Source organism: Epinephelus lanceolatus, chromosome 15 (assembly GCF_041903045.1).
Source record: "Epinephelus lanceolatus isolate andai-2023 chromosome 15, ASM4190304v1, whole genome shotgun sequence".
Classification (NCBI taxonomy): Eukaryota; Metazoa; Chordata; class Actinopteri; order Perciformes; family Serranidae; genus Epinephelus; species Epinephelus lanceolatus.
The window spans coordinates 27333331-27477509 of record NC_135748.1 but is presented as its reverse complement, the minus strand read 5'-3'; the positions used below and the strand labels follow the sequence as shown (position 1 = coordinate 27477509).

The window sequence follows — 144179 nt, the reverse complement described above, 5'->3', positions numbered from 1 at the left end:
TTGTGAAAGCCACATCTTGGTAATCCCTCTCTTCCTCTCGCCATCGCTGCACTGTCTAATGATGCACAGATTGACACTGTGGCCCCTCCTCCTCTCCTTTCCTCTTCTCTGCCCATCTGTGTGAAAGATCCTAGCGTACAATACTGCTTCTGCATGTTCCCTTAGATGTGCCTCCCAGCCTGGGAGAATAAGGGATTAATGAGATAGATTTATCTTTTCTGGTAATACACCCGCCATTGTTTTCTCCATGCATGTCCTAAATGCATCCCAGAGTGCCTTGGGAGAGGGCTGCATCATTGAGTCCCATAGATCAGTGGCGCGGCGTTCTATTCTACATTCCCATTTCCCTTTAGAGGAAAGAGCAAGACATGCATGCATACACATATTATTCACTCAACATTTCGGCACTTTAACAAGTATGTTATTCTGAGTTTAGAAATGAATATTACAAGTGCTGGATTTGTGAGCGTCTCCCACTGTCATGCATAGCTTAAGAACATAGCTCCAATATTATATGCTGTGTATTATGAATAATTAAAACATAGTGTTTTATAGCTATTTAAACAATGAAGCTAATAAAGGCATACTTTTAAAGTGTGCTGATGTACTGTCTCAATTTGTTCTATATGCTTGAAAACATAACGATATTAAACAATATATGTGTTTATGCATCTTGTTGTATTCTTATTAATGTAACACATCTTCTCCAACTGATTTTTATTTCTTTAAATCACTTAAAAGACAAAGGAAAAATCAGTTTTTAAATGCTTCCCTGATTACCCCACAATCCATATCAATACAAACCACGATTGTACAATTTAGCGAGGCTACATACATGAACTCATCAAAGAGCAATCTGAAACAACCTGGAGCTACTCATATACATGAATAGACAATTATAGTGTCCTTAGGAGAGTAGTTAAAAAAGGCTAAGAGTCAATAATGACTTACATGTTCTTATTTGGTTTTGTCAATGCTTTTGCCCTCACTGGGAAATTGTTTTGCTGCACTGCCTCAAGGATGATGTAAATTAGCCAAGATTTTTTTACATTACTGCCACGCAGATGAATATACGAAGGCTCCATCTTGGAGGACAATTACACCATTTATGTAGATTGTCAGTGCAGCACCCGTTTACACATAGATTAATTGGTTATAGTGGAATTTAAAACGAATTGTTGATGGAAATAAAGATTATCTTTACAAGTATTGTTTCGTAAAATGCAATTAAAATATCACACTCGTCTTGTAGATAAATTTATGCTCGAGTTAAATTGCACAGTACATCCAAAGAAACACATAAATCCCTGTCAGGGCATATCTCCATAGCATCTGTTTGAATAGTCAGCTGCTAAAAATGAGAGGACACACACTGTAATTATCAGGGCATGAATCACACACACTATCCTCCCACTGCCGTGCATTCCTGCCTGGGTGGCAAACCGGAGGAAAACACACAGTGACCCCGGAGACTGGTGGGTGTTCTGCTAACAGGTGAAGAACCAGCTTTCAGCACGCCAGAGATTGAGTTTCCCTTAAGAAACCTGGCTGGAGCGTAAGAGCATTGATGACTGCTAATGCTGCGTGTTCAAAGTGTGAGAGCGTGCATGTGCATGTGTGTCTTTCTCCAATCGCAGTAGCCTAGAGCGAATCAGGCACACATATACCCCCAAAGTCCCTGACCTCCCAGTGTGAATGGCAAGTGTTTTGGAAATTTACAGTGGGAGTGATTAGCTCATATTAAAATGCAGCTTAACAGCCAACTTCCTGAAAATTTCACAGGGGTGAAGTAGTTGCTGGTATTTAGCCATCCCAGTGGTGGCAAGTCTTCCTGACTGAGTGGCCAAGGGCTTCTGTAATTACCGATTTGGAATTTTTTTCTGGCCTGTTTAGGGCTTCAAGGTGAAAAGAATGAGATCATATCCAAATATCGTGCTTATTCAGCACGGGGAGTTCACTTGAAATGGCTTCAAACTTCAAGCTGTCCACCATTTGAGCAGGCCACGTGCAGTGGTCTGACAATCACGCGCACAAATACTTCAGATTCATTTTTCCCCTCACAAGAGTCACGTTATTTTTCTCATATTTGAAGGTGAGGAGAGGAGAGGAGACGAGGCTAAACCTGCAGAACCAGCAGCTTCCAGAGAAACAAATGAGTGATCGCTCCGCTGGAAGACTTTAGCCCCGGTGTCATAGTAATGTGCGCGGCTGTCTCGACTTGAAATGGCGACGCCACTGAAGAGGGTTTCCTCCCCTGAATCCCCTCGCTCCTCTCCACACATGCACAGCCATCAGCAGGTTAATTAACTGTGAAAGCTGCTCACTTGAAACCTTAAATCACTCATTCAGCGTTCTGTCACGAGCCGCCAGCTTAACCACGCTGACGAGGGTTCCGCCTTGTTTACCCAACACAGGAGACGGAGGTGGGGAGGGTGGGGATTTAGGTGGCGTGGTGAGGTGCCGAGCAGGGGGGCATCGAATTTGGACGGCGAGGATGGAAGGAAAGTGTCAGCGAGTGATCTAAAATCACACGAAGAAACGTACCCCTGGGTGTCACCATAAATGTGCGGCTGCTCTTTCTCCTATCTGTGTGATTGCAGACGGCCATTCTTTATGCCGTGTGAAACGTAATCTGTCGATTCAGACTGTTTGAATAAGAACAGGTGGATTGGATATGAGAGTCTTGGGTGTTTTGGAGGTGAACCAATCCCACCCACATCCCTCCTGAGCACATGCACACCCAGACACTTCCTTTGTCTTACATAAATTCTATACCGGTATATATGTAAACGCTCAATTTACTCCTTCTTATCTGCCGAGCCATCCTCTCAGCTACAGGCGAGGAATTCCTGGCATTCCACAGCAAAGGTGGCATGGACTTTTTGGGTGACATGTGTCTGCCAGGCAGCCAACCGCAAGCTGATCTCCTTCACACCCTCCAGGGCTCGTATTATTCCTGCCTCCGTAGGTCATCCATAATATCCAAATGTGTTTGCTTAGGGAGAACTGTGACGTTTGCCTGTTTTCCCTCATTAGTCAAAAGGCTGCGGCAGGATAGGCCTCTCTCTCAGGCCCAACAGAGAGGTTGCGCTCATGTCTGCTCATTTCTCCTTTTAACAGGTTGGACATCTCAGAGGCGCGGGTTCATTTTGTTCTCACTGCAGGGGTATTGACCACTAATGGCACCCTTGGGAGGGCCGGACTAATGTGTAAGAGCTTTCAGCAACAGCAAATATCTGCGACACAGATTTGGATTCACTTCTGTTGTGAAATAATCCGTTCATTAAAAAAGGATGAGATGAAAACAGAGTTACACTTTGAAAATGTGGCTCAGGAATGTTTTCCTTTTGACTGCTAAAGTGCAAACAGTATTGACCGTAAATTAAACGACCAAGCGCTGTTGTGAGAACGTCCCCCTTGTTCTCCCCCTGCCTTCACAATCCTCTGTCCTTCCTTTGAAACATCACCGGTGAATATCACACCCATAAATCACCTCCCATCCAAATAATCTCATAAACTTTTTTTCTTTTTTTACAGTGTAATTCATGCTCATCAGCATTCTTTGTTTAACATTTATGTTTATTGATAAATGAAGATAGGTTTAAATAATTCAGACCAAACATTAGCTGTGAGCAAGGAGATTAATAATTGATGGGGTGTGTGAAGGGCTGGGCCACTCTGGGAATAGATAATATTAGCTTAATGCAGGGCTGTGTGAACAGGGGAAGTGTAATGGACCCGCCGCCTTTAACTGATGATGGTTATTGTGGCCTGAAAGTTGTTACAAAAGGGGAGAAAAAAGGGGTCTGAGTCGCGCGGAGGGGGGAGGGGTTGTAGTGCGGTCATAGATTTGGCTCATAGGAGCTGACAGTGCAAATTGTGGTTTTAATAGCAGGAGGTTTACACATTCTACAGAGAGGCCCTAATGGCCAGTCCTGTGCTTAGCGTAAAGGGAGAAAAATGGCCCTGTGCTATTAAAATGAAACTTGAGAAGGTCCTTGCTCTTAGTTTGGTGTTTTCCTTTTTTCGCCCCCCAGTCTAACTCTGTCTCTCCATCACTCATTTTGATCCCCTCCTTTCCATTTCCTGCTCGGGGTCTCACTTAAGTTTGCCCACACACCCTCAACGCAGCGCCTCGCAAAGTGATCCAGTGCAATGACCCTGTGTGTGACAGGCAGCCTCAATTTACACAGACAACTGAGGACACGACCAGGTCACTGAGAAAGTCTGAGCATGTGTAGCCGAAACTGTTCTGATGACAATATCTGCATTACATTAAATATGGATATATGAAGAGGCTGAGATGCTCTGACCGTCTAAGGCCACTAGTCGTTCCCTGGAGAAGCGCACAATACTATACATGCAACAAAGCCATATTATTGAGGCATCATTATTTCTTGTACACAAAAGCAGAAGGCAGCAATGTTAGATATTACCCATATGCTTATGTTAATGGCTGCTCAGCGCCTGCAGGTCAGCCTGCAACAAAAGGGCCTCATTTACTCTCCAAGGGATACTATTCTTGTTGTGCCAGGCTAGTAAAAAAAGATGCAGAGGGGTAATGTGTATCAAAGGCAGAGGAGGACCCCTTCATTCTATATTGCTATCACAGCAGCATATTAGCATCTAAACAAAGGAAGCAGAATCCCCTGCAGCGCAGCAGTGTTTCAAGTGGTCACTCACAGCCTTTATTTATTTCTCAATCCGACACATTTTATGCTGAGTAGCAGAATTCGGCGCGCACACTCTTCTCCCCCCACCACCACTACCACTACCAAAAAAAAAATCCTCTTGTGTCTTCAGCACAAAAGTGTTGAAGTTGCTGCTTCTTCTCTTTTTCTTCTCTCCCTCTCTCATGTCTGACTTTATCACAGAGCTATGACAGCTGTCATCACTCCTCAGCAGGCCTCAGATCTGCATTTCAAGGTTTGCAGGTTCACCAGTTCACGAGGTTCTGCTTGGGCAGACAACACAGGCGACGCGTCTGAACCCCCGTCTTCTGATGAGTCCCCCTCATAAACAATAGGTCGCACATACATGCACAGCGCCGCCAAAATGTGTAACACCTCGGGAGCATTAGTGTTGTAGTGAGATATGTGTGGGACTCATTATTGATAATACACGCAGGTAATAGTGCTGTAGTGATGCTATGTAAAGATCCTACTGTATGTCATTGATTATAAACATGCAATGCTGTTTATTGATGGCATATGAGGATGTCACATTTTGTAAGAAATATACAGTATTGGTATGGTCTAGTGTGCGGCCTATGTTGTCTTAAAAACTTTAAATTATGTAGAGGAATGCAAAAAGAAGGACAGATTGAGCAGTAAGCCAGAAACACGGGGAAGGCAACAGTGTCTTTAACAAAATGAGGAGTGATGGAGAAGGATTGTTTTGAGTTATATTGCTGCAGTTGATGTTTTACCTTTTCTGCCTGCTCCATTTAAAATTTGAGGATTCTTGTGACATTAGCACCAGTTAAAGGAATACTTCACCCCTAAAATGACCATTAATATATCAATTACACACCCCTTTTTAAATTAAATTTGTGAAGACAACTTTTTGTTTTTTTTTGTCATGTCTCAAAGAATCTGAAAATGGAGAAATTCTTGATTAATTTAAGCAACAAAACTATGTCAAAACATCCAATTACAAACTCTCACACAACTCTAACAGTGTAATCCAAGTATCATTTACTCCAGGGGTGTCAAACCCATTTTAGTTCATGGGCCTTATTCAGCTAAATTTGATCTCACATGGACCTGACCAGTTAAACCATTGTAGAATAACCTAGACATAATAACAGCCTTCACATCTTTCCTTTTCTTTTAGTGTAAAGAAGTACATTTAAAAACATTTATCTATCTAAAAACAGGTGATGAACAGCCTGACATATCTTAAGAAGAAAATGAAAAGTCAACAATATGTCTCAGTTTTTCCACGTTCAGTCAGTCGTCGACTCGCTGTCATTACATTTTTCCATACTTTTACTCTCTTTTGCTGTTGAAGAAGCAGGTTAAGTTATCGGCACCTCACAAACCATTAACATATCTAAAGTTTTGGCCGTACCTGAGCTGTGAAGTTCCACCAAAAGTGTTTTAAGATAGAAGTCTGATACAGATTATTTTGTACTGAAGCTGCTGGATGACAATATTTTGCACAATGTTCAATATCTTTAAATATGACCACGATAAGTATTAATTATGTTTTCAGAGAACTGTATTGTTGTCAGGGTGTAAAAGCCTCTGAAGCAGCATGTAACATGAAGTAGGATACAAATTTAACTTGCACCTGAAAGCTGCACCTCTGAGCCTTCACAACTGCTTCAATATATGGCGTTCACAGTTAAATAGTGGGCCGGATTGGACCCATAACGTTCTGGCCCTCGGGCTGTATGTTTGACACCCCTGGTTTATCCAGTTGTATGCTCAGTGAAACGTATTTATGCTCTCCTCAAAGCCACCAGTCTCCATTGAAACAAACAGTAATTTTACCTTGATGAACGCGGGAGCTGCTGGTCTACCACTGCAACTATTGGTAGTTTGTTTGTTATTTTGTGACTTTGCTAATTCTGAACTAAGCCTTTAAAACACCAAAGTTACATACAAACACAAATAAGACACACCCACGAAGGACAGTAAAAGAAAAGTAGCACAATCGATGCAGCATAACTAAAAAAAAATCGCCTTTTTGAACCACAGATTCTTCCTCTTTGATACAACCTGACATCTACATCACGTTTACAGCTACTGGTGCGCAGATTTTTTTTTTTTTTCATTTCTGAAGAGAAAGGATAGCTGTTTCCTCCATTTTCCAACTTTTTTATGACAGGCTAAAGCATAGCTTTATATAAAATAGAAATAAATCTCAGGAGGAAATTTGTCTTTGGATTCACATACATACTTACACTTAAAAAAACTTCCTCTGCCATGTTAGGACAGTGGTTTTCAAACTTTCTGTGCCCAAGGCACACCAAAGGGCAAGTCAAAATCTCAAGGCACACCTGTATTTATATCTGTGTACAATAGCTTCTATAACGTGTGTTATCACTCTTATCACGACATAAGACAATAAAAATGAGAAAAAAAAAGACAGGTAGCTTTCGTGATACTATCTACTATCTACTGTCTACTTTTCTTTCAGTGGTAGGTCGTCTTTGCTGGTGCTTTGTTGTAATTTGCTCTGTACAAAAAAGCGACCCATTCACCCATGGCTTTCTCCTTTTAAATGCTATTATCCCTCACACTGGCTGCCAATCAGACAATTTTTTAATTAAATTAAATTACATTTTTTAGCTAGACTTTGCCTCTTTATTAGGACATGGGTGCGCACAACATACTGATACAGTCAATTGAAAAATTCATTCATATTTTTTTGTATAGGCCCAGTTCAGTTGCAATAATAATGTGTAGTTATCACAAAATCCCACAGCACACCTGGATTGGCATCACAGCACACCATTTGACAAGCAAACTCTCACACAACTCGTGCAGTATAATCCCAGTATCATTTATCACAGGGGTGTCAAATTCAATTTAGTTCATGGACCTTATTCAGCTGTATTTGATCTCAGGTGGGCTGGACCAGTAAAACTATTGTAGAATAACCTAGAAATATTTACAACCTTCACATCTTTCCTTTTCTTTTAGTTTAGGTTAGGATACATGAGATAATAACAAAAAATAAGTAATAAGTGAACCAAACTGTTGGGATTAAAGTGGTAAAATATTAACAATGATATATGTCTTTAATAGGCGCTAGATACTAAAATAGATGCCAAAACATTAACAGTTCATTCAAAAATAAAGAGATCATAAAAAGGAGCAGCAGTCACTATTTACCATTTAACGTACTATTTAACATATAAACACTTAAGTGGTGTAAATTTTGTCATCTAACTCTGCAAGAAATTACAAAGCATGTTTCCAAATATGTCAAATTATCCCTTTAATATGACTCCTGGTGAAATATTTTTAGCATGTTTGGCCTGCTAGGCCTCTGACAAGTTGCTCACAGGCCACACTGACCATACTTCCAAACTTTTTCACAGATTTATTTTTCCTCTTCTGGGTTTAAATGTCTGTGTTGTTGAGGGAACAATCACGGGCAGACAAGCTTCCACACTCTTGTTAGAATCCTGACAGACAGACTTGTTTGTTTTTGACCCAGGCTGCTCTCCTCTAATGCTGTCACTGTCAGAATTGAAATGCCCTTTAAGACGGCTGTTTGACTGGTCAGCTGGCGACCCCGCTCGCAACTCGCAGCTCCTGGATGGATGGACAACATGCTAAGACCAACCCTGCAATTTGGCAGCTCCAACTTTGACAGTACATTGAAACGGATCAATAATAACCTGTCAGGAGGAGGCAGCCATCCCCTCTCATTTAGTGATAAAGGTGAGAGAAGAAGAAGAAAAGAAAAAAAACTTGGTGGACAAAGATGTTGTTGGAGATAGTTCCTCTACATTGGTATCGAAATAAAAAATAAGGAATACATGAATAAATCAAAATACGCCCTCTTTATGTTTCTGTGTTAATTCTGTTGTCCGAGCAAAAACACAGCATGTCTGAGTGATGTCACCATTGTCTTTAGGTTGGTGTACGACCTCTGGGCACGAGGCGGCCTGTGCATATGTAACCAGGCTAATTTACACAACGCTCTGAGCAAGCTTTACTCCATAATTCACAGGCTGGGTTCGTTTGAACCCTCTTTCTTACCATCAGACGGCACTAGGTCTGCGGCCGCTCGCAACTTCAACTCCCCGGCTCATCTGGATAGCTGGAAGGCCTAGTCGCAGACAGATAATAGACCAAAGGTACAAAGGCACACATATCTCAATACATGCATGAGAGGGAAGTGCGGGGTCGTTATGGCAGTCCGGGATGGCCCCATCACTTTCTCTGATGTGTGTGTACAAGGGTGGCATGTCATTGTCCTCGTGCTCGGCCTAAAGCGAAGCTCCTTTGTTATCGTCTCTGAATGCATAAATCCTTCTTGTCTGGACCTCAAAACAGAGGACGGGGCAATTACAGACAAAACACCAGGGCGTCTTGAAGTCATTTTGAAAGAATTTTGTGTTCTTTCTTTCATTTTTCTACCATTAGAATTTAAAATATGTCAAAAAAAAGAGCTAAAATTACTCCATTGGACAAATGTTTTTGTATATAAATCATTATTGAAATAATTTATAGAACACATTTATCACAAATCATTCAAATTAAAACCAAAACTGTGATTTTAAGGTGACTTCAATGAAATCTTGGTACAAAACAACCAACAGACATGAAACGTGTTTATTTGCTCCCTCAGCTACAAATGAGAAGATCTTGACACGATGTTCCAGACTAAAAGCAAAAACTCAAATTTCAGATCATATGAAGCACTTCGGCGAGCCTTCAAAACAAACTTCACTGCCGCCAAATCTCAGAAACGTTACCACAGTTCCCCCTGTTCCTCTGTGAGAGTGCAGTGATGAGCCGTTCTCCCAGTTCAGAGCACTAATGGTGTCTGTGGAAGGCATGCAGCACCGAGTTCCAGGCTGGCAGGGACGTGCTTAGAGCGGTACACTTGTCACAGCCCATCATATGAGCGCTCCTCTGAACTACAGCCGTGAATAATTTCTACAAGATTCAAAAGTCTTTCTTTTTTTTTTTTTTTTCCACACTATCTTTACAGAACTGTAACTATTTCAACACTTGCAGTGGAGAAAGCAAAGAGATGGAATACAGTAGTAGTCTCTCTTTGTTTAACTGAAGAAAGTTTGCAAAACTGGGCTCAGAACTTGACATTAAAAGAAGAGCTTATGTGAGCAGTCAGGCAGAGAGAAAGTCAGGGTGGCAGGCTCTGAAAGGGATTGTGGGTAGGAGTTAGCTTATCTAATTGTAAACCAGTGCACAAGTGTGTGGACACTCATCATGCACTTGTCAAAACATGGCTGCCTGTGATTTCGCTCTGTTGTGGTTCTGCCGTTCTGGCGCTGTGTTTTAAAGCTTGTTTACATTCAGACAGGCCTTTTACAATTCCAGTTTGAGAGCACAATTGTAGCAATTACTCCGAGATAGGTGCTGTACAGCTGGAAAAACAACGGAATGAAAAGATTTAACACATGCATCCCTTACAATTATTGCCTCATTCTTGGGCTTTATTTTCAGCCTTTGTGCATCATCTTTGAACAAAGATTTGCAGATATGCACTTTTCCCCCACTGTGGTTTAGGATGTAAAAGCCGAACTGTTTTCCATTTGTTTGCTTTGCCATATGTGTTAGTTTGAGATCTCTGAAGATGAAGGAGGTTGTTACAAGTTAAGTGTCATTTATGCAACATTTTTGCAGATTGTCAAAATAAAGGTCACTTTTTAGTGATGTAATCATGAACACAAACAAGAAAACAACAACTTGCAGTGTTTTGGACTACACTAGAAGTACATGCTGAATGCACTGACTCAAATGCTACTCATTGGAACTGTAATAAAGTAAAAGTCGGATTTCTTTTAAGAACAGTGCATCTGTAGTTTCACGCCAAATAAGATCTTACAGTTGCAATCAAAATTATTCAACCCCCATTGCATATTATGCCTACTGGCAAAATATACAATTTCTCAGCTGTTTGCAATAAACAGATTACACAAGAACTGTTTAAGTAGTTCAATGAAACCAATATTACAAGGGTTTTGATCCGAATTCAAAATTATTCAACCCCTTCATGATGAGCATCTTCAGTACTTAGTAGAGCACCCTTTTGCTGTTATGACCTGCTGCAAACATGATGCATAGCCAGACACCAGCTTCAGACAGCGTTCCTGAGGAATCTTAGCCCATTCCTCATGGGCAATGGCCTCCAGTTCAGTAATATTCTTGGGTGTGCGTTTTGCAACCACCTTCTTCAAATCCCACCAGAGATTTTCTATGGGGTTCAAGTCAGGCGACTGTGACGGCCACTCTAGAATCTTCCATTTCTTCTTCTGAAACCAAGCCTTGGTGGACTTTGAGGTATGCTTGGGATCATTACCCTGTTGGAAGGTCCAATGACGCCCAAGCTTCAGCTTCCTCATAGACAGCATGACGTTTTCACCTAAGATTTCCTGATACTTGACTGAATCCATCGTGCCCTCCACACGCTGCAGGTTTCCAGTGCCAGAGGCAGCAAAGCAGCCCCAGAGCATCAATGAGCCACCGCCATGCTTCACTGTAGGCAGGGTGTTCTTTTCAGCATATGCTTCATTCTTCTTCCTCCAGACATACCGCTGTTCCATAGGCCCGAAGAGTTCCAGTTTTGTTTCATCGCTCCACAGAACAGAATTCCAAAACTTCTGTGGCTTATTTATATGGTTTTGAGCATATTGGAGCCGACTTTTCTTGTGCTTTTGGGTCAGTAGTGGTGTACGTCTTGGAGTCCGGGCATGGAGCCCTTCAGTGTTTAGTATGCGCCTTACTGTGCAAACTGAAACCTCAGTGCCTGCTGCCACCAAGTCTTGCTGCAGGTGTTTTGCAGTCACTCGAGGGTTTTTGACCACTTGCCTTCTCAGGAGTCTGCTGGCAGCCGCTGATAGTTTCCTCTTTCTGCCACGTCCAGGTAGTGTAGACACTGTTCCTTTAACTTTGAACTTGCGAACTATGCTTCCAACTGTATCTCTAGGAACATTCAGAGCTTTTGCTATCTTTTTGTATCCTTTTCCTTGGTTGTGCAAGGCAATGATTTCTTCTCTGAACTTTCTGGACAATTCCTTTGACTTAGCCATATTTCTAACATGCAATCAAACGTCACTCTCAACAAACCCCTAGCCAGTCCAGGTATTTATGTGTTCTATCTCAAGCACACCTGAACTAATGAAGCCCTTGATTAGTTGCACCAGGTGTGCTTGAAACAGGGGGTTGAATAATTTTGAGACTGCAGTAGTGGTTAAAAGTAGCATTTTGTGTTGAATTTGGATAAAAACCATGGTAATATTAGTTTTATTAAACTATTTCAACTGTTCTTGTCTACTTTGTTTATTGCAAACAGCTGAAAAATTGTACATTTTGCCAATAAGCCTAATATGCAATGGGGGTTGAATAATTTTGATTGCAACTGTATGTGCAAAGAAGGGTAATGTTACTTTTTACCTTTTATGAAATCTAAAGAAATTTAGACAGAGTCTACAGCCAGGCTAGTGACCCTAAAGCCCAGTCCAGACCAAAGAATTGCGACGAGACAAGTCGAAACAGGCAACTACTTCCAATGTGCTATTCTGCAACATTCTAAAAACCTGCCCGTTCAATTCAATTCAATTCAATTTTATTTATAAAGCCCAATATCACAAATCACAATTTGCCTCACAGGGCTTTACAGCATACGACATCCCTCTGTCCTTAAGACCCTCACAGCGGATAAGGAAAAACTCCCCAAAAAAAACCCCTTTAACGGGGAAAAAAAAAAAACGGTAGAAACCTCAGGAAGAGCAACTGAGGAGGGATCCCTCTTCCAGGACGGACAGACGTGCAATAGATGTCGTACAGAACAGATCAGCATAATAAATTAACAGTAATCCATATGACACAATGAGACAGAGAGAGAGAGAGAGAGAGAGAGAGAGAGAGAGAGAGAGAGAGATGCAGGTAATGACAGTAGCTTACAACAACATTAATGAAAGTAATAATATTATAGTTATAGTTCTGGCTACTGTGGTACAATATGTTGAAAGTATGTATTAATATCAGACAGTGTACTTGTGTGACAATAGTCATATGTGTATAATAACAGTAGAAGTATGACTAATGACTAATGATGGCAGCAGCAGCAGGAGGCATCTGGCAGGACCACGGCAGCAGCACAACCACACACGTCACACTGTCCAGGCACCGCTGCGGTATGAGTTATTCTGAGAGACAGTGGAGCACAAAGGCTCCGGAGAAGAAGCCGAGTTAGTGACATCCAGAATGGCTGAGTTAGCAAGATGCAGTAATAGGATGAGAGTGAGAGAGAGAGAGAGAGAGAGAGAGAGAGAGAGAGAGAGAGAGAGAGGGAGAGAGAGGGAGCCCGGTGTATTATAGGGGGTCCTCCAGCAGACTAGGCCTAAGTCAGCCTAACTAGGGGCTGGTACAGGGCAAGCCTGAGCCAGCCCTAACTATAAGCTTTATCAAAGAGGAAAGTCTTAAGTCTAGTCTTAAATGTGGAGACGGTGTCTGCCTCCCGGACCGTAACAGGAAGATGATTCCACAGGAGAGGAGCCTGATAGCTGAAGGCTCTGGCTCCTGATCTGCTTTTGGAGACTTTAGGGACCACGAGTAACCCTGCGTTCTCAGAGCGCAGTGTTCTGGTGGGATAATATGGCACTATGAGCTCTCTAAGATATGACGGAGCTTGACCATTTAGAGCTTTATAAGTTAACAGTAGGATTTTAAATTCAATTCTGGATTTTACAGGGAGCCAGTGCAGAGAAGCTAAAACAGGAGAAATATGATCTCGTTTCTTAGTTCCTGTTAGTACATGTGCTGCTGCATTCTGAATTAGCTGGAGAGTTTTTAAGGACTTACTAGAGCTACCTGATAATAGAGAGTTACAGTAATCCAGCCTTGAGGTAACAAAAGCGTGGACCAATTTTTCTGCATCTTTTCGGGTCAGGATAGGCCTAATTTTCGCAATATTACGCAGATGAAAAAATGCAGTCCGTGAGGTTTGCTTTAAATGAGAATTAAAAGACAAATCTTGATCAAATATTACTCCGAGGTTTCTTACGGTAGTGCTAGAGGCCAGAGCAATACCATCTGGAGAAACTATGTCATCAGATAAAGAGTCTCTGAGTTGTTTGGGGCCAAGAACAATAACTTCAGTTTTGTCTGAATTTAACATCAGGAAATTGGTGCTCATCCAATTTTTTATGTCTTTAAGGCAGTTATGGAGTTTAGTTAATTGATTACTTTCTTCTGGCTTCATCGATAAATACAACTGTGTATCACCCGTTCACACCAATGCAACTAGATGAGATGGTGTATCATCTCTATGCAACAACTCTCTGTATTTCTGTTCTGATTTCCAGCTTCCAGGCTTATTTTGTGGCTGAATATAATTTGTAGCTTCTTAAAAAAATGAATGAGTATAGTGATAGTGAGATACTGGCTACAGTTGTATTTGTAGTAGTGGTGAAATGGTGAAAAGCAAACAAAATGAGCATTAGATGGACTCTATTCATAATAAATACACCACGATAATAGAACTATTAGCACATACAGTGAGCGGCAGCACCGACCCACTGTCTGACACCAGCACACTGTGAGGACAGAAACAGAGGGCTCAGCAGGGATGGAGCACCTGCTGCAGCAAGCAAACATGCCACCTGCGCTCATATTGATTTAGCTGGTCAAATTGCCGGTGACCGGTTTTACAGTGTAAAGCACGTCACTTGTTTCAACAGCCAAGTTGCAGGCGACACCATCAGCCAGCTTGAGTCGAGTTCAGATCGATCTGTTCACACTGCTGCAACTTTTCTCTGCAACGTTCTAAAACTGTTTCATCTCGTCACGAATCTTTGGTCTGAACTAGGCTTAAGAGGCTGTGAGGCACACAGGTACCTTGATACAAATGCTAACATCAGTATGCTAACATACATAAAATATTAATGCTAGCATGCTGATGTGTAGCAGTTACAGAAATAACAAAAAAAAAACCTATACTTAAAAGACAGAATAGGGTTGATTTCCACTGATTTCTGAAACGACTCATATGACCAGCCCAAAAATGACACCCGAGTGTTGTAAAGATTGTAGTTTTAAACACATCCTTAATGTCATGAAGCAGTTGCAGTTCCGCTCCAAGAATACCTGGTTAGGTTTAGAAAAAAACATCAAAACGTGATATATGTCACATGACATACACCACTTACAGCATGTCACATATTTCACTAGCGTAGCATGCTACACTTACAAACATACTAACATACTAGGCTATGTTGTTATTAAAAGAAGTTATCTTGGACTGCGGGACACAAACACTGGTCTTGTGGGTGAAAGTCCTGTGTCTGTTTGACGAATCCACCACCTCCTGCCTACTCTACATGGCCTTCGGACCACACTCTTTATACTTCGTCACATCACTTCCTCCTCTGCTTCTGTGATAACTACTACGGCCTCTAGAGGACGTCATCTCACAATAGACGTAAGAATGAGTCGTAATTAGCTGCTAGTGCAGTCAACCTATGTGGTAGTTTTAACGGTAAGAACAGGTTGATTATTTACATTGTTAATTATCTTAGTTTAACATGTTTGCATGCTAACATTTGCTAAATTAGCACTAGGCTAAGGCTGATGGTAATGTCTTTAATTCTGACCTGGTGATAGTGCTGATAAAAGGTCAGAGGATAACCACAGTTAAATTCATCCTGTGGGGAACATAAATATCCATACCAAAAATCTTGGCAATCCCTCTGAAAGCTATGGAGATTAGGGTTACACGATAATATTGGCATGTCATCGGTTTCGGACGATATTGGCTTTAAAATGAACTATCAGAATTGGCCAATACGCTTTTTCTTGTTTTGCACAATGAATGAATATTATATATTGTAAAGTATCGTATTTCATTGTATGCATGCATAATATGATGTTAACTCCACTACAGAAGAGACTTGTTTATCACTAAAATTAGGTAGGGAAAAAAGTGGATATATCGATATCGGTATTAGTTATCTGTCAAATGAGTTGTTACATATCAGCATAATGGATATTGGCAGAAAAATCCAATATCGTGCTGCCCTAGAGGGGATATTTCATTGAAAACCACAAATGCAAATATCATGGTGGCACTGGAAAGTCAAGGGGTAACCAACATGATCGTAATTCATGCTTGTGTTTACCAAATTTTATGGCAATCCATCGAATAGCTGTCACGACACTTCACTACAAGCCAAAAAAGTCAACTTGCTCATGGTGCTGGAGGAAAAGACGGGATCACCAAAGTCAGCAGAATTCATCCTCTGGGGATCATGACTGTCTGCACAAAATTTCATGGCAATCCATCCAACAGATATTGATTGACCAACAGACAGCCAGACAGACATCTACATTCTGCTATGTTGCTAGCATGGCTACATTTCGGTGATACAGGTATTTTACTTCAAGAAACTCTTCTGGTAATGAGAGGAGGAAGGAATTTATCCATGAAGTGGAGTGAGAGAGGAGGCAGATGGGCACAAGCACTGGGTTTGAAGTTGATAATTTCACAGTGGTGGTGGTGGTGGTGGTGGTGGGGGGGCGGGGGAAGGATGGGCGAGAAGAGCTTCCTCACACAGATGTTCACAAGCTGCTGTCAGAAGAACATCAACATCTCCTCTTAACGAAGACACTCTGTCCAAGCCTGAGAACACAGTGATAGCGCACATCTTGCGGTTTTCCAAATATACAGTACATTTGAAGGAGACACATCCTTCTGCACTCTCTGGAACATCCCCGCTTACCAGGTGTCACTGGTTGCACCGGGGTCAGAGTTGAAGGAAGGAAGAGGCAATTTTGTTATTCAGCGTGGGCCCGAAACTGCTGATGGATGCACTTCCTAAGTCTTTGCATATACACACACAAGCTGGAACAAATGGTGTGATTGTATGCTAATGTTCTTGCTTGTGGCCATGCATTATCTGCTCAACAGAGCAAAAGATTAAAAACAAGCTCCGATCACTTGTGTTTTGAAGAAAAAATATTTGTTCGACAGCATTTTGCACTTCTCTTTTAATGCCACGAGGCATTAATGTCAAGTAATGAGTCAGACTACTCCCTCATTGGTTTCTGCGGCTTTGAGCATTAAAACTTGATGCGTCTCTTCACTTCGCTGTAAATGCCTGTGGACCTCTTAATGTGCAAGCCAAATGCCCTGCTGGGTTGGATTGACCGTAATGGATTTGGTTCAACGACAGATATCCAGCACTCATAAATTGATTTGATCTCCGAGGACACAGAATGAGAGATGATTTTTACAATTGAGACATCAATGGAACATAGACCACAACAGAGGAGATGGAGAAAGTCAATCCCTGCTAAATTGGCACAGGAAAAATCAAACATGTTCCTCAAGTGACTGGTTATGAGTATCTTTGAACCTCTTTTATCTATTTTCTATGAGGTTGCAGATTTGCTTAATAAATTTAAGAAATCCTGCCCTAATTCAAAGCATTTAATCGCAGCCCACACTGAAACTGCTAGATAAAACGTCTTCTTACTTTTACCCTTTCTATTGACAGACTATGCATAAATAAAAATGCTAAATCTTCTTACTCTTAATGCTGTTATCAGCATGCTTTAGGGTTAAAGATCTGTTATCTATCACACAGTCTATTTTTAAAACCAGTCACTCAGCCAGACAGGGTCCGATTGCTCATAAATTCACCATCGAATAAAGTGATCAGATTACATTTAATGCATTTTTTTTTTTTGTATCCGCAGGCCTCTGCCATAAATTAAAACCATCTGAAAGCGTCTGGAGTGCATTTCATTTTGCCTTGATTCATGCGCTGTAATATAACCCCTCTCCGATTCCCTGTGTGGCACAGGACAGTGAGGGGAGTGAGCTGAGTGCGTCAGGAGATTAAAACCTAACCACGGGATTGGACTCAGGATGTAGGCATCAGATAATATAGTAGAGATATAATGAAAGTGTAAACAAAAACCTGGCACATGAGAGAAACGCCTGCTCATAAAATCTCCTCTCTCGCCATTGTCTTCCTCACAAAAGAGATTCCACAGGCCTGGCGCCCCGCGACTTATTAACAGTTGACTGAATTACATACTTTAAAACTTTAATTGATCTGATGTTTGCCCTCGCTTTTCCATTGATGGATGGCATGTGAAGGCCATACAAGGGCTGTGTCAACAAGGAGAACTTTGTATGGAAGGGATACAATAAATGCGCTTTTGGGAACCCTTCCAAAAATCACAACGTAATTACAAAACTGACCCACACATTTAATGAAGACGTCAAAATATTCTGTCAGCTCCCTATCTAGACAGACAAGCCAATTAAATCCCTTTAGCGCACACAAGCCTATGAGGACATATTGTGGCGTGTAAAGCTCTGTCAGCACACTGCTGAGCCCCTCTCCTCTGCAGGCTGGGTTTACACCTTTGTGTCCTTGTGTGCCCGGCTGCTGTAGTGATAGATCGGTCGTCGCTTTCACGTTGGGAGCAGCTCTGAATGAGACGCCTGCTGGACAGCTGTGCTGGCACAGACTGCGCTCCTCGCTGCCAAGTCGCAGAGCCTTTTTACCCCTGCTGCTCCCTGAGCACTGCTCAGTGCTTACCGTCAGCCTCTTCCCTGTCGTGCTTCAATGACAAAACACACGTCAGGCTCAACAGCTCACTTTGCACTGGCTTGGCGGGCCCAGTCCGGCTTTTGTGTTATTGGCAGGGTCACTGTTTGAGGTGTGCGCTGGGCCAGTGGAGCATGCGAGGTCATATGTGGTCTCTATTGTTAATATATTAACTGAATCAAGGAGCCTGGATCAGCGCAACAATTCATAGACTGCATAACATGGCCAACACTAATTTCCCTGGCTGGCTGCTGAGAGCTGTTACTATTTTATTTAAAACAACTCACACTAAACACCCAGCTGGGAGAGACATCGCAGCAGACTTCTGAAATACCGCCGACGGGTTTCCAAGACCTTGAATTGAGACGTACTCTTAGTTACAGTAATTGAAGAAGTTAACATGAAAAATGTAGAGAGGCTTAATGTATGATTAGCATTTTGCTGTGGCACCAGACTGCATTAATAAGAGATGATGAAAAATCAATAGCAGTCATTACACCGCTATGTAGGATAAAATATTAACTAGTTTGGAAACTGACCTGAGGAGATTTCTTTTCCTCCAGTGGTGAAGGCTCGATATGGTTATTGGTAATAAACACCTACAGTGGTGCAAGGACAAGCTTGGGAAATATCATATTTACCAAAGAGAGGTTAGATGCACAGTTAACCTTCAGTATAATTAGACCAAAATGCTTCTTGCATGTTCTGTCTGTCCACTCCAGACAGACGAAGGTGTTTGAGCAGAACATGCTCAGTAACACAAACCCTGGGAAATTCAGTTCCTGCATTTGTAAGCTTGTGTTGACCCCGAGCCCCAGACCTCAAAAACACATATCAAAAGTATCCCGGCTTTACACAAACATCTGTCATTGTCATACCGTCTTGTATCACATGAATGCAGCCACTTTGATCACTCCAAGCTACGCCGAGTGTGAATGCAAAATCTGTTCCTGTGGCATGTTATGATTGTCTGTATGAAAAGCATAAGTCTGAAACAGGAAGCAGATGATGTCATTAACCAGATTCTCCATACATTGTTCCCATTCTCGCTGCAGTTATCCGTCCAGCCAGCCTATCTTTTGTGAATGGATTCCCAGTGGAAGGATCGACATGGATTTCACAAACAATTTATCCTAAATTGCAGGAAAATTGGCTGCAGATCTTAGAGAGAGGACAGGGGGGGAAAAAAGTTAGAATGAGGTTAAGATGATCCACAGGGTATTTATTCACTAAGGCTCTCATGGTCGTTCCACAGGGTTCTCCCCTTTCCAAATAACCCACAGCCCCTCCTTTCAAACCCCTCCTTTCATTCGCCGTTTCAAATGTATTAATGGGCCGGAACCTTCCTGGATGATCTTGGCCCTCTCCCTAATGAAAACGCTCTGCGGCTGGATCCCAGCACAGTAATCAGGCGCTGGCCTCCAGAGCACTGGGGCATGCAACATGCAGAGCAGGAAGAGCCCCAGTGTGACCCCACACTGTGTCCTTCAGTCACCCCCATGTTGCCCTACGCCCTCTCTGGCCTGGGCCTCTTTTCCTCCAAAGCCCTCAAAGCCAGAGGCCACAAGCCTGGACCTCTATAGAGTGAGGAGGAAAATCTGGCGGTTTGATGGACTCAAAACATCACCCTTTAACAAATTTACTGTTTATGGAATCTCAATGATGTGTAACGCTCCGCAGTATCACGGTTATGTGTTGTTGCAGGCGAGTGGAGCTTGAGGAAATTCAAAAGATTCTGAGCATGTTTTGATGTGTTATTATCCTGTTGTAGGCTGTTTGTTTCAGTTCCATTTCAAGACATATGTCAGACAATGTTTACTTTGACATGCATTTAAATGAGTCTTATCTCAATAGAGCAAAGTTTCAAATTATTACATCATCTGTAACTGTGAAAAGCTGTGCATAATGTGCCCCTTTGGGTATCTCCGATGCATCATCTCATCGGTACCCTCAGCTACTGTAAACAGAAGCTAGCCACATATTGTAAACACTGAAATAAAAGCCATCCACTTCCCTGCGAGGTGTCATTCTGAAAGGACAGAACAGAAGCAGAAACCATGTCCTGGGTCCTCCCTGCGTTTAGTCTGTCGGTAGCCAGCAAGCCTTTGTTTGGTCTGTTCTGACAGGTCTCCTTTAGTCTCCACTGTCTGTCCCCCCAGGCTCCCAGCCTTCAGCCTCGAGGTAAGCCCGGCCAGATGTGGCGACCCAGGGTTCTTTGCAGCTGCATGTGTAGCAGGGCACTAAAATGATGGGGCAGTCACCGGGACGTGCATCATCTGTTTTAACTTGTCTGTCTTCCCTGACAGACCCGCTGAGTGCTGTTTTCATTCCCCTTGGATAATATCTTTTACAGTTACAAAACTGTCAGCGAACCTAAAGCGCCGAGCCCCACCTGCCTGCACTGTTGCCCATCACCCCTAATGACAACCAGACACCCTCAAAGACAGGGCACTAAGGTGCTAACTACCCCACAGAGCTACATCTAGCACACATTTGCTAGCTCACATTTTCCAATTGGATAGTAATGGGCAGATTCTCTCAGATCATTTTAGGCAGTTCAAGCTCAGAAATTCCACTTTCAGATAAGTGTAACACTTTGATTTTTTTTCCGCCACGAGTAAACATGCACCACTTTCTGTGTTGGGCTTTGCAAAAAAAAAAAAATCTTTCAGGCCATTTCTAGAAACACTGCACATCTTGGGTGTGTAATAATCTAATGGAGGGGTGATGTCACTCAAACTCAACGACATAAGATAAACTCTGAGGACCATTTTCGCAAATCATGAAAAATGCCCCTCTTACTTCAGTTTATGCGGGACACATTTATGTGTGAGCACTTCTTCGGGGCAATTTATTTGAGAACAAAAGAGGAGCCAGCCTTCACATGTGTTAGTGGAGCGTGTGACAACTACACTATGGTCTGCATTTGTTTTTCTTGGGCACTTCCATTCTCTCTCTCTGACCTTGGGGGAACAAGGACCAGCGGGCAATTATCTGGTGTCTCGAATAGTTAAGTCAGACATTTCGCTGCTCTACAAAGAACTGCAGCCTCTCTAACTACTGAAGAAATTATGGAGAAAAGATAATGAAAGAAAATCTGTCAGATATGAAGAAGTCTCAGCTTTTTAGTGTCAGTGTTCAGCCAGGCATAAAATGCTCCATTTAGACCCCTTTCCAGAAACAAAGCTTTCTGGCACAGGCTCGCAGTGATTGTCTGAGAATGTAGGGAAAGATTTCCATTTCTTCCCAGCCCCCCTCCTTCACCCTACACATCCAACCTTTTTTTTCTCCTCCCCTCCCCAGCCCTCCCTCTCCCTTCATATGAGACTGTAACGTTCAGCAGCTCAGCCTGGAGTTGTGAAGCAAACTTGGTGAAAAGCAGCAGGAGATGAATCTCTTTAAGTCCCCTTGAACAACATAAAACAGTCTGGGTTTCCATTATTCAGGGGTCTGTGCTGCTTGTTTACAGTGGAGTGGGCCCGCTGCACCTGCACTCCGGATGGCCTGACAGCTTGATGGGCCCTTTAATGGTGATTCACTGGTCAGATCTATGTGGATAAAAATGGAATTCTGGGAGAGCAATGTAATAAGAAAATAAAGCGCTGAATGGTTGCCATGGTTGTTGAATGGGCTTGTTGGGCCCCGTTCAGCGGGCCATGCTGGCTGGAAATCAAATCCAAACTTTGATCTTGGGGCTTTATTACATGCTATCACCTCAGCTATGGGTCCCTTCAAATAGAGTGTCACCGGGTCAAGTAGATGGTACTTCAGTTTTGCTTTTTAAAACTTGGGCTTTAACCTTGATGCTCTGTAAACTGTAAAAAATCAATCCCAGCATTGAACATTATTTGGATGTCTCTGGCAGTGTGCCTCCACAGCGAACTGTATATTGTATACAGAGCCAGAATAAAATATCCCACTGATATGGAGCTATGCCAACCATATTTCTAAACTGCATATCCCATTGTAAACACAATATATTGAATATACAGGTCTGTGCTGCACATATTGCACTGAATATAAAGAAGAAGAAACAACATGGCGACCACATTAGCATCTGACTGATTGTTGCTGTCCACAGAAAACCATGTATCTCCAAATCTGGTGCTTTTTTTAAAAACAATTTTTAATTAGTTGAGAAAATGTTCATACTTCTTAAGCCAAATAAACAATTAAAAAACCCACACTGTAACCCAAAATATATATTTATATATTGTCACAAAGCCATTTTGGAGATACATGGTATTTACTGTACAATGATGACATGCTCTAAATAATAGTGTGGGTATAATATGCTTCATATCCATTCTTTATAAAAACAAAATAGAATGATAGAAGTTCAATTATGATCTGATGCTGTAATACAATAATTAAAATAATAATAATAAATAAATAAAACACAAATTTAATATAATTGTATTTTTTTTACAGATTTATTAAAATATGTATAAATATATAAAACACTATATATTTATTAAATATTTTCTATTTAGTTATAGTATCTAAAGTGTCACTTAAATGGTTCTACCTTCCTTTATTCTCACTCCCTGATAGGAGAACATGTCATGACTGGTGTCCTCTAAATCCTCACCCTCTAATATTCTATAAATATCATTGGATAAGTCTGCAAAAATTAGGTGTCACATGTGGGGTTGGGACCAAAAGCTACCCAGAGCAAAGGGGTTTCAGCCTCTATGATAAACCTTTACTCTCTGTGTAACATGTGGAGTACAAGTACAAGAGACAAAACTACTGTGTATAGCCTTGTATCATAAATTACTGTGTGGTGATTTGGTCCAGTGCTTCAATGAAAAGGATAAGAGAAATACAAGTAGATCAGAATAAAGCAGCACGTTTTGCATTACAGTGCTCTTACATAAAGAATATGAGACTCAGTCAGACAGAGACCCACCTACACTTTGTTAAATTTAGTTTAGTTCATTTAGAAATGCACTGGCGCAGGGCTGGGCAATATATTAATATTAAATCAATATTGTGATAGGAGACTAGATATCATCCTGGATATTGGATATTGTAATATCATAAGTGTTTTCTGGTTTTAAAGGCTGCATTACAGTAAAGTGATGTAACTTTCTGAACATACCAGACTTTTTTCATCTTTACCCACTCATTATTTCCATGACTGACTATCATTTATCAAAAATGTGATTGTGTAAATATTTTGTGAAAGCACCAATAATCAACCCTAATATCGACTTTATTGATAATGAGGTGAAAAATATTGTTATACTTGATTTTCTCCATATTGCCCAGCCCTACACTGACAACACGATCACCTGAGAGATTATGTGAAGTGCATGTAGTTTAAGAGAATAGTAGACTCACAAGTCAGTCTTTAGACGCTTTGCTTAACTAAAGACTGATGACTTTCTCCCTGATTTTCTGTTTAGATGGGCGGATACAATTTCAGAGTTTAAAAAACTCCCTACATTGCAGAACCAATAGTAAATCTGCAGGGCGGTCCTTCGATGGCTCGCTGAACTCTTGTGCTTGTAAACATGGTCCCACTAGAAACATGTGTAGTGGTACAAAATGGCTCAGCCAACACAATGATTGAACAAACATTACTATTTCTGTGTGCACGTTTAGCTGGGCTAACCGTTAGCTGTTTGCCCTGTTAGCCGTTAGCGGTGTCTGTAATGGGTAATAACTCATTAAACAGTCCGTGACAAAAATTTCTTTTCCAGCGGATATCTTAGTTACAACATGACTGAGCTAGCAAAGCAGTTTTGTGTTGCTATGTGTGGTATTTATTCAGGTTTGGGAAATCACGATGTCTAGAAAGCAGCAGTGGCTGCAGCTGACAGGGACAGATAACACTAACAGCAAAGCTAACATCTGGACGTCATCTGTTAAAAGCCTCCCGTTGTCGGATACGACATGAAACTACTCCAGTTAGCTCAATAATGTTGTAACTAAGACATCCGCTGGAAAAAATATTTTCTTCACGGATGAGCACACGTTTGATAAAACTGAGTTAAATCTCTCGGCATCCATTTTCAAGCTCACTGTGTGTGTGTTTCCTTGCGGACGAGAAAAGGGGGAGCGCACATTTCCGAGAAGGCGTGTCCTTTTTTTTAAAAAATGCAAGAGGCATTGCTTTGTTGCCGGCCGTTTTCGCCGGTGTGTTAAACACACTTTAGAAAGGAGTGTCCCCAGACTATCAGAAGGCGGAGATCTCTGATTGTCTGGTGGCGAGACTAAGAGAATAGTGACAATCAGCTCAAAGTTTTATCCAGATAGTAGACTATCTTAAATCATTTATGGAACCAGAATTGAATTGTATGTGTGTGTTTGTGTGTGTTAAGTATAAAGAAACTGTGTAAGAAATAACATGCAAACCTGGGTAAAAGCTGAATTCCCCTTTGGCAGAGAATGAGAATGTATTTACTTTTCTTGGACTTACTGTACATGTGTGAAAGCATAGAATAAACAAATATGTATTTTAAGGTCATTCAGTCAAGGAGTTATGTTTAATAAAGGTCCTGTGTGAAGGATTTGGGGAGATATATTGGCAGGAGACTAAATGTTCAGAACTATTTTCATTAGTGTATTATCCAACCTAGTCTCGCTCCAAAGTTGTCGAAATCCAGGGCTTGGGCAGTGACTTGTGGCGTCAGACACTGATGAAAAAGCAACCCTTTAACGTCAGCATGATACATGGCCGGTCGCCGTTGTAGTTAAAAGGGGGTCCATGTCATTGGTCTGACAGCCCATTAGTCCGACGGTCCGCGGTGCTGAACGGCTCCCGGCGGGCGTATTTCTACCTTGATGGTGCGCCGCGACCGGCTCTGGGTCAGCTGCGAAAGGCTTGAGGCGAAGCAGGCTCACAGCTTATGTGTTTGTCACTTTCTTTTTCATTTTAACCCACACCATGATCTTTTCCTAACCCTAACCAAGTGGTTTTTGTGCCTAAACCTAACCAGACCTTAACCACAGGGCATCATGATGATTTCGGAACGGACTTCGGAACAATGGGTTTAATATGGTCGGAACAATGGTATGTCGGACCAATGGGCAGTTCCTGTTAAAAGGTGCCCAGAGGGTTCAGGGGGAAATACGGCGGGACAAGAACGGAAGTTAAGGTGGCAAAAGTCCGACAAAGGCGAGAGGGAGGGGTGGAGGATGGGTCCAACAAACCCCTACCTTCACCCAGGAGAGTGGTGTTTGCTTCCCATATGATTATCTGGCCAAATCCCTTTTTTTTTTTTCCCTAAACCCAACGACATACCCATTTTGCCTAAACCCAACCACGTGCGTTTGTTGTTGAAGGAAAAAAAAAGTCAATTTGCAGTGTTGTTTCTAGTGGTGCATTTATTTTGAAAGAGACTATATGTAAACGGTAAACTTTTTGAAAGAAGACAATGCGTTAACAACCAATACACCCAGGGTACCCTGCATGTCATATCTGTATGTGGAAAGTCCATTACCAAACGTCAATAGGTGACGAGGTCTAAGTGAGAATGTGCTCCATAATCACCGAAAACAAAGAAATGAGACAGGTCCTCTTCAATTGAGTCCACCATGTTGTTTCTACAGTAGCCCAGAACAGACAAACCAGACACTGGGTCTAGATAGGGCCATTTGTGTTCTCGCATTTTTGTGTTTTCTCATCGGTCACCATAGTTCTTCTACACGCTTGGCACATGAGGGACTTTTCAGTTCTGCAACCTTACTGTTAGATATCACTAAATCCTACACACTGTACCTTTAAGAATTACTCTTTTTCTTGTATGACAAAGAAAAAAACATCAAGTGTGAACGATTAAGTCATTCTGAACTATTTGTAATTTTGTGTTTCTGGATGACAGTTTTCTTTGATTGGTAATTCAGTAGAAATAACCTGTTTTGTTGGTTGTGTTTATGTATCTATAGTGTGTATAAGTGTGTATGAATGTAATTGTGTGGACCCCAGGAAGAATACTCAATGCTTGCACTGGTGCTAATGGGGATCCTAATAAAGAAAGAAAGAAAAGAATTAGCGGCTATGACCTCTGAAAGCATCCCAGCCTGCTATTCCCAGCCTCTCTTCCATGAGGTGAAAATGTATCCAGAGGCAATCCAGTCTCTATGATGTTCAACAGCATGTACCCATTAAAGGCAGTGCATGGAGGAGTGCGCACACACGCATAAACACACATGTATACACACATGGCAACGTACAAACGCTTGCACACACTCACACACACACACAAACACACAGATCCAGGGCTCTAACTCGCAGTCTGCATTGATCTCCCCTGTCATATATCATTAATGAGGGTATTAAATCCATGTTTAGGAAGCAGAAGGCTGGCTTTAAGTGGGGTTTGCTGGAGGAGCTCATAACACAAAAAGACCCTCGCTGAAATCTCCCCCAAGGAAGGGCCACTCTCTGGCTCTCTTTGGCTGAGGAGCACATTAACGGAGTGATGTCATGGTGGCTCATATCACTGCTACTGTCCAGGGACAAGGGAAGGAGATTTTCAAGTCTGTGACCCATAATGTGACCCTGAGCCGGCTAATGATGATGGACAGAAATCACCATAAGCAGGACTAAATATTTCATGTGTAAAACTACCATTTAAAAAACTTGTGCCAATAAATTTTACTTTGCTTATATTTGTTGAATTTTTTTTAATATTGTAAGCAGCAAGCAGCAAAATGAAGGTTCCTCCTTATGCAAACCTTGTCATACTGTACACCAGCTATATTGATCAGTCTAAAATTCTCCCCTATGCGCCTCACCCCCGGGTTATCATCGCATCATTATCATCCGGAGTTTGGGGAGACGCTACAGTATGATATGGCAAATGGACTTGCTATTGATTTTGACAGAGAGGGAGAGAGTGGCAGATGGAGAGGAAGTCAAAAGGGAACATCTGGAAGGGGACATGGAGGAAGGGTGCGTGAAGGGCCGCGGGTGTCAGACGATACAGGATAGCGCAAGGAACACACACCATCCTGTTGAAATCTGACAGAAAAGTAGAAGCAAGAGCTTCTACAGGGCAAATATTTGAAATCCGAGCAGCGGCGAAAATAAGCAGAGTACGTCTCTTCATATTCTTTTCATCACACACAATAAAAAAAACAAACACAAAATGTCCATTTTTATCTCGTCTTAAAAGGAACGCAAAAGGCTGCTGCACTTTACACCACATTAGAAAATAGCAACTTTGCTCTCACTAATCCCATTATAAGAGGGAATTTTGCTTTGGAGTGTAGGTGAGGTGTTAATGTGATGAGCAGCGTGAGAGTTGAGAAAAAAAAAAATAAAAATGGGGCAATCCTTCCTTTCGGGAAAGGGATATCCTGAGGCACGGCTATATAGACCTTAAGTGCTGACAAAGAAGATATTGTGTTTTTCCAGTAATCCTTTTAAACACCGCAGGGCAGAGGCATACAGTTCATTTCAGAGTAATGCTGTTAAATTTCATTGAAGAAAGACTCCCATCGTGATCTTATCATTCATTTATTACGAGCCAGATAGAAGAAGGTGAATATTCAGAAACTTACAAGTCAGAGTCTGCTTTTGCGAAAGGAAAAATGTCTGAGAAAGTGAAATAATGGCAGCAGCTCCTTTAGAATCAGGTCATCCCCACACGCCAAAAGGCCAATATTTTTTTTCCTCCTTTCCTCCCACTGGCTCGGTTTGTTTTGTTCTGCTTGATTAACCAAGAATGCTGGAAACTGTATGTATTGTTTCCGCACCATGAGCAGTGTCTAAAATATTTGCTGTGCATTAAATACTTTAGCAGACAATCAAAATCCTTTCAGCACTCCCCACTACTGTGAATAGGCTTAAGGGGAAATAATGTGCTGGGCATGCTGGTTTCGGAAAACATGTCAACAATTCATCGTCGGTGGAGTTTCTCGCTGTCAGGTGGAGCTTACTAGGGGCTACGATTAGCGTGGATTTGTGTGATGCACCATAACCTTGACACTGAACTGTGAAACAGCTTCACGCAACATTCCAAAGCACCTGTCAATCACCTCACACCTACATGGATAAATACCCATCTGCTAAGGCGGCACTTTGAAAGAAGTGGTACAATGAGTTCTGTGTGGCTGTTTTAGTTACATCAGGAATATGTTTTGAAATATATAAACGGCTGTGTTTTCAGTTCTTGCATCACAGCTGAGACTGTGGCGTGCAAAAGTCAACATTACTGACAAATTGACCCTCATAGTTTGCCTGCAGGGATTGAGTTTGGGGATTGTGGTCGACTTTAACTGACATCAAGACGGAATGAAGTGTCAAAGATCCAGTGTGTAGGATTTAGGGGGGTGTATTTGCAGAAATGGAATATAATAAGTGGGTTTTCTTTAGTTTATGATCACCTGAAAATAAGTATTGTGATGCTTTCATTACCTTAGAATGAGGAGTTTATATCTACATAAGGAGCTGGTCTTCATGTACAGAGATCGCCATGTTGCGCTGCCATGTTTCTATAGTAGCCCAGCGAGGACAAACCCAACTGTGGCTCTAGACTCTAGATCCATTCGGGTTTTTGCGTCAGCCGGCGTAGTTAAAAGCCCCATTTTTCTTGTTCTCAACAACATAACAGCTGTAATGCATCCAGAGTGGAATACCAAAATACAAAAACGTGCATGCTGTCCATTTTTAGCCTCCTGCTTCCACTTTGTAAGTATTAGGTGTCTAGAAATTAAGGAAGCAAAGGCAATAGCATTCGAATAGTGTCTAGGTTGGAACTGCTCTGAAAATTGCAATTAGTGGGGAAGGGCCAAATTTGACTCCAAAAACCACTGAAAAAAACACTGATTTCTTAACTTGAAACTGCTTTATTCAGTGTCTTTACCTTTTTAAATCCCTGGGTTTGTTTTTTGGAGGAGACCTCTGCGGATAATTCAGCTCCCAGTAAAAACCTCCTGAACGTCTGGATCTGAAGTTACCACAGGAAAAAGGTAAGCACACATTAGCAGGTGCTGGATGACCTGCCGAACAGCATTGGACAAACACTGATTTGTAACATGAAACTCCTTTATTCAGTGTTTTTACCAGTTTTAATCACCTGGTCCATTTGTTCTGGAGAGGAGGAGACCTCTGCAGATAATTCGGCTCCCGGTAAAAACCTCCTGAATGTCTGGATCTTAAGTAACCGCAGAAAAAAGGTAAGCACACATTAGCAGGTTCCAGATGAGCAACTCGTCTGTGACCTGCCAAACAGCATTGGAGAAACACCGTTTTGTAACATGAAACTGCTTTATTCAGTGTTTTTACCTTTTTAAATCCCTGGGTATGTTTGTTTTTCGGAGGAGGAGACCTCTGCAGATAATTCAGCTCCCAGTAAAAACCTCCTGAATGTCTGGATCTGAAGTTACCACAGGAAAAAGGTAAGCACACATTAGCAGGTGCTGGATGAGCGGCCTGTCTGTAACCTGCCAAACATCATAGAAGAAACACCGATTTGTAACATAAAACTGCTTTATTCAGTGTTTTTACTGCTTTAAATTCCTGGGTCTGTTTGGTTTTTTGGAGGAAGAGACCTCTGCAGATAATTCAGCTCCCGGTAAAAACCATGTGAACGTCTGGATCTGAAGTTACCAGAGAAAAAAGGTGAGCACACAACAGCAGGTGCTGGATGAGCAACCCATCTGTGAACTGCCAAAAAGCATAAGAGCAATACAGATATGTGACATGACACTGCTTTATTCAGTGTTTTTACCGGTTTAAATCCTGTTTGTTTTGAAGAGGAAGAGACCTCTGCAGATATTTCAGCTCCTGATAAAAACCTCCTGAAAGTTACCAGAGAAAAAGGTAAGCACACATAAGGACATGCCAGATGAGTGGCCCATCTGTGACCTGCCAAACAGCATAGGAGAAACATCGATTTCTAACGTGAAACTGCTTTATTCAGTAGTTTAAATCCCTGGGTTTGTTTGTTTTGTGGAGGAAGAGACGTCTGCAGATAATTCAGCTCCCGGTAAAAAACCTCCTGAACAATGAACGCTGACAGAATTCTAACTGGGAGACGTTTCAGCTCTTTGCAATCACTGCTGGATGCTACTAAATCCCCCTGAATCGTGCACACTGTTCCTTTAAATATTTTATACTCTTTGCCCTTCACTTTCTCAGCGTGGACCTTGAGAAACTACTGCCAGCTGCATCGGATATTGGCAGGGCTCTCTCCTCGTCACTAGACTTTCTGACTAGACCGTCTTTTCCTTACCACCAGCACAGGTGGATCCTCCACTGGAGCCCACTCTGTTGTTGAAGCTTTGTCTGCGGCGAGAGCGCCATTAACAGTAGAGGTTATGTGAAATGTGAAGGAGGGAGGAAACACATTTTTCAATACATTAATTTTCGGGAAGCATCTTTCACAAATGTCTCCGTTATTAGCTGACCTATGGGAAGGGGTTGAATGAGTTTCACCCAGCGTTCAAGGTAGGATAGCAGCGTTTAGGAAGGGCGTAGGTCAGAGAGCATTCGTTTTCGTAAAACTGGCTTTAATCACTCCTGTGCCACTTGTGCTTTGGTTGAACTGCAGTGTGTGTGTGTGTGTGTGCATGTATGAGTGTTTTAAGACCATTAAAAAGACAACATTTGCTTCTGCACCTAATTAAATCTGCATACTTCACAGTACTTTGCTCTTCTTCAACATTTCTAACACATATACAGGATGTAAAGTCAGACTAACTACAGTAGCCAAGAGGAAAATAAAAAGGAAATAAACCAATTAACAGTTAGACGCCTGTTTGAATTTATTGCAGCTTTTTTAACTGGAACTTTTCCCTGCCGACGTCTGCACATACAACATCTCATGGCAGAGAGATACAGGAAGTCTGGCTGCTTTGCCAAGGGAAACCGGAGGTGTCATGAGGGCACCCCACCGAGAGGAAAGATGGGCCGAGGTGTGGTGGAGTAGTCAGAGCACCTCACAGGGGACCAAAAAGGATTTCACACCAGTTGTGTCCAATTGTTTCGGCTTATCCCAGAATATATCACTGGTTATTAACCAACTCCACCTCGCTGGCAGGAGTTTGAAAGCTAGAGAGCAACAGTCCTAATGGGAAGCTTATGCACCAATGAAAATTATAATTGCCCAGAATGCTTTTGTTAAAACACTGAGTGGCGTTTCTGTTGTCATGAACCTCACAGGATTAATACCCCTGCCTCGCCTCCCGCCATTCCTCCTGGATTAAGGCTTTGGCAGGGCGGTGAAGCTGTCAGTCAGCAACATGTCTGGACTCATCTTCCACTAATCATCAGAGTTTATGAAAGTCTCTCACCTCTGACAGGTTAGGATGACTGATACCTCACAGCAGCAGGCCCCACTGCCTCAACATGCACTTTAGATCCCATCTGAAGCCTCCAAATCAAAACAGGATGAAATGGCCACACTCCTATCGCTGAGTGTTTGGGAATAATTCCCCCATGGGCAGATTAAAAGGGTATTTTTTCTGGTTTGTGCCTTGATGGAATTCACCATGTAGCGTTTGACAAAGGCTGGCATTCTCTTTGACGTCTCTTCATCCGGCGCTCTGTGCCATCAGGGCTCTGGAGGGTGGGAGATGAGTGGCGTGGTGAGGTACACATTTGCCTGCTGGTGTGACGTAAGGGCAGTGTTTGTGCGACATCATAAATATGCATGTTGCTTCGTGCGATAACAGGGGCATTTATGATGTTGGAGTGACAGTATTTGCACTTTTAGAGGTCATTTACCTGTCATCCACTGTGACAGTAGGGACGAACAAGGCAGGGGACAACAGCTGCACATCAAGTCTACCGGACAGGATGATTTTAAAGGCTTTGAGTGGCTGGGTGCGGTGGTGTAGCGGAGAGTATATGCAAGGGTATATCCACCTCTTTTTCCACAGTATACCTGCCTATCGTTCAAAAAGCCATTGGACTATATAGTAGAGTACACCCACTTCTCACCTACCTAGTTGTAAACCCTGCTCATCAGCTACCACGACACCACTGGCTGGGGGTATCTGATAAATTCAAATTTACAAATTAAACTTTTGAACTTAAATTATCATAAATCCTTCTCAAATTTGTTGGATTTTTTTTACGATCAGTGTCCCTACACATTTTCCATTTCAGCATTCCAAACTTTTCCAGACTCCACAATAAATTTTTCAGACCACTTTTCACATATAAATAGGCTACAAATAACAAAATGTTTATGAAGTAAAAATGTTTTTAAAAGACACCTGTTAACATGTAAAGTATGTTACATTTTGACCATCTATACTAATATGTTGCCAAAAAATGCCAGCCAGGTACTGTAGCTCATACAAATTAATTAAAACCACATTGAATAAAGAAAATATTATATTATTCTGTCCCCAAACTTTTTAGTCTCTTTTACAAATAAGCACTGAAAATTAGTTGAAAAAAGTCAAATAATTTAATGTTGAAGGCATCTTTGCAGCCCTGTTTACTTGCTGTATCCCTGGAAATGGCTATAAACGCAACCATAAAAGCTTTGTTTCCTCAAGCAGAAAAGATGGTTTACTTTTTCTGAGAGCTACATCACTGCATAACTAATAAATCTCCATTTCAGACAAGCTTTATATTTTGTTATTTGTCATGCTATGTATATATGCAATCGAAAGGTTTTGCTTCATTTTCTTTCAAACTTACCTTAAGTTATAAGGCAATTAGAAAAGAGCTGTTTTGCAGGGGTGCATTCAGTCATATGTCATATTCTTGCCTTACTTTCGATGACATCAAGCTCACTCTGGCCTGCACTCTCACTCATTTTGGCTGCGCTAGCTTCCTGTTTCAAATGCCATGAAAAACCTTTGCTAGAATGATAAATCTTTTACTTTGAAATCCTGAATTCCATACTTTAGAAGACAGAATGGAGGAAATAGTCTGGAAACCCAAATATTTTTCCCAAATAACCCAAATAATATTTTTTTAATCATATATACTGTACAGGACTATTAATACCATTTTCACACCACCAAATGTCCCCGCCTGACTTCCTTGGATTAGAACAGCAGTCTTAAACACATGTAGTAGTTTAGGAATGATTAAAATGTTGTGGCCAGAGAAAAAAAATCAGGAAATGTGAAGAAAACAGATCAAAGTCTAAATGAAGAAAAACAGACAAAAACTTTGACTCCGAGTATTTATAATGCTACCCCAAAAATATTTGTGTTAATTAAAAAAAAAGAAAGAAAAGAAATCAGAAGTCAAAAAAAGAATAGCAAGAAAAAGGACCAAAAAACCCCACACAATTTTCTTTGTCTCTCTCTTTCTCTCCCAGATACTGTCCATAAGCTGATTGGGGTTAATGCACTGGACAATAGCTCAGCACTGCACTTCTGTTCTGCATTATTATGCTCCTTTTTTGGGACAGTGTGGTGCTACTTTGGAGTACACACCAGCCCTCGCCTCAAAATAATATTTTCCAGACCCAAACACCATGTGGTATCACTTGGATGGAAGAGTAGCAAGGCTGATATCATCAAGCCTTGTGACCTGAAGCTTGTCCTATGAACGTATGAAACCATTATAAAGATGTCTGGTCTGTGACACTGTGCCTGTTCACCTTCTGTGAACTGTAGCTGCAGCAAAGAAGTAAGCATTAGTTATAATTAATAACTTCTGAATACATCAAGCACGAGCATGTATATATTGGTTTATTGAAATAAATAAGCTGTATTAAGAGATTCTGTGAGGACATTTTGCATTTTATGGAATATATTCAACAAAAGAATGACAACACTGTCCAACAAGTTCAGACAACAAACTGAACAGAAAACATCAAATACTGCAGATGATGTCATCTTAAAGGCAAGCGGAGGCAGAGATGGATGAGTCCTCTCCTTGGTCGACACAAGGTCAGTTTGATGAGCCCCGATGAGTTCTGGACATCAATGTGCCCCAGCTGCAACCCCGTCTACTCCCTGTCCCGCCTCAGACGGATCATGTGATGTGCAGAGCTATGTCCAAACGAACACAGGTGCTCTGATTCGTCCTGCATGTTCCAGCACAAATCCAGGCATCCAGGGAGCCGCGTTACCCCTCCCAAAAGACCATCTGCCCCGGGGAGACACTGATCCTGTGGATCTAATGTCAACACCGAGGGGATGTTTGGGAGCAATGGTGGAATCTTAAGTATTGAGTCAGAGGTATGGGCGTGTGTGCAAAAGACGGCAGGGTAAGGGATAGGATTTCTTTGCAATCACTGAGAAGGTATATTCAATGTAAAGGTATTAAAAAAATGCAACAGCTGAGTAATAAATAATGTGTGCTGTGGGATATCGACACTGATGGAGGAAGTATTCAGATGCTTCAATAAAACACTGTGAAAATACTGTGATACAAGTGAAAATCCTGTGTTGAAAATGTAACTGTAGCTCCTTTCACAACAACACAGACACAGGTTGGTTCCCTCAAATGGGCGTTTCTCTCTGAAGAATCTGCTTCTTGTCATGCCTTGAAAACTATTTTTAAGAATAAACACAATGGAGTATGTATCAATACAGTGTACAAAGTGTAACATGACAGAAAACAAAATGGCCGTCAGCACAAACATGGGAAACAAAGTAAAATAAAATACCTTGTTGGCTGCTTGTCATGAAAAGAGTTTCCCAAAGCTCTTAAAGTTCTTTAAACATCTCTCCGACTATCTTTCCAACTGTCTTTCTGACCATCCACTTTGGCCTCAGACATTAACAAAACAAAAAGTCGAGCCTAGCAACACATTTCTCAGCACTGTGCTGTACATGGTGCCATGGAAAATTTCACCGTAGAGGCACACCTGACTTCGAGTTCCCCCACAGAAATACACATAAGTAAACAATGAATTAATGCCTTAGCTTCAACCTTTGCAGTCATACCCTTGAGATGTTCTACACCTTTATGTGATGAGCCACGCCCTCCGCAATATTCATTGCCTTATAGAAGCTCAGTTTTAGTAAGTTTTCCAACTTTTGCCAAGAGGGAACTTTAGATATTGGTCCCTAGATTATGTTCACCGAGTTTTGTGCAGATCGGTCAAACTTCCTTGGAAGAGATCGATTTGAAGTGTTTTTCAAAAAATTCAAAATGGCGGAAAATCTATATAACCGGAAGTTAAGGGTTCTTGAGGAAAATTTGTTCCTCATGAGGAGAGGCATCTCTGTGCAAAGTTTCATGTCTCTACGACATACGGGGCATGAGATATGCCCATTCAAAGTTTGCAATTTCAATCGGTTGCTATAGTGCCCCCCCTTTGGCCAAGTGATGTAATATTGCTGCATTCGCATCCTCCCATGACCCTCTACCACTGTGCCAAAAGTCAGTGAGGAGAAAAATGTGGAACAGACACACACACACACACAGCCACTGACAGACAGAGTTTTCGTCATTATATAGTAAGATTAATTAGAAAATGACTTAAACATTTATCATAATAGTTGTCAATCATAGTTGTCGATTAATTTCCTGTGAGTTGGCTAATCGATAAATCGCTTCAGCTATACTCGTATAAACTGTTGGGTAGTAAAATCTCTAACAAAACATCATATTTTATAAAATTTTCTTTTGTTTTTTTCAATGTAAAAATCTTAATTTGTAAAGTAACTAACGATATCAGATAATTGCAGTAAATTAAATAGCACAGTGTTTCTCTCTGAAATGTTATGGAGTACAAAGTAGTGGCAGAAAAGACTCAAGTAAAGTGCAAGTACTCCAACTTTGTACTTAAGTATAGTAGTTGAGTAAATGTACTTAAGTACACTCCACCACTGGATATTATTGATTAATAACAGCACTCTTTGTAATTCATCTTACATATTTGGTTTCATATTCCATCACTATTTTATCAATGAATAAAAAACAAGTGAATGAAGATAAATTATAACTACGTAGATAATGGAGGAGGGTCATTCAGGAAAACTGCATAAAGATTTAGAGAGACTACTGATCACACGTGTCAGTAAGTCAAAAAAATGATAAAGTCCACCATAACCAAACCCTGCTGTGCCGAGACTCACATTAGCTCCCTGTTTCCCTTCTTGGATACAAGTCTCAACAGTCTCCTCTCACTGGGTCAAAGTGTCACATGGCACAAGCCCAAACACAGGCCTACAGTAAATAGAGAGCGCTTCAGAGTGCTCAGAGCCCTGCTGTGGAGGGACAGTGTTTGGATAGGCCCTCCCTGTCTCATCCACATGGGCTGAAATGTTGAATTAATGAGCTCATGTGCGGCATGTTAGATTTATCTCGCAGCGCTGCTCCGTCTCCCTGGCCCGGGCACTCTCCATCATGCCGTGGGTCTCTCACCACAACATCCAGCCAATTGCTGATAACTTTGAAGTTTATATGCAAAAGCAAACAACTGCTGGGGCACTTGAACCTGACTCTGTGACAAGCGGAAACATTTATATGATGTTGTCATTTTTTTTGTCAGTTTTTTTTCCTTGTTTACAGAGCTAGGAGGTAGGAAGTCGTAGCCTCGGGCTTTTGCTTGGAGTAAGTCCATTGTCAGTGTGTTATGAGCTAACAGGATTAGCTCTGTGTGTGTGTGTGTGTGCGTGTGTGTACTGGAGTATGTGCATAACTGTACGTTCTGAAAAAATTCAAATACTGACAATGCCTACGGGAGAATGAAGTAATACTTATATATAGTGTGTATACTTACTGTAAAGAAATTGGGCAGGGAGGAGGTGGATGCCGGAAAAACAATTTCCCCATTCCTCTTGCTGCCTCGGGCTGGGGCTGAGCTGTCCCTGGCATGGGCCCCAGGCACTGAGAGTGGAGATACACTCCCTAAAATTATCGGCCTGGAGAATAAGTACAAGTCTATCATCGCTCAGCTGAAAGACTCATTAGGGCTAGAGGAAAGACGGAGGAGTCGGAGGATGGTGCAAGTTTGTTTGCGTATGAGTGTGTGTTCGAGAGGAATCGGGGAGAGTATGATCAAAAGCGAGGGGGAGGCAGGAAATGATGCAAGGCTGTAAAAAGACAAACTGCTGGTGATGCTTATTTTCACTGCACTCAACACTAAAAATGGACTGAGGTCTGGGGCCCCAAAAGGTTGGGAGCTGATGCCTCGGACGTGACCCGGCACTACAAATAGCCCCCCTGCCCTGTCTTAACGTCATTGTTTGAGTTCCGTCTGGAATACAGATAGTTCCTATGGGGTCAGGATCCCAGGAGATGGATATTTCCCTCATGTCCATATCTACAGAGGAAAGGAAATATTAAACAACTCCACCGCACATTGATATTTCTGCCCACTGGTGTTTAGAGTGTTTCCTGACTGAAATCCTGCAGACCCAGGAAAGGCACTACAACCTACAGGTGCATAGCCAGCTCTACTCATCTTTACTTAAACAAAAATAACACACAGAAATAGAAAATGATAGCGGAAAAGAGGTTAGGAGCCAAAGAAAGAGGGTTAAAAAGGACCTATTATGCTCATTAACAGGTTCATACTTGTTCTGGTAGAAAACCAAAATACATGTTTACATGTTTTAATGGTCAAAAACGACTTTATTTTTGTCATAATATCTGTGCTGGAACACCTTTATTTACCCTCTGTCTGAGAAGGCTCCATTTTAGCACCTGTCTCTTTATACCCCCCTTCCAAAAAAGCCCTGTCTGCTCTGACTAGTCAGTATTTCCCAGTCCTCCACATCTTGGAGTCTCTACACCATCATTGCAGGTGCGGAGTGACAGTCAAAAGTCGCACTTTCTTCCCTTAAATATCAACAATAAAAGCTTCAAAACGCAACCGGACATCTTCCGGCAGGAATATGATCTGAAATTGGGGAGAAATTAAAAACATCTGCAACCAGGATTCCATGTTTCCCTGATGTTAGCATGTCGCTACATGTAGCAGTGTACTTGCAGCAGGGAAATGAATGAGAGTTGTGGCAAAATTTGGGAGAAATTAAAAAAGATCTGCAACCAAGACTACATGTTTCCCTGACATTAGGATGTAGCTACATGTAGCAGTGTACTTGCAGCCAGGGTATGACTGTGAACAGGGACACTTCATCCCTTGAAATAATCAGTAAAAGCTTCAAAACACAACTAGACATGTTCCAGCAGGAATATGATATGAAACTGAGGGGGAAATTAAGAACATCTGCCACCAGGATTACATGTTTCCATGATCTTTGCATGTCACTACATGTAGCAGTGTACTTGCAGCCAGGGTATGATTGTAAATAGGGACACTTCCTCCTCTTACAAATCAACAAAAGCTTCAAAACACAAATTGACATGTTCCAGGAGATATATGATCTGAAATCAGGGAGAAATTAAAAACATTTGCAACCAGTACTACATGTTTCCCTGATGTTAGCATGTAGCTACATGTAGCAGTGTACTTGCAGCCAGTAAATGACTGTGAATAGTGACACTTTCTCCCATTAAAAATCAACAATAAAAGCTTCAAAACACAACTGGACATGCTGCAGCAGGAATGTGATCCGAAATCAAGGAGAAGTTAAAAACATCTGCAACCAGAACCACGTTTTACTGACGTTAGCATGCAGCTACATGTAGCAGTGTACTTGCAGCCAGGAAATGACCGTAAATAGTGGCACTTTCTCCCATTAAAAATCAGCAGTAAAGGCTTCAAAACACATTTGGACACACTGCAGCAGGAATATGATCTGAATGCTTTTCTAACGTAGCATGTAGCTGCATAGACTATGTAATGTAAACACTTGCAGTAGTGTGCCTGGTGCAGATGACCATATAAAGAAATTGGTTACAATCTATCAGCTTGTAGCCAACACTGAACAAAACATTATTCAAAATGGTCTAAAGAGGCTTTTGTTCACAGAGATTACTTTTACATACGTTTACCTCATTATTTGAAACTTTGGCCATGTTAAATATGAACATCTGACATTGTACCATTATTAATATATTTGAAAGAAAATAAGAAAAATCATAATAGGTGCCCTTTAAACAGACAAAGACAGAGGTAGCAGCACTCTCAAACAGGAAGCTACAAGAGGCGACGGGCAGACATCAAACTGTCAGTGTCAGTCTATATGCAGTGTCTCCATAAACTGCTGGATGCAGACAGGCCCAGCATGAGGCCAGAGCCCCCAGTCTGCAGAGCGTTCCACTATAGCGAGCCCAGGGGAGTCCTGAGCCAGGTAAAGTACTATCCCAGCCCCAGCTCTGTCTTCTGCAACTAGAATCACAGCCTGTCTAACAGAGGAGACAGAGCACTTCCACCACTGTCTCTCAGAGTCATTAACAATCTTCACTCAAAAAGATTTATAACCTCGTGATAAATGCGCGTGTGACTAAGTACAGTAAAGACACTTCCAAGCATAACAGTTTATTTTTCGTTCCACGACTGGCTGGACTGCGCCTTGCTCTCTGCAACTGGTGGACAAAAATCCCACTGTTTTATAAAATGTAAGACAAAGCCAAGTCCTGTGCGTCATTTTCCATCTCATACCAAGTCCTTATACGGCATTTATTTAAAGGGTTAGTTCAAAAATGTAATTTAAACAATAGTTTACAAAAAACACTTTGTCTTTTCTGGTTAGAACGGGTTTTGAGATTTTTCCTCCCTGCCTAATACAATACAAATTCCAATATTCAGCAGCAAACTATATACATGGCTTGATGCCACTAATGCTAAGTGAGAAAATATTGAATCCGGGCATTAAAGTATATTTGAGTTAACCTGTGCTTAATGCTAATATATGTGCTTCACTGCTAAAGTAAGATACAGATCTATTTAAGGTAACAGAAACCCATAAAGTGCATGATGTGCAGCATTCGTGTGCAGTTTTAAGTAATCTGATCATGACATCAAATGTAGCCAACCTGCAGTAAACACACAGCGTGCACACAAACACACAATCCCACACAGGCGCAGACACACAGTGCTATCTGGCACAGAACAGCAGCAGGTAATGTGAAGCAGTTCCAGGACTTAGTGCTGCTTAGATGGCTCCATGCCTTGAGGGCCTGCTAAACACTGCTCCCTTGGCTAAAGCCCCGGAGAGGAAGAACGAAGGAGAAATCAGTGGCTGAGCTCATCCAGGCCTGCAGCACAGAGCAAATACTGAAGCTAACCCTCACCTGTCCATGAAGATCCCCTTTACCTCCATGTGTGTGGTGTGTGTGTGTGTGTGTGTGTGTTGGTGTGTGTGTGTGTGTGTGTGTGTGTGTGTGTGTGGGTATAGACGTGCATTGTGTATGAGGGGATGAGGAGCATGTGTGCACTCATGTGTGCGCCAAGAAAGTCCTTGCCAAAAGCACAGCTGCCTTCATTCTGACGCATGGTTCCATTCCATCTGATCTATCTATCCAGAAAATGAACAACCCGCTTTTTTTTTCTCCCATGGTGTCTTTCTCTGACACCACCCCTCCTTCACCTCTCTCTCTCTCTTTCTAAATTCTCTTTATCTCATAATTTCTTCCAGTCCTGCCGCCTGACTCTTTCCTGCAGTCTCAAACTGTGCCGGGGACACAACCTGGAGCTCCTAGCCCTCCTCTTGGAATGCCATTAATCCCAACATTCCCATCTCCGTCTAAAGTGAGATCATTAGACCGCTCGCTGGCTGTGGAGTTAAGAGACATATTCTGATGAAAACATCCTGCTGCCTGCTCCTCCTTTCTCTTCCCTCTGTACAATATGTTGCTGGTGTGGGCCGGAGGTTTAGGATGGACGAAGGGGCGGAGGGCAGAGGGTGCTGTCTGCCCAACACCGCTTTTTAGGTTAGTTAACCAAAATTACAAAAAAACAGACACAAATCAAATTCAGTTTGTGTTGGTCACATATTTCAAAAATATTTTTTTCAACCTATCCTCATATAATGGTTTGTATGATATCTAATGAATTAGCGCCCTATGAAAAATGCCGTCACATCACGCACTTGCGTAGGTTAGGTTTAGACAATTAAAGTTACATTGGCTAGGCTCAGAAAAGTAAAGTTACAGAAGTTAGGTTTAGGAAAAGAAACGTGGTTGGGCAGTGTCACATTATGTATGTTTATATGTAGGTTCGGTTTGGGCAAGCAAAGTTACATGGGTAGGGTTAAGGAAAGTAGAGATACATAGGGTAGGTTTAGGAAACCATAATTACATACAGGAGGTTTGGTTCATCAAAGTAAAGTTACATAGATAAGGTTTAGGAAAAAACATGGTTGGGCATTATTACCTCACATACTTAGCATAAAGTCACATACTTCACATAAAACTATAGGTTAGGTCAAGGCAAGTCAATTTATGGAGGTTAGGCTCAGGAAATTAAAGGTACATTGATAGGTTTAGGAAAAAAGAACATGGCTGGGCAACGTCAAGTTACGTATGTTTGTAGATTCGGTTCAGGCAAGTAGTATATGGGTTGGGTTTAGGCAAGTGAAGATAGGTAGGTTAGGTAGGTTTAGGAAACCAAAGTCTTGTAGGTTTGGTTCATCAAAGTAAAGTTACATAGGTTAGGTTGAGAAAAAAAAAATATGGCTAGACACTGTCATACTACATATTTAACATTAAGTTACGTTGATAAACTTAGGAAAAGAAACATGGTTGGGCATCGTCATGTTACGTATGTTTGTAGGGTTCAGTTCAGGTAAGTAAAGTTACGTGGGTAGGGTTAAGGCAAGTAAAGACACATAGGTCTGGTTCATCAAAGTAAAGTTATATAGGTTAGGTTTAGGAAAAAGACATGGTTGGGCGTCGTCACCTTACATCCTTAACGTAAAGTCACGTACTCCACATAAAACTACGTAGGTTCAGTTACGACAAGTTAAGTTCCATAGGTTAGATTTAGGAAACCAAAGTCTTGTAGGTTTGGTTCATCAAAGTAAAGTTACATAGGTTAGGTTTAGGAAAAAATGGCTGGGCATCCTCATTCTACATACTTAACATAAAGTTACACTGAGAGGTTTAGGAAAAGAAACATGGTTCTGCATTGTCATGTTAAGTGCTTAACGTAAAGTTACGTACTTCACATTAAGTTATGTAGGTTAGGTTTAGGAAAGTAAAGTTAGGTCGATTAATTGTAGGAAAAAGTGACAACATAACTTAACTCAAAGTTCATTGGGTTTTACACAGGACATAAACACCGGTCTCCTGAGAGAAAGTCCTGTGTTTGTTTGACCCATCCACTACGTCAACCTGCCTCCTCACTCAGACTTTTTCTCTTTATACTAAGTTCTTCTTAACTCCTATCAGTGCACTGGTCGTGTGATCACAGCCTTCGCGAATACGTGAGTTAAACACAAATTCTGGTGCATTACTTTTTGTAGGAAAGAGAACAGCTTGCATTGTTTTTCTATCATCTGCTTTGAATATAAAATTTGACAATTGAAGGCAGTAAGCGTGGATGAATGAGGGAAGAGCCTGAAACAGTCAGATTACTTCAGCTCCCACAGGGCCTGATGGATCCCTGCTTATTGATGAGAGCGAATGATCAAAGGGGGGGTGGAGGACTGCAGCTTAATAGCTGGAGACCTGGAGGTCCCCCTCTACTGTACAAATGAACTCGCACATTTGCTGGGCTGTCGTTAATGGGTACAGACGAGAGTGATTTTCTGGTGACGGCTGGTGCACGGATTCTAGGTGTATGCATTTTGCACTATTGAAGAAGGATATACCCAGATTATATGTCTGTCTTTAGCACAGCAATGTGCTTGCATAGAGATCGTAAATATCATCAGCACGATTGTTTCTATTATATTTCTGAGGCCTGCTCTCACATTGTCTGTCTCTGCCTCTATAATCAATAACCAACCTGTCATTTTTACATCTTTTGTTAACGTACCTAAATTAAATTCTGCTTTCAAAAGACTTCATAGGATGCATTCATTCAAAATAAACAGTGTTCCTTTCTGACTGTAGGTTCTCGTGCAATCTGATCCAAACCAAATGAACAAATAAAAGCCTTTTACAGAACGCCGCGACTCAATTAGGCCTTTTAACTGAACCACGGCAAATAAATCACTTTGTTGATCAATGTCTTCAATAATTAAATGCTGGGCAATAGCTTTTCTGTTTTGCCGCTGTCAATACTGCTGAAATTTATTTCTCTCCGGCCGTACAGGAAGTCAATTTTTACAACCCTTCGATTTTCGACTGTGAAAGCAAATAATTTGAATGCAGCAGTGAGGGGGGAATTAAACAGTCTGCGGTGTAACTGCAGACGGTGATGTCTTTACAGGGGCTTTCTTTTCTTTCGTTCTTTTTTTTTTTTTTTTCCTGCTGCAACGTTAATCAATAGCTGAATTTAGATATACCCTGCAGTCCAAAACCCCATGCACTACGCTTGAGGAATGCTGGTGCACAATGCCCGAGACTCTGCACCAGGATATGAATATGATATAACCATCCAGTAGTGGTGCTATCCACAGTAGTAATCTAACATGATGAAATACATCCTCTGAAAGCATTTCAGAAAGTTTTCTGCAAGGGTCTGATTGTGTCTCATGCTGTAGTCTCCCTCTGGACAGGACTGTATATCATTATTTTCTCCTAACCTCGGGCTATTTACTACACTTTACACTGACGAAATAACTTACTTTCAATCGGCAACCCTTGCCCTCTTTGTAAGGTAATTTCCCTTGCTGAGAACGGAGCAACCAGAGGAGGAAGCAAAGGGACAAATTATCCTCAGTGTCTAGACGGGTACACGGGTAACAACAAAGACTAACCTCTACAGAGAGCACATCTGAAGAAAAGACAGGCACACAGTCAAATCTCTAGGCTTCATCCCAAGGTTTGCACAGAGCCTACGCAATATACAGTATCTGTAACCGCACTAAAGCAAATAATCACAACAAACAGAAATAAATAATGAAGTTGTCATGCAATGGAAAGAAGAGTACGCGGTGAACATAAATCACACAAGTATCACAATGCAGCGCCTCCTTCAACAGGGGTCCCTGGGGAAGGGTCTGGGCAGACTTAGATCCTGGACTCTCTCACAGCTATGTAAATCATACCTGCCCTACTAGACCCTCCACCAGACCCCAAAAGCCCCCTCCAGACACGACTCACAGCTCCCCTGTTTGACTGTTAATTCAACCCAGAAATCGCTACAGCCGCAGAGCCTGTGGCTCCGACCTAAGTCTCAGAGGAAGCTCTCTAACCCCAGCCGCAAAGCTCCAGACCTCTAACCTCAGCCCCTTCTGCCGCAGCCCCGAGCCTTTCGCTTCAGTCACAGTTTGCGAAGCCGAAGCGGCGGGGTCTTAGTAGCATCTCACCTCCGAATCCCACATTAATCATGAGATCCGGCCCTTCAGTCTCAGTCCCCTTTTCAAAACTCAAAGCACAGCATGATAAAGTGACACTGTCACATCAACTTTGACTCCCAATTCCTCGAAAAGCACAAGAATAAATACACATGTCAGATGAGAAAAAATGCTGGGTAGGTAGGTGGGGAAAGAAGAGTTAAAAAGTTTAGCTTCACAGGCCATATTTGATCCTTCCAGACACTTCATTGGGAGCCCAGCAGGAGGAGGGGGGAAAAAAGAGCTGTTGATGGAATGCAGCCATTTGGTTGACCCTGTGGCCGTCTTGGGGAGGAAGGCCGGAGACAGGTAGATATATGGCCAGTTTGTTATTGTGAATTCCAGATCCTGTGATTATCTCCGACTCTCAACCTTCTGGAGTTTTTTAATCTGGGGATTCCTGAGACAGTTCACTCGCAGCGGCTGACGTCGCTTGTTGCTCACCTCTCTCTGACCCCCCTCTTGACTGCCCTAACACTGCACACACACACACACACACACACACACACACACACACACACACAAACACACACAAGCTGCAGGATTCCCTGTTTAAGAAAAAAAAGAAAGGGAGGAGGAAAAAAAACAGTACCTTACAGATTCCAGGGCCAGGGTCAGGTTTCGTTTTAATGTCCGTTTGCATGTGGATGGGGGGCTGTGGGAGCGGGTGGCTGGGGAAGAACTGGGGTTAGTGTAGAAGGGTGTGGGGTTAGCGGGAGTTCCCCATGGCAGCCGTCCATTCTGCACATACAAACCCCCTGATGTCACACACCGCTACTTGCAAGCCGGATGACGAGAAGCAGCTTTTTTTTGCACAGCCACTGAAGTCGCTCTCTACGCTACTGATGGAGAATTTAAAATACCGTTAGCTGTAAAAGATGGTGATCGACAAGACAAACAGGAGACCCCTGATAGCAGAGACTTCTAGACAAAAGGAATCAAGTTTCTGCACCTTGCTCCAAACGAGAGGCGGCTGATTGAAACCAGATAAGGTTCAAATGGAACTGTTAGGTCCAGTAATGAGATTCCCCGAGTGTATGTTTGGATTAGGTGATTACAGACCTTGCCTTCCTCCTCGCAGTCACTCTCACGTGCATGCTGACACACATACAGACCCATACATGCATGCAGATGCAGACACACACACATAATGATCAAGCGTTGAGCATTAGGCTATCATAAGGCTAAGAGTTCATGAAAATGGTGAAATACAACTCTGTCTTCCTGTCTCTGTACTTTTATAGGGAGATGTAGCAGAACAAAAGGAAAATGGGTTATGAAAATAGACACAGCTGGCAGAGCCTAAACAATGGGCCAGCTGGTTCTTTTTGAAAGTAATGATCCTCACGGCTTCTCGCAGACGTGACAGGGTCTGCAGAGTTACTAATAAAAGGGCTAAGATTAAAAGAAGAGTAGAACTCAATAACAGAACCTGCACGTCAGACAGACACCTGCTCTGTGGAGGTTAATGTCAGGTTCAGGGCAGAGAAAGTTCAGGCTGGGGTTAGGATTATTTATTTTTTTTGTCCTTGCTAAAAAAAAATAGATTTTTGAATGAACAGTTTCAATATTTAATTTGAATTATTGTTCTGAATTTAATCTGTTGTCACACAGCATGAATCTGGGCTATAAATCTTTCATGCTACCAGTGTGCCTGTGCACCCGGGCGCTCTGCAAAGTATATTGACATACGTTGAAAGTTTGTAGGCTTAGGTATTCAGAGGAAAAAATACGGCGTGCATAATTAGGTGATGTTTCCGTTTTTTAACTGCTGGGACAACACTGTCAGAGGCTTGCAGCAGCTCACTTCAATAACGGTGTGTGTGTGCATTGTTCTTTTGAAAAGTTTGTCACAGTGACAGCGTCACCGGGGTTTTTGACATCGCCTGTCATGCTGAAGATCTCTGCTGCCTCTGTTGCTGTCACTCCTTATCAGCACTCATTTCTTAAGTTTATGCTTGCAAATATTCAAAAACCATATTACCATACCTACCGCTGCCAGGGGGGCAGAAATGAAAGGAGGCAATAATCTCTCTCTTTCTTTATCTGCGAGCTATCCTTCAGCGAAGTATTCAGAGCTAGGAATTTTCAGCAGGCTTATATGAGTGAGAAGGATATTAATGTTTTGATTGTCATCTTTTTTTTTCCCTCAAAAAAAAAAAGATCTAGCTTGTGTTCTCTATGGCAAACACTCTAAAGTTATTCTTTTAATACTCCTCTAAATTATTCTGTTTTACCTCAGGTTAAATGGCAATGTCACAAAAGAGCGTATATAAAATTATTAAATACAGCACACAATAGTTTGGGGAGTGTGGGGGCGGCTTACATGCACATTTAATTGCATTACAAGACAAACACTTAGCACCACAATGCAGAATCACAGCGGTACAATTTCACAGTGCTTCCGCACAAAAACATGCTGCCTGGCATGCATTTTGGCATATCCATCACAATGCTCCTATCTGCAAGGTGCAGGGTAACCTGATTTAAGGGCAACTTATTGGATTTGTGGGAGGGACTGAGAGGGGTGGAAGGGAGAAAAGAAAAACAAAAGGGAAGGATTAATCACGATGCGGCGGCATGACAGTGCCTACAAAGGCGGCCATGAAACAGTTGCTTGACGAGAGAATGATTGCAGGATCTGCAAGTAACTGGCTGCCACCGGCGATGTTCTTCCTCCAACTCAACTTGTCAGGTGTAATCATTTTGTTAAGCTTAATGTTTTATGCAAATGCACTTGGGGAGAGTTTTGTCAGGGGGCTGGTTGTTGTTTTTTTTGTTCCTCTGTTGTGTGATGTATGTGTGGGTATGTATTGTGGTTAAATGTGTGTCTGCATGTGTGTGTGTGAGTGGGGGGGTGTTGAGGGGAGGGAGTGTGTGTGTGTGTGTGTGTGTGTGTGTGTGTGTGTGTGTGTGTGTGTGTGGTATTGTTTTTTAAGCACTCTGAAAATATTTGCATTCCTCTGAACCCTGCCTGTGTTGCCCTGATTATTTCCTGTATGCATCAGGGTTTTTCTCTCATGGAGATCACACGGCTCAAGTCACATCACACGCTGCCTGAAGAGGAGGGAGCCGGTGCTCACTAGAGCCTGCTTTCTCCAGTCTTTCAATAGAGAGGAGAGGATAAAAGAATCAATGAGAGGAGAGGAGAGGAGAGGAGAGGTCCGATATGTTGCGGTTCTTTCTCGGCTGCAAGTAGCAGTTGATTCTCCACAACATATTGACACAAAATTCAATGTATTGGCACGGTCTCATTATGATATATGAATGCATGTGACCTGTTTGTATGTTTTGGACTTCAATGTGGACTTTCAAGGTGACCAGGAAAACTCCAGAGAACGTCTCATTTGTCCTCTCAATCTGCGTGTCGATATCAGTCCAATTCTGTCACCACTCATACAGCAGTTTTCGCCCAGTGCTATTTATGATGACAGCGATGACAACAATACTACATTCTTCCAGTTTCTAACAGATAGCAGGTCGTAGATCTTTGGTAATGGAAAGAGAAAAACACTGTACTGGATGTGCGCAGCCCCAGCAGACACAAACATCCAGCCACACTTACTCCCCTTCGAATCAAAAAAAATGTTTCATCCATAAATATCCAAGGTAATCATCTCTAAAAGCCAGCAGAGGGAGAAGAAATGCATTGGCACGGACCAAACCTAACATGGCCCTCAGGTCCTCTTTATGAACTCGCGCCTTTTTGTACTTTTATTGAGCTATATCATTTTTTATGGTTCATCATCATCATCAGAGGATCTCATGTGAGAATCAAAGCCTAATGTCAGTGTTGAGGGAAGAAAGCAGTCAGGCTGAATGCGGTCTTAGCCCCGGGTTTCATTTTCAATCGTCCTTTTTTCCCCCCCCTCCCCACACGTGCCTTAATTCGCTGCCAGATGCGATAAAACGGATGTAGCCTGTGGAAAGCAGGGTGGCTGTCTTATCTACAAGATGATATTCACTGCCTTGCCTTTTTTTATCACCTTTAAACTCCCTCATACTTTTACACAGCCACCTGAATCATATAGCACAGGCACCTATTTCAGTCATTCAAAGACAGAGGAGACAGACTGAAATTCATCTGCACTTCAGCGCTTTGAATGAAATTTGACAAATTGCTAATTTGAAATCCCCAAAGAGTATATGCCCCTAAGCTTTCGCTCTGTAAGTTTAGGTTACATCTTTTTCATCATTGTCTCCAATTGAAACAGTTTTGGATAGGAAGTCGAATGTTGATGATTCGTGACTTTGAAAATTATTTTTGTGTCCTGAAAGGGAAAAAGCTGCATCACCTCTAACCTCTGGTTCTGTTGTGCATCTCCCATGTGCATACAAGTCATGGTGGAAATATTTGAGGATCCTGTTTGAACTGACATGACCCACAAAGAGGGAATAATGGCGCAGGGGGAGGAGGGAGGGAGGGAGAAATCTGGAAGCCTGTTTTAGTTTATGTTTAGCTATTTTCACCCTCTTTTCACCCAATTTTCAATCCGAAAAATTACTCTGAATTTTATGGCACTATCAACATGTGCTGCCCAATTACAATGCTACTTAAAGAAACTATTACAAAATCTATTTAATGTGTAACTGAGGTTAACTCCCTCAGTGTTATTCAAAAGTTATGACTGTCTCAAACCATTAACCCGTTGCAACACTGCAAATTGACTATTGGACCGAAAGCTCCTGGAAGTTTGAGCATGGGTGGTACCAGAGTTACAGTATGCACTGCTCTGTTTCTCATCTGAGTTTAGAGCTAATGTGAGGGTTGTTATGGAGGAAAGGCCACCTAGCAACCGCAGATGGTCGCCACGTGCCGTCTGTTCGTCCATTCGTCTTGTCAGCATGGTTCAGTGGGACACTTATTCAGATTTTGGACTGAGGGAAAACAGTTGAGCAGAGGAAATGACATTCAGGATCAGACATGCTGAGTGTCTACGTCTTCTCTGTGCTCGTCATAGAATCTGTGGTTGAGCTACATCTGCTTAAAGGGGAACTCCACTGATCTTAGGAATTGACAAGGGAGAAGATGCATGGAATACAAAAGCCAACTGTGTTATAGAAGTGTAATGCTATATCTATATATTATAGGGGTGGGGAAATTTTTTTTTTTATATTAATCACGATTTTTTTCACGGACGATTCTAAAAATCGATTATCACCCCAGAATCTATATTTTTTATTTTTCAGTTACTTTTTGACTGATTTTTTATTTATGGTACTAGTTTAATGAGCAGAAGCAGCTAAATGTAGCAGTTTACCTAAAGATGGGGGTGGATAAGGAGAATGTTTTTTCCGTATGGTAAAGGTGGTGCACTACTCTCCATTCAAATAAATTTCAGATAGACTGACTGACGTGATGACGTGATAGAAATATGACTCATGATATGCAGTAGTTGCTAGAATTGAATTCAACTTTTGTTTCTGTGTAAGGAAAAAAAATCTCAATAATTGAAAAATCGAATCGCAATACTTGTAAAATCGCAATTATTCAGAATCGCAATATAAATTGAATCAGGACCCAAGAATCGTGATAGCATCGAATCGGGGGCGGCAGTAGCTCAGTCCATAGGGGCTTGGGTTGGGAACCGGAGGGTTGCCTGTTTAATTTGGAGCGTGGACTGGTGGCTGGTGAGGTGCCACTTCACCTCCTGGGCACTGCTGAGATGCCCTTGAGCAAGGCACCGAACCCCCCCAACCGCTCGGGGCACCTCACCAAGGGCAGCCCCCTCACTCTGACATCCCTCCACCTTGTGCATGTATAGGTCCTGTTTGTGCATGTGTGTGTCTTTTGGACCTGTGTGTTAATGACAAAAGGAGTGAAAAAATTGAATTTCCCCTCAGGGGGATTAATAAAGTATATATACAGTACAGGCCAAAAGTTTGGACACACCTTCTCATTCAATGCATTTTCTTTATTTTCATGACTATTTACATTGTAGATTCTCACTGAAGGCATCAAAACTATGAATGAACACATGTGGAGTTATGTACTTAACAAAAAAAGGTGAAATAACTGAAAACATGTTTTATATTCTAGTTTCTTCAAAATAGCCACCCTTTGCTCTGATTACTGCTTTGCACACTCTTGGCATTCTCTCCATGAGCTTCAAGAGGTAGTCACCTGAAATGGTTTTCCAACAGTCTTGAAGGAGTTCCCAGAGGTGTTTAGCACTTGTTGGCTCCTTTGCCTTCACTCTGCGGTCCAGCTCACCCCAAACCATCTCGATTGGGTTCAGGTCCGGTGACTGTGGAGGCCAGGTCATCTGCCGCAGCACTCCATCACTCTCCTTCTTGGTCAAATAGCCCTTACACAGCCTGGAGGTGTGTTTGGGGTCATTGTCCTGTTGAAAAATAAATGATCGTCCAACTAAACGCAAACCGGATGGGATGGCATGTCGCTGCAGGATGCTGTGGTAGCCATGCTGGTTCAGTGTGCCTTCAATTTTGAATAAATCCCCAACAGTGTCACCAGCAAAACACCCCCACACCATCACACCTCCTCCTCCATGCTTCACAGTGGGAACCAGGCATGTGGAATCCATCCGTTCACCTTTTCTGCGTCTCACAAAGACACGGCGGTTGGAACCAAAGATCTCAAATTTGGACTCATCAGACCAAAGCACAGATTTCCACTGGTCTAATGTCCATTCCTTGTGTTTCTTGGCCCAAACAAATCTCTTCTGCTTGTTGCCTCTCCTTAGCAGTGGTTTCCTAGCAGCTATTTGACCATGAAGGCCTGATTGGCGCAGTCTCCTCTTAACAGTTGTTCTAGAGATGGGTCTGCTGCTACAACTCTGTGTGGCATTCATCTGGTCTCTGATCTGAGCTGCTGTTAACTTGCGATTTCTGAGGCTGGTGACTCGGATGAACTTATCCTCAGAAGCAGAGGTGACTCTTGGTCTTCCTTTCCTGGGTCGGTCCTCGTGTGCCAGTTTCGTTGTAGCACTTGATGGTTTTTGCGACTCCACTTGGGGACACATTTAAAGTTTTTGCAATTTTCCGGACTGACTGACCTTCATTTCTTAAAGTAATGATGGCCACTCGTTTTTCTTTAGTTAGCTGATTGGTTCTTGCCATAATATGAATTTTAACAGTTGTCCAATAGGGCTGTCGGCTGTGTATTAACCTGACTTCTGCACAACACAACTGATGGTCCCAACCCCATTGATAAAGCAAGAAATTCCACTAATTAACCCTGATAAGGCACACCTGTGAAGTGGAAACCATTTCAGGTGACTACCTCTTGAAGCTCATGGAGAGAATGCCAAGAGTGTGCAAAGCAGTAATCAGAGCAAAGGGTGGCTATTTTGAAGAAACTAGAATATAAAACATGTTTTCAGTTATTTCACCTTTTTTTGTTAAGTACATAACTCCACATGTGTTCATTCATAGTTTTGATGCCTTCAGTGAGAATCTACAATGTAAATAGTCATGAAAATAAAGAAAACGCATTGAATGAGAAGGTGTGTCCAAACTTTTGGCCAGTACTGTATATGTTAAAAAAAACAATAAAATAAACAAATCATAGTCCAGATGTAAGGGAATATGTTTATTTGGTGCTGACCCCAGCAAATATACCATTATCATCATTTTTATATTCCTTTAAGTGAAAGTGAATTACAAAAATTTCCATTGCCACTTAAGACACGACTCATATCGCAATAGCCATATCTGTCAAAATAATCGTGACAGGGTGTTATATATGGCATATTGTGCAGCCCTTTATTCCTTTTGTACAGCACTTCAAGTTGACTTGAATTAAATATGGCCATTGTACGTGTCTGCAAACCACGTATATGTTACATTTGGATGTTTCATATGTATCATATCAACATTTCTGAGGTGACACAGTTTAGATTACATGTATATGAGCTTCTCATCAGCTGAAGGAGGGGATGGTGAAAGGCGTGAAACCTTGGTGAGACAGCCGCCAAGCAGCAGAAAGCAGCAGTCCACGGTTTAAGACCGACAAACAACAAAGGCCGGGATTTTTAACGACAGTATAAAAGACACACACATCCCATTAGGTACATATATATATATATATATATATATATATATATATATATATATATATTTTTTTTTTCTTGATTTTTTTTAAAATTATGAATATGGGCTACAGGTGTTGCATGTTGCTCTATGGGTATTAAGATGGCGATTTTCTGTCACGTATCAGAAGTCTGAGGAAGAGCCTTGTGGCTTGAAAAGTCACTCTGCATTAAAATCCTTCTAGACAGGAGCTACTTGGTGTGCGACTTACTTGTTTTTTACTTTGCCAGGTATTTTTAATGAGATGTTGGGACATTTTCAGCCATGGATGTAGCAACCAAACTGGGTATTTAATGCCAAACGTTATTTTCCTAACCCTAACCAAGGGGTTTTTGGGCCTAAACCTACCCACAGCATTGTCATAACATGAAATTAAAAACTGAAATGTAAAGATTTAACATATTTGCTACATATTCGATACATATCTGTGGTTTGCAGAAACGCACAATGCCAACATTTATTCTGGCGACTGGGTTGGAGATTTGGAGGAGAAACAGCCTCAGGCATAAAAATTTCTTTTTCTTCTCGGACACACGCGTGCACTCAGTCAAACTCAAAAACCAACACATGCACAAACGCACACAAACATCCCTTCTGTCCTTGCACTGCCACACTGCTGTGTACTGGGGTTAATATTCATTCTTTTTGCTAGGTGGCTCTGATGTCCCTCCACCCATAAGTAAGCAATGAATAAACTGTAGCTTCCAATAAACAGTGGATGGTGTGTGAAGTGGATTTGAAATATGGTAATGAGAGCGTGTGTGCGTGTATGCACGTATTGAGCTTCGGCTAGACCACCAAGCCAGACCAGAGAGGACAAGCAATGCTGCAAATGACAACAAAGGACTTCAATACCACTGCACAGGCAACAATAAAATGGCATCCATGGGTGCAATTACAGAATTACTAGAGTGGTGTAGTGGCTCTTTCTCATTAGAATATTACCTCTGGCTCCCACCAGCAAGTTGAACCCCATTAAGATGACCTTCACTGGTACAGCGCTCATTAAAGAACGCTGAAATGCTCTTTTTCATCTGTGGCCGTAATGAGAAGACCAGTGTACATATCAATATGGAATTTTATCAAGAAAGGCACAGGCTGCAATTATAAGGACCTTTTTGAAAAGTTCACTTCTATTATACCCCTCTACCACTGGTAATGACATTGTGGCGATACTCGCTCCCCCAGTAAGTTAATATCAAATATGAAACCAGATATCAATGGCCCCAGAGACTGTGTGTGCATGGCGTGTGTGTGTACATGTGTCTGCATGTAAGCGCCACCACAGTGTAAGGAGGCGCGTCCTTCATTGCATTGTGTCTTTAATCTTTTGATATTACAAGCCATTCATCATTTCATCCTGACACCTTCATAAAATAAAACATACAGTAATTAATTTTGTTAGACGTAGAGAGGGAGAGAGGGAAAGATCAGGAAAGAGGAGATGAGGAGAGGACTGTGGAAAGACGGTTTGGGAGTCCTAAATTAAGATTCAACTTAATGATATTTTATGTGTCAAATCTCGTGCAAATTGGCTTTATTTTCAAATTCCAGATGTGTCTAAGGAAGAACAATGAAGGCAGGGGTGTTTAACATGAATATAATCTACTGATTATATTCTTGATTCCTAAAATACGTCAGATTTCTCATTTGTCAATATGAATACTAAAGATTACAATACTGTGTGACAGCCCAATCCAACAGCTGATACTATTCAGAACGTACTGTAATATCCAGTAAATTCCTGTATATCATGCTTGCCTACAAGTTTTCATACAACTGGTTTGTGAGTAGCATGGTATCAAACTTAAGTATAATATGTCTGTGGTTCTCAACTAGGGGTCTGGTGTCCCCCAGGGGTCCTTGAGGGAGTCACAGGAGGTCCCAGAAAATGATGAATAGTTTATTTGTACTATTTAACTCACTGTAGAAATTAGTCTGATGTGAGTAAGAGTCATAGGACTGATTGTTCTGACCATAGGTTTCATTTCCTCCATAGTTATCTCCTCAACTGCAATGACAACCAAAATATTTTCAGATGGGGGCGAAATTTTATCAAATGTGGGTCTTTGATCTCATTTTATCAATTTTGGGGTCCTTGACACGAAAAAGGTTGAGAACCACTGTATTCTGTCACATCAGAGCATATTAGCATATTCTTCATTCTCTCTGAAGCACAACCTGCAAATTTACGTTAGAGCGGGGTGATACTGTATGTAGAAAATAAAATATCACAAGATTTTTAAACAAATATCTCAATATCCATATTGCAACGATATACTATGGGTGCTTTCACAAAATATTTACACAAGATTTTTAATATATAATTACCAGTAATGTGGATATAATGAGTAAGTTGTTAAAGGCAAATAATAGAAAAGCTAGAACAGTCTGGCAACTTAAGAAAATTACATCAATTTACTGTAATGCAGCCTTTAAAACAAGGAAAAGACAACACTTATGATATTACGATATCCCAATTCTAAAGGCTCATTTATACGCCTTTCATATACAAAAATAGTGCATTCATGCCTCGTTTTCACTTAAGTATGTGTACGAGGCAACCGGAAGTCCATTCATTCCTATAGGAATCTCTGTGATATCTAACGTGCCTGCGAAACTCCTCCTCTCCATAGTATTTCAGTCTGGACTTTGCCACAAGTAGTTAAAAAACATGAACTTTTGCGGAGGGTTTCGGAGAGACCGTATGACGGTGTGTTAGCTTTTCCTTCAATTCAGTTGCCTGTTGATTGTCAAGTGAGTTTGTATGATTAACAAAAAACTTGTTTATCTAGTTTTAACACATTGTGAATCTGAGTAATTCTTCTGCTAAAATATACACAGTCACTATGACTCGTTCAGCCATTCATACATCCTTTTAATTAAATATTTCACAAGACATGCCACGTACCTGACAGGTCCTGTTTTTCTCCCGGACAAAATGTGCCCCTCCCCCATGGCGGCAGGTACTTTCTACCAAGTTTCTATCCATCCATAAAGAAATGCGCTTCCTTGCATTGGCCACTAGAGGCATCATCTGTATATTTATGGATCTACATACATAATTTGTTCCGATGCACCATTTTTAAAATGTCTTCAGTTTTGTCCGTTGCCATAAGCTTTCAGAAAAGGCGCACAAATATGGACAAAATAAAGTCAGAGCATGGACAGAAGGCTCGATAGGTATCTAACGTTGAGCATAAATGAGCCATTGGATGATATCTAGCCTCATATCACGATATCAATATAATATTGATGTATTTCATAGCCCTACTTTGGCATATTATCCACTAGGAAAATCAGACTTTGAGGAATGTTTTTTGGATCCTGATTCAAAACTGTTCAGAAAAGTATCATTAACATTTAATAACCACAAATAAAACTCAGTATAAACTGGAATAAAGAAAATACACACACACAGGCTGTGTGTACAGTATACTGATTTTTTTTTTTTCAAGAGATCATTACTCCATCGCAAACCCGCTTCTCCCTGTCAGTTGTGGGCTACACATCAGCCTGTTTCACACCGCTATGCTCTGAACCCTCTAACGCTGCTGCAGACAGCGGAGATGGATGCTTACACTGTGGAAAGTATGAAATTAAAAGGAAGAGTCTGATAAATTGACAGCAGGCACCTCAGGATAGAGAAGCAGGAGATGGAATGATCAACCTGACTTGAGGGTGGAGCGCTGGGCCACTGAGGAGAGGCTGATGGATATACAGCAGGGTAAGATGTTTGGCTGAAAAAAAAAAAAAAAAAAAAAACGTGTGCTGCGTTGTGTGTTCTTTGTTTCATTTGGGATTTGCATGTCTATACTGTATGCACACATTTTCACAGCTAGGTATTATTTAAAAACCAATAAAACTGACATGGCTGCGTGAACTGCCTTCATACAGTTTAAACCTTTTCTGTTACAATACAGACATGAATTAATGATTTTGTATATACGTGTGTATTTAAAGAGGCCTAAAGAGACATTCTGACATGAATGATTGCTTTTTAATGAAAGTTCTTGAAGTAAAAAGCAACTTTTACGAGCTACAAACATTGCTAAAAGGTTAAAAGGTTTCTACTCGACACATCTTAGAGTCATGCAAGCCAACAAAAAGTCAGAGAACACATCAACTGGAGATAAAAGCTGCCATTATTCCTGAGAGTAGGGATTGTCTGAAATGCTGCCACAGGCTTATGGATGCCAGAAGCATTGTAGTTTTTCTACATGGCTAATAGTTACTCCTGGATCCTGCTGCTACATAAAGAGAGACTTAATCCAAAAATAAGTCCTACAATTGTCAAAATGGAGCCAAATCTTTACTTAAACTTGATGATATAGGACTGGAATGCTTTTGTTTAAATTTCTGACATCAGAAAATATTGGAGGATAGACTGCATCAGCACAGAAATTCACCATATCACTGTACCGAAATTCTGATAGTCTTGGCTTATGTGCTTGAACGCTACAGCCTTTTACGCTGAGCCTCAGGCTTGGGCTCTACTGCCAGCACGTGTGTTCAAATTTAAGGAGCCAACATTCAAGACATTACTGTAACTAATTTCCTTAGACCCTCACTTCTCAGCAGCAAATGTTGAGGATGTGGTGGCCTTTCCGACTGGCTTTATACCTCCCTTTTGCCTTCCCTTCCTCTTCTAACAGTGGTAAACCCCCCTGCCGCCGCCCCTCCCAGCACACTGCCCGGCTGCTCACCCCAGCACAGGTGTTTCCCATTGCCAGTCACAGTCCCTCTCGCCCCAACACCAACATTGTTTTAAGGCCGAGGACTCTGGGCTCCTTCCACAGGCTTCTGACAAGCCATCGAGCCCCATGTTTATCTGCGTGCATAAAACTGCACGCATCACAGTGTCCACTCGCTCAGCCTCTGGGGACAACACATGGTTTTAACATTAGCTCATCCCTCTGAACGGAGTAAAAGAGAATCTGTGAGGCCTTTAGCCACCAAAGGAGAGAGCCGAGAAGTAGGACAGAGGATGAAAAACAGACCACTGTGTACAGTAGTTGCTTCACAAATACTATATAAAACAAGTGCAGTGTGATTAGCCCGTTACCATACCTGGGTTAATGTGAGCGCCATGCATGCAGTCATCTTGATAATTTAATTTGAGTACGCCCTGAGGTGGAGCAATCTTTATTTCATCAGCTCAAAGCAGTTTATTTCATTAAAACGTCTACTTGTCCATCAGTAAGAACCTGTTCCTTTTGAGATAAGCTGGCGGAGTTCATCATAATTGCAAATGTTTGCCCATAATGTAAAGACCTTGTGGGGTCTAGTATTCTTTGAGATGAAAAAGGTTGTCATGCATACAAATCAGAACAAGTGACAGTAATTCCCGCCAACAGTTTTTCGATTAACGGCAATTCATAAAGGAGTGTGAGAGTTGCTCGGACCTGCAGGGCATTATAATTTGGCCCTGTAGTTTGTTTTAAATATCTGCTTTATAAAGTATTCAAAACATAAAGTTTGCCGTGAAAATAAAAAATCTATTCTTTGACTGATTTTTGTGTTTTTGTCAACAATTTCACTGCACAGTTCGTCATCGCTTTTCATTCTAGCCTCCGACTTCTACTTCTCCCACACATTTACAGTATGCACATTAATGTACACAGAGGATCACACATGTATGCACACACACACGTCTACACCCCACTCCCACACACATCTCATGGCGTAGCGTCTGAGAGGGGGACTAACTGACAGAGATTGCTGGGTAATTCAAGCCAACATGATTGACTTTATGATCACTTTAAAGCCCCAACTAGTCTTTATGCTTTCAAGAAATGCCAAAAGTTTCCAGCACAAAAGTGGCAGGGAATCAGGCATGAAGGGAACAAGAGGTAGAGAAACCCCACAACTGCTTTCACTTCAGAGCCCACCTCCCTCCCTCCCTTCCACCCTCACTCTTTCCCCCTTGGCACTTTTAATGGCATAAAATTATGGGCCTGCAAGAGCGACAACAACTGTCTAGGTTTAAAACATAATACGTTGACAGGAGTGACATGGCCATTTTCTCCTCCTCCATTAGCGCTGAGACGTGGCCACCTCCTTTTGCTCTTAAAGAACCAACCACAGTGGCAGGCCATAGTTGTCAGACGTCACTTCCTCTGTGATTACCCGCTGACACACTGACTGCTGCTGCTTTCATACTGACATGCAGAACAAAATATCAAGGAGTCTGTAAGTAAGACTGGTCTCTCCTTATTGTTACATTAATGCACACTAATCGCTAGGTGGATGTGAGCATTTGGAAATATCAGTAAGACTGTAAGAGAGAGTAAGAGAGAGAGAGCGACACAGTCATGTTCAATATCAAGAAAAACAGAAGTAATTCTTAATGCTGTTATTGTCAAATATTCTATGACTTCATACTTTGCCCATTCTGGCATTTTCTTATTACTTTTCCTGTCAAATTCATCTTCGTCACAGCCATTTGCCTAACAGTGTAGAGTTAAACATTCAGCACTGGATCAGGATCCATTAATGCCAAAAGTTTGCTGGTTCAAACTTCTAAATAGGAGGATTCTATTTCTTTGATTTATATGATTGTGAACTGAACACCTTCAGATTTTTGAACATCCCGTTGTGCTTTAGGAAATAATAATAATGGTCTGTTTGTTACTATTTTCTGTCATTTTATAGACTAACTGATTACGTTAAAGGTCCAGCGTGTGGGATTTAGAGGGATATATTGGAAGAAATTGAAACTAATACAGTAAGAATGTTTTCTTTAGGGTAGAATCACCTTTAAATTAGAACTGTTGTGTATCCATTACCTTAGATTGAGCCATTTATATCTACATAGGGAGCAGATCCTCATCCGAAGAGTCCGCCAGGTTGTGCCCCCATGTTTCCACAGTAGCCCAGAACAGACAAACCAAACACTAGATATAGATATGGCCATTTGCGTTTTTGTGTCGACCGCCAGAGTCCGTGACAAGCCGAACAGCATTGAAAATTTTTTTTGATGTGAAACTGGTTTATTTAGTGTTTTTACAGGTTTGAATCATGTGATCCATATATATTGGAGAGGAGGAGACCTCTGTGGATAATTTGGCTCCCTGTAAAAAACCTCCAGAGTGATGAACACTGAGGGAATCCTAACAAGGAGTTCATGCTTAGCACACGTTTTAGCAAGTTGCAATCTGCAATCTTCACCACTAGATGCCACTATATCCTACACACTGCTCCTTTAAGAGTGGATTAAGTGGAAAACTAGTCTCGCTCACCAGACCTTTCTCAAGAAAAGAAAGGTCTGGCTGGGCCGACTCTCACTTTAAGATTGGAGAAAAAAATGCCCCGGCTGCTTCTTTCAACCAATCACAATCGTTCTGGGCAGTGCCACAGCAATGGTGTGCTTGCAAAAATATTGCCGGGGGGAAACAGGTTTTGGTGTAACACGCCCACAAAAATATCGCCTACAGGACGCGAACCGTGGCAGAAAAATGCCTACATCCCCACAAGATCAAACACCGCAAAAGTTAGTAAAGGACGTGTTGAAAGGTTGAAAACTGCTACACAACCGGAGGTGGTAGGGCGGGACTTCAGCGGGTGGCTCGTTCCACCCAATGAGAGGCTGATCTCTGCAGCGAACTTCCGCCCACTCAGACTAGCAGAAAACTAATAAGCTAGGACTTTCAAAATATTGTCTTAATTTTAATCAATGAATCACAGAAAAAAAATAACATGTTAAAAAAAATAATGCTGACTAATCGCATTCAGAGGTGCCCTTGGGACTAGTGTGTCATTAAAGGCCACAGTGGCTTTGTCACAGAATGGATGCAGGCGAGAAGACGCTGCTCAGCCCTGTGAATGGAACATTTACATTTAAAAAACACCCAGATGGAACTGCTAATAGGAGCACCATTCTCTGCAGTTTCCGCAATAAGGAATTTTCAAACCCTGAGGTCCGAGCTAGCACAGCCTCTGATGCTAGAGCTAGCAGCCAACCTTGTTCAGACGCAAACTGAGTAAGTCTACCTGTGACCGATTAACTAACTCCCTTACAAAATGGACTGCAGACCAGTTTTGATGAAAAGGACAGGGGAACAATTGTGTCCAAAATCCAGCAGCTTTACTACGACACATCTGCCAAAATTCCTTTGAATTGAGTTTTTAAAATACTTTTTTAATTACTTTATTAATTAATTAATCACGGAGCATGAAATCAATTAGATTATTTTTTTTAATCGCTTAAAAGCCCTGTAATAAACAAATGAATTAAAAAAATAATCGTGAGTTGCAAGTCTTAATACGTGCAAAAACTAAAACTGAAAACTTTGCCTGTCAGACTAATGTTCATGAGAGTACTTAGTGATTGTAGTTTTATGAAAAGATTGTAAACTTCTCACTTTGTGTCCACGTGCCAGACACAAGATAAATTGTTTTTTGGCACCCATCAGGAACACTCCTTTAAATGAGTCATCAGCAGTCTAAAAGATACTGTAAATATTGTATAAAGAAACCTCCTATGCCCTTCAGGATCCCAGGCCCAGTCCAAACCTTGTCTCAGCCCTGGTGCCGTGACAATCCGAAGCAGCGAAAAGGGCCTCAGCTTCTGAAACTGTAGATCTATCCATTGGCTAAACACGTCGACCACATTCTGCATTGTTTGCTTCTGCAGTCTAAGAGAGAGCAAGAGAGACATGGAAGAGATCTGTAATTCAAATAAACAAGAAAAGGATTATCACTCCTAAGCTGCGTAAGAACTTGGTGGAGAATGTTGCTGAGACCATAAATATACAAGATCTCTAGAGAGCTTAATAAGTGTGTTATTGTTGCTTTAACTACATTCTCCCTTACATGCTGCGTTGTCCCAGTAGCACAGCGTAGCAGAGCCAAGGCCTTTGTTTAGCTAATGTCCTGTGGTGGCTTCTGATTGGTCTAAATGACCTGTGACACCTCATTAGCTCCTCGAGTTGGCCTCTCTGCATCGTATTATTAATGGCGACATTGAAAACAGAAGCCATATTAACCACCTCGCACTTAATGGTGTTGGTTTTGATTAACATCACCAACACTAAAATGACAGTGAGGTTAATGGGAACTTTGAACAGGACCCCTAACACACGCACGCACACACACATACACACACACACATTCACATTTTCCCTATCTTGGCTGATATCATCTTACCAGGGATTTGGGTGGTTATCATAGTGAGCATGAAAAATAAGACTGAACGGCCCAGGAAGCCTCCACTGACTTGTCTATACGGAGCCTCATTAGGGACATTGATGGATGGGCTATTGCCACCACCGGGCTCGCCCAGAAAAGCTCTGGGTATTATTAGTGTTTGTGTGTTTATAAACTGACACTTAATTACAGGTGCAAAATCATACCACATACATTAACGAGTTACGGCCCATTGAGTATAACGAAGGCTGGATATTTAAGAGAAAGAAGAAGTGGGATTACAGCACTGTAACCAAGAACTGGTCAACGCTTGATGATTTAATACTCAAAAGACACAAGACATAAATAATGCGTTTCAAGATTTATAGAACCTTTACTGCAGGAAATATACATTTAAAGGCAGCCAGAATTAGAAGCCCTCTCTATTGGGATAAAAAAAACCTTTGAAAGTTGAAATACAGAAGCTGGCAGGATATTTGTATTTACCCCATTGTATCTCCAGATGCAGGAATCTTAGATATTTCTCCTGTGTTTTCTCCTAAGAAGTTTTAAAATGACCTTTTGAAAAGCTGAGAAAATGGCAAAGGTTGTGTTTTCAGAGCAGCCGCCCTCAAATAATATCCTTTTTTTGTGTGTGTAAAACTCAAGCAAAACGGCAGAAATCAAAGTTAGAAAAATGAAATGCACGGTCTCCATTTTGTTTTTTTATTTTCCCAGTCCCCTAAGGTGCAGCTACTCGAGTTCAGATGCAAACACGAGCGCCGAGTTTTCACTTTCAGCCAACAATTTTGAAGCATATCATAAAGAGACCTGCAGGTTTCGAGTCTATTATACTTCTAGTTTTATATACATCGATATATATCAATACAAAATATTTCCGAAGCTCATTTCCAACACCCGTAGCTAGAGTTTACTGCTAGAAACAGCTGATCGTTATTTGACTAGCGAGCCCCGTGTCATAGAGAACTCACTTTCCTTCCTCTTCACACACACTACTGTAGTTGTGTATCGGATTTACAGCTGATAGTTTACTTTTATACCAGAGCAGGTCATACGATATGATATTTTCTGTTTCCCAAAATGGCCTCAGCCAAGGGCCCAGACATATAAAACACACTCCTGACAGCGATACATTTCACGTGATGACACTACTCTGAAACAATCTCGATATTGCCTTTCCCTGTCATAAACAAAACCTGACCACAGTTCTGTTCGCCCGTGTGTGCATGTGTGTGTGTGTGTGTTGCTGTCGATTTGTCTATCCAGCATGTGTGTGAAGGGGGAGGAAGAGAGAAAGAATGGTTGTGGGACATGGAGACGAAAACTCTCGTATTCTCAGCGGTAGACGGAGTAAGTAGATGGGTTCACTCTGGGGAGAGCGGTGGGAATGGTTGTAAAACGCACAGCTCCATGGTAACTGAAGGAGATGTGGCTCTGCTGAAAAAAGAAAGAAAGGGCAGGAGACAGGAAGGAGAGAGGGCTGAGAGAAAGGGAGAGGAGGAGGAGGAAGGAAGAGTGAGAGAAGAAAGAAAGCGAGAGGAAGGGAGGTGAGCAGATAGACAGAAAGGGATGGAACAGACATGGGGGAACTCTGGCAGGTGCTTCATCATCTGCTAAGGCATTGTCGGGCCGCCCGTAAACAGTCATTGGGCTTCTCGAGGGAGCAACCTTCTCCATAACTAGCACAGGTATAAATCTGCCTCTTAGCCACTAAATTAGACACATTCTTGAGAGAGTCTCGCTCTGCAAGTGCTGCACAAACCTGAGGGGGGAAAGAGAGAAGACAGAAAATTAAGCAAATCCACCGAGAGCTGTAAAGGAGGTGCATGAATAAGGTATAGCCTGTGTGAATTTAACCAGATGGCCACTTTGATCCATATGAAAAATTGTTAATGTTTTCTCACGCAAAAGCCGGTATGAATAGTTTCTTTGCGCCGAGCAAGAATTAATTTCCCCCACCATCTCAAAGAGCTGTCATTGCATCACGTGTAAGAGCCTGCTGTGGCTCAAAGCCGAGGGCCAAGTCCAAGGTCTGCGCTCTGTCACCTCGTCACAATGTTTATCCTTCATTACGACTCTGAAAACAGCGACACACCCAGGATTTTTTTTTTTTTTTTTTTCCCTCAATGAATTTTTCTGAAGTGGTGACATTGTGCGACAACATGACACTTGGATGTTGTTTTAACACTTGCAGGGGTTGGTGAAGGGAGGAAAATACACCAGGAGGAGTGATCTAGTGTTCTGACCATGTGACGTTTTTACTGCACGTGTGTAGGTACTATATGTGTGTGTATGATCCAAACATTTCATTCTAATAAAAGGAGGGCAATATGTGAATTTTTTATTTGATGAAAGGTGATTTAAATAAGAATTCTATGTAAGAAACTGAAGGAAACTGACACACACACACACACAACCTGTAACTGAGTGAAAACTGAAGTAAAGTGGAAACAAAAGTGTACAAAAATGTCCCTTGATAAAGAACCGTTTACTTGGCGTATATATTTACACGCCGTATCTCCCCCACTGAATGCTATCTGCGGCTTTGAACAACTTTTCTGAAGTCGGAGGTCAAATTTGCGGTGGAAAAGCCCTGCAAACATGAAACTCAAGTGCGCTGCTATGTGTTGTAACAGGATGCTAATCTCCTAAACACTCCATCTGTATTTGCTAAAACATTGCCTCACTTGCAAACTGTTTGCTTAAATGGCACTTTACTTAGTCATGTTTTCAAAAAGTTATCCTGTGGGTCAAAGGAAGGGAAAAAAGGAGGTTAATGTGCAGGCATTCCTGTGATAGGCTATAAATAAATATCAATACTCTGTGGTGTTTAATGGGAAAAAGTTGCAATGAAAAACTGTCTTTATGATGACAGTCATCCCTTATGTTTTAATTATGGGCATAATAATATACTATATTATAATATATTATAATATTTGAGATTTTCAAGCAGTATTTTAATTATATTTTGCATGATGTATTTAACAATTAGACTCTATTATGGATTTTTCACACAGGAAACAACAGACTGCACCAATCCGTGCTAGCACTCTCAGCCAAGCCTTTGTCAGTTCTTCAGATTAGCACGACTATTTTACTAGTTTCCCTCTCTGAGAGTTTCTCTAAAGAAAAAAAAAATCCCCACAGGACTTTTTAACATTCTAATAAAACGATTTTACAGAGTGGTGCGAGTGTGAATTTTGGGGATGATGCCATGGAAAGAAGAAAAAGAGGTGAGCACAAGATTGTCAGCGAGGGACAGGAGGAAGAAAGGGAATGCGGAGGGCATGTTTTAGTCATTAATCGACTTGTGCTTAAAATATGACGTGACAAGTTTGAGCTGAGTCATGCTGAGTAAACACAAAATAATCACATCAGTGCACTTTCAGGAAGTTAATGCTGCTGTGGATGTCACTTTTAACAGATACGATTAAAATAAGTAGTTGTGCTGAAAGTTTTAAAGCAACTTTCAAACAAGATTGATCGGAAAGTAAAATTTTGGTTCCATATTTGCTATTTAAGAGAGTATTATTATATATATATGTTTGATTGATGACACAGACAGTGGTGCATGCTAAATCAACCAAGCCATAATCAACCTTTGATACAATAAGCCCGGTGCTGACAGAAATAATCCACTGGCCACCTTCTTAATGAATAATTGATGGCCATCTTAACAGGCTAATGAATGAATGTGGTTTGGGTTTGAGTGATAGCCCTCTCGTTGGAGAGCTATCCCAGGAGGGACAGGGCACTGGAGACAGAGGTGCCATCCTCTATAACCTGTATAATTGGTCATTTGACATGAGTGACTTGACTGTGTGTGTGTGTGTGTGTGTGTGTGTCCGTGCACCGCCGGTGGAGACTTGACCCTTTTACCCCCATTGTTTATTAGCACTGTTCCAGGTTATCACACCAATTAGGGCTGGGATAACAGTGATCAGGAAAGGAAAACAAAAAGTAGAAAAATGCATACTATTAGCCGAGGGAACGGAGGATCAGCGAGAGCACTCTTTTGACCTCTCACTAAAAATATTCCAAAAAGAATAAATAACCGAGAGGTAATTATAGAATGATATGAAAGGAGATGCAAAAAGGGTTTTGTTTCAAAGTGCATGCTGTGTATCTCAGCTAAATAAAAAAACAGCGTGGAGAGGTGACGAGGCTCCAAGGCTGCTCCCTGTGTGCATTTGTGTCGGGCTTGTCCAAACAATCATACTTACATTTTAGCACTATTATGCGCACACCCTATTTCCACATGTCTGATAACATTCTCACTGCAGTTTCGGTGTGGCACTCTCGCTAAACAATACCTTATTGACACGAGCTCTGGCCTCACAATAGCCACAAAACATCAGGGTTCCTGTTTTTGTTGACACTGTTTGAGCCCTGCATTGAAAGCAAAAGCCACTGTGGACACAGCAATGCATAATTGGAGCTCTCTGTCATACAATACAACAAATCAAGCCTTTAAATGTTTGAGCATGATAAGGCAGAGGGGAGGCACACAGAGGGGGAGCGGGACAAAGACAAGGGGGAAGTCAGGTGAATGGAAGTGTGGAAAGTTGATGGAAATGGAGAGTTAGGAGAGACTATGGAGTGGAGCACCACTAGGGGACAGTAGTAAGTCATGGACGGCAGCAGGAGCAGTGCGCGTATATATATATGTGTGTGTGTGTGTGTGTGTTTGTGTATGCATGCGAGTGTGTGTGCGGCAAACAGTGAACAAAAGACTTTCTTTGTTGCACTCTCAGATAATAAAAGAATTCAGAAATAGCTACTTGACTGCTTTAGAAAAGATCTTGACAATGCGTTGGCCCATAATGCACAGGAACAGCTCCAGATTTACATAATCATATGTAATGTAAACCACTACGAGGCTCCGCAGCCAACAAACAAACTGACTGGGGAGAGGGTGACAGCAGGAGAGGGATCCGCTTTCCCCTATGGACTTTATATACTTACTAAAAGTACATTTTGCCTCATCTGCTCACAACAATAGGACAACGTTTGCAAATTTTGTGGGGCTTGTGTGCTGATGATTCAACAGAAAACAAGCTTCTCAGGTAAACACCTAAATATACTTTAGAATGAGAGGGGGGGGGGGGGGGGGGGTTTATTTGCTTTAAATGATTTATAGCTTTAATTATTGCTGTTTCCTTAAGAAAGAAGCACACGATTTAATGCTGATACCACAGTGACAACATGGCAGAAATTATATCTGGTATTTCAAAAAAAAAAAAAAAAAAGGAAGCCTGTGTGTTAATGAGACACAAAAATACAGGGACCTTTTCTTTGACCACAGATCAAGATGAATGGCCAGAGGATTTCACGCTGTAACTTGAGGCATTACTACTTATATCTGCTCTCTTTGTGTTGTACGTTAAAAGGGGTCATTTGTTTGGTAACTGGTTAAACAAGAGAAGTTAACACCTCCACGTACCTCTGACGTTAGATATAACTGTCAGGGAGGGAGCCAGTGTTTCTTCTTTTTTTTTTTTTTTTGCTATGGTAACCAAGGACGTATATTCAAAACATGCTGCCTCCTCCTCCTCCTCCACCTCCTCCTCCTCCTCCTCCTCCAGCAATTAAAAGCACAACAATAACAATATTCACCAATGACAGCAGCGTCTGTACAGTAGTTATGCCCTTCGTTAGTTTCACAATGTTCCTCATGAATTAGTTAAGTCTGTTAATTGCACATTTATTACACTCAAGGCCACAGAGAGATACACTAAATGGCTGCGGAATAAAATAACACTTGCACATGTATAGGAATCATGAAAAATAAATTAAGCTTTTAGATTACAGCTTAACCTCGTGGCGCAAAAATTTTATTTACTTGCTATGTCTTTTAGAGGAAAATGAAAATTCTTAACCAATCATTTTATTGGAGAGAAAAGGAGCTAACTTCATAATTACCACATTTTACTTTACTTTAGAAATAGTGTTAATAGTGTGAGGAAGCTGAAAGGAAAATCGTGGATTTTTAAATATTAAAATCACATTTTAGGAACTTGTATTTTCCAGAAAAAAACAGTGCTAATTATTCCAGTATTTACATTTGTCTGGAGTGCTTCCAAAACAACGTGGTGACGATCGTATTTATTCAGAGACATGAAAATAAGGCAAATATCAAAATCATCCGGCAGCATAATCTCTTTGTGTTTACACTTTATCATCGCCTTTTCTGATCTCCAGCGTGTTTCATTATGGAGTGACGTTTGAGTGACACCGCGCCGGCTGTCACAGCCATGTGCTGAGGTTCCCTCTCATTTCCAGCACCAACAATAATAATGACTATTCTAGTGCTAGCCCCACTATTTGTGTTATTGTTGTAGGGTGTCAGACACAGGCCCTGACGTTTGCTATGCTATCAGCAGGAGTGTACAAATACAAACACATTTGCCTGAGTTATTGACCTTTATCTCCCCACTTTCTTGACAGCCTTCTCCAGTTATTGACAATACAAACACATGGGACGACGCATAACCTTTCATTTACAGAGCACTCTCTCTCTCTTTTTGTCTCTCCCTGCCTCTCCCCTCGCTCCGTCTCTCCCTCAGTCTGTGTCTCCCTGCTCTTGCAATTTGTTTAAATAAAAATGGGGCAGACAATGGTAGCGCTCATTTCTGCCATTTCTCTTTCACTCCAAATTTCAGAGGATAATATCATTAGACCGATACAATGGCTGCTATTCAGCCTTAGATACACAGATATTTCAAGTATTCAATATAGTTTTGACATGCTGACATTAGGGGAGAGTGTTGTTTCCCTATTTGTTTGCTTACAATGTCGATTCCGCCGTAAATCTTAGATTCCTGAGGCAACATGTTTGTCTTTATGATGTTCAAATTACCACAGAAATATATACAAGGTCAGTGCAATCCAAACAGGAATAATATGCAAAAGATGCACGAATAAAAATCATTTTTGAACAACTAAAAAATGCTACCACTGAGAAATATTCACAGTGTATATATGTAGCATTTACATTTATGTTTAAACACATAGAAAAGTATAGAGAGAGCGGTTTTATTTATGCAGAATGAGGGACAACATAATTATTCTGAAAATGGGACTGAATCCATAAACCCATAATAAACAGAATAATTTACTGCATCTCAATACAGCGTTGAATAACAATGGTCATAAAAACCACTAGTATTCCACTAATGATTCTCCTCCAGGATTTATTGTGTTTTTCAATGTGTGTCCTCTTGCATTTCAGCGTGAAAAATAGCACACATAAAATACGGGTGTCCCCACCAGTCAGCCCCTCTGCAGGTACTTCAGAGCCCCAAAATTAAATTTTAAACAATCCAGACCAGTGTTTGGTGACCATGGTTAATCATCAAGAAACAAAGACATCAAACAATATTTGATAATGAGAAAAATGCCTCCAGGATATTAGGGGATGGGGGGAGAGCACAGCGTGAGCCTCGGCAGCAGAGCTAGGTAGAGAGGCCAGACCAGACACAAGCCGCATTCACATGTCTGTGTGTGGTGACGATGGTGGTGGGTGTCTGTGCATGTGTGTGTGTGTGCGGGAGACACACAAAAACCCCACACACGCACGCACACATGCGTCAACTTCTACCTAATGCACATACACACGTATGTACACACACAAACGTACACACACACCTCTTATGGAGTTAAAAAGCCATTAAAACATTGCCTCTTTTTTTAAAGTTCATGACGAGATAATTAGAATTCAGTGTATGGAGCCAGTGGTGAGATTACAGCTTTGTGAAATTGTGCTTCATTTTGAACTTGCATCACGCCTCAACCCAATTATCTGCAGTTAAAATGGCTTAGTGAGGCTCCAAACTGTGACTGACAAAAAAATAAAAAAATACAGACAAAATAAAAAAGTTTTCTTTATAGATAAAAGTGATTATTTTCCCCAAAATTCCCAAAAAGGCTAGAAGGCTAGACGTCTATTTGATGTATCATTCAAACCAAATATTATTGTATTTGTATGATATTAAAAATACCTTAAAATGTATTTATATACTGGAAATATTTTAAATATTCACATTTGGCAAAAACACATTATTCTTTCAATAAAACCTAATTTTATACTTCAGTTATAAATGTAACAGAGTGGTTTCATTTTTCATCAGGCCAGTGTAATTAGTGCTAACTAAAATAAGAAGTTGGGCAGACAGGGGAAAGGAGGGAGGGGAAGGAGTGTTGGGTAATGAGGAGAAAATGTTTTTTTCCCCTCTTCCTCTGTCATACTGTTATTGGGTTATCCTTGATTGACGCAGCGTTAACGGTCTGGCCAAATCGAGGCAGATCCAGCAACCCAGGCCGAACGGCAGCATGTGCAGCCACCTCGGACATGCAAATTGCACCCAGGCAACCCGTTGACTATGATTAATGAGCCTGGGCTGCAGCCTTTGTTTCCGCGTGCAGCCGTTTAGAGTGAAATACAATCCCAAAATATTATCAATCCCCTATTAATCCAGTAAATTTGTTCACATTGCACATGTTGTTTTGAGCAATTTACAGCCAAATGTGTGCGTGTGCACGTGCATGTGTCTGTGTGTATGTTATGGGGGGGTGAGCCCAATTGCATTTAATTACATGTCCTCTAATTAAATTCATTAAAGGATAATAAAATAAATGGAAGAAACAGCTTTGAAAGCTTGGGTGAAACACATGTGTCTTGTCTCCCGTGATGTAAAATATGGATGTGGGATTTTCAGGGGCAGTCATGCTGTTCAGGGGGGAATGCACGAATCCGATACCTTGCTAATACTACAGGCATTTCCTGGTTATGGCTTGCCTCATGTTTAAACTGTGATTTTTAGAGCTGAGATCCCAGACTCCCTGAAGATTGGAGAGCAATTCTGTGGTGCAGAGGAGTGAAGTCACTGACTTCACAAATGGAAAAAAAAAAAAAAGAAACATTATGACAGTAATGCTGACGATCCAGTGTAACAAAACGCTCTCTATGTATGGTGAGTAATATCGCTGGATATGGTAAGGAGGGACTAATGTGCCAGACATGGGAGGGCTTGCAATTTCCTTAAACTGCGTGATGAGTAAAGGAAATTACACAAGCTCACAGTCACAAATCTTACATTCATCGACTGAAGATGCTGTCGATAAAAAACTATTCTCCCACATTCTCCCCTGCACAGCCACACACTTTCCCTCTGCTGCAAGTGAAATGTAAATGTTTTCCAGGCATTAAGGTATATAAGTGCCATTAGTGGCACAGTGCTTAGCACTACAATGGTGCGCCGAGAGCAGTGGAGCAGAGATCAGTGCAGCGTCTCCTGGATATCAGAGGGAGACATCCTTTGTAAATTCATCTCCCACTGTGAGCAGGCTTCACAGCTGGTTAACGGCACTGTGTGTACCACTGCCCTGTTTACACGCAGCCTCCAAAGCACTCGTCTTTCCCCCTGCATCCTTTCCCTGTATCCCCTCCATCGCCTCGCGCTCTCCTTCAGCTCTCATCACAGCCCACTGTGGCTCTCATAGCCATCAAAGACGCACACAGACTGATTCAATGCAAGGGGGGTGTGTGCATGCAGGAGGACGTACACACACAAGCAGACACCTAAATCTCTGATCCCCTCGCTTTTGGGGCCATTACAGTACACTGCCTTCCAACCCCTTCTCTGATTTTTATCTTTTTATACCATCACATTACACTGATCCTTTTATACCTATTACACACGCGGCTCCCCACCAAACCCCCTGATCCTCTGATACCTAGATGAGTAAACTGCTCCTTCTGCCCCTGACCTCAGCCCTTTGTAGCAATCAGACCAGACTTCCTCAGAGGCCCTGATCTTATCTGGCCATACCAATCCCACTACACAGCTCCCTTTTGTAGCCACCACAGAGCACTGAGCCCTTTCAGATCCAGGGACTGCGCCGGTGAACACACAGCCCGAGACCTCAGCTCATCTCAGACATCATACTACACTGCCCAGCAACAATGAGCTCTATTTTCTGATGCACCACAGGTCAGATAGAGCCTTTCTGCTCATCGATGCATTGTTCAGCCACAATGGAGGAAACCAGCAATGTTGTTGTCAAAAGAATGTTTGACTCCACCGCAGAATGGTTTGATGTCGTCATAGACTTGCAGACAATGACGCCAATTTGAGTGAAGATGTTTGCACATTTTAAGGCTAAGTATTTGCAGTAATGATTATGTCGTCTTATTATTGAAAAAAAAGAAAAGAAAAGGGGAAAAAGGGGAAACTCAGCATTAAATGACTCTGAGACTTTGCTGCGTCTATAGTGAGAGAAGGTTAAAGAGAAAATCTATTAGGGTAGACTGAGGTTTAGCACTGCTCAGAGACTAATTACACAACAATGCCATTGTAAAATTATATTGATCTCATGGGATGTATTTGACAAATTAGGTGTTAAAGATTTTAGTCCTATAAGTGTCGTCTAAAGTGAAAACTCCACACAGAAGCATCCATATGAGAGAAACAAAGAAACTAAATTAATCATTAACTGACTATTGATTATTTCCCCTCAAATATCAGTTTGCATTTGCAACTACTATACAGGTGCAAAAATGTTGCAGGCAGAGCAAACATTTACCCTTCAAATCCAACATTATTCATGTATGTTTTACAAATCTTTTCTACTAACAGTTCTCCACAGTACATCATCATCCTTGGCCTAATTTACATATTTCTGCCGCGGGCATTTAAAGCTGTACCTTCACTGGTGAGGTGAAAGGTGTTGATGATTCTGGGGACCCTCGGCTGGGGATGGCCCACAAAAACTCCTGCAGGATGTGGGAAATAATTAAGGAAAGACCAGACCAATATTCTCTCAGGGGGGCGGCAGAATTCCTGTCGACACCACTGATTCAAGCACTGCAAAAGGTAAAAGAATACACACATATAAATTAATGATGTGTCAACTTTATGTGTTCTTTAAGGGAAACATAATCACTGCACATACATGGGGGCCAATTGCTTTTGTCAGCAGTTTAAGATGTTGCAATGTTTAAATGTGAGATAGTAAATTATGATGAAAATACTTGTGTCAATTCAAGATCAGAGGCAGAATTAACAAGAGCCTAAGCCACATCAGAAGCAAGGGGAACATATCAGACTTTGCTAGATAACAATTAAATATAATGTATTTTAATCCCTATGTTTTATTTGCATTACATCTAGGTTGCAATACCAGCTGCACTTATAAATGTGGTCATGATAAACCAAACAAGCATGCCTTTTTCGGGGAGGCACCATCTTTCAAAGCAGGCTGCAGGCAGCCTATTCTGCCTTTTATCATCAGTGGGTGCAAAATATATGCAAGCACAGAACTAATACTGTCGTTAAAAGTGGAATTACTGACACAGAAATTACAGGGAGAAGCTGCATTTACACTGAAGGCTACTTTACATACACATCCAGAGAGGCGCTCCCTTCTCTCTCCTCTCTCTGTGCCTCTATTTCTCAGTCACTCCCTCCCTCCATCTGAAATACAACTTTAAAAACCCGCCCGTGTTGTTTAATCATTTCTTTCTTTCTTTCTTGTGTCGCACTTGGGAGCAGGAGAGCCTGTGCCTGCTCATTTCAAATACCTGCCTTTGTATCGCCTGTATTTGACGAGGATCCAGTGACGCTTCGGAGATGCACTGAGTGGGCACTGCAGCTTGTTTTAGCTGGGGACCGCCTTCTTTCTACCTTTCAACCAATCACGTGCCGGTATACTCAGCTCCGAGGATGATTCGACCAATCAGCGCGCCGCTCACACAAAAGTCACCTCTTTAACTTCCTAGCGGGAAGCCGCTATCGGGAAGTGTCCACAGACAGCAGGAATCAATGGTAAACAACCGTTTTGCTTGTTATTTGTTAATTTAGAGCCACGTTTGACATTTTGTTTCATAAAATATTCACTCAGTCATCCTTTAAGGGTGAGACGAAGCGATTTATTTTATGTTATGAATACGCTGTGTCGCGTTAGCTCTAACATTAAGCTAAGTTTGGTTAGCAAAGCAGGAACAGCTGTTTTTGACAGCTGTCAGTCACCTCACGTTGTTTACCTCACAAAATCAGATTGGAACACGAACAAACGTTTAACAGACTCACTCTCTGTGTTTGTACAAATAGATATAGTCGCAGTCATACCAATAAAAGCAAGATGAAGCTATCCCGAGCTGAATATAAAGAGATTGCGAGATGGACTGATCAGCTGAGACCTACCCGACAGTGTATGAAGATGCTGAAGGAAAGATTTCCAAAGTAAGTGTTTCCACACTGGATTCATTTTGTGAGCTTCCTCACATGTGTGAATGCATTGTGTGCAGCTACTGTAGTGTGTGTTTGTGTGTGGCAGAGGGTGAAAACGCCAAACATCTGTGCACAAGCATCCTTTATTATACTTTGTACATTGTGAATCAGTGATTAATGCACAAAACAAAATGTCTGACAATAATTTGTATACTTCAGTGATGACTGTACCACCTGTCTATCAACTCCACATAGCAGTACCCTTTATTTCTTCATCCCTTTCTTAAATATCCTATTATTAGATATTTATAACCTAATTTAATTGACCACTTATGATCACTAATTTATTCCACACAGGTTTCTGTATAGGCTCCCACCACAGCATTAGCCAGTGTTTTGCCATGCAGCACCTGCACATCCTGAAATCGAAGAACGAGGTTAATGGTTGTGTTTGCCTTTCTCCTTGACATTGAGGGCCCTCACTTTATTGAACGTAACATGTGTAATCCCCCAAGGCCACCAGGACACCATGGCTGATCCCGTTGAGGTCACTTACAAAGTCGTATGTATTTGGAGCTTCCTACTTCCATTGTGCCCTAATCACCAATCTAGAAGAAGGTATCAGGTCCCCAAAGGGGACGCAGCGGAGCTTCGGCTCGCCTTTGTTCTCAACTGTCAGCATTTTACAGAATATGTCATGCGTATAAAGTTCATCCAATATCCTGTATGTTTAGGCACCAACACCAGGAGGTCCTTCTCATGTTTATTTTGAGTTTTCTTTCTCCTTTTGGTTTCCTAATCCAAAGTGTCTTCAACAAACAGTCCAAATGCCAGTTTTTCAAATAGTGGTACTGGTGGGTGTAATAATTAAAGGAAAACATTGGGCCGTTTTCATTCCAATAATTCAGCACGATCTCTCTCTCCCGGCGGTGCTGGCTCTTTTGTTTAGTCTTGCTGGTTATTGTTATTATTTCGTTCACCATAACCAATCTTGGGGAGGCCCTTGCTCTTTAAAATCCCTGAGTCTCGTCACTGGGTCTGACAGACAGGCACGGCAGCAGTGTTTTCACAGCCTGCGAAATTATTCTGGTTGTCCAATCAGCTGAGCTGGGCTCTGGAGGGTTAGTGATTGGACTGGCAGGAAATCAGGCTCTTAAGACATAACATATCGACTAGGCCATCCATCATCTCTTAGCATGCGCTCAGGCACGGCAGTCAGCCACCCCCGCCCCACACCCCTCCTGTCCCCTCGGACTGTGTGGGAGCCCTGCCACTGCGTAAATATTGGCCAGGCTGGGGCTGGCAGGAGGAGGGGAGGGGGGGTCGGTGGAGGGAGGGGGAGTATTAGGGGTTTGTTGTGGACAAGCTTGCGCTCTATCTCTCTGACTATAATACTCAGAGAGATAGAAAAGACAGGTATCTGGATATCAAATCATTTCACGTCGCACTGGGTCAATTTCCAAATGATGCGAGCAATCCTGAGTGAACTGTGGATTCATATGTCCACCAGTGTCATGGCCGAGGCTGTGGTAGTTTTTCCAGGGGCATGTGCCATATTTCTGTTGCGGAGGAGACATCTATTATTTTGTTAAGTGCTAAGTTTATCATAACATATTATTTCCTATGTTTATAAGCTAACTTTAAAACTAACCAATCAACATATGGAAACGTTTGCTAGGAAATGCACCCTGATATCATTTAGCCGCAAATAGAGGAGGACTATAATTCAGTATTATCTGTTATTGACTTTAAGTGGAATCATATTGTGATGATATTTTGATGCTGTGTGATCATTTTATTAAATTTTGCTGACTAAATTAATGTGTTTTTTTTTAGCAAACTGTAATTAAAACATAATACTGCAAAGATATGTATGCTCTACATCTTTGTGTAGACCTTCTTTTTTATAATTTTACTTCCAATTGTTCATGTTGTGATATGAAAAATATTCTTATTAATATCCTGATATTAATTTCAGCTATATAGTTTAGTCTTTTTTTGGATTCAGAGCATTAGATTTGATTTCCAGTGATGTAGATCAATATGAACAGCTATTATGGTTAAATCTCTGACCGCTTCATTGCGTTCAAAACTAATTCATAATCATTGCTTTAGATTTGGGACTTAAAGGGAGGAAAATTTAAACTTTGAACCCAAATGATTGTTATAGGCCATTTCAAGGTAATTTCCACGGACGGTCTGTCAGTCTTTCTGTTGTACTATGAGTATGGGTAGTGGGAGGAGAGAGGGAGTGTCCCATAGACAGACAGAAAGAGAGAGATTGTGATGTGGAGTCCCTCATCTGTAACGGCTGCATAACACAGATGTTGGGAGTCATCTGTCAGCCTGGCCTCTCTTGCCGGGCCCGAGCTGCTCTGGGGGGAAAGAATTGGACACGGTGCTGTCACTTTTTACCCCCACTCACAATGGAGGGACATGCAAATATCAACCCCCCATTCTTGCCCTCTCTTCCTTGCCCTCTCTTAGCCAGCCGCGGTGTCCTGCCTTGTATCTGGACCGCGGGTAGGCAGCGAGGGGGGGGGCGGGAGGGCTCATCGCAGGTCGGTGCCGGGGAAAAATGTGACATCAGTCCCATCAGGTCCTTCTCTTGCCACGTATTAGAATTGGAAATGATGGGCTGCTCTCTGAGGCCTTGCCTGGCTTCCCTTGGGTCTTGAGGGGACCCCAGTCTTTCCACCCTTTGTCCCCAGAGAGAGTCTGTGCAAGGAGGGCGAGAAAAAGAGGGAGGGAATGCGAGAGTCCTCTGTGTCCTTCTGTGCTGTATTATGAATGAATTTGGATGTAATGATTACCCCCCTCTTTAAAATGCCATTCAGCTCACTCCTCATATGGCTTTCACAGTCATCAAAGTAGGAGGGTGTGCAGAAAGAGGCAGATGCCTCTGTTTTGGAAAATGCTTAAAAAAGTATGAAGCATCCCTCCCCTCTAAACACTGCCTCTCTCTGTCTTTTACACACACACACGCACATACGCACAGCTCCCTGGCGAGGAGTCCCTGAACGTTTTTCGAATCGGGCCCTAATGTGCCGTTTTCATCAGCACTGAGGCGGGCTGCAATATGGTGCTGGGGCTCGCTCTGGGAATATGAATGTTGATTAAGCATGCGTTCAGCCTTTTGAAATTCTGAAGAAGTGTCAGAATAATGGATGTTGAGCAAATGTCAAGCATTTGTTAATTTCTCTGTTATTTGGGGTTTATCTAGCATGATCTTTGGAAGGAAAGCGTGGGACAGGGTTGTTGTGGCATGTGCCATTGATATGGTGATTTCTTGGCTACAGACACTTTGTTTTTGATTGTAATATCTCGGCTCAGGACGAAGCTTAGGGACTTGCTCATTGATTATTTATTGTGGCTGGAGTGTTTATCTCTTCTTTTTTTTTTTTTTTACATGGCGGTTAAAGTGAAGGATTTGATAACAGGCATGATGCATTAAACTGGCAAGCTCTTTATACCTTTAGTTTCTCGTAAGAGCTCAAGAACTCAACAGAACACTTGCAAGATTATGATATTTTTTCTTTCTTTTTGTGTTGTTGTTGACTCCTAAGCAACATCCATGTATATTTAAAATCCTTTTTTATCATTCCTTCATATCAGCCTGTATTTTACAGTGAGTGTAGGGCAAAGTTTTTGGAATCCATTAAACATATTTTTTGTTTTTACCTTTCGAGGACCTAATCACGTACTACTATCAGAAGATTAGAAATCTTATATATAATGTAATTAGACAGTTAAGTTTTTGCAAATCAGGAAAATGAATCTGCCTTCATCAAACTGCTTTATTATCTACAGTGACTGTCTTTATTGTTATAATTGGCCCATTTAATAACCAAAAAATCCACACTTTATTTTCAGTTCAAAAACCATCACCAATGATCACCTGGATTTAAGTTTTTAAATGTTAACACATGCCTTTTTATAAGGTTCAATGGCATCTAAAGACATATACTGCCAAAATTTTAATGTGGAGTTGTTCCTCCAATACACCCAATAATGCTGGATAGGTTATCGGCAAGTATTTAAGTCTTTGCCCTGATCCAATACCAGTTGGAGCGTTTCTCCATTCTACTGGGATCTGTTGTCCCAGTGGAATCAACCGAGTTGCTCTGTTGTAGCTCTTGTGAAGGTAGACTTCTAAATTTTTTTTTTTTTTGTAGCCTGGAAGTGGCAATGACATTACCCAGAGACTGATCAAGTGCAGAGCCCGTGGGGGGCAGCCCAGACGGCCCCCGGTGCACGGCCTCACACTTCTGGTCGCCCATATTGAACAAAACACAAACTGGCAGTCGGGGCTTAGGGGTGCAACGCTTGAAGGCTGAGAGTACTGGCAAACTAATTCCACAGCTTTATGTGGTTAGATGAGCATTGGAAGGGTGAAGGGATGAATGAAGTGTAAGCAGAGAGGGGAGATGGAGAAAGAAGAGAAGCTGTGCTGAGTTTACAACTTCATGTCAGGCTAAGGAGTTCATGAATAATAGATGCAATCAATTACTTGATTAGGAAGCACAGGAATGACTACTTCCTCTTCATATCTTAGGGACGTTGTCCAAGCACACTATAGATTGTAAAGCCTTTTTGGCTCATTGGGCTAAAAACACTGAGGTAAGCAGCCTGTTGTTTAAGTAAGCGATTATAAGGGACACTATCTTGAAGGATAAAAACTGTTGGTACTGGATGGCAAGGCAGAATACGCTGTTATTATTAGCAGAGGGAAATTATTGACATAGAAATATGAGCTTTTGTGTGCTGTACTTGGTGGTAGCATCAGTGTCGTCCCTCAACCCCCAAAGCCAAACACACACAGAGGGAAACCTACAGCATAGAGCGCCACAGTTGAGCTGGGTAGCTATGGTAGAGCCTCTGCCCTGCAGGTTCTCTTTGCATACTGGGATCAATTGCAAAAGAAGAATGAAACAAATTGCCCAGAATGGTACAAGTTCCCAAGGCACGCTTGGGGGAGTAGGCAATTGGTCAGCGTAATGTGTTTCTTTGCCAGACCAGTGGACGCTCGCCACTTGACAGATAACACGCACCTCATTTTCAGTTTCCACAAGAATTTTGCACAAGTAGCGATGACAATAGTTACACCATAGCAACAACAATGCGCCATGATAGTTATAACATGTTTTGTCACACACAGAGTCATGAGGATCCCTAGCTTTCAGGAGAAATCACAATTAGGGCGGTGATTGTGGGGATCTTTCTCGCTTTTCCTCGCCACCATTATATAACAGTTCTGACATCTCAGGGCACCTCAGCAGACAGAAATTTTAAAGATTGTAATAAAGTGAAGGGGGCTGCGTAGGGGTCGTATTTTTCGTCTATTAGGACAATTGTAGGCGGTGAGATGCCCTGTTGTGCTTCTGCTAAAGCCATTTTTGTCCACAGTCCCCCGCAGGCTTGTGGGCTTGCATGGCCTTCTGCAGAGAGATGGTGGTGGGGGGGTCACTATCAGTAAATGTAGTGGAATGTACTCAGAGTCAGGCTTTTGGTAAAGCTTTCTCCAGTTATGGCAAAAAAAAAAATTATAGTGGATTTTTATAGATAAAATTTAGGTTAAAAATAATAAAATTAAAAATAATGATACACTTCTATTGCAATCACTTTAGTAGGAATAAGCATTTACAGTTTTGCAGGAAAAAAGTAAAACTAAGTAGTGAAACTAATTTGAACTGTAAACACGTGGGCTCGTTGTGCAAGTATTTGTCTGAAGCTGCATGACACCCTGAGATTTGTGTTTGTTTCCATCTCTTGTCAAAATATATCACATTTATACATTAACGCGTAAAGATTTTTTTTTTGGGTACACATTTGTTTTGCTGCTGATGACGGTGGGGTTAGCTGGGAAACAGATGTTAGCATTTTGCCTATCAGCATGTGTAATTAGCAGCATTTGCATATCCAGAGTGTTTAACCCACATTCAGCTGTTTTTCACTTTATAAAATATTGATCTATAGGAAAGCAAATGCGTAATATATTATTGTCAGCGCTCTTGCTTGAATGAAATGAGATATAAATACCAACTATAGGGAAGCATTAGGTAATAATTACAGTGATAAAGGTGTGGATAAGAATAGAACAAGGTATTGAAACTAAGCATATTTCCATGCGCTGTATATGAGTGAATCATTTCATCCATGTCACTCCCTTTTCAAAATAGCTTCATCGCCATTAGTAAAAATATGTGCTATGCCTTAATTAGCCAGCTCCATGCCCTGAAGAGTCGCACCATGCAACACTCTCTGCATGCAGATCCACCAAATGCTAAGTACTGTCGCAGCATATGATACCAATGCCATTAGCCAGGTGGCTTTCATTACCTAAATTACAGCTATTGTTTATAATTAATTATTTGTAAATAGGAAGATTCTGAATATAATTGATAGCTTGAATTTCCCCCATCTCCTATTAATTAGGTTGATGGGAATTTCGAGGCTTTTCCACTGCTGTTTTTCCCCCTGTACGCCGAAGACACTGATACACTGTGAATGCACCAGCAGATAAGGCAATTCAACACTCAAACATGGATTTGTCAGATTCATAACCAGCGGATAGCCTAACTTAATAGAGCCTAAAGCACTGACCAGACAGGCATACCAGCTCAGTGACAAAGTGAAAATCCCTAATTGTTTTTAATTTAATCTGCTGCTTTACTATTTTGGGTGCCAGTGCATATTAATGCTCTGTCTTATGTTGTAAGGAAGGGTAATTAGGTTGAGAGTGAATGATTCCCTAACCACTCTTCTGTCTCCCAACCTTCTGTTTCCCCATGTTCTAAATTATATCCAAGAGGGAGGGATTTTTAGTTTTTTTCTTCTCACACAAAGGTCAATGTGAAGACACGCTGCAGTGTCACAGACATTTTTTGGAATGTATTTTCAGATATGCTCAATGTTTCCTTTAAAGTTAAACTATGCAGGATTTACCTAAAAACCAACTCATACAGAAGTAATACCACTTAATCATCACTTACGAACCACTAGAAGTGTGTGGTGGTGTATTTTTTGCAGGTGCCAGACCGTAAGCAGCACGCATCCAAGAGACGCAACGCAGAAAAATGCAAATGTAACTAGACGAAATGCCAAATGAGAGTGAATCTGGGGTTGGCTTTTACTGTTGCTTTCACTGGCAAGCATGTTTACAGACAGTAACCAACAATCTTCCATAGTATACCTTTAATAAATGTCAGTAATTTAACACTAGTATTGAACCAAACTGGCAAATATCTCTCTAATTCATAAGATACAATCAAGTAGGCCAAAGACCAATCGACTCGGTTGTCTCCATATACTTACTTCCATACTACCATATACTTATCTTATAGAAGCATTTAAAAGCTAAGATTTGTCAGTCTGTGTTCAGATATGTGAAGTTAAGCTTCTCCCAGACTCTGTCATAGACAGGGCATTTTTTTAGGATTAACTCGGAGTGTTTACTGTTGTCAAAAATATCGATGTATTCATCTATGTCAATTTTGGGTATTTAAGGCCACGTTTACACGGATACCGATACAAATAAAAATAGGTTTTTATTTATCCTGTATAAAAAAAAAATTCCGGGTTTACATGATCAGTTGTGAAAACAATATCCATATTACACGAAAAAGCAGAAACGGCAGCTTTTTGCTGCAATTAGCATGCCAGGCCAGTAGGTGGCGATGCACCATATGTCAAACACCAAAGAGCATTCTGCGCATGCACAGTGATTTGTTTTCCTCTTGCCGCTAGTGATAAAAACAATGATAGACTACATTTTAACCATATGTAGCGTAGTTAGCTGCTATTCACTTACTAATATTGGGCAGAGCAGACGTCTTTGTTCGCCGATGTAGCGGTGATGTTGATGCAGCAGTGCTAAGTTCATTTGTAAGCTCGTAAGTAGTCCCAAAAGTGCTAACAAAATGTAAACAACTCGGCATATATCAGCCATTGTTGATGTGGTTCCCGGGCGCCTCATGGGCATGCATGAACTGGGTTGCAACGTCATCGTTTTCCAAAATCTCCGTCTATCCTGTTTACACGTCTCCATAGAAACGAATATTTTTAAAAACTTTCACTTTGGAAGCCGTTTTTGAAAATCTCCGTTTTCGTCAAGAAAAACGCCGGTTACGTGTAAATGATAGGTGCAAACGCAAAGATAAATACCCATTTTCAGAAATATACGGAACCGTATAAACAGGCCCTAAAAATAGTTTCAATGCTCATTTTCTGCAGTACCAGCTGCACTTTCTTGCTTACTTGTTTATTGTCAGTAATGTTAACTCAAGTCATTCTGCTGTTCTCAGCTACTAACCAAAAAAAATAAAAGTCATCATAGTCATGTTGTATCCTTATTATGTTTATCTTTTAATTTAAAAAATGTAATTTCATATACTCAATGTCACTTTTTCTCTATTGTATCAAAAATGGTTATCAAATAAAATTATTTTTTCCAAGGTATGGTATTGAAGCTGAAATTCCAGCATCATTATCATTACTATCATTATTAGTAGGACAGAGATTGATGAACTTTGTTGTTTACTTAGACATCTCATAGATGCATTAAAAAAGCTAAGATTTGTCTATCTATGTATGGATACTGTTAGAGTTCAGGGTCTTCATCGTAGCAAGGGGTTGTTTTAGGATTGACTCTATAAAGAAATGTGTCTAATCTCACAATTGTTTCAAATATTTCTACTTTAATGCAAACCACTGCGATAACCACTCAAAAGCTGGTATTATGAGGCAAGGTGCTGGATGTATTACAGCTACTGTGCAGCAGGCAGATCAGATCCCCTTTGTACAACTGCATTTAGCTCCATATTTTAGCATGAAGTGAGCATACTGTGCCCAGGAGAGCACAGATTGGATATACATTAATGTAAAGCCTGCAATAACTTACTATTAATGTCTGTTAAATGGGGGAAAAGGGCATTATACAATATGAGTGCAGTGTAAAACTTGACAGACTCTATAAAACGCAGACAACTCTTGGTTTGGATCCAGGTATCTGCCCTCACCTCTTCACATTGCTCTCAGTATTCTTTATCCTTTTTAAATCTTATCATATTTGTCTCTGTACTTGAGTTATTTTCAGTATCAGTGGTGCTTTTGTCCAGTTTTGATGTTGGTTAAAAAGTGATTGAGCTAAGGGAGAGAAAAAAAAGTCCCCAAAGTTTTTAGTGTTTTTGAAACAGATATGTTTTTCTAGATATTTAGAGCAGTTTATGTCCCTTTAAAGTTAACAGGGTATAGATTTAGCAATTAGGCAGTAATCATGCTCATTATAGAGAGTAATCCATTTAAAACCTAACAGATGTCTGTTCCAACAGGGGGATCGCGATGGTCCCATGCCAACAATAAGGCTGTAATGTTGTTGAAATGCTCAGGTGCAAGGTTGAAGTGTGGAAGAAATTTTTTCCCCTCCCTTAAGTGTCCACATGTTGACAGTTGACCATTTAATGGCCCACTTAATTGCAGTGGCCCCTTCGTCCCCACGCATCATTGTAAATTAATGCTGAGGTGGCAGTGTTTTCTGAGAGTTTCCCCCCTACGTCTCCTCGACTTCAAACATTTGTTGGCTCACTTTCGTAACTGTAACTTTGACGAGACTCATCTGCGTGATGGGTCGAGCCCCTGAGAGTTTGAATAGTTGAGAATTAGCTGTTCTCCAGCCAGAGCAGTAAAACTCTTTCAAACTGACATCTGGAGAACCCAATATGACGTGTTTGGTGGGGTAAGTCATTATAAACTGCTAAGCCATTCCAGCGGTTGAAATGCTTTTATGAAGATATGGCCACAGACTGAGACTCCAGACAGAAATCAATGTTTGAGATTCCTTTGGCTTTGTTTACATGTCACGTGGTTATTTCATGGTTTATGGTGATTGATGTTGAAGGCCTATGTGGACTCAATATTTCAATGCGGATTGGAGGCTTCAGCTTCTTGTCAGTATTTACATACCACTCTCAGGTGACTTGTAACGAAAAGTCCATTAAATTTAACAATCAAGCGTGCTGAGAGAGGTATATGGAGACACAGGCCCACTGGAGACCGTCACAGAGCCGTTTGCATGTGCGTGTCCCCGTGTGCATGCTTCTGCTGCATTTTTTTTCCATTAATATGCAGGGTGGAGGTATGTATCATCCAATTAGAATAATATCTGTCACCGCTTTAAATATCTTCAACCCAAAGGATGCTGTGGGGGGTTGGAGAGGAGTATCCACGGGGCTGCGATACCCCATCGGAGCTGCCTGTTTTCCAGGTTCGCCTCTCTGCCAGGTGTTTGACATTGACTAGAGCTGGAGATGAATGTAACTCATGGCAACGCATGGAATTGACCAACTCCTGGGAGTCCAAGCTTCCTGCAGTGAAAGTTTCCATTTTCAAAGCCCATCAGTTGCAGTGGGAGGGCTCCAGAACGGTCCATATGCCAGCTCTGACAGTGCAGCAGGAAAACTTTCTCCTATCTGTGTATCGCTACACCACTCACATAAACAAATACACACTCTCACAGCGGTCAGCCCCTCTGCAACGAGACATCCACCAAACCAGGGAGTATAATTGCCAGTGAGTGCTGTGTTTCTCTCTTGAATCATATCAATTATTTGCATGAATGTCATAAATTTCTCTCTAATTTTGTCAGTGCGGTTATGAGTGAGTGTTCTTTACAATGGCAGAAACTGCACTTCAATTAAGAACAATTTAGCTTTCAGCACTCTTACTGGAGAGAAAAGGGGATGGAGGAAGATGGTATGTATGAATGTGTGAAAGGGAAAAAAAAACAGGGTATATTTTTCTCATCTCTCATACCACACACAACCTCCCCCTTTCTCCCACCCCCACGCCATCGTGGCAGGAATCCTTTGTCAGAGGTGTTCATCTGGAACAACTTTGCCACACTTGTTTTCATGTTCTTTTAGATTACAGGGCAGCTGGCCCCAGCTTTGAAGCTCCCCCTCTCCCTTTGTCTCTGTGCAATGCACTCTGGTAATTAACTTTGTCCTTCTTTTATTTGTTCCAGTCACTCGCAGTCCACTCTTCTGAGCATCTTCTCCCTGGAGTACCAGGTTAGAAGTTTTCTTCCTTTGTGAGCCCTGACAGGTGCCTAATTGAATGATGAATGTCCCTTTATTTCTTTGTAATTGAACTGCCAGCTCTCTGATTGGTTTGGAGGATGCCCCCCCCCACCCACCCCACACACACCCACCCACCCACCCACCCACCACCACCACCGCCATACCCCCGTTTATTTCGCCCTCCCCACCTCCACCCCCCCTCCTCCTCACGTTCACGTCGAGGGCCCTTGCCTGCCTGAGCCTCAGTGGATGTCTGCCAAGCCTTCCCATCCATCTGTCTAATAACATCTAGCCCCTGCTTATTTGGTGGACCTGTAATAAATTATGCTAAACCATTATTATTCTGACAATAATAATTTCCCCGTGTAGTGCGGCTGCGTGTGCTAAATGTTTGCTGACTCGCACTGTCACTGCTGCTTTCCACGGCTGACAGCGGATGATGATAAATGGCCGCTGCCGCCAGTGGCAGAAGGCAGCACAGGCAGAAAATGGAGTCATTTATCATCCCCCTGACAGGTGTCAGTCACACTGCCTGTCTCTGTGGAATTACATTTTTTGTGTGTAGTAGTTTTTAAATAAGTTGTTTTTTAACCAATGCTCTTCCTCTTTTATCCCCTGTCCTCCTCCTCCACGGCGAAGATGGCAATTGAATTGCATGGAAATGTCAGGGTGTGGAATGTGGAAAAGGGTCATTGTTTGATCGAAAAAGGGGAAATGAATACAAGGTTTGAGTGAAGGAGGGGGGAAGATGGGGATGGGGGTTTGAACAAGGTTGCCTTGGCACACTTTGACCCCTAGCAAACTTATTGAAATTAAATTACTGTGACCTGAGATCTCTTGCGCTTGTTCATATACAATAGAGCATGAAAGAGGAGCCGAGGCTGAACAAGTCTGCGTTTTATTCAGGCGTACTGGAAAATGAAACAAACTTTTATTATTATCATTATTATTGCTATCATTACATTATTGTTACATGTGTGTTGTCTTTGTGACAGAAACGAACCAAAAAAACAATCTTTAGACACCATGCACCAGATGTTATTGAACGCCACTACCAAAGGTACTGTATTACTTTGTGTTGTGTTTCTTTATTGTTCTTCTTTCCTCTGTCCAACACTATGTCTTTATCTTCCTCTCATCTCTATTTTTCTCTATCACTTATTTGTTTTATCTGTCACCCACTCTTGTGTGCTCTCTTTGTCTTCCCCATTCTGTGACTGAGAATGGGACTTGCCAAAGTCCCTTATACAGTTAGAGAGTAGGTGGGCCACCGTGACAGATATAATCTCCCCCAAACAAATCACCACCCTCAGGATTCATTCCAGACCTCCACTTGCACCTGCTAAGCTAAAGCTCTGCTCTCCATGTCAAATTGAAAGCAGAAAAATAAATAAATAACCAGCCATTGGACATTTGCCTTACACAGGCTTATGATGGGATGATTATCTGTAATTCAATGAAAATGGATAAATTAAGCGAAAAAAAAAGATGAAAAACAGGCTGTAGGGGGGGAAAGCCTCTTTGCATATTGCAATTAGCCTTTATCTAGCATATTAGGGCCATTGTTCTGGGGAAAACAAGGCTGGATAATGCACTTCTAATCCACTTACAACAACAAACCTCTGAGATGATCTGGGTAAGATCTGAGGGGAGCTGTAGTTTTAGCTGGCGAGGGAAAAAAGGCTTTTTGGGCGGCAGGGGTTAACTAACTATCATATGCTTGTCTGGCTTCAAGGAAATTTGAAGCCCTTCAAGCAGTGCTGTTTTAACCGCACCGAGCCTGCCATATGCCACCTAGGGCAAAGTCATCAGGGACATTAGCATGTCTTGGCTAGCCTGGTCTAGTCCCCTCTACCCTTCTGTCTGCCTTTGTGGGCCATGTTTTCTTTGTTTTTTTTCACTGCTGTTGTTGTTCTTTGTTATAATGAAGGTATCTGAGTGAAGCCAAGGCACATCCCTCTGCTCCTGTCCTGCTGGAGTTGGCCAATGAGGTAATGACATAACCTTTAGTTTCTTTTTTGAAAAAGAAATCCTCAATTGATGCCTCCTTCTTCTCTATAAACAGACAGATAGAAACTGGCTGCATTTTTTTTTCCCCGATTTTCACCCTTGTCTGTTAGCCATTATCAAAATTGGTAAATTGGTCCGCTCCATTATCAATTATTTCATGTAATTAGTTCTCACCTCCATTACGCAGATGTGAAAATACTTTTTGTGTTTTATTATGTAATTTTCCAAATTGCACTTGAGGCAGAGTTGCAGCAAACTGCGGACAGGTGAGGGCTGGGTCAGTGGTTAATTCTTCTCTTCATCGCTTCATCACTTGTTTACTTTGGGAGGTCAGTGTAGGATTTGTACTCCAGTTGATGTTGTAGCAAATGGTGTTCATACATATAATTAGATGTGCACTTGGTACAAAACTCAAATAGAGGGTAGAGGGTGTCCTTGCTATAAAGTAGCCTCATGCTTTAAGCAGTTACATTATTCACATGGCCAAGTTTCTTCATTTCACATAAGCGAAAATATATATATAGTCAGTGGCCAACTAGTGTTTCTTACATTCAATATAGTTAGTCAATTATTATTTCCATTAGGGTACCAGCAACAGTTCCTACTCTACTACTTCCCTAATAAAATGCAGCAAATATGGGTGAAATCTACAAAATTGATTAAAGGATGTTTTTGATTATTAGGCTATTTTTTGCGACAATATACTGAATTTTTTCACCTATTTTCTTCGCATTTCATCACATTGTTAGTCTTTCAGTTTCCTCCTATTTTGCCCGTTAGAATTGGCTGTGTAACCTTTTAAAACATTTAAATGCACATTTAAATTTTTATTGGTGCTTACACCAGGCAACGAGATTTGAGGGTTTCTTAATCTAAAATCTGAGTAGTTCACATGCATCAGTGGCACCTCAAAGCTAACTGCCATTATTCATTCTCCATTTAATTGACACATGAGTTTTTTTTTTCCTCCTAAGGATTAAATTCAGCTCAGAGATAACTGTCTATGAACCATTTAACTGTCATTTTAATATGCTACTTAACATTTAAACCAAGCACTCATGGTCTCCCAGACCGCTAATTGATGTAGTTTCATCCCTTTATGAGACAATATATCTCCAACAGAGGGAAATGATTAACAATGATGAAAACTATTCATGGATTTCTTTTTTGCCCCAAGAAGTCTTCCATGAACGGGGGTTCTAAACCTGACATTTGCTGTGTTTTTTGCACGCTTTATACACAGCTTTATGTAAAGGTTACTTAAACATACAGGTGCCTTCATGCTGTATTGTATGTTAACGCCCATTAGCTTTCGGGGCTTATAAAACCTGAGTTTTACTGAGCATTAATTGTTTTCCGCAGAAATTTAAGGTTCTGTGACTCTTAGTCACATGTTAAACTCATGAAGTGCTGCGGTGTGACTTGAGGACGGAGATGGACTCATGATTAATATGAAAATTAGGGAGATGCAAGTACCTGAACTAATCAGGTGGTCCTTATTCAGGCTGGGCCAGCGTTGGTAATGTTGCCATTTTTCATGTGTCAGCCCTGATGCAGGTTACCAGGATCTGACGATCTCTCGTTATCCAAAGGTGTGAATGGAGAGCAGGCCAATGAGCACAAAGAGGATAGGATTGAGAGGAGAGAAGAAAGCGATGGAAAATGAGACAGGCTGGGGAGAGGAAACACAGCTACAGTATGGCTGCAAGCTAGAAATGTTAAGTTTTAAAACGCTATCAGAGGTCTTAATGAAGATACAAACTCTGCGCTCACCCCTTAATTATTATAGACATGTTTGGCCTTTTTGCAAGCTGCCTTCTTAGTGCAATATTATGGAGATGTTAACAAATACTACTGCGGGTAAAAAGACATTGTTTAGACAGAAGCCTCTCTGCTCCCAGCGTTACCAGGAAGCATCAGAGAGAAGATGAAAGACACCATTCTCACTACAGGCTGAGGGCAAATTCACTTTTGGTCCCCCAATTATGCTAACAAGAGAAAAAATGATCTTTAGCTGCAAGAACGTTGTGTTTCATAACGAGCCGGCTAGGAATGGCTTGTCTTCAAGCGATGTTTTAATTCCCTCCTTACTGAAGAGGCTGTGAAATTTAGCAATGAATGACTTAATGTGTCTTATTATTTGGAGCCAAAATGTAATGTTTTTGAAAATGAATATGCTCCATACGGCTGGTTTACCTTGAAAGCTAATGCAGGCTTCTGAACATTGGCACCTTTTATAGATGATGCCTGTTAATTGAGCTGAATAATTTGTGATATTCTGCTGGCTTTAAGAGCAGCTGCTATTCTTTCATTGCATACCTTTAACACTGTCATGGCAATGATATTTATAATGAGTGGGAAGAAGGGAATTCAAGGCTTAACCGTTAATTGGTTAACAGCCAAATATATTTTTGACTGGTTATGCATGTTGGTGTATGAGGTTATTTTGCTGCTTTTCAGTTTACTGCACTGTACACCAACTGGGTAGGAGCTAGCTAGCAGCACTGCTCATTTGGCGATTACCACGAGTAACGCCATCCAGACAGCACTGCTGCATAAACATTGTGCCCACCCTTGGCATCTAAGTGAATGAATTTTAAGCAGCAAACCTCCCCTTTAGCATTGTTAGCTATGTTAGCTATGTTAGCTCTGACAGCAGCATTAGCAGTGTCAGCACAGCTAGGGTTGCTAACATAGTTAACAATGCTAAATAGGTTTTGTGGCTCAAAATAAAGCCACTTGCTCAAACAGACTGCTTGGGGGAATGGAGGATGGCTGCCATCTTACCACTGAGCTAGATAACTTGACAATAAAGTTATCTAGCTAGCTAGCCATTAGCTAGTTCCCACCAACCTGGGGGTGCAGAGCAGAGCAGCCAAGGCTGATGCTAGCTAACCAGTGGAGGCCAAAGGGTGGACAGTGGGCACTATGATTCCAGTTGTCAGCGTGGCTTGCCGACTATCTGTCAACAAAGCCAACAGAAAATAAAATGCAACAAATTTTAATCCTAAAACCTTGACATTTCACCACCTCTACATGGATAGCGCTTGGAAATGTGGCGCTAAAGCTCACACAGTCAGTGGAGCCCTGGACTAAAAAGATTAGGGCTTCGCATAATTTTGCATTTTGTTTTTCTTAAAGATTATAGTTCCAGGTTAATGGGTGTCAGGCTTTCAAAAGCAAAATTAACTGAAGCTGACATCCCTTTTGGGAAGGCATTTCTCTTTTAAGAATGTGGCTCGGCTAGACACCTTCAGTATCAGTCATTAGTGCTCCCTTACCTGGCAGGGCATCTCGCTGCACTTCAACTGAAAACATTTCACACCTCTCAAGGTGTCTTTGTGTTCAAAGGGTGCTGCAGCCATAGGTTGTATCCATCCTATTAAGGAATGCATTCCCACAGTCCCTCCGGTGTGTCCTGTTGGTTCCTGAAGTTTTGCCTTGGTGATCATCCTATGATTAAAGCTCTCCATTGTCTCTTGCTCGGGCATTGTGTGTGCTGCTTTTTCATACCAGATGAGAGACTGCGCTTGTCCGTTTGACAGAGGCGAAGGCAATTCAGCCGGGTAGCTTGGCTGTGTAATTGGCGAACTCTTGTTCCTGTGGGAAAGGTTATTGCAGAGCAACGCTTTCAAAGACCAATTTGCACAGGGATTGTCGAAAGTTAGGTCAAGGTTTGGAAACGCAATAATATCATTTAGAGCCATTACAATCATTATTATCTATGTGACATCAGCAGAAGGTAGGCCGGCCGTGTAATTTCAGCACTGTAATTCTTAGGCTCTTTGAAATATGTTTGCACTTCCAACTGGATGTGTGGGATTAGTCTGAAGGTTTGTAAATGGAGTAATTCTCCAGAGAGGAATAACATTTCCAATATACCTATGTTTTGAAGTAGCATTAAGTCCCCATTGACGGCATAGCCTGTTTTTTATTAAGGCAAATTCTCTTCCTTTTGTTGTTCAATCTATGTAAAGGTGGATCTGTCTCCTGCACTGATGGCTCGTATCATCCTGGACAGGTTCCTTCAGGGCCTGGAGGGTGGAATGCGTGAGTAACACTTTTCCATTTCCCTCTCTGTCCTTTCTATCATCCCCCCCATCAGTCTTAATTGTAGCACTTTGTCTTTTGAATTCCTTTCTGTTTGAGTCCCAATTCCAGTCCTAGCTGCTGTATTTCCAGCCTGTCCGAGCCTAATGAGAGACAGACCACATTTAGTACTAGCCGCATCCCAGGGCACATGACTGGCAATTAAGCACCGGGAGGACCACCCACCTCTCAACTGCAGTGTGGATCAATTCTAGCTCACCTCATCAGTGTTATTTATAACACCCCTGATTTCTTTCTTCACCCTCCTCCGTCTCCCCCAATGCATCCATCTAACCCCTACCCTCTCTTTCTCTCTCATCCCCTTTTCCTTGTCCCTGCTTGGGTCCTGTGAGGAAATTGAGTTGTGGAAAAGTGTGGCAGAAAAAGCAAACCATTCCTAGGTTGCGCTGATGGATGCGCTGCGGGAGAACCAAATTCCAGATGCAAATATTTTTGTTGAACATGTCAAAGAGATTGTCCAGAAATTCTGTGGATAATTGTTCATGTACATTCTGGTTAGCGTCTTTTTTCCCCCCTCTCTAGAACTTATTTTACATCATCTTATATCTTATATCTATATGTATTTTTGCGCCGATAATGTCATAATTTGCAGGTACATGTAACATTTGTTAATTCATGCAAAAAACATTTCCACAGGAGCTCCTAATATCACATGCACACACACTTTAATAACATTTCAATAGGTCTATTCTGAGAATTGTGTGAGTGTGTGTCTGTGCAGTAGTCAGTGCTTTGAGAGCGAATCGCATGATGTCAAAAAGACGTGATTCCAATTTAATCAAGAAAGAGATTAAAGTGGATGTGTGTTATTTTCAACTTCGCCACAGCACAGCCATTTGTCAAAGTCAAAGATGTGATTGCTTTGGACCCACCGTTATCCACTGCCTGTCAAAATACTAGTCTGAGCAGCTTGTAGAACAGGGCATTCATCCAGGAGAAGCACTCCGTCTCAGATAATAGCACACTGCATCCCTCCATCTCCATACAGTGAAAACATGCTTTATTATTGCTCAGAATAGATTTGTAGCAGATGAAACTTCCCGGATGATCGTTGTTTAATTTCAAAACAGTGTTGTAACCATGCCGTGTCTCGGCGTTCGCAGGCTCGCGAGTAATGTCATGATCGTGGTTGTTCTTCTTGTAGCAAGTGATTCCACAGAAGCTGGATGGCTTTTACAGGATGAGTCTACACGCTGTGACAAAACACTCTTGATTTAAATCAGATTAATATCTACTGTTCTATCTGGTAAAATAGTTTGACTCCTACTTGTATGAACATAACACATTTTCAAATGATGATGTCATTGTACTGTACCTTCCCTCTGTTGCCAGCTGTGAAGTCAGTTGCTTTGAGGGTGACTTCTGTTTTGACAGAGCTCCTCTGCAATCTCCCCGTGACACTGCTTGGCCTTTGCAAATGAATTGCTGTCCACACGGGCTGCCCGGTCAAACCGTCCAATCTCCCCGTGTGTATATTAGACTCCAGTAATGTGTTTCCATTATTAAACAATGCAAGGATAATTGTCTTTGGTAGCAATTAGCTAACAGGTTGGTTCAGTGCTATTGTCAGGCATATCCGTCATGCCCCCCTCCAGCCCCAGACTGCACTCCAGCGTGTGTGCATGTGTGTGTATTTGTGTGTTTTTGTCGCACTCCAGAGGGAGGGCGGGCAGGCACATTGCAAAGATCAATAGACTTCTATATAAGGGACATTACCCCCAACTGGGTGAGTGGCTTGCCTTTGCTTAGCACCATCGGGTTTTTTTTATTCCCCTTCTCTGTCCCTTTGCATTTAAGAGACACAGGAATGGGGCCTTTGGGACTGTGGAATATATGTACAATCACTAGTGCTGGATCAATACAGAGTTTTAAATTGTTTTCTGTCCCTTCCTTGTTTTGTTTTGCTCGCTTGTTGTTCCCCCCCCACCACCCGACGCTCCCCTCCCTTCTCACAAGCTACACACACCGCCACCACACCTCAACATGACGACACCACCAACAAGCTGCCTGCCTCCCCCCTCCTGCTCCTTGCAGCACAAGTATTGGAGAGAGCATCAGTCAGGCAGAATGAAAGACTATCTGGTGGCGCTTGTAAATAAATCAATACATTCAAAGCAGTTTTATCACGTATTGAATATGATATCAACATCCATAATGCTCCTTGTCTCATGAAAACAGACTGGGCAGTAGGGGAGGAAAGGTCACATGAGTACTTTTACGCTGTTTATATCCACTATTTTAAGGTTATGGAAAGCTGCGCTTAAGTTTTTAGGACAAAATGCTGCATTCTGAACCAACTGAAACAGCGTCAATGTATATGCCACAATTATATGGCTGGGCAATAAATCGATATTATATCAATACTGTGATATTAGACCAGATATTGTCTTAGATTTTGGATACTGTAATATCATAAGTGTTGTCTTGTTTAAAGTGATGTAACTTTCTAAGCGTAGCAGAGTTATTTGGCTTTACCCACACATTATATCCACATTACAGATGCTTATTTATCAAAAATCTCACATAAATATTTTGTGAAAGCACCAGTAGTCAACCCTACTAGGTATTTGGTCAATCATATTGTTATATTTGACTTTTTCCATATTGAGATATCCTTAACAGGGCTCATGAATGTGACAATTAAGTTTATAATGGACAAGTAAGGCACTGTACAACAACTTTGAATCTGATAACAATAAAACCAAAACACAACTAGGGCAGCAAAACGTGTATTTTCATCTGCAGTTGAATCTGCAGTCATGATGCCATTGAATTATGTATTTTTCATGATTTCAAATTGGTTATAAAAATATTTATTATTTATGTTTTATTACCAAAGTCTCCTTTTTTCTGAAATGTCCATATTGAATGACAGGACTATGTTTCATGAAACTAAAGTGTATATATAATGACAATAAAATTAAGTTTGTTAATTAAGGTGAACTGAACCAAACTAAGCTTAAATTTCTTCTTAGTCAAAATACTTAAGTGATTCGCTTTAGAATTATATGAAATGAAAAATGGAGGAAAGAGCTCAACATTTAAAAGGCTGGAACTGGCAAATGTTGCTGGAATTACTGCGAGGATATTGTAGGTTTGACTGTTATTGCTCTCACGAAATATTTACACAGTGACATTTTTGATGAATAATCACCCGTTATGTGGATATAATAACTCAATGGATAAAGACAAATAACAGAACAGTCTGATAAGTTAAGAAAATTACCTCACTTTATTGTAATGCAGCCTTTAAAACCAGGAAAAGACAACACTTACGATGATATCCAAAATCTAAGCTCATATCTAGTCTCATATGACAATGTCAATATTATATAGATATAATGTCAAGCCCTAATTGGTAAACTGAACTCAACGGACTAACATTCACTGAAGTTTTAATCCAAATAATGACGCAACTGATGTACCAACTGTACCGCAACAAAAATAATATTTTAAAACTGTTAAAAATGTTGACAAGAAAGACTTTTGGCATGGACGGATGTCATAAACTGGATTAAACCTGCATCATGTGCACACCAAATATTCTGTTAATGCTACACTTACATAGTAAACTGTCGTATCGTGATTCCAACTCTATGTCGGTACATCCTACCTTGTATTGCCTCACATTGGGGGAGCTCCTGCTCTTTCTTTCCCCCCTCCTGCTATCTCTTCATCTTTCTCTCTATTCCTCCTCTGACAGGAGTTGATGTGCCTCTAGATTTAGACATACTTTTTTTGAGGAGGCAATTTTGCTAGCTATTTGACCTTTTCCATTTTCCCAAGGCCCAGCTTCAGATTAGATTGCTGCTCCATGTTTTGTAACTATGTGATTCGACCGCCTTTAAGATTTATTGTCACATTCCTTTACAGAAGCCTCATACGCAAGGTTATAAATGTCCTGTGTTTGATGTTAACACTGTGAGAATGTTAGCGTCTACTATGATCCTCTGGTTCCTTGACAGAATTCATAATAGCTTCGGCGTTTTGCAGATCAGACGTGTTGATAACTGAATATTGTACTGCGTTCTATCCAGTAAAATCTCAACTTTCGTATCCACTGTGATTGTTATGGTTTCTTGTCTTCAAGTGCGCCTCTCTTCTCTGTCACACCTCTCCACCGTGGTGGAGCTGGTGTGTATATGCAGCCTTTTTTTTTTTTTTTTTCCAAATAATGAGAGCAAGGGCACTTCATTAGCAAGGAGGGAGGGAGGAAGGAGGTAAAGGCAGGATGAGTGTTTCTGTGCGTGTGTGTGTATGCATGCAAGGGGTGGGTGCAAGGGAGGTAAGCAGCAGCGTGGCACTTCACTTGACAAGTATACTAATTACTCCTTTTCAGCAGAGGAGCTCCAGTCAGCCTCTGCCACAGTCTAATGGCCTGACCCAGGAAGCCTCTCTCCATAGCAGAGCCTCCCCAGATCTGCTTTTCCCACCGCCACACACACACATAGACGTGCACACATACGCACACACAGAAGCGTGGAGTCTCATCTCACCGCTATCAGGGAGAATCAGGTGGAAGCAGATCAGTTCTGCCCCAGTAACCTCTTCAGGGACTGGGCTCCTCCTGCACAGGAGATACCACCTCATATCATCAACTAGCACCTACACACCACCACAGATACTTAAAAAAAACATGTTTTTTCCCCTTCCTCTCATCTCCCCTTCTCTCTCTCTCTCTCTCTCTTTCCCATCTTCTGTTTTTTTTTTTTTTTTTTTTCAATACGGGAGGATAAATTTAAAAGGAGTAAATTGGAAAATCAAATGAGGGCTTTAGGCAGCCGCAGAGATTTGCAGAGCTGTCGGCCAGCGTCGCAGAGCCTCATCCATCATGTCCCACAAGTAGTCAATTCCTCTAGTATCTGTAAATGTTTTCAGATATTAGCCAATTTATATGCTCCGAGATTCATCATGGAAAATCAGCTTTAGCGGCGCACATTATCAGGACCTGTCTCTCCCTTGCTCCATGAAGTTTGATGAACGAGTGCCCCTCCACAGCTCAATGGCTTGTGCATGGGGAGTGTGGCGGGGGGGGGGGGTGTGTGGGCACATGGAGGAAATGGATAAGCGCGTCCCCCCCCTCTCCAACACACCCGTGGAAAAAAAAGTGGGTTTTTTAATTAATAAACAAACTTGCAGAGGAGCTCATCAGTGTCAGGGGCAATAACAATCGTCATCCGTTACTGTTTATTACGGTCCTCCCTCAACAAATGTTGCTATCTAATGAGGTTTCTCAACATTTTTTTGTGTTTGAGATAATGACTTTCTCACCCTCGTGTGGAGAGAAGAAGAGTAGTTACAAATGACTCGAGTACGCAATAAGAAATCAAGCCAAGGTTATGTTGCTGTTACCTAGCTTTATATAGTTTATCTTGTTTTGGAGTTGCATATGAAAACAGGCTTGTGATTTGTTTACACTGGTTGTTTTCTTTAGCAAATCCCAATGGAGGCGTAGCGTTTCACATCTATTATTCTCCTCCTCTCTTTTCTTTTTCTGCTCAGATGTTGACGGTGTGATATGGTGCCTTAGTCAAAATTTATACCAACATGGGACAATTACAGTAAATTTGGCGAATGTTTACAAGGTGCAAAGTCGTGCTGCAGGGCTTTGTTCTCTGTGTCTGGTGTTCCTCAGATTATGCTTTTTATTTTCCTGCACGTGTTTTATGTGTGCGTCTGTGTGTGTGCCTTGAGTGTGTGTATTTAAAGAGCATGGCGTCTGTGTGTGTGTGTGTGGCAGAGAGGAGCTCAGGGTGTCATAGAGGAGTGCTGCCGTGCAAGGCGGGGGCGTCTTTAATAAATGTATGCTGATGTTGGAGGCTGCAACGATGCGAGGGATGCAAGGGCCCTGTTGTTATTTACTGCTGTGTTTGTGCACAGCAGCGAATCCCGGGCCTGCAAATGGCATTACAGCCTGTGATGAATGAGCATTAGGGTAAACTCATTTTAAAAGCATCCTGATTTATTAGCGGCCCGGCCTTCCATTTTCATCAGGTCAATGCTTGGCTGAAATTCCACAATGTCAGCGCCAAGGTCACCTCTTTATGGCTATTTTTAACCCCATCGCTCAGAAAAGAGCAGGAGAAAGGGATCCTATCACTTATTATGGCCATCTACCAAAAATATCAGAGGGCTGGAGCGGCGAGGAGAGAGAGAGAGAGCAGGCTAGTCGTGGAAGTGTGTGTTATGTGAGAGACCAAAATGTGGTGGTGGTCAACCCCCAATTATGAGCGCTAGTAAGACAAGAGCTTTAATGGCCACCGTTTGCCTTCGGGGAGGTTTATTACACACTACTGTTTTGCAGAAGCAGCGTCAAATCTATAAAACGACCATTAGGAAGAGGGAAAAAATCAATCAAAATGCCATTAAAGTGGAATAAGTTGCCAATATTGCTGATGTGGTTGCGGGTCCTTTGATTTTCCTTCAGATTATTAGGCACAGTCGAGTAGTGACTTTGTTAAGGGAAACCAGTGTTGTTGGGGAGTAATATGTCTCCCGGCTTCATAAAGTTTGCTGCCTCATATTTCCCGCTTTATTGATTATCCATTATCATTTGTCATGAGGTGTCCTAACTCAAGGGGAAAATATAACCCTCTTTCTTCACCGCCGCCCGCACCGCACAGGAGCATGGTATGGATCTGCGTGTGAAGGTACCAATCTCTGAGAAAAATGAGCAAAGAAATAAAGCACAGCCCTGTGCCTCGCAGCTCTAAGAGGGAGTGCGAGGTTATGGGGTGGGCTGGGGGAGTACCGCGGCTGGGAGAGACTGAAACAGAGAGGAGGTAGTGAGGAGAAGAAAAAAAAAATAAAGAGGTGGCAGAGAAAGATGGAGACAAAGAAGAAGAAACAGAGAGAGAGAGGAGGGAGCGCTGAATGGGCTTTGTTCTTCTTCCTCCCTCCTCCCTCTTTATTTCATCATAAGGTAGATGAGGGATCACAGCACTGTTTGTGCTCTCTGTGATAGTTTTCTCAAGGAGTAATGCCTATGAAAGAAATGCAAAGACAGGACTGAAAAGACGGGTCTTAAGGGCATCTAAATGCTCCTCTAAGTGCATTTCTATTAATGAAATCCATTTAAGAGACGCTTGATGATCCAGTCAGCGTTTGTAAATGCACACCCAAGTCTTTTTCAATTGATCCTTTCCCAATGTCTAACTCCCTTTTTTGTCCATTTTTGTAAATCTTAAAATAAGCCGTCTTGTTATTAACACTTGCACACTTTATTAGATGAGCTCGGAGATCTCTGTGCAGCGTTGGTACAGTACAGGCGCCATCCATGCCTGAAATGCGAATAGAAACATTCCTTGTATTGTCTGCAATGCTGCAAGTCTGTCAGGACCATGTATCACTAAAATGGCGTGCCTCAACCATTTCGTCACACAATGATACAATCCATTTAATCCAAATCTTTTTAAGAAATGATTTAAGGAATTTTTTTTGTGCTCCTGCAGTACCAGCGAATCAATCCAGCAGGCTTTCCCTTCCTGATTTATAATGTTAGTAGAGCAAGAATGGGGATGAGAGATGCAGAATAGTCGGCGTTCATAACATAGATAAACTACATGGGGCTCCTGTGCTCTGGACTGAAACATTTATCTATAGAAAATCTGTATAGACACCAAGCAGCCATCTAATGGACTAGTGTGGAAATACTGCGCTAACAGTGGTGTGGTGAATTACAGTATGTCAAGCCTGTCTTTTGCCTGTATATTTCCAGAGTTTGCTCTCAATTCAGCGCAGCAATTAGACTATTTTTTTAACATTTGTAAGTTGGACAAGCTGTGAAGTTTGACGCCATTTGCATACTAATATTTATTTATATATTTTTGTAATTGTTTCTTACCCTTTCTTGTCTGTCTGTCTTGTACTCAGCCTCTAAAACAGTCCTCAACAGCATGCTCAAGGACCCGTCTTTAATTCCAGACCCAATCCTGGCCAATAACATCTACCAGGCAAGTGTTTTAACTTTTAAATCCGACCTGGAATATGACAGGAAAGCATTTAAATTGCTCACTTTTTTAAATTGCTTCAATTTAATTTTAAAAGTTTGTCAGATTTTGCCATGTAACAAATCTCCTGCTTAGGTATAGCGAGATTCTAAGTGTTATTGTAACACCTGGCTGACAGACGGCATCAGCCGCTCATGTTTGCTGATGAGGTCACGTGAGAGCCGGCGGTCATGCCTGCCAATCTGCCAGCATCTCCTGTGTTTTCCCCCTTTCCCCGCCACTGTACGGGGCTTCCTTTCCCTTCACCTCCCTTTACACCCACCCACCCTTTTTTTTTTTCGCACGCCATAATATTTCTTCCCCCTCTTTTCAGTGCACAATAAATGACTGCTGTTATGGACCGCTGGTAGACTGCATCAAACAGTATCCTATCCCATAAAATTTTAAGCCTGAAATTGACGAGGAGCTATTGAAGGGGATGAGATGTGTCTGGCTTCACCTGACATAAAAGTTCTGCTTCACAGAGGAAGTGTTTCATCCTGCCTGCCATCCCACTATCACCGGTGCAGCGGCTGGAAGGCGATGGAGGGAAGAGGAGGAGGAGAGGATGGGGCTGATCTAAATGCATCTCCATGTGCACACAGTGGATCAGACCCAATGTTCTATGATACAAGAAAAGAGAGATCATTCATAAGCCTCGCGGTGGTTAATGTGTTCTTTTGTTTGGTGTTTTATTTAACCCGGATGATTTGTTATTTTATGCTGACGCTGATTTTTAAAATAATTTTTAATTGGATCGCATTTAATTCAGATAATTCTTATGCTGATCAGCACCATGGAGAGTTCTGGGCACATCTGAACTACTAATTTCCATCGAACATTACTTTTATTTGTTCATAATTCCCTTTCCTTGCCCATTACAAATACCTCCTCTTGCCTAACAGGGGTTTGGCCTTGACTGTAGGGGCAGAATGGGAGTCCAGGCTATTTAGGGGCAAGCAGCTGGGTAGCAGACCAACTATTTCCTGGGGGAGGAGACTTATTTGAATGAGTGTACATGGGTACATCTGTATGTTATTGTGTCTGCCCAAGCTTTCGTGTGTGGCGGTGGGGCTTGGCTGCTCTGTTCGTAGCCAGTCAACCCTGTCCCACCCACATCCCCCCTTTTTACCTTTCATTGGCCGTCTTCTCGTCAGTGTCAACTTAGAGTCAGTTACTCAACCACAGAGAGTTCATTATAACCGCCCCGCTACTATGTGCTTTGTAAGAGGTCCATCCTTGCAAGAGAGGAATAGCCTTTAATGCATTTTTGATGTATGTGTATTAATTAGAGTCCATTTTGAGAGATTAGTGTTTGTTGAAGGCAGCATAACAGGGTACAAACTTTTCTGTCTCTTATGGGAGAAGCAAGTTTTGCATATATGTTCTCCAGCCTCTGTAGATGCAGGATTTTTTTCCCATGGTAACAAGCAGCCTGCATCCTGATGCAAAATGGCATTTATTCTAAAAGCATTTTTCTTCAGAGATTTTAGAGGAATGAGCAGAGCAGCCAGTGCAGGCGCTCTATGCATTTTGCCAAATTGGCATTTGTTTCATCTTCCTCATTTAGGTAATGCACTTTGGAGATTTGTTGTGAAAGCAGATTAAGGTTGACCTGAGGACTCTGATTGGGCTCTGGCTGTACATCGGCAAGAAGAGAAGTGGCTTTCACTTTGCATAGTAAGCCAGTAGTTGGGGAAAGCAGGTTCTTGAGTTTAACTGATGTCAAGCGTACACATGCACAGCTGGGGTTACCTCATGTCTGTGCATTTATTCCGTTACCACAGCAAATACGGTTTTATTTTCTGGTGTCCGTAGTAACTAATTTTACAGGTAAAAGGCCAGATTTTTTCCTGCAGAATTTTTATGAGCAACTTGTGTTCTCACAAGTACAACTTTCAAACTTTGTATGTAGTTTCATGTGAAGTTGTTTCGATACAAATGCCAGTATTGGAAATGCCTATGATACTGCCGAGAAAGCGGGATCAGATTTCGTTGATTATGTGAGTCTATACATCCATCCCGTTCCACTTAATTCAGTGGTACCCAACTGGTCCAGCCACGGGGTCCAAATTTGTCCTTAGACATTAGTTCAAGGTCCACACAGTTTAATATATTCAGTGTCATACTTAGGTTTGGCCATGTTGTCGAGGTAGTTTGCTGTCTCTGTCAAGTAGCTTTCAGGTATTCACTCACTCTGCAGCAGAAAATGGCACTTCAGAATATTAGCTTTGTGCCATAAATTTGTTGTACTTCACAATAAAGTGTTTTTTTTTTTTTCCAAACTTGACACATTCGCGAATCACTTGAGGTCCACTCAGAATAGACCTGATCCACTTTTCAACCAGGACCCACCAGTTGGGAACCACTGACTTAATTCATGAACAAACTTTAAAGTAGTTGTACACCCGTATTAAACAGCAGTTTTCCTTGATATCAATTCTTCATTGTCACTCTCAAACAGTAGCCTACACTGTGAGTTGTGTAGCCACTGGCGACTACTGCTTTAGAGCAGCCAGGGGTCCGTTTCACAAAGCAGGTTTAGTGAAAACTCAAGAGTCTGTTAACCCTGAAATGAGGGAAACTCTGAGTTTTCCGTTTCAAAAAGGGAGGTAACTCAAACCAGAGAAAGAGGGGTAACTCTAGCCTGTTTCAGAGAGAGAGGTAACTTAAGCTCTCGGTCAGTTACCGTAGTAACAGACTCTATGAACCAAACCTGGTCGGGACCAGGTTTTTCTCAATGAACCTCGAGTGTCTCTGTCTCCGCCCTCTTTCAGAGCCACACACTCCATTTGATTTCCTCATTCATTCAGTCAGCAGGCGAGTTTTGGCGTAGCCTAGTTCTGCCGTCTGTCATTTAAAAAAATCATTTAAAAAATCAGAGTAAGTATATTAGAAGTCCATTAGGCACAGTAGGTGGCGACTTTTTTCACTAACATGGCATGTCCTTTTGATAACGATCCCGTGGATGAAGGTGCAGCATTACTGCGCAGAGAATTAAATATTCGTCAGGAGATGGTTATCAGACCGCGCATAGATGTTTTAGCATTTCCACACAATTATCTTTTTGAGCGGTACCGTTTCACGTCACAGTCCATCATCTACACAACCTAATCCGTCCTTATTTGCAACATTACCAATCGTAGTCATGCTCTCACATCCCAGCAGATATTGTGTGTTGCGCTCATACTGTATAAAAATGCGCTGTGTTTCTTTGCAAATGGAAGTTTTTTGTACAATGTCGGAGTCGCTGAGCACTTGAGTAAGGCAACTGTATGCAGGGCGGTCAGAAAAGTGTGCTCGTTTTACGGGCATCTGCCTTCTTTCTGTTGGCTGAGTAGAAGTCTGTGTTAGTTTAATTTTAATTATTTAACAGAACACGAGGTTAGATGAGAAGACATTTATGTGTGTGAAAACAGCATTATGTTGGGGATAAAACAACTGCACAGTCAAACAGCCACTTAATATTTACTTTACAATGTAAAACATGATCAAAATGAAGTACCCCCATGAGATTATGCCGAGGTCTTACCTGTTTGAACAATGTTTATATATTTCATCCTGAACTGCTGCCAAGTACGCTTCTCCTCCGCGGGATTGCACCTAAATGAAATAAATTAATAGGCTACCATTCGAGCAGTTTTCCCCTGTAATATTATTGTGATTGCAAAGGACTACATTTAAACTTATGCATTCTCCCACGCCGTCTCCCTCTCTTTTGCAGCTGCAGCGGTGTTGCACTTCTTTATGAAAACGTGTTCAAACTCGCAGTATGAGCGCATTAAGATATCTAATTCTAGTGGGGTGAAAAACGCCCTCCCCGTCCCCGTTGCCATGGTGACTCGTCGAATCGGGGCTCCATTGATGCTGGCTTTTTATAGTTGTGGTGCACGCGCTTAACTCCAGGTGAAACTACTCTGAGTTGATTAAACTGATTCAAATCAGCTGTTCTGGAACCGGAAACTCAGAGTTTCCTATCTCAGAGTAGATCAACTCAGAGTTCAGAATTAGACTCAGAGTTTGTTGAACCTGCTTTGTGAAACGGACCCCAGGAATTTATTTCTGGTAAACAGTGTAACGTTAGCCATTAGCAAAATGTCAGCAATTTGGCACTATTTTACATTTCCCACCAGTAAAAGGTAATGTGTATGGTATGCAAGGCTTTAGCTTTGAGAGATGGCACTGGTGTTTCTTATACTAAATTGTGGCTATTTTTCAAGAAATTGTTATTTATTCCTAAGATTTTCTGTTTTTATGACCGACTGTCTTGTTAGATAATAATTCATTGTCTGTTTGTATTCGCCCTGTTTTACAAAGGGTTTAACCTGAGCCATGTTAGCATGATAGCAATCATTTCACACCCATACAAGGTTTGTTACATATAGCTGTTTATTCTGTTTAATGCAGTGGTATCAGATAGGTCCTCTGTATCGGTACTCATGTTATTCATGTATTCATGTTGCCCCTGTTGAAACCTCACCACCTAAACATTTGCAGTTGCTGTATGTTGGAATCCTTGACTCTCTGTTCTCAGCGCTATTGGCCAAGAACATGAGGTGCTGCTCTGTGACAAACTGAAGGAGAGGAACCTGTCCTTTCTAGGTGAGCCATCTTTTCACCTTCTCATCACATTTCTGAAGTCAGTCTGGTCATGGCAGTGTCGCCTTTCTGGAAGTAGCAAAGGAAGACCTGGACGTGACTGATGCAGTGGATGTTATCTCTTATTGATTTGCTAACAACAAGGAGCTGTTATCAAATATCCTCGGATGCTTATGCACCGGGGTACAATGAATATTTAAAGAATGAAAGCTTCAGTGATATGTTTTAATGTTTTTGTTCAGGGTTTTTTTTGTCCAACATTGAATGAGAAAGCCAGTTTCTATCAGGGTGTCTGCAGGTACTTCAAATTTTTGTAAGTAGCCTTTAAAGTCATTTAATAGACTTAAATTTGAATTGTTGAGGTCTTAAATGCCACAAACATTTTATCTAATTTCATTTATCCATCTTTTACTTTCTATTTGTTAAATGAGTCAAGCTCTTCTGCATCAAAGTCCACATTTTGATGGCACAAATCTTTAAAACTGCCACTAAACCAAATACAGTCTTAATAGTTGCACTTACATAATGGTAAAATGTTGATTAACCTACCCATATTCCAACATAAAACCTACCCCTGCAGCATTTGAATAAGAAAAAGGTGATTTGTCCCAAAATCAGTCTTAAATTTAGTGAAAAATGATTTTGAAATTGTCATTGAAATAGCTTTAAATTTAATTGTTTGATACCTGTAGACACCCTGTCTACTTACATGAACATGAATGTTATGTTGGTACCAGTGAGAGGATATTTGACTGCAAAGACAGTTTTTCCAATAGGTAGTTTGGGCGATTTAATGTTCAGAAAAAATAGAAGCTTCTCATATGCGATTGTAGTTTCTAATTTTTTAACCAGTTATATTTTTGTTCTCTTAACCTCCTCTACTTTCCTAACATTATTATCTAGTTCCAACAATATTAAATCAAAGTAGAGTGTCCAGGTGTGAAATTGTGAAACAGAATTTTTAACCCCCCCTTCCTCCCATCACCCCCATCCCATCATCATCCCCTAGGTCAAATGAGTGATGAAGGATAAAAGTCATTCCCACTGTCATTAAGGCCATATCATTTATTTGAACCTGGAGTGCTGACCTTTCTCCAGAGCCGTACAGAGGACTGTTCTAAAACTGTCAGAGTTCGGGCGACACGAGGGCCACTGAGGCCGCCTCACCCCATCTGATAAATGGATTGGAAATAAGCTACCCAAAAGCGGGGATGGCCCATTAATTTTAATCAAAGGTGATGTAAAAAAGGCGATCAGAGCCACATGACAATGTCAACAGCCCAGTAGGTATGAAAAGAGGCTCCCATCCCACTCCCACCACATACACATCTACACCCACATTACCACACCCAGGATGCCCCTCTGTACCACAGGCCTCTGGCAGCCTCACTGACCTCACTCAGCTCTCTTTCTCCCCCCTTGGCTGATGCTACCTCCTCACCACCACTGACACCGCCACCCTCCATCTCTCCTCAATTCCCTTCCATGCCCCATTAGTTGAGCTTGGCTGGAGACAAAGAGGCAGGCCCTCGGAACTGAATGACCTGGTCAGCCTGAGATTTAATGGAGAAATCAGGTGTTGTAGGGATAATGGCCGAAGCGCACCAGAAGTCAAGGACAATGGCTGCGGCCTGCGCAGGCAGGGGTCAGGCTTACAGAGGCTATAATGCCAACCTTGTCCCTTTGCTGTATATTTTATAAAGCTCTGCCAAACTGCAAACTGGAGAGCAGCTCTGTAACTGGGCTTTACAGGTTTTTGTGCAACGACAGCGAATACGTGGCAGATGTAGTTAATGGTTTTACTGTGCTCGCTGTCCTCTACTGTTATTTCTTCTGCTTTGCTAACACTAAGGGGTTTTGTTCCCAGCACCTTTGTGAAGGCTTTTAGGTTACCTGCCTGTGATTGATGCAACAGAATTTGTTCTGTGAAGAGTAAAACTTACTGCAAAGAGTCAGACGTTAAAATTCTGCACTTTATTTCCTGTAGATGAGAACCAGTTGAGAACTATGGGCTACGACAAAACACCTGATATCATCCTGGAGGTTCCCATTGGTTAGTATACATATATTATATAATAATATTTTATCTGACATACAGTATCTCCCTGATAACCTTAGCGTCCTTGTTTCATAAAGGATTATGAAGTTGTCAAAACATTGTCATGTGGATGAAATCTTTTCTTTGATTTTTGTGAATGAGATAATGTCCTTTCTGGATCATGCTTGTGTGGTTTTCCTGTGATTGGATTTCTGAATGTTGCTGTGTTTTTGTTTCTGTTAAGCCGTAGAGGGACACATTGTACACTGGATCGAGAGCAAAGCGTCATTTGGAGACGACCACAGTCACCGCACCTATCTCAACGAACAGTTCTGGAGCTACTGGAACAGGTAAGCCATCCCTTCTTATTCTCACCTCTTTGTATTCGCCTTTCATACGCTTATCTAAACCAACCACATAATGTTGCAACACCTATTCTCCCAGTTTCCATATTGTTTATAACTTCTCCTTTTTGACCACAAACCACAATCAGCTTTTCTCAGTATCACAAAGGCAGCTCATATCTCTGTCTAACAACACTAACCACTTCCTCCCTGGCAAAGGCCACATTAACCCCACACTTCCATATGGTACATCTGCACATCACACTACTTCCACATCCACTCCTGTCACTGGAGCCTTTCACAGCCTGAAGGGTCTGCCTGGTAGCTTGATTGTTTTCCAGAGTACACACATTGTTTTTGAAGGGAAGCTGGGAAATGGGTGATTAATCCGTTGCATCTGTTGTCATGAGAACCTTTGGACAGGAACGGACCCTCATGGTACGACCTTGGGGGCCTGAGGTGTGTGTATGTGTATGCATATAAATGTGTGTGTTAGAAAATGCACAAGGACATACTTCAATGTCTCTTGAGAGAACATACTTCTTATCTAAATAATCGTGACACAGTCTACTCAAGCAAAACACCAACTTTATTTTAATTTTACCTCACCACACTGAAAACATAATTCTTACAAGGGGGTTACACTATAGGCCTTGCCCCTTTCTATTTGTTAATTTTTACTTTAAAGGCGACCTTTTATATTTTCCTCAATTTTCTGTCAGATGTATAATGTCACAATGTCCGATGTTCACATTAAACGTAGCCAAAATTTCAAACAATTAGGTAAACGTAAGTAATCTCTGCAAGCCAAAACCTCAGGCTCCAGCCCATTCTGAATGCTCTGTTTCCAACTGTTTTTTCCACTTTTAGACAAGCTGACATCAGCTTATGACAGATTTCTGTATGCCGTCATCTACTCCAGGCACGCTACTGCAAGTGTTCACATTACGTAGCCTATACTGCCATATGAAGCTAAATGCTAATGTCAGAGAAACATGTAAGCTTGGTTTGCAATGTTTTTAATTTCTCCGATTTCAGATCATATTCCTGCTGGAGCATGTCTGGTTGTGTTTAGAAAGTTTCACTGGTTATTTTTAATGGGAGAAAGTACTGCTAGTACACTGCTGCATGTAGCTAATGCTAATGTCAGGGAAACGTGTAATGAGAAGCGGAAATGCAGACCAATCAGAGCAGATTGGGCTTTTTTAAGGCACTTAAATGGAGTGTTTTAGACAGAGGGTGTTACAGGTGTTCCAGCAAAGACAGTGTGAGGAAAACAGTGCTTTAAAACTTGAAAGCATGTAAACATGTTCTAGTAGAAACCCGAAATACAAGGCAGAAAATGTCCTATAGTGTCCCAGCTATTGAATAAATTAAACAGATCTTTCCCTGTAAATGCTAGCAAAAACTATCAGCTATTTGCATCTGTCTTGCAAAGTGTCATCAGCCTCTATCCAAATAATTTAGCACAATACTCAGTATTATCCAGGCTTAATTTTAAACCTACGAAATCTGAGTACGGATCTCTTACACATGGTCTTCACATCCCCTGCCTCCCTTGGCACGGGGTTCCAGTCACCGAGCTGAAAAGTCGCCCACACCGCCTCCGTTCACCTGGCTGTGGCCCCGGCCCCCCTCAGCCGTGACAGCCAGCTGACATGTTGTGACACGGTGCTAGAGTGCCAGGAGGTTCCAGACCCCAGGCACAGCCGGACACTCGCTTTCTGTCTTTGTTTTTGTTTTCTCGGTGCATGTGCAGCACCAGATCAGGATCAGATTTCTGGATCTGTCAAAACCACAACACAGAAAGAGAAGCGGTTTATCATGAATTAATTTATGTATGGTTTTGTGTGCATTGCAAAACATGAATTTATATTAGGGTTCCTGATGTAGTTGACAGATCTTAGTTGGTAATACAGTTTTTTTTTTTTCCCAATGATAATCCTTTAATTCTTAAGAGTTCCAGGGAAACTCCCATATATCCTTCAAATAATGTCAAATAAATCCGTATTTTAAGCAGTAACTTCTAAAAGACAGTTTTTGAAAATATAAAGACTGAAAAAGTAAAGGAAATGAAAATAATGGCTCCACATTTAGAAAATGTTACTCTTTCCTATAGATGACTGACCCACTGATTTGACGCAGAAGCTGCCAGCGGAGCAATCGTTTGATTTTAAGGGAAGATGACTCATCCAATATCATTGAGCAGTTAAAATGCGGGAGATGAGGTCAAGGTCATAATCAATGGTGTGTTTTATTTTCTCAGAGTAACATAGTTTTATTTGGAAATGGCCTGCTTCCAGAGGAGAAAGCTCTGACAATTTTTTTTAACTGTTGTTGACGTCAGGAACTAAAAGTCACTGAGGTGTGAATTTGAAAAGGGCCAATCTTTGACGGTTACTATCTTTGATGGGCCTCATTAAATACCACTAAGAAAGTTGGTGACAATAAAAGGCTTTGCTTAAGCTCCAGAGCATTCCCAGACCATGTTTAATGAGAGAGTACTTAAATGATTGTCGTCTCAGTTCACTCAAACTTAAAATAATGCAGTAAATATAGGAAGAGGGCTCATTTGATGAGCATGACATGAAGATCAGATGTCTCTGTAAATATTTCACTCTGTAAGTCAGTGTTCTTTCTTAGTTTGGATTAAAGGAAGAAGTATTCTTCTGTCTTTGGTCTTCCACTTTGGTACTCAGGGCATTGGTTTACAGTAGGGTGAAATATCAGAATACTAACAGGCTGATTGGACGGTTAGAGTAAGTCTGAGCCTTACATATTTGCCCACGGGTGTCTTTCGTTGATATTCACTGGGGCGGCCTTGTCCAAGTGTATTAAGGGACTGACAAAGTAGATCCCGTCATGTCAGCCAGCAGCCCGGTCAGATAAACATTGTTGTGTCAAAAAAAAGAAAAAAAATGTCAGTCCCTTCAGACCCTACCTTTCCCAGCACCCTTGTAATTTTTAATTGACATTTACTGCTGACATTTGAAAATGTGCCTCATCTTTCTCTCATTGTTAGACCTTATGCATTATCGTCTGAGGTAACCGTGTGTGTGCGCACATGTGCGTGTTTGTGTGTGTTAGCAGTGAATTTGGGGTCAGCGCTTTGTAGTCAAAAACATAAACCAATAGAGAAATAGGGTACAAGAGAGTGATGGGGTGACATCATCCTCCTTTCACTTCTCATTAGTTGGTTGCAGTTGATGAGACGGGCCCTGAAGGGCTGATGTTTAGGGTGTTTGTCCATTCCTTCATTCCTCAAACTCAGATTTCAGTGCTCGACTCCAAACCTTTCGGTTTTCTTTTTTGACCGCCCTTGGAATCGCACAGCAGTGTTTGTAATTACTTCATTGCCCCTGATTGACATTTCCAGTGATTTGCTTATTTTTCATGAATTCCCTCTTTGCTTTAACTGAGCTGCTTCACCCATTGCTTGTGTTAATTGTTCTCGGTTTGCCCTGAAGCATTGCAGAGTGAGCTATGGGGACATGTTTTTGTAGACGGAAAGAAAAAACATAACTAATTTTCCCTCCAAAGCCCTCACCAACTGCATTTATCATCCAAACAATAGTCTTGCCAACACACTAACCCCATAATGAACCCCTCTTCAGTGGAGTGAGGGGTAATGACGCTTCACCTACAATGCTCCCAAGAAAAAAAGATAAAAAAAGGGGGGAAAAATGGAGAGAAAAACGGTCTTCTTGCAGAATCAAACGGCGTGTTCAGGCCCAGTGCCTGGATGAGATGGCGAAGCAGCAGCTATTGGTGTCTTCCAGCCATCAATCTTAGCTGGTGGCGTTCCAGAGCCAGCGAGCCCTCTGCTCTGACGGATGTTCAGATAATTGAGTTATCCATCTCGCCCAACTATCAGAGTTGCATAAAAATTATTCACCTGCTGGTGAATATTAAACACATAATGAGCCTCTTGTGTGTTTTAGGAGAAGTGGGTAAGGTTAAACACAGCATGTAATGAAATATGGACCCTTGTATGGTGCCACCTTAACTGCCCCTCCTTGATTATGGTGTACTTAAATCAATTATGGTTGGCAAAGTTCCTTCCATAACTCTCCGAGCAGCAACTGAAGTTCTGCCCTTGTATTTGTCTGATTAGTGTAGATTATCAAACACGTAAAGGTAATATGTGAAGCAATTAATGTATTATTGGCTTTGTATCATCAATGTGTTAACAGATTGTGACGTAGCTAAAAAAAAAAACTGAGACCCTCCCTGACTTTTTCAGTTTCCTGTAACAGCCTGTGGACTGATGTCTATGCTAAGGACTCGGGACAATAGACTGTATAAAAGAAGTAGACGTAGCCCATTGGTTTATTAACAACTGTTTTGAAGCCTTAAGTTTGTCAATTTGGACATCGCCAACTTGACATTACCAGTTTGGGAGGAGCAATGAGGACACTGCCGTGATAGCGTCTTACCATCACAAGGTAGCCATACCATAAAGCACACCCTGCTTTATCATCTAGTTGACTCTAAATTGGGCCATAATTTACAAAATAAAAATAATCCTGTATCGAAGAAGACTTGAAACTAGTGATTGAGACCATGCACTCATTAGGAAAATGTCTACCAAGGTAATAAATCAAGTGAGAAGAAGGGTCGTTTCTTCGTAGACTCACATACAGTACAATTGGGCTTCTTTTTGCAATCAGTTGAGTTGCCCCTGCTGGCCATTAGAAATAATGCAGATTTGAGGCACTTCCGCATCGGCTTCACTTTTCAGATCTGAGGATAACCACTTGCTCGGGACAGTTTTGCTGGGAAAATTCAAAGGATGTCACACTTGTTCACACTTCTAAGACCCTTGCCTTCCCTCAGCTCTCCTTTAACGCCAACAGAGTACAGCATCAGCTATCGTTAGCTTAGAAATGAAATCCGCTAACGTCCAACAAGTGTTACCCACCACAACACAGAATCCAACGTAAGTCCACATAAGCAGAAAAAGTGAAGATTGTCTGGCTAAACGGACATGTAGCCAACATCGGAGAGGAAACTAGGGTCAATACCAGCAGGGGCATTCGATTTGTTGAGGGACCTTCATTTGGTTCTGGGATCAAAACGGACCCCAAGCTGGCTTTCATACTTATATCATCTATCAACATGATGCCAGTAGATAACGTTTAGTCTCATGTAAGTCACCTCATTGTTCTGGCCTATGCCCAGGACGCTCACTTGCGTCTACGAGGTGCGGGCTTGGCGCGAGCAACAGGATGCTAAGTGCAGTTCACTTAATGGCCACTAGTGTCATTAATAACAAGGATTCTCTGAAAATTACACATACAGTAGTACCTTTAATCTTGTATACATTCAGATAATATTTTTTCTGACATCGTGAATATTTGTGCACATAAATAACTGATTGATTTATGTAGAAATGCAGATTTTGGTTTTCGTCATTGTTTTTTGCAGATTTCGACCATGCAACTTCAACGGCCCCTGCTAGGTTTAGTTACTTAACATGTCGTTGTCAGTCTTTGGCGTTCTTTGTAAAGGCTGTGAATCTGGAATGGAGAACAAAAGACGCCAGAGAAGTTTTGATAAATAGATGGATCAATAAATAGATCAGTGATTGGTCCTCATTGTCAGGAGAGAGTGTGTCACACAGCTTGTACGAAATATAGTAAGACAAAAATCAATCAAAACATTAACACCACAGCCCTTCACATCAAAGCTTCGTCACACAGCACACATTTGACAAAAATGGCTGCAAGGGTTCCTCTTAAATTAATATTATGTTTATTTGTCTCGTCTTTGCTTGTTTCATTGTCTCACGGCATCTCCTCTCTGAGAGTCCACGCGTTATTAATTTGTCAGATTATGAGGGATCTTCGTGGCCCTTAATAGCCCTCCATGCAGCAGTTGTGTATCATGAAAGGATCGATAGAGTAAATCAGAATATACTGTTTACCACAAAATAGCTTTTAGCAACAACACTACTTTGCACTGTAGTAGAGCCAATATTAAAAGGGTAAATGTAGAGTTAAATAAATGGATTCATAGCCGTTTCCTATTTTCCTATTTTCCCTCCCCCATTCCACCCACTCCAATACAATGGACAGCCTGTGTGGAAATGAGCATGGACACCAGCGTGCCCCCCCCCCCCCCCCCCCCCCCTCAAAGCAAATCAGCTGTGAGATTCGTAAACTGCAAATGTGTCAGAGTTGAAAATGTTAGCACTCTTAATGGAGGCTTGAAAAGGTTAGATCTGATAAAAAGCTGTCAGCCGTCCACAAAAAATGATTTATAGCAATATAATGGGACAGTATGCCTCATTTCTCCCTCATATGAAATGGGGGTTAAGACTTTTGGGTTTGCCATTATACATCATCTGGCTTGACCACTTGGAAATTTGTTGAGACTCGAATGCACGCACATGCATTATGTTTCATCCGGCTCTTTTGTTTAAGTCATTTTGAAAGTCATGTCCTGTTGTAATGTGGATAATTTATGTCCTCCCATAATTACAAGCAGAAGATTCTCATGCTCCAAAAGTGCATATCGATCTCCATCCGAATGTGCTTTGCGCAAATGAGATTAGTGCTTGTCCTTTGTTGCAACACTTTTTTTGACGCACATAATGGAAGCAAAACTACAATTAATGAGGAAGTCGTAATTCTGAAGACTCTCACCAGACTGTTCCTACAACATCACTAATCTGCTTGCTGACATGTTGGCTAATGAATAGACAAAAATCTGATTTATGTGATGTTTTATATTAGTTGACACAGCTGCAATTAGACATCTTGAGTTCTTTGTGAACTTTTTCCAATTATATCTGGAACTGTATGCTGTGGATTCTACAGCTGAAATTGCACGGTAATGCCGTTGTATTCTCAGAACCGTCAATCCGTTTTGCGACATCAAATTAATTTTTTGATTCAAGATATTGTACATTCCCGTCTTTTTTTAATTGACATGTCCATCATTTTTTTGTTGAACTTTCCCAAAGCAGTAACGGCAGGAATGCTTAATTAATGACAGTGTTGTAGAAAACCCTTTATCTTTAAACAGGGTTCTTGTGTGCCTTCATCCTTAAATGTGCAGATAGTTTGCTTTTACGCAATATAAGTATAGGCATTGTTTTATATTTAGAAATGCTTGCATGTGCATGTAGTGTATTTAATGCAATAGCAGCACACGAGTCATATAAGCAGCAGCAGCAGCAGCAGCAGTAGCAGGAGGGCCATCATAGAGCCAGAGCAGATAGAGGATGTCACCTGAGAGAGGGCGCCCACAGGCCGTGGCGGCTGCTGATCCAATGAGGCTGGACATTACAGGGCCATCCCCGAGGACAGGTACTGGCGCTTCTGGGGTGACAGTGTGACACCTCCAAGACCTGTACCCTGCCATACTTTACCTCACCTTCCTGTCAGAGACGTGCACAACAAAGAAAGGAGGGAAATAAAACCTCCATTGCAATAGTGGCTTTTAAAGAATAAATGATTTTCCGTAGTGTCATAGGAACCTAATATGAGCAGTGTGTTTAGCTTCTGTTCATGTTTACAGGGTTTTAAGGTTGTAGACTTTTTATTTACTTAATATGCATGGGAAATTGTAGTTAGAGTTTAATTTCCTTGTTTTTTTTTTTTTTTTTTTGCACAAATCAGTTTTCCTGGCAAAGCGCAAGCGCCTCTGACATTGCCTTCCTCCTATTTATAGTTATGGATACCCCATGCAGCGCAGGAACGTGGCCTCTTTTATTGTTTCCTTTGTTATGACATCCTCCTCGTCGAATATTCCACAGCTAGAAAAATAGCTATCCACAATGGTGGTTCCTTTAGGGCTTTGCAAGTGTTTGTTTTAGGGCACATCGGCACACAGAAGTGCAATGCTGGCCCCCAAAGCACAAGCAACTTGGAATATTAATGGCAAATGACAAGTCGGCTCTGATGCTTCAAGGATTTCATGCTTTTAAGGATGCACATTTGGGTGCATTGTTTAAGGCGTCTGGGGTGTAATCCGCACTCTCAGGTCTCCAGCAGCCTCAGGATTTAGCTCTGGTTAAGCTTCCATGTCTCCTATTTATTTTTGTAGGGTTGTATGTGTGCATTATCCAAATTTGTCATTTACCATTGAGTGTGAGAGCAGCTTTGACACGGCCGCTGTGTGTATAAACGAGGAGCGGGACAGAAAGCGGGACAGAAAGCGGCACCCCGGCGATACATATCCCTCCTCCTGTCTTTCTGCTTGCCTGTGACACTGCGAGACGGAGAAGAAAGCCCCGAGTGAAATGAGGTGCAAGCATGTCTGCTTCATGAATTCCTGTTTTGCCATGGAACTTTTTTAAAAGATTAACGTACATTTTTTGTCAGCTTTCACGATGTATGTCATCAGACTTGCTCCGCCCCCCCCCCCCGCTCATTTTCTCGGCCACGCTGCCTTTTTCCCCCCTTCATATTTTTCCTCTGCAGTGACCTTCTGGGTTTCATTCCAGGAAGAAGTCAGCAGCATTTGTCAAAAGCCCAGGGAGTGGTGGGCAAAGATTGGAACACCTCTTTGTACAACTCAATTAAACAGGAGAATTTTGATGGATGCCCAACACAGAAAAGACACTTTACATTCAATGTGATGCAAAACTTCCAGTGACATTTTCTATAGTGTAGGCAAATAGATTTTGTTTTGTGTGCACACTTTTTGCTGCTGGATATCTTTACACCTGTAGAAAGTTGCAGAGAGATAACGGGGGAAATAGGAAGATAATTAAAGGGACGTCTGTTATCATACAAAGGTTGCGCTCCAGTATTTTGCTGAATCGATTGGAGAGGCTTAAAGTACTTTAATAGGATTTTTATAGCTGCATTTTCTCCACATATAAACCCACATCGACATAAAGCTACAACACAAATATTCAACGCTTTTGAGGACCTTTGGTTCGCGAGGCCTGTTTAAGCATTTCATTTCATGCACCTCCACAGCTGCTTCAAAAGCATCTTAACACTGCCCAACTTAAGGGCTTAATTGTGTCTTAACCTCTCAGTTGAGCAGGATGAAGGAGGCCAGGAGTCATCAGATGATGTCCTACGAAGGCCTAAGGAGAGCACTGGACCATGAGTCCTGTGGCATGTCCCAGGGAATGAATTCAACCAAGACAAGTGCTGAAAAAAATAACTATTAAATATATTCTTTACTGGTTAAAAAAAAAAAAATAATCCCAGTTGAATGGAAACAATCTGGTCTCTTCTATTATCCAATATTGTCCTGGCATTTTGTTTTAAGGAATGGCATTTGGTATGGAGAAAGAGGGCTTTTATTTTTTCCATGGTTGACATGAATACAAGAGGAATGCATATTTTAGTTCTGGATGTGCGATTTCATGACATGGCAAGTGTTTAACAGCTTTTGGGGGGGATTAAGATTTTCTTTTTATCTGATTTATTGATTTCGTTGTGTTGACTTGTGTCTCTGAAAGTCACATTGCTTCCATGCGTGGTATAGGTTACTTGCGCTCATTTTAAAAAGCACACGTCAAGATTTAATTGAATCATTTAAGAGCCGCTCTGGTTTAAATCAGCACTGTTTTACATGCCCCAAATTAACGGTTCAGTTTAGCCAGTTTATCTTTGCTGTAATTTATAGCTTGCTCTGCATTGTCTTGTGTACTTCTGAGCACAAAAACAGTAAACACTCTTTCTATTTTAAAACCAAAAATAAATATAATATTTTTCACCAAATGACAGCTAAGGAAACAATGCTTCATATTTCTGCCTTTGTGTTTAAAGAGCAGCTCTGTGTGTACCAGATAATGTGCTGGTACTCGTGGTCCGTGGAGGCCCATCAGTCACTGTGTGGAGCTGGTCGCTTGTGATAAGTGGTTCCTTATAGATAATCTAGACAGTGGGCTTCTTTTTATAGGCCCACTGTCCCTCACATAACCTTGTTTTTTTGTTTTTTTTCCTTGTACCACCCATGCTCATTTTTGTTCTTTTCCCATTGATTCTACCTCTTGTTTATCCTCTCTGTACATTTAAATCTAGTACTGTATTTCCCAACAAGTACTGATTGAATTTCTGTGTAAACAATCTGGAGCAAATATATTACCAGTAGAAATGTAGACATACATACAGTACATGTGCGCAGGCTTGTGATACTGTAGTTTCCAAAGTACTATCCTCTGTTCGACCTCTGTGTGTATTGGCTGTAGAAAGATCCTGATGAAAATCGTGTGGTGATTTATACCGACAACAAAGCCTTTGATATCTTGAACCAAGATGGCAAAGTTCTCCTCATTTTACCTGAACTTTTACTGGGGAATTGTAACTGTAAATACGCTGAGATATTTTCAAGTACTGGTTCCCAACCTGGGGGTTCTGGCCCCTGCTAGGGGTCACTAAACCTTCACAAGGGGGTCACAAGGCCTTCTTGAATTAAAGGGGCGTAAGACAACTTTAAAAACATATACAGTTGGCCTAAATCTCAGTATTCCATTAATTTCTATGAAGAAAACTAGACGAAATTGGTGTTTCCAGAGTTTAGATTATTCAGCTTTAGTAAGATTATTTAAACTTTAAAATGTTATAACAACCAAAGAGCTAATAAAACAATGGCCAAGCGTCAGGCAGAAGAAAACTCTGAATTTGTCAAAAAACAAAGCCTGTTTATTGTTAAAAAAAGTAAAGAAATGCAAACAGAGAATCGTATAAAAAGTTCCTAAAAAAAAACTGGGGGGAAATTTTTTGTCCGTGGCCCGGCTAAGAAGTTTTACAAACGCTAGCAGCCTCATCTCCCACTTCGAAACAATGCAGTCTATTAGATCTATTAGACTAGAGTATTGGACGTATGACCAATATTGGTGCATTTATTGTGTAGACACAACTATGTGTGGATATGTAACAGTGTGGGTACATATATTTTGGACTGTGATCTTGTAGGATGCAGACAAGGTTAGGTTGGCATGTTGATCTTGTGTCTTACCAGCTGACTTTTATTTTTTTATTTTATTAATATTTCTTTATTTATTTCATTTATTTCTTTAACTATTTATATTAAATTAGTTGCACACCTACTTGTATGTCATTTAATCATTTTTATTTATTTCATTCATTTGTCATTACTTTCTCTTATGAGCTGGGAGGGGATTGTTGGGGAGTAGGGGTGGGGTAAAAGGGTTATATTTCTATTTTAGAAATATAGAAAAACATGACACTGTGCTACTGTATTATCATATATGCAAATTGCTGAATACATTTGGTTACAAAAAAATAACAGGGAAAACTACTCTCTGATGCAAAATTTACAGGAAATAATATGCTAAAAATTCTTCAAATCGCTATTTTTACAAACAATCTGCAGCTATTCGGGTTAATTGTTCAGTTTATCAACTGTTGTGTACTGTTTTGTTGTGCACTGAAAATCACATGGAATATCCCTAATATGTCACTTAGTCAGGGGTCGTCAGTTTACTCAATGAAAGAAAAAAATCTCAAAAATGTAGAAATCCACACCAGCAAAACATCAATCAGCCTCTGTCTCCGTTCCACAATAAATGACGTCAAAAGCAGCAATGCTGTTCTGAATTTGCACCCATCATTCAACATTTAGTTAAGTAAAGATTTGAATTTTTTTTCCGTTCACCGCCTGACCTCATCCATCTCCCAGAACAACGTTGATATACAGTTTGAATTGTTTGTTTCACTATGTAAGATCTGATTGTACCTCGTGGCAGTCATTGTGATTGATGTGCCGTAAGTAAGTGAATTTAAATACCAGATGAAGAGGTATTTGTTTTTGTGAACTTTTGCTTTATATTTCAGTATTAATTCACTTCACCGCGCTGTCGCCAGAAACACTGAAAGAGATACAAGCACATCTGAGTCTTCCCTCACCGGCCTGGCATTTGTTAAAGAGCCTCGTCAGGACCCTCTTCCCCCCCATCTTTGTTCCCAGGCAGCCCTCTCCCTCTCCCGTCTCTGGTTTGAGTTTCACGTCTCGCGGCGGTCTGATTGCCTGATAGCTTAAACATCTCTGCCTGCCTATCCCTTAGTGGGAGTGTGTAATCAAAGACACATGAGGAGCCTGTGTCCAAGTGCTGACCTTCTGATTTTGCTCATCAATTCTGAGGGTTAATGTACGAGATCTATCAGGTCAACAGATTTGTCTCCGCGAGCTCTGTCAGGTCTATAAATGATTAGGGGAAAAAAATGCATTTGGCCACTGAACCCTATTAAAACTTCTGAGAATAAATGTGAACTCAATGTGACTGCTAATATATTCTTTCCACTCTCTTGTGTTAATAATGCTAATATGTTTTTTCTCCTCGTTATTATGTATTTTAAATGAGCGCCATAAACCAAACCTGTGTGACAAGGGCTTAAGGAGTTAACAGGGTAAGGATATGATCCAAATTCCAACTCCATCCGCTGTCGATGTAACGTTTCATCATGGGCGGGAAGTTGAATCGGGCGATACCCAATCCCTTTCCTTTTGGACTGATGCGAGATAACAGAGGCATACATTTCTGAACAAGTGAAATATAAACTCTGCGCAGAGTTTGGAGCTTTGAGACGCCTCCCCCCCACTCCTCCTTTTGAATGGCCGCCGCGGAGATGTCGGAGAAATCTATTTCTCATTTTGAGTGATATCTCTATCAGCTGGCACGTTCGCACCATGAATCTTCCCCCCATGTTAAACCCGGAATCTGTCTCTTCAATGACGGGCCGTGTGTTTAAAATGACCACTCTTGTTTTTTGTAATGGGCGTCTGTGTGTCACGGAGGTTACAAGTGAAAGGGCAGAATAGAGCTGTCTGGCGAAAGGCCTCTGATAGAAAGTGCCACTTCAATTTGAGCACAGCTGCAGTTAAGCCCGGCCTGGCTCACTGTCCAGCCCGACACTTCACATTCTCTTCTCCTGCGACTGGAATGGATGTGAAAACTATTAACTTTAGACAGAGTTTTGGCCTGACCAGTTCTGATCTCTTCCCCTTATTCATTGCTTATCTCCAGCTTGTTTTGTCAGGGTTGCACGCTGACAAAGACTGTCTCAGACACCATTTACATTTTGTTTATTCAAGTTTGCTGACTCTCTGAAGACTTTTAAAAAAAAGAAAAGGTTGGGCTCAAAGTCAATTTTAAAACAAAGTTTTTTAACCGCAAAATATCACAAACTGTCGTGCACCATTAAATTACATCTTACTTTACTTTTTATATCACTTTTCCTTTGGAGAGGCCTTTTGACTACAGGCTACACATCTCCTAATTTGGTGATGAGGGGGTTTAACAGTCTGAGGAACTCTATCCCCGGAGCTGCTGACAGTCCTCAGCCCCCCTGAGTCCCTGCTAAGGATGGAGCTCGTGGTTAGAGAAAAGACTACTGGCTCTGTTTTAAATATTCGTTGTGGTTTGAATTAGAAAGGGGATAAATTCTCTGAATAATGATCGCAAAACATTTAGCTTCAGCTGCCCGGGTGAAACAAAACACGCTCGAGCGAAACTTTGAACTGCTCTTCCTTTTTTTTTTTTCCTCCCGCAGCCGTTTTGTTTTCAAATTGTAGCGCTGAGTTCATGGGAAACTCGCTCCGAGGTTACCTGCGCCCCCGAAAAGCGATGGAAAAAAAGGATTACGGCCGCAAGAATGTTTTTGCAGTTAGTTGAAATATTACTAACCTTGTCAAATGTCATTTTGAATGAGAAAGCAAACATATTTTAATCAGGGTTTTAAAGGCAGGGCTCCTCAAACGGCGACTCCAGGAGAAAGGGGTCAGCTAATTGCAACGTTTGATGTCATGTTTGGTCTCTCTCTCCGTTTTGATGCGACTGCCTGGAAGCATGCTCGCTCTCTTGCTCCACTCCATGTGCCTGCCTCTATGTCACACACACACACACACACACACACACACACACACACACACACACACTTTATCACACACGCGGTCGAAAGAAAAACTGCTAAAAGGTCCGAGAGTTCTCAATGCTGTAATCTTCATAAAGTCTTTGCTCCTACTTCCTGTCGGCCCTCGTCTCAACTTTAACCTCCAACCTCTCTTCTCCTGCACCACTGAAACTTTGGCTGCTCCACACAGACCTGACAATGGTAAGATTTAGGGATCTTATTCATAATTTTGTGAATGAATGTGCACGGGCATGCCAGTGCATCAATAGCAGGGTATGACCTTGGCTGAAAGTTAAAATATATACCACGCCTGGACCAAAGGTTCGTACAAAGCGCTCCCACCGTCCTACAGCAGGTTAATCTTCCAAACACACAGTCCCAAATCTCTTTGGTTCTCATAATTACTGTTTTAACAGCAGCAGAGGGGGGTGGTAGCAGAGGGATATACATTTTAAATTATGTTTGACAAGGTGGGGTTAGTGGTTTTGTCGTGGCTTGTCTTTAGTTATTACTCATACTTCCTCCTGCCATAGATAAGGTCTGCTGGTGAACATACCAAGGTGAGCGCTGGCGCAGGGCCCTTATCGCCACCATTGATTTAGGGCAAGAACCCAGTGACAGAGGTCATTGTGCAGTAAAGCTATCCATCATTCCGGTTTGATTTCTGCTCCAACCTGTCTCCAAGTTGTCTACACGTAGGCGAGTCACAAGGAGTAGAGGCCACGGGAGGGTTGGACTGGTGGGAGGTGTGATGTGGACGGCGTGTTGAGAAGCTCTGTGTGTTAAAATAATAATTTTAAGGCTGTTATTGCAGGTTGAGTCGTATTAAAGAATAATGTTTATATTAAGTTAACTTAATTTGATCCTCTAATTGTTGTGTAGAATCCACAAACTATTAGTCTTACATTTAAAGCCTTGGATGAAAAAAAGCAGCCTTGAATTTGTTTTCCACCGGTAGCTGATTGCTGATCTTTCCACTCTCTTTGCCACTCACAGTAATTCTCCATGTGTCCTAGACATTTTCTGAGTATGTGTTTGAGACGCTCACATTTTCCCCCCCTCTGATTTAAAATTCAAGGTAGTTTTCAGCATGTGGTAAATAAATTAACAATCATAAACACAGTTTTCCCTCCTTGCAGGGGGATTTTTTTCAGACGCCTGAAGATGGGTATTTATTGCTGTTAATGTTGTTCGTGGCCTTCGTGGCTAGACTTGTAACTTTTGGCTTAAATGTTGTATTTACCCTGGCTTCAAATTGGGGAGCTCGAACTTTCAAATATGCTATGAGTCATTATTGATTTGTCATGAAGATTATTTATTATGCCTTTTTTTTCACTAACTTCTGCAAAAGTTGGAAGCTGTCAGAGACTCTCCTGGAGTGATTGCATGTAAACGGCTGTAAACTGTCGACTCCTGAGGGGAAAGGTATTCCTGCAGAATCTAAAAGGTCTGTTTAGTTATGCTGAAAGAGCTAGCTACAGTGGTGGTGCTGCTCACTCCAAGCTACTGGAGGATAACTTAAGTAGCTAATTACACTTCGGTCTGTAATCAAATCCATGTCAGGTTGTCTGAGAACCTGGATTTGTGCGGTGGATTTCAGTTAAATACAGGGGCAGCTTAAAACATTTTATGGTTCTCTCCTCAAATTAAAGTTTATTTCCGCAATCCCCTCTAAAATGTGTCATATCCCATTACGCAAATTTGGATATGGTAAATTAGCGAGGAGAGTGCTTACGCCATGAATATGTTGACTTTTTTTGTGCTGTGTGCAGAGGGTTTTGCTTGCTGGGGGTTGGGGGTGTCTTTAACTCTAAAAAGTTGTCTTGAATTTTCTCCCCCTCGCAAGATGATGTGTTTTTGCAATTCAAATATTTGCTCATTCTCCTCTCCATTGCAAAGCTCCCTTTGAAGCGGAAGAGTTCTATCAGGACCAATGACAGTGTGAGTGTGCAGCGTGACAGCGCAAGAGGCAGTGCTGGACTATTTCTAACTGCATATTTAAATAGCAAGGAAATCCAAAATCAAAAATGTATGCAAATGATGGCATGTTTTGCATGCTGATATTTTTATGATTCGGGGCTTGCATATTCAGGTGGTGTTCAGTACGTGCCTAGCTTTAGCAACATTAATCAGAATTACTTCATGTCTTCGCCACATCCTTGATCTCCCTCTAAACAAACATTCCTGGGGGTGGAAGGCCTGCAATTTGGCAGATTTACTTTTAATGAAAGCTCTGCTTAATGTTTTTATGGACTGCTTCAAGTGGAAAGACATACTTAAGGCCTTAGGCTTCATAGGGAAGTGTGTAACCCAGAAACTCTCAATACTTCCTTCTTAGAAATGATTTTTCTCTGCTGCACATTATGGAAGACCCTAACTACCTGATCTCATTTACATTCATCACAGCTATATATATTCTTCATGTTATGTGGGGAAGCCTCTCTTTTCACTTAAATGAAGATTTTAGATCATTATATTGAGCATTTGCACCGTGACGCTGTGCGTGGGTGCTGTGGGGATTGTACGTGTTTATGCAATGAGCAACACATCAAGACAAAGCCCTTGAAACGGGCCTTGAGCCTGTCTGCGCTCTTAAAGGTATAGAAAATACAGTATAAAATAATTAATTGAATTGTCATTTGTATGAGCAGCCCTTGCTCTCTGCACCCTATAATTCCAACCTCTTTCTCCCCCTTCCCCTCGCCACATTTTTTCCCTTCTTTTTTTCTAAACAGCAATTAATCTCATTTTTAGTCCAATTTCCAGCCCCGCTGCTGGAGTCAGAGCGAGTCCCCTGTTTTGTTCCTATTTGGCTTGGTTCCTCTGCATAGTCATTAAGGGCCCAATTAATGTCACCCTTTAGCTGAAGAGTGCTCATTTTTATTGGGGAGCTGACAGTCACCGCCATGAGTGCCGCAGTGTAATATGCATTAATTGCCCCGTAACACTGGTAATTACCAGTTCTTCAAGCCTCTCAGTAAACTGTCATGCCCAGACACGACTGCTTTGAAATAGATTACTCATTAGGGGGACCTGCCCTATTTTCCAATGGGGGCTCGCTGGGTTGGCATAAAGATGAAAAAAAATCTGGTGCTTGAACAAATAGTTGCCAAGAGCAATTTCCTATTACAACTTCCCTGTGACGGCTTTTCTCTTTCTTTCTTTCTTTTCTTTTTTTCTTCCTCAGATGGCATTCCAGCCGTCACTTGAGGTAAGGATCAGAAGTGGAGTTAGATGTCCATCACAGATAGCAGTCGGTTTGTCTTCGCGTCCCAGTTTGACTCCTTGAATGAAAATGTGCCTCGGGACTCCACCATTCAGCATATTGCCTCGGTTTTAGCTGAAATCCACAGTGTTGAATATATGTTTCTTTTTTTTTTTTCTTTCCTCGCCTTTGAATGCCCAGACCGTATATAAGTGCTGCATTGAAAGTGTCAGTATTGTTGCTTAACTCGGTTCATTTCAGACCTCTGCACATAAGATCAAGGCAGTGTTGATGTGAAGTTCTTGTTCAAATATTGATGCTAACTTTGCTCAGGTCTTGTGTTTGCAAACTGTGGAATCTCAGTTTTAAACATTAGCTTGTGCTTCACGGTTCCCGCAACGTGTCCTGCGTACCTGGAGAGAAAGAAATTGATAGCGAATGCAAATAGATGAATTTAAAGAAACAGTTAGAGGACAAAAGGAGGGGATGCAGCGTGGGTGCCACCGTTGTTCTGCGATAAGATATTATAAAAGGAGAGACCAAATCAAACACTGTTAGCTATCGCACATCCTCTCCGCAGAAGGTGTTGGCCTGTTTAGTCACGCTAGAAACAATATTTAGATTTCACCACAGCTTTGTAAACGCTCCAAGTGTGCGCTGCATGGGCTCTCCGGTCCCTGTTCTGTCTTTCTTTTTTTCAAAAGCACTTTTGTGTCATTACCCATTTACCATAGCAAGGAAAAGAACAGAATGTGAAGACCAGGGAAAAACCTCTCTCATGCACACACACAAGTAGAAAACACACACTTGCGTGCACACACAGAGCTTCTCAAAGGTGCTGCTTTTGTTTTATCTCCCTTATAGCACCTGCTTCAGGCAATCTGCTCCCACTCGTCTCAAATGAATTTTGTCACGGCCTTTCAGATTCTCAGCCAGCGATGCGCTAATGAAAGGAGATAGTACAATTTGAACTGACCAGGTAGCAGCCAGCAGTGCACAGCTGAGAGCAAGGCATGGGGGGGGGACACACACCCCTCCTTGAAACAAAAGACAAGTCAACCGTCCGCTGATATACCCATTACCCTTCTCATTAATACCCTGCAGACCTCGGCGCGTGAGCGTGTGCACCCGCGTGTGCTTGTGCGTGCATTTATCTGTTTGTGTTGGTCGAGCACTTATCGAATTGTTTATGACAGGCCTAATTGGGCTAATTGAAGACATTAAGATTACCTGTCAGCTGTGTGTATCCAGACTCCCTATCTGTCTGACAACTCCTGACAAGTGAGGGACCCCGTAGCATCCGCCATGATGGAGCATTCCCAGGCCGTAATAGGGACAATAGGGGCCACTCTAATTTGATGTGGACAGCCTTAGCTGTGCGGATCAGCCTCCCTTCATGTGTGTGTGTGTGTGTGTTTGTGTTTGGTTATGTGTGTGTGTGTTAAGTATAAGTGAGAGTTGGGGGCTTTGTGCATGGCCAGGCTAATGGAGTCCCCCTTGGCAATGTGACAAAGCAATGAGGCAGTGTGAGGGGGAAAAGTGAAAGGGGGCTTCAAGTGTTTAAGGACATGAGAGGGAAGGTGCTCGGGGTGACGGCCTTCGCAGATTGAGTGACACGAGGAGAGCGCAGACATCTGTGTGTCTTGTGTGGTTGTAGACGATCACCCATACTACTTTATTAGAACACCACCCAAACTTTTAGACATGGGGAAAAACCCAAATTGACCCGATTGGCCTACTTTGGTATGTTTTGGTATGCCCACAATTCTGCATATGCCTATTTTCTAATATTCAGGACAGTTGCAGAACACCATTTATAAGAAATATTATACTATGAGGCTCAGGAAATTCCTGGAAAAGTCATGAAATTTAAAAAAACAACAGTTTTCTAGGCCTGGAAATGGTTTGGAATTAACAGGTTGATTTGAAAAGTTATGAATATACATTGTTTTGGCTATTGTTTCAGATATGTTCTTAAAATTCCTTAAACATGTCTGACGTTACGTGAAATACATTAGCTGTATTACTAATTTAAAATGTAGTGTTGGGCTGTGTGACCGTCGAAACGTCTCTTATATCACATTATACACATTGACCAGAGCAGCATCGTGTCTTTGCCAAGGCCACGCCCCCTTTTGAGGGAAAGAAACACACTGTCACACTTGATTTGATTCATTTATCTTGAACATTTTTTTTAAAAAAATTATAATGAAATAATATAGCATATAGTGTAGAAAAACCCCAACAAAATAGAGACAAACAATATATCATAAACAGACTCATGATAAGAAACATAAATTAACATTTCATGTCCAAGTAGGAAGAAGCAACATGCTTGTCTAGCCCTACCCCCAATAATCAATCCATCACTAATCAAACTATTACATGAATACACTCCTCACCATTGATCAACCACATATTTACAACACCACTCCTTAATACCTGATAACCAATATTACCCCGTGTGTAAAACAAATACAAAAATACGAATTGAGAATACCGACAACAGTATCACCCTGAGTTTGCTTAACGTTCCCTCTAGTCATGTATGTACCTTGTGGAAAGACTGTCTTTGTACCTCTTTCTAAACTAATACCACAAAATCACTTCTCGAGTGGTGCGAAAACAACATTGTTTCAAATTCAATCTACCTCTTAAGTTGCGCCCCCTGCCTCTGTGTCCAAGAACTTTTTTTGTATGTTGCCCAGTAATACGTTATTTCTTCTTTAAAATTCACAAGATCCATAAATTTCAGTTCATGTGACTTTAAAAACAGGTTGTTAGTTTGTTCCTGATATCCAACATTGTGTAAAATTCTTATGGCTCTTTTTTAAAGTATGGATAATGATTGTAGGGTGGCACGACAGAAGAGCAACAGAAAAATGCCGAAAGTCTGTTGCGTAGCCAGTAAACGAAGACTTTCACACTGAGATTTGAAATGATACCTGGTGATTCAGTGAAATATACATATTGAATTGAATCACCAAGTGTCCTGATCCGGACATCTCAAATGTTCGGCCACTGTGTTGGGTCATTGATCCACTTGGTTGGGGGAAGATTGAAGGACCATGATGGCAATCAACCTTAATTTGTAAAGGTTTAACAGACATTTGTGTTGAGGCAAGGTCACGGAATAATTATTAGAAATGTCTGTGCAACAGATGTTTGTTTAACAAGAAACAAGTGCATATAAACTTGTCAAAATTATAATCCAAACAGGGTTGGCATTGGCATATGCAGTTCGTTGGTGGTGGGAATGTTTAGCAAATGAGTAGAGTTAGGAGGTGCTAGCAGTTTATCTGCAAATGCCTGGGAAGGTTGATAATGTATGGCTGTATCGCTATATAGGCCCACCCATTTTAGAGTAAAAGCTATGGAAATAGGGTAAAATATTATGGAAAAGTAATGGAAAAGTTTTGATAAATTATTGGTAAAAATAGGCTATATAACAGTTTCAGTTGAATTGTAGTTTAGTTATTTTTTTCCTTTCCTGATCAGAGGTGCAGATATTCATAGATCACGGTTGCGTCGTCTTAAGCAGAGCCCAGTCCTATCTTCTAGGGCTTAAGGAATGTGCCTCTGCATATCTGTATCAACCCACCCTCCCTCCTTTCCTCCCCACTCTCCTCTCCCGTGTGGGCATTGTGTGGGGCTTTGCAGCGTTGTCGCTATGACAGATCAACGCTGTCAGCCCAGGAGATCCCTCTGTTTGTTTGTTCTCCTCCAAAAGGGGTTAAACTGTCAAGTTGACAACTCACAAGACCTTTAGACTCTAGAGCACTACCGCCTCTCCTCTCCCCCGTTTCTCCCTCTCTCCATGGCTCCCTCCTCCCCCCCTCATCCACCTTCATCCCCAAACGAGTGAAAATCAATACCAGATTGCCTGAGGACCACTGTTTGGTGTGGGCCTGACCCCTAGATGTCCCCCACTCTGCTTCTTTCATTACATGTAGCCCAGTATTTAACTTCCATCCTCATCCCTCGCCTAATTAGTTTCGATAAGCTCAGAGTCTCTCTCTCTCCCTCCCCTCCTTCTCTCTTACACGTGCACTCGCACACAAGAGCCGCAAACACACATGGACATTTGGCTTTCTTGCCCTTTGAAGGGACACTCTGGGCTGGGAGTAATAAAAAGACAAATCCCAACACGCGCACAGAAGCCCTTAGTAATTCTTGAGCCGGGATTATTTTTTTGTTTGCATAGCAAATTTTTAAAAACTACAATGAAATTAGATTTGCACCCCAGATCATCAGTGAAAACACAGGGGATATCCTGTGTTGTCCAAAGCTAATGGTGCTCTGTGGTGGGCCTGTTAGCAAGGCTGCACCCTCACTTCTGTGGTTTTCCACTCGGCCTCATTGTTAGCTCGGGTCTCTGTTGAGTTGTCCACCCACAGACGACCATTGATATTATTCTAGAAGATGCTACTTGGCTCTTTTTAAATTTCCTTTTACTAAACTTGGTAAATAATTGATTAGCAAACACAGAGTTCCAGCGATTTGTCCGCTGGAGGTCTGTGTGTTTTTATGTACCACCCACATGTTCAGGTGCCGCCACAGCGCCGGCTGGCCCGTCGACCACTGACAAGCCCCAACGACATGTCGGCCCCCCTGCTCTGCTCCCCCCCAGGGGCTAAAATTACTCTCAGGAATGTAAACAGACTGCCGAGTAAGCACACGGCTTTCTGTGGCCCTTCGCCCGCGTCCTTCTCTAAACTTGCCCCCAAACTGGGACGGTTCCATTTTGGACTCGGAGGCCAAGGTCTGTGGTGAGGATACCTTTAACCTGGCTGCGGCTGCTTTGTCACAGCAGTCCTCCTGTTCAAGCAACAGGGCTAATTTCTGCGTTCGGCAACGATAATCGTATTACAAATGTTCTTCTGGAACAGCTGAAAAAGAAATATATAGTTTGTACTCTTTCTCCTCATATCTCCTTTCACCTTTTCATTGTAGCAGACAGATGGGCATTCACACCAATTCATTAGGTGTGTGGGGTAGCTGTAAGCGGTGGAGTCTGGGTGAAGAAGTTCACTGGGCCGGGCGCTGACATGTTGATTTAGTGGTGGTAACACGACTGCACTTCCAAAGGTGCTGACTTGGACGAAAGCCAGGCCTCTTTTTCTCCCAGGGAGACATTAGAGGCCTCACTCTAATTTTGGGGCAGGGTTCTACTCATGGATGCAGAGGCCAGGAGACCCTACACAACAAACATTCACACCTGCCTTTCCATGCCGGATTTTTTGAGTTAGCCCGCGCTCGATTGGCAGCAGAATTTAAGATGTCAGACTTAGAGGTAGAGCCAAAAGATAGTAAGAATGGGAACCCAAGTCCTTTTAAAAATAAAGACTGTAGGGAGTGACATAAAGAACATACAAAGTGCACTGGTCACTTTTTAAAATGCTGCTTAAAACATGTTTTCATATTTTTTAAATCCCAAAATAATGTATGGTTCTTTTTGTGGCGCTGTTGCATCGCGTGTGTGTGGTTATTTATATGTTTGTTTCAATAGCATAACAAGATGTCTAAGACAAACAGCCAAGCATCAGACACACATCCTATGACCTCACATATAAACATGATATCATCCATATATATACACACATAACACCGTTTCCTCCACTGGACGCACCAGGTTTGCAGGCGCCCGGTCAGGCTGACGCTGCCCTTGCAAGGGCAGATAGGGTTACAGTACAAACTGTTGTTGATTAAGGCCGTGCCTGTAGTGGGGGATCATCCTAAATTGAAAACACATTAGCCGCCAGGGTTAAGGGCAGGATTAGGGCTGCGTGGGGGCGAGGAGCAGCGGCAGACGCAAAATGGCCGTCCCTCTGCCTTCCTTTGACTGCGTTTCCCCCAGAGACAGGTGGCAATTATCGGCCAGGGCTGCTGGGAGTTCACAATAACAGGTTAAAGGAGCATGTATCCCCCTGACGCTGTGGTCCTCTCTGTCTGCACAGGCTCTCAGCCCCTCAGCCTGCTCGCCTGCCACCGCAGGGAGCTTCCTGTCTCCGAGCAGAACTTACAGACATGGGGACTCATCAAAGGCCAGAGGGAGTCTCTGGACAGATCTCCAAATTAGCGCTGCGGCCAGTGTTTGGCTTTGGAGACTAATAAGCCTCAACTGAAAACAGTCAAATCCTCGGAGATGGGTTTTTTCTTGTTATTTTTACCTCCTGTATCAGATATAATGAAGGTCATCTCCATCCTGCGCAGCCTGCATTTTAAACATATTTACACACATCCACTCACGGACAGAGATTATTGCCTACTCATGAGTTCAGTACAGTACTTGCATAAGAGACACCATTTGAAGCCGTTGCAATAATAGGATTTAATAATATCAGCATCAAGTGTTAATGAATACCCACTCAGTGTGTCATAACGGGAGAGATCAAGCCGTTTTCATGATGTAGAGGGTCATTATAGAGGATGGGGAGTCGATATCTGAGAAAAGATCAGGTGAGCTCTGACCGACTGAATGTTAACCCTTACACAGCCGGGGAATAACACGGAGAGAGCATTCTTTTTATTACATTTATATTATACAGGCTGAATTTAAACGTGATACTGTTTGTAAAAGAGCAACGATGCACAGAGAGTTTTTCCCCAGATGTATAAGTTGTTCCATAACTCCAGCCGAGGTTTAATATGGATTGTTCTGGTGTCATCACAGAGCTGTCGTCGGTAGGGTTGTTTTGTCGTGTGCAGTGTCCTCAGTGCTGTTTGGACCGACTTCTGAACATTAAACAGACAAAGCCAGAGCCAGACCACACCTTGTTTGGTTTCGCTCCACATCCAAAGCAGACCAGAGTGTGTCAAAGCGCGTTGGACCGTGACGCCGTAGATCTTAGAGGGGACCAGCGCACATTACACACACAACGCACACTTGTCCCTCAGATATGTGTTGCTAATGTGGTCGGCGACATGCTCAGTTAAGGGACTTAACGAGTTCCAAACACTGATTAAGGCTCCTCCCTTTGGCTGGAGGATGTTTGGGAAGCATGATATTGTACAAACGGATCCTAACCAGGACCAAATGGCGTCGTGAGGCGGTGCACTCTCCACGTCCTGCCATTGTGCTGTCAAAATAGAAGTAAGGTTGATGCTTATTAGCTCGTGTGCTCATTTACACAATCACGTGTTAGCCAGGTTATCAATCAGCTGATTGATACAGAGTCTGTCAGGTTGCGTGTGTGTCTGTGTGTGTGTGTGTGTGTGTAAGGTGATAAGATTTAGGTTAATGTGAGAAGGTGGCTGAGGTGATAGGAGGTCGTGAGGGAGACTGAGGTCAGAGAAAGTGATAATTCGTTAGTGGGAGATAAAGACTGCAGGTTCCCATAACACAGTAGTGTTGGGGGAGCTTAACGTCGTTAGGAGTTAATTATAGCGTTATCTCATGAAATGATAAGTTAGATAACTTTACTGCAAAGTTTAAGATTAATTAGTATTAATAAAATGCTTATTATGGTTTGTCTTATCCACAAATTTGTGTATTTTGATAAGAGCACCACAAAGTTAACAGCCATCACAGCTGTGTATGTTATAAATTATGTGTATCCTGCCTCAGAGCACATTAAACAAATGTCCTAATGCTGTAAGTGGACACATCCTAAACACCTCTGTAACGAAAATGATCTGTAGAGTTGGGCAATACATTGTTAAAAAAAATTTTACATACTTTTTTTTTTTTTTCAATTTAAGGATACACAGATTTACTGGCCACACATCGGTATTGGCCGTTATTTACCTTGCTGACTGGCATAGACCTATTGGCAAATAAGACGGCATTTACCAATGACAGTGGCCGATGGTTTTCATTGTGTCACGTCAATTTTGCACGAGCTAAAAAAAGCATGGGTCCGGACCAGGACGACTTTGGGACGAAAGGATGCTATAACTCCTGCCTATTTTCTCTGCTACGGGAGAACAGGAGAAAAGCTAGCTAACAATAGCTGTTAGCAGCCAGCGACTTGAACCAACTGCTGATGAGGTTGCATTAAGCTACATTATGTTGCATTCAAGCTCATGCTGGTAAAATTGAGTATTAAGTGAAGCTAAATTATAACTTTATCATGATGCATTCTAATGTTATCTTGTAAAATTTAGTTTTTTCGGCAAGAAAGTTGAATAAATACAGGTGTTAGAAGGACAAATTTGTTGATGTCTTCACAGCAATGTGAAACAGATATTCAAGAGGGAATTATGATATATTAAGTAAAAAGACTTTTGGAGCAGTTATTTCTTAAAATGTTTTCCAGATGAAAGGTTATTTTAAAGTTGTTTTATAAATGTGTATGATTGAATTTATGCTCATTCACAGGTAGTGTAATGAAGGGCTGAATGATATTAAAACAGTTCAGTTATTTTTTATAATTTTATAAAAGATTTTTTTGTTTCCCTGCACCAAAACGTTTGGAAATAAAAATCCATTGATGTCGCTTATTAGCCAAATTGTTATTTGTTATTTTTTTTGTTTGTTTGTTTGTTTTTTGTTTGTTTTGTACATTAAAAAAAATCCAACATAAAGGAAAAATGATCCAAAGAACTAATGTAAACAGTTAGTCTTCCACCTCTAGTCCAGGGGAAGCTTGCCTACGGCTCTGACTCTGCTATGTCAGCACTGGATTAGATCTGTGTTAAATATACATTACTTTTTCTTTTCTTTTTTTTTTAAAGATATTTTTTGGGCATTTCTTTTCTTTAATGGACAGGGCAGTTAAGTGTGAAAGGGGGAGGGAGAGAGAGAGAGAGGGAGAGACATGCAGCAAAGGGCCACGGGCTGGACTCAAACCCAGGCCGCTGCGGCAACAGCCTTGTACATGGGGCGCCTGCTCTACCACTAAGCCACCGACGCCCAGTATGTATCACAGTAAAATTATTTACGTTTCTGCATTTATTTAGGTTGGTGATAGGTTAATTGGTGACTCTAAATTGTCCGTAGGTGTGAATGTGAGTGTGAATGGTTGTCTGTCTCTGTGTGTCAGCCCTGTGATAGTCTGGTGACCTGTCCAGGGTGTACCCCGCCTCTCACCTAATGTCAGCTGGGATAGGCAAAAACGGTTACGGAAATGAATGAATTTATTTGACTGTTGTAAGTGAAATTGACATTCCTATTTAGTCATAAAATCCAAATTATTATTAGTATTGTCATTCTTTTTAATTCTCAATGTATAATGACTTTAAGTGTCTTCTGAAAACACCCATAGTCATCTCCTAGATGTTGTTACATTCCAGATACAAAGATACACAGAAAAATAAGTCATTACATTTTATTATTATTTGATATTATGTGTAAGTTTGGATGGTATTATCCCTGATGTTTAATATGGCATGGCTTCCACCTCCTCATGCAAATACTAGAGGTGGTGTCGTCTTGAAGCAAAGTGTATCACACTGTTCCTGAGTTAAGGTACCACTGACTGATTTTGTGGTGGGTCGCAGAGCCGAGGGCATGCCTTGCCTCAGAGGTTACAGCGGTTGCTATGGTTACCAGATAAAGCACTGGGATCCACTGCTCTGTGTTCTGGTGTCGGTATCTCAAGTCAGTGAGCGTAAATTATCTCCTTCTGCAACACACAACACAGTGAGTCGACCTGACCTCCCACACCCTTCATACTCACACATTACGCCTCCACGCCTCTATGTTAAACCTAACACTACACTACACAAACATACATACACGAAAAAACCCTCTCTCTGCCTCCAACAGCGATAAAGACAAGCCACATCCGCGCCACGTTCCATTTCCATACCCCATCGACAGAAAACATAAAAATGTCGGGGAGAATTACACCTGGCAGAAGATGTTTTATTTTTTATTGCCCTCTATTCCACCTTAATTACGATGCTTGTGTAGGCTTGGGCGACTCATTTAACATACGACTGTGCGTTATGGCTGCCTTGTATTTGTGTGTTACATACCTGAGCAGAATTGAACTTTTCCCTCGCCCACAAAAAAAACGAAGGGGAGAGAAAAGGTGTGCTATTCTTAGCTCTAGTCGTGTTAATAACTTGTCTGTGGGAGGTTAACTCTTCCATTCAACTCCTGTTATTTATGGGCAGGAGGATGTATAGTTTGTAGCAGGGGATTATTTACCTCCCTGTTCGTGGATGCCCCTGCGGGCAGAGCCAGCCTTTAAATATCCTATTTGTGTGCACGGAAGCTTGTGTTATCAGGGCGTCTTCATCATAAGGCTGGCTGACTTGCTACAAACAGCTACTGCGAGGCCATTAAAATACACATGCTGGATGTACAGTGATCAGCTGCGAGGCCGTATCACCTGGCATGCAGGCCCATGGGTCACTGCCCCCCTCTAAAACGCCACACGTGCAAACACATCACGCACCCATTATCTGACCCTGTAAATAACCCTCTATAGGCAGCTGCCTATAGCATGGTCTGACCATGAAAGAGCATGCCATTTGTCACTAATACACACATTTTATCTCTGTCTTTTTGCTATGTACATAGTCCTTCTGTCTCCAACACACAGAGACTTTTATTCCTCCGTACCTCTCCCCCTAATCACTCTCAATGCTTTCTGTCTCAAAAGAAGTTGAGCAGGTTTCATACCTGCATTTCAGAGAGCAGAGAAAAGACTGACTAAAGCTAATGTTTGGCAGTGCTTCAGTGGGCCTACCTTGTGACCTGATGTATGGATGCCGAAAACAAAGAGGTCTTTGTGGGGGAAACCTCAGAGACGCAGAGTTCATGCTCAGGTAGAGGCTTACGCTGTCTGAATCATTGCTGGGGCGTTTGTTTGAAATGGGTCCGCGCGGTATGTAAAATGGAGTGACAGTGTTTTAGAGTCGAGCATAAATTCATCTTGATTTTATTGATAATTCGTCATGTCGCGTAATGTGTTTTGGCAGACATGCTCGGCCCCCGGTTTTTAGTAAAGCCTTTTCTCACCAAATGTGGCAGAACAAATTAGCCTTGATCTGTTTGTTCGGTAGAAAAGTTTTTTCGGGAGTGGGGTGGAGGTGCGGAGCTGTCTGACCTCCAGCAACCTCAGACTTCCCCCGAAAATGAGAAGGGCATAAATAAAATCAAGAAAGCAAGTTTGCACATTCTTCAAGGGCATGGTTTGTGTTTTACTGTATTTTTATTAGATTTGCAGTTCGTATTTTTACGGCTGCTCCGTGTATGTATGAATCGTGCATATAAGATGCAGAGATTTAATTCAGCGCTCCAGCTCTGTGTGAGGCTTGGCTGCACGACTCCCTCTGTGTGCGTGTGTGTGCGCAGGCAGACACTAATAACACTCCCTCTCCTCCATTCGAGGGGTTTTTTTTTGTTCCTGAGTGCCTTGCTCTCATTAAGCTGCCGTAGTAAGCTGCTTGGCACCTGCTTTAAATGCGACCACCACCCGCTCATTAACACTAACGAAAGCGTGGCTGGCAGCCGCAATCCACGCCCAGGCTCGTCAAGTGGCCCCCTCGCCGAAATTAGCTACGTTTCACAAACAATTTCACCAACTCGTTACACAGTTAGGTGTTTATTGGAAGATGGCTGACTTAGAGGTGGTGTGTGTAATAAGCACAAGCCAGGTTAAGATGAGCCGGCCCACATAATAAACCATAATTTGCCTACAAATTTCAAACTAAACTTCCCGTCACTTCCTCACACACTTCAAAAAGGGACAGTAAAGTATATGGCATCATATTTATAATTGCTCTTCGCAGTGTCTGGTGGCTGCTTGGAACTTTTCCTTCTCATCCCGTAGCCACTCAGCTCAGTCTTGGCCCCCTGACCGCTCCCTTCCCCCCTCAGCGTTATTGTTTGTATTCCCAGTCTCAGGTTTTTACCTCAAGCTCCCCATAGTATTGACTTGTATTCATTCTGAGTAGGATTCAAAGTCCATTTATTTTCTTTACGGTATGGAAAGGCCTTGGTGACATGGCTCCCCTGTGTTTATAATTTTGCTTGTTTCAATTTGTGCTCGGCCTCCCCTGACAGACCCGGGACATGATGTATCGTACACCGCTGCCTTATCTGTTGATGTACAGTTTTAACCTTTCCAGAAGGTTGCCTCTCTCCACTCGGCACAGACCAGTCTCCCTCTTTCTCCTTTTTTCAGCCTAACCTCCCCATCCAGAGCACAGGAAATACATACAATACAGCGGCGGAATAAAAAGAAGAGCATAACCCCTTTTCCAAAGTCATCTAATGTAAATGTTTAGGTTTAGTTTCCATAACATTTCCATATTAAGAGTTGGCGGCCATGTGTGGCGGTGGACCGTGGAAACGATGAGAGTTTTGGGGGCTTGAGCTCGGCGCAGCGCTGAGAGGCTGAGCTATGAGTGTGACATTGTGGTGAACTTTCAGTGTGCATCTGTGGGCTTTCTCCAGGGCTGTTAGCTTTGGCCTGTTTGCTCATAGATACAGCACCGTAAATCACACACTGTAAAATGTAGAATCCGGGGATGGGGTGCAGAAGCATGTACTGCTGCGAGGGCCTCTTGGAGGCAGGGGTGTGTGTGTGTGTGTATAGTCACATATTTTTTTCGTGCATGTGTCTGTCTCCGTTCGGGTACTGTATGTAGAACATGCACTGCCTCAAGGCTCAGTCAACAGTACACATACATAGTTGGCAATGTCACGACGACTGATTCTTTGACTTGCATTGATAATTTATGTGGCTAGTTGAAGTTGTACGGGTCAAACACCTACCTATTCATAATACGCTCATAAATTATAATCATACAAAAGACTAAAGAGCCTCGTAATTATTATTAAAATAACACCATAGGGTGTTTGAGTCAGTATTTTAATATGAAATGATTGATCACAGGTTCAAGGTTTTATGCACTTTACCTTGGAGCTGAACTTCTGCTGCTCTCCGTGGCCCTTTGGCTAGCTTCCTGTCTGGGTCTCCAGAGGCCCCACAACATTGTTAACTGTCTGAGGATAGAGTGTCTGGGACTGGAGCACTGTCAGCCCCCTGAATCTGGTCTTGCATGTGGGGGCCGAGGTGCTCTCCGTTCAGAGTTCAACTGTGACATGTCTTTATGCATGGCAGCTAATGTTCAAAGAATAGGCATGATCTATATGAGGCAGAGAGGGGCCGGCGGTGGCTCTTTGGGGCATAATAAATAGCTTGAAAGATGATTTATTGCCTTTTGTGAGAAGAAGTAGTGAAATAACGTCGCACATTCCCCGCGAAGAGCTCCTCCGGTTTAATTGTTTCTGCACCTTTCAGCAGACCTTCAGGTGTACAGTAGCTACAGCGCCTATACAGCACAATAGCAGTAAAATGTCGAGAAGGAGAGAACAAAAGATATAAGGAAGAAAATAAAATCTCACATTTAAATAGTCTGAACTTCTCAGACTCTCTGCAAGTCATTATTTATAGCTTTTAGGAACTGCAGCGCTTGCCAACTGAGGCAAAGTTGCCTTGGCTTTCAAAGTGAATGAAACAGCTGGACACTGTTGGATTGGCTAACGTTAGCCGCCAGATGCAGTGTGTTTAAGTCTCAGACTTTGTGATGAACTCTGTGTGCTCTGCTGTGTGCCAAAGGCTTCCGATGACAGGATCCGGCGGCCTTGGTGCGCGGAGCTTTGTTATTTCTCAGATTATTGTTATTTCACTGCCATTGTAATGTGATCAAGTGTGTATCACCCTGTCAGAGAGATCTTAATCTTCCTGGCGGCTTTTTCTTTTGATTCAGCGCAAGTTTCCTGGATGGTGATCAAAGGAAAAAATACCTAAGCGACCTCATCTCTCATATATCAATCTCGCATGTGTCCCATCTTTTCTATCTCTTCACTTGTTATTCCTGCCTTTTATTGTTTTTGCCTTCCAAATCCAAAGTCAACAGCCGTGAGCATTTTCGCAGATATGAATTTAAAAGTAACTAATTCACAGCCACTTCAGAACTCTCTCAGACATGACAGCGATGATGTACTAACAAAAGACGGGCTTTGTTTCTTTTGTTTTGCGCCGCAGGTTTGGTCCGGGCCTTGTGATCTACTGGTACGGCTTCATAGGAGAGCTGGACTGCCAGAGAGACAGAGGTATCCTGCTCAAAGACTGCTTCCCCACAGACATTGTCACCCTGTGCCACGCCGCCCAGCAGGACCGACCGCCTCAAGAGCCAGAATAAAGACAAAAGAGTGAGAAAACAAAAAAAAACTTGAGATGGAAGGAAGGAGAGAGGAAGACAAGGAGGCGGGAAGTGTAGGAACAGGGCTGGATACTTAGATCCGGAAGCAATTTGGCTTTCCTGCAGTGTGAGACGACTGGCAAAAAAAAAAAATCTGCCCTGAACTCCACCTGACCCTCTGTCTCTGTCTGTCTCTCCCTTCCTCTCTTTCACTGCCCCAAAGCTACCACATGTAAATACACACCATCGTTCTGTATATCTGACAGCACAGGGTCAGAGTCATACCTGTGTGCGAAAACACCGTCTTGGAGGCTTTCCTGGTCGCGGTCAGCCCCTGGCCCCTGGATGGCCTCTCGCAACGGGCAGCCAGGGTGAGAGTCGGGGCCGAAGCAGGACATATGGCCCTTCCTTATCACACCCAAAGCCCTGGCCTTTGTCACTCCTTCCTCCTCCACTCCATAGGCAGATAAGAGAGGTGCGGTCCGGGGGCTGGGTGGACGCCTGTCTCTCACCTGCGTCACTCGGTGCCCTCTCAGTCACTCTCCAGGGGGGTAAACAAGATTGTTTCTGATTTAAGACGGCCTCGCTGTGACCTCTTCTACTTTATAAAATCTATGGAGCATTTTTTTTTTTTTTTTTTTTTGGCACAGAGGGTTGAAGCAAGGGCTCACACTGCAACTAAATGTCATCACAGAATTATTAACCACATTTTAGTGTCAGTTATCTTAATTACTGTAATTATTTAACCATAAATCTTCACATTTTGGGTGCAGTCTCTTACACAGCTACCACTAATGTCAAATGCCAACGATTTTGATGATATGACACAACAGGTGTTTCTGTTTTTCTCCTCAGGTGGCTTGCATGGTGTAACATAGGTATGGTTAAAGGTCCAGTGTGCAGGATTTAGTGGCATCTTTTTAAAAAAGATATAATTCAAATTTTGATTGTTTTTCATTAGGGTGGTACATGACGGTTCTAGATGTCAAATGAGACATTCAGTCTTGACTAACAAAAATAATACAAACAGGATAATAAAGATCCGTACAAGAGGGGTTACAGCACCAGTCTTAATCCACCAAAAAACAGTCAAAAGAATAGAATTAAACTGGAATAAATAAACACATTAAAATTGACAGTGAAAATAATATACATTTATATTTAAAAAAAAAAAAAAAAAGAAAAAAAAAGGAATAAATACAAAAACAAAAAGTTGGCAGGGCAAAACAAAAATCACTACCTGACAAAATCACACTTCCAGGCCCCCGGACCATACAAAATAATTCCAGAAATCCCCCCTGATTGGTCCTTGAGCACGATTAGTCATTCTAGTCAACGTAGATTCATAAGAGACAGTTTTTATTATCATGAAGGTGACCCATTCATTTAGTGGCATCTTCATGATTATATTCATAATCATTAGTTTATCACCGGCAAATGAGAAACATGTTTTTGTTACCTCAGATCGAGCCGTTTATATCCACATACAAAGCAGGCCCTCCTCCACAAAGTGGATTGTGTTGTTCTACAGTAGCCCAGAATGGACAAACTGGCTCTGGATAGGGCCATTCACGTTTTAACTTTGGCCACCATGTTTCTCCTGCGCGCTTGGCACACTGGAGAAGTTTCAGTTCTGCAACCTCACAGCTAGATGGCACTAAGTCCTGCACACTGGACCTTTTAAGTATTATATTTTTAATGTTTTTTGTTTTTTTTTTTGACATTTTTAATCTGATTAGTTCATAGTTGACTCTACAAAACATTGGGGTGGCTGGAGGCTATCACAAATTCTGGGCCAACAGTCCAAAACCCAAAGAAATTTAATTTACAGTGATAAAACAGAGAAAAGGATTAAAATCATGAAGTGAGAAGCTTGTTTGGCATTTTCTGCTTCACAAATTAAAATGATTAATGATCATCTAAATTAGTGGCGATTAACTTTCTTAAGCAACACGTCATCTCAGCACTGGTCATAGTTCTCCAGGTTATTTACAAGCCTAAAGTCTGTATTGAATATCTTCCATATAAGCTGCGTTATCTCACATTTGCTAACATCAGCTAGCAAGCCAAGTAGCCTGATGTTACAGTGTTCTCCACTGAAGGGAGACGGTGTCTGTTGAAGCAGATAGTCGAGGTCACAGTGTAATAAACTGCAAATTAATTAGGTCTATATGTCAGCTGCCATGAAAGCGCACTGTAGAGTTGTAAAGAATTCAGTCCACATTTTACGTTGTGATAAGAAGAAAGTGCCATTTTGTATGTTTATTATTAATAAATAAGTTTTGATACATGATTTTAAATTTGTTCTTGTCATGATTATTGGCAGCATAAACTTTACGTGTTTGTTAAATACTTAAAGCTACGTGAGTGCTTACAGGTAGGTACAGTAGAAACACCTGATTTCTGTGTAAAGGTGTGTGTGTGTGACTATCCAGCAGTTGTCTATTGCACTTTGTTACAGCCTCAGTACCTTTTATGAGCAGATACCGATGGAAGAAACACAGCCGGGCTCAGGGAACCAGAAGTGAACATAAAGTTGAGTGATGCTTTTAGAGGCAGATATGCACTGCCTATAGGGGGTCCCTGTCCTGTCCTCTTCTTTATGGCACACAAAACGATAAGAGGGAAGAAAGTGAAAGGGTGAAGAACCTGCCGTCACCTCCGACAATGCATCTTATAATAAGACATATGTGTTGTGCCCCGAACTGTTGCAGTATTGAACCTGAGTAAACAAGTTAATTTGTTTCCTAAAATCAGCACGAAACATTCTCCTCGTCCTCACTACAGTGGAGTCGTTCCCAACCTGAGCCACTCCAGTTCTGTTACCGAAGAGAACTTCCCCATGTAGAATAAAAATAAGCGTTTCTATGTTTGTTCTGCACAGTCATGCGCCGCGCTCGCAGTTAGAGAGATATGGTATGCGGGGGTTAAATACCACTAAAGTGTTGCTTGATTTGTTACCCTTAAACCTCTAACCCTCAGCCGGCTCCCATCTAGGCCTTGATCCCTCCATGAGGAGGCCAGTGGGTCACTGCGGGGTCGCCAGGCGGCCATGGCTTCCTCTGTCAGGCCCCCCCCCCCCTCGCTCCATGTGGTACAAAACAACTGTCCCCATGTGTCCAGTTAAACTCAGCCCTATTGCCTGGCTATGGAATGCTTAGACATCAGTTTATGGCTCCTGTTGGACACAAAAACAGAGCTATTTTACTCGGGGAGGGAAAATTCTCTATTGAGTAAGAACAGAAAAAAATGGAAAACAGCAGAATCAGTTCCTCTCAAGTTTCAAGCCTTCCTGCCATTGTTTTCCAAGATGGCTGTCGCACAAAAGAGGAGCCAGGGTCAACTCCTATAAATTAGGTTCTGCACACAATGCAAACTAAATACAGCTTTTTTTAAATCAACTTCAAAGGCGGCGGCCGACAACAGCGTCAGCTGACAGTGTTTCCATGATGCAAGTGCGAATATAGAAAAAAAAAAAGATTTTTTTCAAAAGCCGACATCTTTATTTTGTGTTTTCCTTGCCCTTGTCTCCCACCTCTTTTTAGATTCATTGTTCTTGTCACAACAATGGGGCACTCGAGTGCTCTCCAAATAAGGCCAGTTTGGAGAGGTCTTTTCCCCGGGCCAGGAACACCACTGTTGTAGAGAAATGTGATCCTCTAAAGGCATCCAGCAACAAGACTCAACATTAGGCATTTCTTTTATTATTATAGAATAAAATTGACTTGCAGTAATATACGAGGATAACTGATAATCCATTTTGTGTGAAGGAGAAAAAATTGAAAGCATATTATTAATCATTTTTACCCTTATACAATTCTGCCAAGAACCTACATGCAAAACAATTTAGTTAAAACATTTTATTCAGTATTGTAATATTGGTTACAATTCTTAAATCTGTGACTCCCATGTGTCAGATTAGTTTGATGCACTTCATAGCATCCGCTCTGTCTGGCCGGGGCCTGCAGGCTATTGGAAGTCCACTATCCACTCAGATGTACATCTTGGCCCAATCTCTTCCAGATCCTGCTGTTTTATGCCTCTTCAGCCAAGCTGCTAGATAGACCACTGAGACGCAGGGAATGAGAAAGAAGGACAGAACCAGAGACAGGCTGAAGGGTAGGTTCTATCCCTCCAGCAGACCACCAAACGGACTTCCTCCACGCTCCTGTGTTATTTATGTGGAGAGAGCTCTGGCCTGTTTCTGCCCCAGGCAGCGTAGTGCTTTTAGTAGGGATCCTCTCAGCCTCCCTCAGCCAGCAAGACATCACAGGGTGGAAATAAATAAAAGTTCTCCTGGAAGAGTCAGAGCAGCCAGTTTGAAATTAAAAAAGGATTTTTTTTTTTTTTTTTAAAGAGGGTTTGAATAACAGCACTGGGAAAAAAGCAGCCTCTCTGCCCTGAGCTGAAGCAGATACGAAGAGATTTCATTTTTATTTTTAGGATGCTCTGCCTGCTAATCAGAGGCTGTTATTTAAAAACAACAATGGATCATGAGAAAAATGGTCTGGGGGATTTTTAAAATGGCAAAGCAGTGGATGTTTGATTGACAGGATGGAGGGCAGATGGTATGTTTGAGGGAAACTGAACAACTATGACACATTAATCCACTCAGGGGGTGGGGTGGGGGATGCGGGGGCTAGTTTAGTTTGGTGATGTATGAGTCACTGGTAGCGCGGGACAAGCGGAGACACGGCCGAGAGCTTCCAAAAACAAAAAATTCAGAGCTCTGAACACTCCTGACACTGATGTGACACGGGATCACATACACCCAGGGCCCGGCCATTGAAATGTTCCATTTCTGACAGCGCTAAATGAGCAACTCAAGTCACTTCCTGTTAAAAGGAACAGCTTGGCAGTGGAAACCTAAATATCTGAGATGGTCCACCGTGTTAAACAGAAAGGTGTTGACTGGGCATCGTGCTAATTGAAGTATTCCATTTAGAGCCAAGCTCTCATTTGTAAAAACAGTGGCGCTCGTCGTGTAACCCACGCCTTCAAATAAATCCAGGAAGCATATTTGGAGTTCCTTCCAGTGAGACCTGATACACCATGTGTCTGTGGCCTGTGACGGCCCCGAGTTTAGCCAAGATGTCATACATCAGCCACATTTACAGTGGCTATTTTTGCATGTCAGCTTTGATTCGTCCCCATTGTTTTAACGTGTATTGTCATGGATAAATAAGGGGGAGGTGAATACCACAGAGGAGCGTGGGGAGTTTGGAAAAAAAAAAAGGGTCTGTCAGGGAAATGGAGGGAGCATGCGTTTGTGGTTGGAACCACAGGGGTGACAGCCTGCATGGAGGCTGCCTGCTCTTGCATTGGCCACCGGAAAAGGTCAGCCCCCCCCCACCCCGAGTGGCATTTGGACTGTGACAGAAGTGACCCAGAAACTGTGTCATCTCCTGTTCTCAGCACGGGGTCCAGAGGAGGCCCGGTTACATCCACAGGTACAGGTACAGGCCAGCACGGGGATGGGTGAGGGGGTGGGGAGAACAGCAGGGTAGAGGAGAGGTAGAGGAGGAAGAGGCAGTCGACGTATGAAAGCTAGTGACATTCTAAAAGATGAGAGCTGTGCGGTAGGAAAATATGACTGTGGAGGTAGTCGAGGGGGGAGAAGGTTAGTCGCGAGAGGCTGGAGACAAAATGTGATTGAGTCAAAACAAACCCTGGCTCACCCTTTCCCTTGTCCTCTATTTGTGAGCACGGTTGCCTGATGAGAGCTGTCGCAAGCTTGTTATTATGAAATAAGTGCACTTAGGAGGAGGTGGGGCTACTGTACACAGGCGGCGGTGGCCATGGAGACCAGCGTAGCTACTATGGGATGCATCGACCACAGGTTTTGATTGGTGCTGAGAGCAAAAGCTCGAATCCAGGGCACAATCAGAGCCTCTAATCCGGTTGATACGGCCCTGCACAGTGTGCCGGCAGAAGTACCCTTGCGTTTGTCAAAACAAGCCTCACAATCATTTATCACACCGCAATGAATCCTGGCTCAGAGTCCTGACGCACAGATGAGACGACTCCTCCATTATGTACAGACTCAGCTTAATTTTGGAAATATTTGAAAGAGCAGATGTGATTGGTTATTTTATTCAATTGTTGCCACTGGCAACATAATATTTTTGTGCAGGGCAGGGATGGAAGCAGGCGTTTAGCTGGGGGAGTAAAGGAAAGGAAGAAGCAGAGGGAGAGAGAGAAGAGAGTGGACTAAACTTTTTTCTTTTTCGTGATGCTTTATGGGTATTTTGTTGGGCCTTTACTGTGCTGAGCAATTAACTGTTTGGCTGAGAGCACGGTGCCAGCTCCACTGCTCCTCAGCTCGAGAAATGTGAGCCATTTATCACTTTTACAACTCATTTTCACCCCCAAAACACTCCCCTCTTGGGCTGGATACAACCTCGCCGCTGCCATGTCCTTGAGTTCCTGGTGACAGGTAAATATACACTTCCATCCAAACACATGTCCCACATCGTCTATATTTGACTTATGGGAGGTCAGCCTGCGAGGGATCGATGTTGCAGTTCATTTTTAGAGGCTTGATGATGTCATGTTGCGGTGTACTGTGGGTTATGGCTCCGTGAACCTGTTGCTGCGAGAAAAGCAACAATCACCACGACTGTCTTCAGAGTCGGCGAGGAGTGGATGAGGCAACACGTGTGCTGCGGTGAAGATTTTCACGCGCACTTTGAGGAGGAACTTGAATGAATCTCGACTGTAACTCCAGCACGTCACTCCGCTGACAACTTCCCAGTCCCACAGGGATCATCGCCAGGTCACACAAGAGGGAAGAATGAATGGAGCGATGTGATGTTGTCATTCAAATGCAATGGATCACTTGAACTCCATTGCCCTGTTGTAATGACCCTGTGTAAGGACCTGTAATGTGGTTTTCCCATTGGGTTTGAGAGAAACCCTACGCCGGGCCATTCAGGTGCGCAATAAAGTGCTTTTCACTTTCTGAGGACTTCCTGTCTCCAGT

The 144179-nt window shown here is 41.9% G+C and overlaps 1 protein-coding gene across 1 annotated transcript; it reads left to right on the top strand.

Annotated features, from left to right (window-relative positions):
- The first annotated feature begins 73124 nt into the window (after positions 1–73124).
- On the top strand, positions 73125–138462 carry cdin1 (CDAN1 interacting nuclease 1). The gene is made up of 12 exons (XM_033643602.2): positions 73125–73473; positions 73759–73890; positions 84899–84944; positions 85949–86013; positions 86884–86944; positions 90941–91013; positions 98946–99025; positions 99396–99445; positions 103596–103663; positions 105648–105713; positions 105943–106048; positions 137041–138462. Exons 2-12 carry the CDS (start codon positions 73790–73792, stop codon positions 137195–137197), a joined length of 873 nt encoding a protein of 290 aa, XP_033499493.1. The 5' UTR covers positions 73125–73473; positions 73759–73789; the 3' UTR covers positions 137198–138462.
- Positions 138463–144179: the final 5717 nt, after the last annotated feature.

Coding starts and splice junctions, on each gene's coding strand:
- cdin1 (XM_033643602.2), top strand. CDS start 73,790: ATGAAGCTATCCCGAGCTGAATATAAAGAGATTGCGAGATGGACTGAT. Junction 73,891..84,898: donor CTGAAGGAAAGATTTCCAAA/GTAAGTGTTTCC, acceptor TATTTGTTCCAG/TCACTCGCAGTCCACTCTTC. Junction 105,714..105,942: donor CATCCTGGAGGTTCCCATTG/GTTAGTATACAT, acceptor GTTTCTGTTAAG/CCGTAGAGGGACACATTGTA.